Source organism: Chironomus tepperi, unplaced genomic scaffold (assembly GCF_022539635.2).
Source record: "Chironomus tepperi strain 1889 unplaced genomic scaffold, CSIRO-AGI_Ctep_v1 contig_309, whole genome shotgun sequence".
Taxonomy (NCBI): domain Eukaryota; kingdom Metazoa; phylum Arthropoda; class Insecta; order Diptera; family Chironomidae; genus Chironomus; species Chironomus tepperi.
This window is the reverse complement of record NW_027226431.1, coordinates 1,272,626-1,374,994: the sequence shown is the minus strand read 5'-3', so window position 1 is coordinate 1,374,994 and position 102,369 is coordinate 1,272,626. Positions and strand designations below refer to the sequence as shown.

The following is a 102,369-nucleotide window of genomic DNA, read 5'->3' as shown; positions in this document are numbered from 1 at the left end:
ACCCTGAGATCCATTTTCATGATCTGTCGCACTCAAAATTCAACCTTTCTTCAATCCCCCAGTAATGCAGAATGGAATTTTAATTAGACAGCTCAAAATCACATCATTAGCGTTTCTTTCGAACTTTCTAATTCGCTTTTGTATGAAACATGCATATATTGCAACTTGGATCTTAGTTTGTTGACTTTCCTTGTATCCCGTTTCAAAATAGTAGTTCTATGGATATATCACCTTAAGACACAAATGGAATCAATTACACTTTACTTTCTTTTTGCATTCCTAAAAATGCCTACTTGGTACCGAAGAAATCAATTAAAAATTTTGAGTATCTAATTGGGGCATTGTAAAAATCTTGGCTGTTCTGTGTATTTTGGAGAATTGTGAATTTTGAACAATTATGCTACGACATGAAGAAATATCATTCTGATTGCCTTTATTAAACGAAAGTAGGACTTCGAGATTGCTTTCTGTTCCTTCATCACTCTAGTATGTATAACGAGGCAGATTATGTAATACCGTCGAATTCCGATTTAAGTAGCTCAATACACTTGATCTGGCACCTAATACATTCAGAACAGAATCGGGATAATATACCCTAAATGCCGTATCTTACGCAAAAAAAAATTTCTACACGGAAGCGGCTTGGATACTTTTTGGTTGATATGAAAAATCCTAGACCCCTCTCCTGCCTAAAAAGCGAACGTTTACGTAACGGCCCCTAATCATATCTAGAAATGAGCCTTGATTTTCGATGTTCAATTCCTGCTGCGTTGTAAAAAATGTTTATCCCTAATTGGGGCATTGTAAAAAATCATGGCTGTTCTGTGTATTTTGGAGAATTCTGTGAAGTTTTGTCGACCATACTTGATGCTATGATTGAGAGATATCATTGTGACAGGAATAGAACCTAAGTAATCTTAAACGAGAAGTAGAACTATCAATTGCCTTTCTGTTACTTCATCACTCTAGTATGTATAATGAGGCATTCATGTCATACCGTCGAATTCCGATTTAATACAGCTCGATACACCAAATCTGGCACCTAATACATGCATAGACAGAATCGGGATAATATACATAGATACACTAAGTCAAATCGTTGTTATATACTTTATGTGAGGCTAGGAATTAGGATATACATCAGAAACTAACCTTGAGAGCTTTAAGTCGACGATCCAATTCCTGCTGCGTATGTAACTAGTCCTTCGAAGATGTTTATCATCATAACGCAATGGAACTTGACCCTGACCAATAAAAATAAAGAAATCTCAAAAAATTCACATAGTTCCATATTCGTCCTCATTAAACTAACTTAATTAGTTACAATATTCCATTTCCTGTTGATAACAAAATTCAAATTAAAGGATCAAAAGTCAGAATGTCTATATGCGTCCGCCTAACTAAACAACATTGTGATTAACTTGCCAATGTGTTGAAAGGTCTAAACGACTTCACGTTTCCTAGCACACGACATTTGAAACTAGTCGTACAAGTTTTAGGAATGAAAAATTAATTGATTACTTCATCGAGGCCCTTTGTATCACTTCCGGAAATTTTTTGAATATTTTATCAAATCAATATTCAAATTTTTGTTGGAATTAAGCACTTGTAATTGAACTGGATATGACTTACAATTTTAAAACGTGATTATTTAGTTCCAATGCCGATGTAAAAGGTTAATCACCCCATTTTGGTAACACAGAACATCTTACTGGACAGTTATTTACACTAAAAACATTTTATTGCCAATAAATTGTGTCAAAATATCTTTTAGGTGCCATAAAATCAGATTCAGGAACGACAAAATTTTGTGATTTTCACCATATTTCCAAAAAACTTTAGTTTCGTAACTTTCGTCGTTTACATTTTGCCTAGCTCAGATTTATTTAAATTTTGCTTATACCTTGACATGTGCATTTATTTGAAAACCTTACATAAGAAGTAATTTTATATCTACAAAACTCAGCGTAGACTTAGCTGTGGATGATGAATGAATGTTGAATTCGAGAATGTGGAACTGATCAAAATTGTGATTGATGAGTTCGGTAAGGCACCGTTTTGTCGCCGTATTATCGGTAAGATACAAAATTGCCCTGAAATCACCGTGACTGTTGTCTCCGAGTGATTCACTGCTTACTTACTGAAAGCTAACCTTTACCTTAGTTTTACTCTGGAGATGATGCACTTGTGACTATGTTGTGACTCTCGGGAACTCTACATACAGAACAGCAAGTTTAGTCTCATGGGTACTGGTACGAATTCGTGTCAACGACGAAACATTAGATCATTATATTGTCTTGATCTTGACTGATCCAGTGGACAGCATAAAATGAGCTTTGTTGTAGAGTTCGGCAGCAATTTAATCAAACCTACTTAGATTAATACTTTCATCAAACTACTCTTGGTAGAAAGCTGTACTTATAGGCGACTCTTGTATTGGAAATTGGCAAACCAGCGATAGCAAGCCATGGATAACAGTTGTTCACTACGACTAGAAAAGTAAACCAGGTTAACCTTTAAATATGATTAAAAAGAAATGATCCGAATGATCCTGGATCAAAGAAGATCTCCATAGTAGGCAACACTCATGTTGCTCATATGTTTACATCAAATTTCCATAAATTTCAAGCATATGAGATTATATCATTTATGACGCAAAATCCTTTTATCCATAATAAACTAGATAATTGCATTAACTAGAATCTCTAAGTACTTACTGATAAAAGCATTGAAAGTGCATTTAATAAGTCAATTATCATAATAGCTTTTCTTTCATAAATTCTCGATGACGATACACGTGCTTGAAAGTTGATGTTCTCTTTAATAAGCATTTTGTCATAGAACAGTGAATTACAACCTACAAAAAGTATGTACTCAAATTAAGTGATGAGGAATGACGTGATTATTTTGTATTGTACTCAAAAAATCGTAGTGGGCACGTTGCTCAAGCACATTTTAAGTTGTATCCTTACGTCAGTTAGCAAATATTGACTAATTTACTACACGAGATAGTTAGTGTGCATCTATAAACAGTTTCATTCATCTTTACATCTCAAGGAATTGCAATCGTTGAGTTTCTATGACATTCATCAGCATTTGAAGCTTTAAGCTCACCTTAGTTAATGAGTTTAGCAACAGCAGTAACTCTTAAAACGGTAAAAATGATGACTTAATCTTACCAAAAATTCGCGCAATTCTTTCTTCTTTTTCTAATCTGCTGGATATTTCATGAACAAGCCGTAAGATTGCGCAAAATTTTTGCAAGATCTTCTACCGGCTTTTTTGGCATCAAAATATTTTTAAATCTTCAAGCTGTTGTTCGAGAAAAAACATCAAGCTGGATCGAGTATGTGGAGCAGAGTTGTCTGACTGGTTTTAACATGATATTGGCACATGAAGATTCTTTCGGATTGTTGTTGGACAGATTAGTTAGTCAAATTCCTGAAGCTGTTTCGAAGCAGGATCTGTTAGGTACCTTACCACTTCCAAGATTCTAGAGAAAAATAAACACCTTCCTCACAACATAACCCGAGTGGGATTTGAGCCTACGTCCTTAGATTTCTGATCGCATGCTCCTACCACTGAGCTACCGGGGGTTGTTAAGAAGCGTAGCACAAAGCATACTTAAACTTTCTTTCTCTGTAAAGTGCTCATTTAACAGTTCTTATCGTTGTATTAGAGTAACTGCTATAATTTGAATCTGGGGTTGCCGAGTAGATTATCCTGTCATCTCAATAGAAGCTTTTAAAGTCCAAATCGGAAGCTGTTCAGCCACTTCTCATACACCTTATGTATCACAAGGAATCAATAGGATCTAATTATCATCATTCCAAGCATAAACAAATTAGATACAGAAAGAATATTAATTAAGTATTCCGCGTAGATCATAATTTAAACCACAAACTAGTTGCTTCTTCTATTTACCCTACACAAATCGTGTTAGCTAATTAAAACTGTCAAAAACCTTTTCATATGTTTTGATGATAATTTGTTAATGCTCACGTGTGGTGATTTAGTTCTTCATTCATATCTACATATTATCTAATCAAGGTATCCAAGCTATTTCTGTATCTGATTATAGCTTGCCTTTTGCAACATTTGTGTAAACAATTTTTGTGTGTTTTTCGAGTCATTAGTGATAATGAAAAAGTGATCGGTATTTCGAAAAGTTCATTAACTGTGCCTGCTCATACTTAATATTTTTTTTGCAGTGTAACGTCTGGCATGAAGCAAAACAAACAAGCAGAAAGTTTAAGTTTACATTTTTTGTTCGATCACAGCTTCACACTGGATATTGTGTTAACGCTACAGAAAGAAAGAGACGAGCAAATATCTTTTATTTCTCTTAAATATGACGGTGACCATGAACTAAAAAACAACTTTTACTATCACATTGCATGCATATGGTAGATTATGTACCCGAAAGGACATTGGAAGAAAGACCTAAATATTGAAGTTTTATTGGAATGTTTAAAGGGGTTGGTGACTAATGATGTCCAATTATTCCCGATCGGCGCAGTATGTAATGACTTGATATGTATGACAGCTTCCGCGGATAACACAGACTTTTGTTGATGTGGCATGATTCAGTTTTGTGTCTGTCATGGTGTCGTTATGTCTGTCATGGTGTCGTTGTGTCTGTCACGGTGTCGTTGCGTCGTCATGTTGTCATTGTGTCTGTCATGGTGTCTGATGTTTGGGTTGTACTTCCACCTAAACTGACTACAGTTGCTGAACTACATTTATGGCTTTAGATAGGAACCATTACCTTGTTGATACGGTAAGACGTGTGGGTACCCTGACAGCCTCATTTCGGCTGATTTTGGTGCCCTTATGGAACTAGTCTCTACCCGATCAGCATAATACTTTCTGTGCTATTTTGGAACTAGTCTGAATCCGATCGGCATGTTGCTTTCGGTGTTCTTATGGAACTAGCCTGAATCTGATCGACATGCTGCCATTTATGACATTAACATGGCAACCAAGCAACAATTCTAACGACTATGATGTGACTTTCTGAAGAACTGCATACTTTATCGATAATTTTATAACAAACACCTAGCCAAGAGAGAGAATGCGGGAATATTGGACCTAAAAATAGACATTATTTGATAACAGATCCAAGAAATTCCTTAATTTTTTAATGGAACAAACAACATCGTTAATTGCAATATGGTTAATCTCACAATATTCAGTTGGTATTCTAAAATTAACTTCAGCTGATTAAATAAACATGTTCAGTTCCAATGAAAATGAAAACATAATCGACAGTATCAGGTACCTGATAAAACTACTTTATATAGACAAACTCATTCAATCATTGAGGCAATTTAGTAATTCACATTATGCATTCTCTAGCTACATATATCTAGATTCAAAAAATTTGTAGTTATTTAAAAGATCTAGAACATGCTAATGCTCTTTCTTAGATAACTCGGAGAAAATTACAGTCATTTTACATACAAACGCATTATTATTCAATGACGAATTATCTCATCACGGAAGGTGGAAGTTAAGCGAGTGAAGTATAGAGGCGCATTTGGGTATTTGTTCTGTTATTCTGTCTGATCTGAAAACTACTTTTATAGAGTAAAAGTTCAACTTGACACACTGCAGCCAAAGATCTCGATGATGACTTGAGTAGGCTTTTCCATGCAAAATCCATGACGACTTCGAGCTCTCTGGCAGCTTTCAAATCTAGAACCAGACAGAAAAAAGCGCGAAATCAGTCAAATGATCGAAGGTTATCCAAAACGTTTGATCAGTTCCGCATTCTTGATTCTGATAGCTGTAATCCAAATAGAACTAGTCAATCGATCCGGTCCCAAGCCGACTAATTTCTGAATTCGGTTTCAATCCAGCACCATGCCAGAGTCACGTGACTACAGAGTTCAATGGCGATCTAGTTCTTATTGTCTAGAATCTAAAGCTTGCTCTCAAAACTACCTAAAGCATCAACAAGTAATAATTAATAACAAAAAAGTAATTACAATTTACAAGTTTCCAATAATCATCGCCAGCAGCTCCAACAAGTTCTCAAACTCAAAAACTGAATATTTGGTCTAACTCAGTGACCTCGTGTTAACCATTCGAGAATTTTTGGGGCATCAATGATAATAACTTGATTTGTCAAAAAACGCGCATTTATTAAATTATTTGATAAGTCAGTCGCGCGACAATCGACCTTTGGTCACATTTTTCAAAACAGTAAGCATTACTTCCGAAATATTATGACTCAAATCTAATCTAGTTGAATGTAGATCTACTAAAGTCTAAGGTTTGAGTATGATGGAATTTGGAACTTCCAGCTTACGAAAGAGTCTAGGAAATGTTTGGTAGCAGACGATAAGGTTTATGCTGTAAATAATTCGATTGTTTTATCGTCTGGATCAGTGGTGGGCAACCTTTGTGCCACGGCACACTAGTGTACCGCCTATTACTTTTGGAAATGCCATGAACCATATGTCGTGTACGGTTTCGGTCACACTAGATGTACCGCGGCACACAGGTTGCCCATCACTGGTCTAGATTGATTGACATTCATTCCACCTTATCAGTCATTGATATTAAGATATAAAATGTTAAGCAATCGAGCAATGATTCTTATGACTAACATAGCCATGATACTCAAAACATCCAAAAATAAAGTTGTATACAGCATAACAGCACAATGACGAACACAATTGCATCAGTCGCTATAAAATTTTAATGCACAATATTTTCATAAGAATGCGCACAAAAAAAAAGAAGGCGAAACAAGCTTAAATTGCATAGACAGCATTAAAAATGTTCTGGAAGAAATTTCATCAACTCGATAATAATGGAATTAAGAAAGAAGAGAGCGAAACACATCAGGCGATACTGAAATACTCCAATCGTACGATGATCGTATGATCAGCACAGCGAAAGAAAGGAAATTGGATGGAAAAAAAATTTGAGGCATAAAAAACAAGACCAAATAATAAAGCAATAACAAAGCAATCAATTGGTGGTCGTCCGGAAGTGATGTTAGGGATGAGATTTGATGTTTGGATGACATACCTTATTATGTGATAGATTTGGAGTTGCACATGATTTTTGATCCTCTTCCTTCCTCATTAGGGATTCTTAAGTGATGGCCGTCACTTCCAGATGATCCCCACCAAGTCGTCAATATTCAAGTGACATAAAGTCTAGAATTAAGTTTAATTTTTTTCGTGATAAGTTACAATCATTCGATGGAAATTAAATTACAATTGACATGCACGATGTGATTTTTTAACAAAGTTACCTGCTTTAATGACCCCTTATTATAAATAAAGCAACTTGAATGTCCGTTAACAAATGATCATGCCACTATGAACTGACGAAATTTGATTGGTCGCTTTGAAAAGAAATAAATATTTTTTGCACTTGTTGCTCTTAATTTATAGCAACTGAGTAAAAAGCACCAACAACACGTGAAAAGAAGAGGAAAAAGTGTACAAAAGAAATTGTGAAAATTAGCTTTTATTAGGAATAAGTTTTTAGCGCTTCGGTGATTTAATCTAGTCGATGACGATGCTAATATTGAGGGTTTTTCTTGGGAATTATTAAATATACATACAAATGAGAAGTAAACAATAATCATGATATATTTACAGGATTGAATTACTACTGTCAATTATTCTGGGAATGCCAAGTTATTCAATTTCAGAATTGTAAATCTTCGGATTTATTTTAATCCTAGGATTTAAATAAACCCTCGGTTACTGAGTTAATTATGATTCGGCCAAGAACCGAAAACTCGCATTTCCTGCATTGTAGATGCTCAAGCCTGCATTTATCGGGTGCATGGTTCCCCCAAGCATGCAGTCCTGCATGTTTGAAGGATAACAGAACAGCTTTAAACCTTCAGAATGTGCAGCAATTAGCCCTCTAAGCATTTCAGTCACGAACGTATGCAATCAAGTTTAAATAAATCGGACGATTAAGACTAAACCTAATATGAATCACCTGACTCCATTCCCATTACATAATAAACTACTACAATTGATTCCTATTATGCAGGATTTATCGACACTTCAATACTTAATGGCTTGTCTCACCATGAGACCGGTAATTTCTAATTGATAAATTTTCCATTCACGCAATTACAGTTACTTCTTTTGCATGATATGCAGCTGCACATTGATGAGTCAATTAAGATTAATTCAACCTGAATATGAATGACTAAATAAGTTAAGGATTTGACGTAATAGTAATTAGATTGAGATTCCTGACATTTCTGCATACCTGTGCATTGTTGCCACATTTGCAGAAATCTTATCACATCCAAACATCGTACGAGGAACGAACACAGACAGACGAATAGCATTGAAAGGGTCATCTGTTTCTGAAGAAGTATTCTATACTTTATAAACAAATACTTTGTCTTGTGGAATGTCCATTAATGATGTTTGAGTCAAGTATAGTTGAGGATCGATTCAGGAATGTGTTTAAATGATGACAATCAATATTTCCTATTGTTGATTCCCGGGATGAAAATTGATTCAAAACTGAAGACGTCCTGAACTCGAGAATTGATCGAAATCGTCAGGATCCTACAGTTCTCATTGATCAGCTATGAATCAAAAGACGTTAAGCCGATCAGCACAACATGATTACTTGGACACCGCAACTACGTCGCTGTTTCAATGCTACGACGCATATCTGCAATGATGGCCCCGTGATAACTGATTTCGATCTATTTTACAGACAAAAATAAGGTTCGTTGTATTCTGCCAGTCGACAGCTGCTAGTTTCTTTTGTTGTTTTTCTAGTTCCATCATGATTTGATGGCTTTAATCTTGTTCCTTCAATTGGAAATCATTCAAGCACTAAGAAACTTATAAAATCAGCATTTTAGTCACTATCCCACTACTTGGGTGAAGTTTCTTACAAAATATGCAGAAGACATCGGATATGAAGCAGGATGATGTCCACCTACGTCTATTCGATGGAAGTAATTTATGAACGGTCCCTAATAAATTTTGAAATCAATTTACTTAGTAACATACTTTATAAGAATAAAAACCTTAAATTGTGTCTAAAAATCAATACGACAAAAACATTGAAATACAGCCAAAGACCTAAATATCCGACGTCATAATGTGAATAACCCTTTATAATTTCTTTCCATCTTATACTTTTTCGTGAGAATGCTACTAAGGTGATCGTGAACTTGGTCTAAAAATAACGACACAAAATGTATGCGGATAAATTAAAGAGAAAATGTATACAGTCCGTACTTATTCATTCAAGTACTTTATCTAGTTATTACTAATACAATGCACTCATTCATTCATTCATTTATGCAATATATGCGGCATATTTTTTTGTATACAAACTTAATAGAATCAGATGATTTTTATTTATTTTGTTTTTTTTTTTCTTTCCAGACGAACTTATAAACTATAGTCAGTCAGGCGTGCAGGGTGAGATAGTGACAGCAATGTAGATCAAGCTAGACATTTTATCACCATAATTAATTAGTGATCACTTGATGAAAACATGACTTATTTTTTATATAGGACAGAAACGAGCGAAGCTAGATCAGCTGATGTAAATTTATTTGCTGTCCTTGTTATTTTATTAGTTTCTGATTATTCGTCACAAATTGACATCACTGGGGGGAAAACACCTTAAAAATGATTTGACGTTGCATGAATTTTAAGTCCAAAGTATAATTCAATGAACTATAATTTTTTTTGTGTCTAGCCTTAACTGGTTAAGTTAAATGCTTGTCTAATATATAGATTAAGCATTAAATCTCATGCGTTATGTTGATTTAAGGCAGTAGCTTTTAAACTTTATGTAGCGAAACAGTTTTGATGAATTAAGCTGAATTATTTATATTCAGTGACATATCAAGGTACAGGATTGTCAAGGATTAGGATAAAAATTCAACAACCTCGAATTCACACAGGAAGCATTTCGCGAGTTCTTGTCAGCTTTTCTTATTTAAATAACGGTTTAGTTGTGGATTTATAAGATAGTTGATGGTGTTTGATATGATGACTAATCCAGTTGAAATTTTTTTGGAATTAGGGCGACTAACTTCCAATTCTGTGAGAATTGCGTGACCAAGGATATATCAATGCAATGTACCTAGCTGGTTATGAATCTCAATTCACTTGGGACATTGGGTTCTGGTGAGATGCACTCCAACATGTCATTCCCGAACAGCACGATGGGACGATTCATGGAATCGTCAAGGCGGGTCTTGATATTAAAAGGGCAACGAAGTGGTGTCCTAACGGCTATGTTGCTTGGAATTATAGCTCATCTTCTCCGATCAAAGCTAAGTCCTTCTGTTTCAACCAGCAATCTTAATCCTCTCCTGGCAATATTTCAAGAACTGCAGAGATCTGTACCAAAAGATAAAACAGTTTAAGCAGCCATGACTATACTTGTTCAATCAATTTTAATGTGACTGAAAAAAAATGTTTCAATAGATTTTATTAGCACTTATGCTAAAGTTACCTTGACAGATTGTTAGTTACTTCATGCAAAAAAATTAATAAAAACACAATCAGATTCCACTCCAGTTGTTGCCAGTTTACTCTTTATTACTTCTTCTTCCTGATTATTTGTTTTGTTATTTCTTTTCTTTTCTTTCTTATTTTTTTCTTCACAACTCAGTATATCCATTACAATTCTCTCAAAAAATTAGTCATATCCATTTATCCATCATTAAGATCAATGTATGTAGTTTAGTTTAGATTCAGTTTACTCTATATCAAATTATTATTTTTCATAAAAATCACTTCACATAATTGTTTTACTTTCTTATTATTCTTTTTATCGTTATGCATTACAATGCAATCTTTTCATCTCATTAAAAACAGTATTTAGTATTTTTAGTTTAGGGGTCGTTCATCTTATTAGGGGGGTTCTAATGCATAATGACACTTACATGACGTATCCATAAAGATGACAATTACCCCTTAGATCGAGATTTTTACAGAGTACCCCCCAATTATGAGTTTTCTTACATACTTAATAAATTGCTGGATACGCCACTAGTGACAGAGGGGTCTCATGGACCTTATCTTACGAACACCCTTTTTTTGGAATTATTTTCATCTTAATTTTCCACGTGTGATCACAAATTCATTTCCACTTTTTTATTCTTATTTATTCCTTAATTGAGAACATTTGTTATTAACAAAAATTGTTTGAAGAACTAAAATCACTTTACTTGTTATATCCAACAAGTTTAATATTTCATCTTTAAGAGAATTCTGTGACAATGAAGGCTCATTCATTTCAGTAAAACAATCAGTTATAGCTTCTAATTTTTTTTAAAATCTATTTTATCCCTGTCAGTATATTCTCTTAATAGTTTTAACTTCTATCCCGGAGTGGAAGTTTTTTTTTTAATTTTATTTAATTCTTTTTTGTCATCCAAAGTATTTTTTTATTTATTTATATCAAAGGGAATGAGCATTCATTGCCATAAGTTAATCAAATATGTATGATGATGTGGGGATTTTGGGATGGACGATAATAATGAAGGGCAGTATAAATTAGATCTATATAAATCAACTTGCAATTTGTGATGAGATGCAACTCATAAACGCCAACAAACTTCCTTTTCATTAGGATCCATAGCTTAGACATTCCATTATTTTTTCATTAATTTATTTAATTATTCACTTAACTATTTTACTGATCCTCTCGACAATATCCATTATATATCCTTTGTTGCGTACGTTAAATGAGAGAAATTTTTATCCATGATTTATGATTCAAAAAAAACATTGAAAGGATCAAGTAAATCACTTAAGGAAATTTTTAATTATATTATTGATTCACTCTCGTTATCTCATTGTATTTTTTAATTATTTTTCGATTACTACACTAATTAATTTAATTATGAATGAGAATAAAATATTCATTCTTTGTTTTTTTTTTCTTTAAAAATCTCCCTTAAGTCTTGTAAAAATTATTATATCCAATCTTGTATTCCATTCCACTTATTAATTGAGTTTGCATATGCATCATTAAATTCATCAAATTTCATTGAGATGTCCTTGCCTTGAATGTAAGTCTTGAGATTTAAATTTAAATCCAAGGATTAATTTTTGTGCGCACTTTCCAATGGATCTTTTAAGTCCAAAAATCACAATTCAAATTTTAATAAACCGTTAAAAACGAATTATTCGATCACGTGTTGGAAAATTTGATCGTTAAATGTGAAAGATGCGCTTTTCATTCTAATGGCTTAACTTATTTCACATAAAGCTTAATTTCTAAGTTCAAGGAACAAGTTCAATTCAATCAAATCGATTAGTTATTGCAAGTAGATTGTCTGTAGTCTAAATTTTGTTTAATTTGTCAATTACACATTTTATTTTTTTCATGCTTTATGGCCGGCAAATTAGCGCACAACGAAGCGCATGCTATACATATGTTTTAGAGAGAACTGCAATTTCTTCACACATTTCTTAGCTATCCATGAAACTCTGCATGGATATTTTACATAGCGATTACATACTTTAATTAAGCCCTTCAAAATATAGTTTTTTTATTTGTTCACATTATCCCAGATATTTTTTTTAATATAATTGCCGGCGCCGATCGTCTTTACAAGAAATTAATCATTTATAAATCATATCTTGGAGAAATTAATCAAGTGCTAATCTAATTAAATGTTTTTACGCGCATTTTCCCATTTAGAAATTTTAATTTTTTTTTATCGAAAACTTGACTTATTTTTTAAATTTTTTTTGACCGTTAATTTGATAGGTCATAAGTGTTTAGCTTTTAATCCTGATTATTTGAGTTGCTCTTCTACTTGTAGAATGCTTAGGGAAAATGCGCAATCGTCTCGCGAGCTTGCAGACGGTTTCTTTTACTAGGTTTTTAAACAAGTTGTATTACAATTATCGTATAATGTTTTTTGTTTATTATTATCTTTTTTCAGCTTCAAATCATTCATTTTTATATCAAATACGATGTTATTAAGAGCGTTTATAGGTTTATTTTTTGTTGATTTTGCTATACCGCAAAGGTTTTTTTTACTTTGTTTTTCAATGTTTAAGACACTAATTTAGTGGGATATATCTTCTTATCTCGTTCTATGCATAGCAAGTTCTCTGAATTTCACAATTTTTTTTCTTTTGTTTGTTTTTGCCTCTAAATTTTTTTTTTGTTTGTTTTATAATTCAATACTTATTGTGTGACCAATGCAAAAAGGTTAATCATATTTATGAATTTCAACGTAGTAATTCTGTTGATGAAAGTTTTCAATGCCGCTTATTGAAAATTTCAGTTGAAAAAAATGAGTAAAAATTATATCGAAATGTTTAAAAATGAGTCGCTTAATTGAAGCGACTATTGGAAATTAATCATAAGTAATGTTTTTTAATTGAAAAAAAAAAATGTTGCATATTTCTCACATCTTTGTGTGAGAATCACCGTACTTATTAATGTTTAAAAACGCTCTTATTTTGCAGCCACTGGCTGTGGTGTTTGAGGCTGCTGAGTTTGTTGGCCTGGGTTATTAGTGCGTCCACTATTGTTCTGCACATTGCGATTATTATTGTTATTATTACGATTGTTACTGTTTCTGTATTGTGGTGGAACTCCTGGACGATAATTTGGGCGATTGTTGTATTGAGTTCTATAATATCCTCGTCCTCTCATGCTACGAAGTGATTAAAAATCATTAATAAATTTTCAAATTCAAAAGAAAATTTTAACGGTTTTCAGAAATTCAAATCTGTTTGCATGTATTAGTTTGAAATTCTTTTGACCGTTAAAATTCATTTAGTACTTAAAATCAATCAAATTGTCTACTTACTTTCCTCGTCGGTTCATCGATAGACCGAAAGTCTCACTGTTAATTTTACGCTCTTGACGCCAGTCTGGGCGATTTTGCTTGCCTTTTGAACGCTCACTTGCTTCGCATGAAATATTGTCAAAGAAGGACTTGTTCTTGTCATATCCAATAACATCGTCACCTTCAACTTCATGGTCAGCTCCTGTCTCATTTCCAGAATCATCCTTCTTCTCAACTTCTCCATTAACCTGTTTAAACAACAAATTAGAATTGATTAGTGACTTGTTATGAACAGTATCAATTGGTTTTCCCCGAAATGTTATGTTATGTCCTCACTGCCAAGGGTTTCCCAGAATTTTTTTGATTATCAAGGGAAAAAGTGTTAAATCAAGAATAAAATGCCAAATATGAGATATAAAATAATAAAAAGCTAAATCACCTGCTCTGGTTTATTTTCTTCAGTTCCCACCTTCAATTTCGCCAATTGTGTGCGTAACTCTTCAAATTTACTATTCGCTTGTTCAAAATCAAATTCATTTTCAAACTTGAGCGTGTTTTTGTTATTAGGATTAGCTCTTCCTTGATTGGTTTGTGGAGCGCCGTTTGGCTTATTCTGATTATGATTATTTGGTCGATAATACTGAAAATAGCATCATTAACAATTTATGTCATATGTTATGAGAGTACAGTGACTTACATTTGGCGCACGCATTCTTCCGCTGCCTCCTTGGTTGTTTCCACGCATATGATTATTTCGATTATTATGATTATGATAGCCACCACGTTGGGATTGCATGCGTTGATTGTTTTGCTGAAGGAATAAAAATATAACGGATTTTAGAAATTTAAAATTCAAGGGATTTAAAAATTAGAGGGACAAGAAACTATGACTGAATATTTGAATTTTAAAACAACGTTATTGACTTACGCGATATCCTCCCTTGTTCTCGTACATTTCATTGTTACGTTCAATATTATTGCGATCATTACGCTCATTGTTGCGATCATTATTACGATCATTGTTTCGGTCATTACGTCCAGAATCTCGTCGCTCATTATTATGATGCATATTATTATGATTCATGTTATTGTTTCGTTGATTTCTCTGCATTCGATCCTTATTTCCAGCATTATCGCGATGCTGATTTGTTTGTACGCCCATTTCACTTGTTGGCGACTTTCTTGCATTTGGAGTTCCCGAACGTGAATCTAAAAGTGATTTTAAGCAAAAGGCTTATTTTTTTTAGATATGGAAATGATAATAAATAATAAAAAGAATATTAAACTGAAAGCAATAATATTATGAATCTAGTGGCAAACTAAGAAAAATCAATGGTTGTTCAATGATGATTGGTTAAAGAGGATGTCTGATAAGTCTCCAGACATGTGTGTGATGTATAAAAGATGCATGCTAAAATATACTCTAAGCCAGTTTATCAATAAATTAAGCAATGTACGCGGACTTGCGGAACGGAAGCGCATTTTCACGAACATTTGTTTTGAAACAAAAAAGAAATTAAAGATCATGCGTAATTTAATTAAATTATAAGAGAAAAAAATGAGAGCTCAAATGGATCTGCAAACCTTGGCTTTTGTTGCTTTGCTTTCTCATATTATTAGGAGCTGTCGATTGGGAATTTGACGAATGAGACGTCGACTTTTCAGATGATTTTTCGATTTTAGATAACTCACTGGATTTCTTAGAGTGCACAGAAGAAGTTAAAGTGTTGGTCGTGTTACCTTGTTGATTCGATTGCGATTGTTGCTGCTGTTGGGATTGATTTGGAGATGGAACAGCTTGTTGAGGTGGCTGTTGTTGCTGCTGCTGCGGAATATTTTGCAAAGGATTGTTATTAGCTATATTAGGTGGCGGTCCTTGCATTTGATTGAAAGGTGGATATTGACCACCTTGTGGCTGCATTGGTGGAAAGCTTTGTGGAGGAAATCCTTGTTGTGGTTGATTAGGCGGCAATTGCATTTGCATAATAGCTGGATCATTAGGAATGGCGACATTGTTTACAACACGAATGTCTTTTATATCTGATCCACGGAACAAAATATAGTCATAGACTGTTGGTTGAGGTGCAATTGGATATGGTGTCTCCCTATCCTCTGTTCCAAACGATCTCACTGTGATTATAATAAAAGAGTTGTTGAATTAAAGTATACAAAAAAAATTGTAACTGATAAGAATTGAATGGCAAGAACACATTGCAATATATATACAATAACAACATTCATACACAATTACCGTAAAGAAAAAAAAAAGAGATGAATCATTATAATATCGTGTATGTGTGTGCGAAAATGCTCTATTTTCTTTTCCCATTCGTTAGCGTTTCAAACAAAGACAATGTCTTGCATTTCACATTCTTTACTGTTTTTATTTTCGACAATAAAGTTGATATGAAGACACTCTAACCCTTCTAACCCCCAATTATGATGTTTTGGATGAGCTCAATCGCGATATTCCGGAAGTTTCGAATAAGGAAAAAAATGAAAATGGAGCAATACAGTTCACACAATACGACTTTCTAATTTCTTTCATCGTGTCTCGCATCACTCATTTAAAAATATTGTATTAAAATGAGTACTTACCATTAGCTAGAGCAATTGTACACTCTTGTGGATCTACAGTAAATAATCTTCCTTCATATCGGATATCAGCCTTAGATATAAGACTAATCTTTGAGCCTAATTCAGGCATCATTCCAGTTGCTGCGCTCATTTTCTTCTTATCTCTCTATCTCACGCTCTATTGATGGTAAAATCAAAATTTAAAACTTTTAAAACACTTGTCGCTTTGTGCCAATCGCTCACTTATTCTGTAATTAAATGGATAATCGAGCGGTTAGTTATAATAAAAGAAAAATTTTCTTTTATAGTGTGAGAAAAAATAGCGCATTTTTGTGACGCAAATCTTTAATTGCATATTTCTCACAAAAATCAATATTTTTCAAACTCTTCTTTAATTAAAACCATAAATAATTATGTTAACTATTCCTTAAAACTATTTTAACTCACTTCTGAAGCGTATTTAATGGTAAAATTAATGAAAGTTATTCTTACCTATGAAAAAAATGAAAGTCGACAAGGAAAATGGTTTGATCGTAGTTTTGGCCCTTTAGCTTTCTGTGTTCTAAATCGTAATAACCCTGTGCTAAACTTTTCAAAACCCTATTTTTCTGTTATTGCACAACAAATCTTAATCTCTTCTATTCATGACTTATATACCATTAATTTAGTTGTTTAGACTATTACGAATGTTGCTGAGATCACTGTAGATTTCTAGAATAAGGTTACTACGCATGAAAAGTAAAATTAAATCAAATCAATATTTTTCAATTTTCAACGGTTGAAATAATTTCAAATATTTCGAATTCACTTCGAAAATTTTTCTATTCAAGGAAAATTAAGCCTGTAATATTTCCTTAAAAAATCTATTTTCTTTAATTCCACTAACTAATTTAAATTATTCTTTTGTTAGAAGACGTCATCATTCTTCACTCGGTGCCGCGGCGAGTGTGATTGGATTAATAACGAACGAAAACAGTCAATAAAAGTAGTAAGGAAAAAATCTCTGATATGGCTCTTCGACTAACTTCATCACTCTTAAAATCAGGCAATGGACAGGCTTTACAGCAGGTAATTACTAACAAAACAAAGTTGTGAGCACTGGATCATCATGAAAAGGCTGGAGTTTAGTCAGATTACCGATCAAAAAGCTGAAAAGTTGTGCAAGAGGAAAATTTTTTGTCGCAGACTAGTGAAAATATTTTATTTATTATGAGCTAACACAGCATTTATATAATATAGGAGGATAGAAAAGATGGAAAACATAATTATTCCATGATAATCCAGTGAAATCAAGAACATAAAGTGGTTTTATCCGCGTAAAACTACGAAATAATTAGTGATTTAGATAATGTTATGCAATCTTTTTCATAAATGATCCAACTCACAAAAAAATCCTTATTATCGCACTGCTGACCGTAATTAACTGATATTATGTGATTTATTTTAGCTGAACAAATTTTCAACATCAACAAAAACATGGAGCCGTGGACAGAAAGCTGTAAGATACAAGATTCCTTAATTAATGTCTATCTTATAGGTTAATAAACGGATATTATTCGATTTATATAGTTTGCAACATTCGCTGGCATGACCATTGGCGGTGCTGGAGCTCTTTTGTATGCCTTAGAATCATCTGTTAGTGCATCAAGCGACAATGTCCATTCACCCCATCAAAACTGGAGTCATAATGGATTAATTTCTTCATTAGATCATGCAAGGTAAGCTATTCTACCTTTTATTGACACTTCCAATATGTGATTTAATGTTATTTTGTAGTATTCGCCGCGGTTATGAAGTCTATAAGCAAGTTTGTGCTGCATGTCATTCAATGCAATATATTGCTTATCGTAATCTTGTCGGCGTTTCACATACCGAAGCCGAAGCAAAGGCAGAAGCTGAAGAAGCTCAAATCAGAGACGGTCCTAATGATGTTGGTGAATACTACATGAGACCAGGAAAGCTTTCCGATTACTTCCCAAGTCCATATCCAAATGAGGAAGCTGCCAGAGCTGCAAACAATGGCGCTTATCCACCAGATCTTAGTTGGATCGTATCAGCACGTAAAGGCGGTGAAGATTATATCTTCGCTTTGTTGACTGGATATTGCGATCCACCAGCTGGAATTAATTTAAGAGACGGACAATACTATAATCCATATTTCCCAGGCGGTGCCATTGGTATGGCTCAAGCATTGTACAATGAGGCTATGGAATATAGTGATGGAACACCAGCCACAGCAAGTCAATTGGCAAAGGACATTTCCGTTTTCTTAAAATGGGCATCAGAGCCAGAACATGATCAGCGCAAGAGAATGCTCATCAAAGCAGCTGGTATCTTTACAATTCTCGCTGGACTTACTTATTACATTAAACGTCATAAGTGGTCAGCACTTAAAACAAGAAAGATTGCATACTATCCAAAACATAAATCGCAGTAAAAAGCTTTGTTAGATAACGCGCACTTAAACATTGCGAACACCGTTAATTATATTTAAAAAAAACTATTAAAATGATATGTGAAACAAGATGCGATTCTTTTCTCTTCCTATGTTCGATTAACAAGCAATGGCAGAGAGAAAATTTAGTATAATAAATCAAATGGAAAAAGATTAAAAGAAAAATTCATTAAAAACATAATTTCAATAAACTTATTAACAATACAACAACAACATGAATTCCTGCGTATTGTTGTGTACTTCTCTGTTCAATCGAGTAGTCATGATAATCTATTGCAAATTGGTTACAAACTGTAAATTTTACTTTCCTGAGAAATAATAAAAAAAATAAATGAATTAAGGATTAGACGAGAAACATGACTCTACTCTATGACTGTTTACAGAGCTTTGTGTATGATTGAAGTTGCTTGGTCCTCAAAGCTTCTTGTTTGTTATGCTGATTTAATCTACTCAATGTTGGTCCTTGCTTGCCAACGAAGTAAGGCCGAACTGAGCAATTGTGATCCATCAGCGTCTACCAATTACCATTACCAAATGCCATACTGTCTCTATCGCTAGCTTCCTTCCAGCGTGTTGATCCATTCCTTAATAACTCCTACATTTCAATAACAAACACGACTTTTAAAGTTTTCTTAAATGCTTTTATTTTAGCTGATTATAATTATGTATTCCAATAGTTTCCTCGTTCACAATTTTTTGCAGGGGAAGTAGGGAGGAATAGATAATAAGAATTGCATTTCTGATATTCATTCTAGTCTTGTTATCGACTTTTAATTTATGCTTTCAGTTAATTACTTTAATTATCATCGTATTGAGAGATAATAAGACAACAGTCTACAGACTCAGACTCAGAGTTGCTATGACAATTTCAGATGCTTTTTCAAATTGAAGCTCATTTAACTCAGACTTTCGTTAAATTCAACGAACTTTTCAGATTCAAAATTTAATGGACTCATTTCAATTTTTTAACGAAAGTTCAAATTTAAAATTTAATGTCCGTTAAATTTTTGAATTCAAAATGACCGTTAAAAATAGATATCAATAGTCATTCTATAAAAACGTCACTGCAGCTCAATTCAATCATGATAAAAATAAGAAGAAATGCACAAATTATGCAGATATGCGCAAGTAAAAAAAAAAGTCATGTGCCAATTATCAACTCTGAAATCTGATGATACAATTAAGTAAGCAAGTAAAGATGTGAAGAATAATTTAATTTTTTTATAAGATCCACGCGAGAGACATGGACTTTAATTTATTCATTTAGAAGAGAGAATAATAATAATAATTATGTGTGTGTTTCATCAATAGTATTCGTTTTATCTTTTACACAATAAGACATATGATTTCATTATAGTATCTTTTTTGAAATAAATAAGCCCTCATGAGACGAGAAAGAAAGGAGAACTAATATAAAATGGAAATAGAAGTGATTCTAGGGCGGTGCTCTAAACATTATTAAGGGATTTTCGTTATATCATCTTAAACCATCATCAAATGCCATTCAGCTTTCCTGTTTTTTTCATTTTTTTAAACATAGTTTTAAGTTAGCAAATTCTTACTTTTTTTCATATTTTAAATGTTTTTATTATGTTTTTTTTTATTTGGAGAATTAAACTTTGCGGACACGCATAATGAATGTTGTTCTTTAGAAACTTGAGCCTTCTGGAGGCTGAGTGAGCTTTAAATTATCCTTAAGCGTCATAATTCTACGGATTTCCTGCAATGTTGTTTTGATTGTATAATCACGATTCCATCGGGCTAGCATTGGAACTAATCTGTGATCAATCTGTACAAGAATAGAAAAAAATAGAAAGAAAAGGCACAAGTGAAATAGAAGAATGAGGAATAAAAGGAGGGCGAATTACATGTAATTTATATTTATTACTTACCACACCGGTCTGACTGTTTACACAATTAATATTGATTTTCGTAAGAAACTTCAACGTTGGTGGATCGTCTGGATAACGATTACCGCATTCTACTTTTAATGAATATATTCTATTCTCAAAAGGTGTCTGAAATCATATTACGCATTAGACGTGCCATTAAAAAATCAAGTCTAAAAGCTACTTACCCTTGGTGGACCAATAATCATTCCAGTCCAATGAGTCAAAGTCATATCATCATCATTTTCTAAGCCCCAAGAAATTGTGCCATCACCAACACCTTTTTGTCCAGCTTCAAGCTCTTCCAACAAGCGAAAATTTCGCGGAACCACTTTATTATGTGATCATAATTCGTTTAATGGAATGATGACGACGATTGAAAATGTAATTTTGGAAATAAGAAGAGAATAAATATTATTTAATTAGCCAAAATGATTTTAAGAGTAAGAAGGATGAGATATAATATGCACAATACATTGAAACGAGAGTATTAAGGAACAAAAAGAACTCCAAATTTTTTTCTTTCTTTTCGTTGTTCTGTATTCTTTACTGGATGTGATTAAATCACGTAGAAGGATTATGCAAATATCTGACATAATTATAGTTAAACTACTATTAAGGCATTATTGATCATAAGATGATTAAATGGATTTAAATTTGCAGCAATAATGGATACAGAAAATGTGCATTTTTAAGAAATTTCATCAAAAAAATCTTTAACTTACCGACACCAGACATATTTCTTTATTTTAGTACTTCTACTCGACTCTGCTTGATCGTTTTACGATATTTAAAGGTCGATCAACACTTTACACTCAACAAAATTATTAAGAAACTTGTAAAATGATTATAATGTTAAATTATATTATATTTTACAAAATTTCAGCAAAAACGGGGTGTTTAACTAGCTTAGCTTGTTTTTTGCAAGGGGTTTCTACTGCCTATTGTGCAAAGTTTGTCCGTGTGTCCAATTTACTGTTTTTCTGTTTCGACTTATTAAATGATTTTTTATGTGCTGGAAGTCCGTTTTATGATAGAAAATGATTGGTTTTAGGATTAATGTTGCATTATCATGGATCAGATCTATTTTAACTCAAGAATTAATTTTTTATCCATCAAATTAATTTTAAATCGCCAGATTTATTTAAACCTTACTTTTAAATCCAAGGATTTACTTTATTTTGTTTCTTTCAAATGCGCTTCTGTTTAGAAATACGTTACTAATTTCGCATCACTAATTTTAACCTCAAATAGTTCGAATAGAATTTCGAAAAAGTAAGGATGTAAACTTTTGAAACATATTGAAGCGCATTAAACACTTGTCATGACTTGAAATCTCATATCTTAAATAGTTTGTGAATCATAGTTTGTTTATGTTTTAATTCAGGTCTGGTTTCCATCCAAGTTCTGAACCTATAAAAAGAAAATCCAGAAATCATCAATTGATATCAAAGTTTACTAGACTTTTCAAATTTGAAAATTTTGGACAGTCGGACTTTCGAAAATCAAAACAAAGTCACGAAAGAAACTTTGCCAAAAAAGTGATTTTTTCTTCGAAAAAAATAAGCAAGTTAAGTGAATTAATATTAATTGTTAAAATCTATGACAAGAGAGCTGTGCGAAGTGAAAAATCAGCACATTATAATTTGTTTTATCATACGGCATCAGTCAATAACATCGTAACAGTTCTTCATATTGTAATATTCTCAAAATCAATGTGAATCCATTAAAACGCAAAATTTTTTATGAGAGAAAATAGTTTTAAATAAATTAAGTGATAGAAAATGCGCGTTAAAGAGGAAGGAATATTTAAAATGCATAGTGAGGACGATGATTATAATTTACCATTATCATTCACGCATCGTCGTCATGAACAGCAGGCAATTGACAGTGCATCGAGTCTTATGGTTAAAAATTGGAGATTGAAGGAGAGAGTAAGTTGATTTTTTGGACCTTGTCGGAATTTCCATTTTCTCTTATTTTTCTTCTTATTATCAAAACAAATATTTACTATAGTATTTTATTATTTCATGATAATTTTACAGATGAAAACAGTTTCTGTTGCTTTAGTGCTATGCTTGAATGTCGGTGTCGATCCACCCGATCTTGTTAAAATTGATCCTTGCGCTAGACTTGAATGTTGGTTTGGTAAGATCCCAAAATACCTGTAAATAATCTCAAAACACTAATTAGTCATTTTAATCATCCAGATCCATCATCAGTTGCACCACAGAAAGCCTTAGAAGTAATTGGATCATCTCTACAGAAGCAATATGAAAGGTGGCAACCAAAAGCAAGATATAAGCAGTCGCTAGATCCAACAGTTGAAGATGTTAAGAAATTATGTATTTCATTAAGACGTAATGCAAAAGAGGAACGAGTTTTATTTCATTATAATGGACATGGAGTTCCACGTCCAACTCAAAACGGTGAAATTTGGGTTTTTAATAGGACTTATACTCAGTATATTCCACTATCGATCTACGATCTTCAAAATTGGATGGGAGCACCTTCAATCTACGTTTATGATTGCTCAAATGCAGGAGTTATTGTTAATTCATTCAATACATTTGCCGAACAACACGAAGCTGAACAATTGGCAGCTCAGGGACAAAATCGTGGATCATCGCCAAGTGGACAGCAAACTCCAAATAATAATACCAGCACTAATAATCATGGAAATGCATCATCATCAAATTCAAATTCACATCAATCGTTTAGAAACTGTATTCAGCTTGCTGCATGTACAGCAGATCAAATTTTACCTATGAATCCTGATTTACCAGCCGATCTATTTACTTCATGCTTAACAACGCCTGTAAAAACAGCCCTAAAATGGTTCTCACTTAAATCCACTTCAAAATTAGTTCCACATGTTAATTATGATATGATTATGTCAATTCCTGGCGCTCTTCATGATCGACGTACAATGTTGGGCGAATTAAATTGGATTTTTACAGCCATAACAGACACAATTGCATGGAATACATTACCTCGTGATTTATTTCAAACACTTTTCCGACAAGACTTGTTGGTTGCAAGTTTATTTAGAAATTTCCTACTTGCCGATAGAATTTTAAGGTCATATGACTGCACGCCAATTTCAAGTCCTGCATTGCCACCTACATTTCGTCATCCAATGTGGGCTGCTTGGGATTTAGCATTAGATTTAGCACTTTCTCAATTACCTGATGTTTTGGCTGGAAAGAAAGCTTACGAAAATTCACCGTTCTTTGAACAACAATTAACTGCCTTCCAAGTATGGCTTGAAGGAAATCCAGATCAGGAGAATCCACCAGAACAGCTTCCAATTGTCTTGCAAGTTTTACTTAGTCAGGCGCATCGTATAAGAGCGTTAGAATTGCTGGAAAAATTCTTAGACATTGGACCATGGGCTGTAAGCTTAGCATTAAATGTTGGAATATTTCCGTACGTATTGAAGCTGCTACAAAGTCAGGCAACCGAGTTGAGACCATTTTTAGTGTGCATATGGGCGAAAATTTTAGCAGTCGATTACGTAAGTGTTAATCTCAACGATATAATTTATTATTTCTTTCTCACACTTTCTTTTACATCTTCAAAACCGTACAAATTCATTTTAAAACCATACAAATGTTTCCAAAATTCAAATTTATTTTATCCGTTAAATTTTAAAATTCAAATAGCCGTTAAAATTAATTTATTTCTTTTCTTTCATATAGACATGCCAAGTGGACATAGTTCGCGAGAGTGCCGATTCCTATTTCCTTAATGCATTAAGAGATACCACCAGAGTTCATGGAAAATTTGATTGTAGAACGTTTGCAGCTTTTGTACTGGCAACGATTGTTTATAAATTTGAGCAAGGACAAGCGAATGCACTTCGAGGATCTTTATTGTCCATATGCTTAGAACAAATGGAAGATCCAAATCCACTTTTAAGAAAATGGTTTGCAATTTGTTTAGGAAATTTATGGCTTAATTATGAAGATGCAAGATGGTCAGGTGCACGCGATTTAGCATATGAAAAAATGTTTATATTGCTAAAAGATCCAGTTCCGGAAGTTCGTGCTGCAACAGTTTATGCATTAGGTACGTTTATCAGCTCAGCAATAGAACGTACATCACAAGCAAATGATTTAGATCGACAAATAGCGATGCACATGCTGGAATGTGTATCAAGTGACATGAGTCCACTTGTACGAATGGAATTAGTTGCAGCATTACAGTGGATTGTTAAATTATTTGATAATCATTTTGTTGAAGTGTATTTACGGGATGATGGCAATAATCAAGAAACAGTTAAGGATGGATCATTAAAGAGATCAGGACGTTTCAGAACTGGAAGTGAAAAGAATTTAATGATGTACAGTTCAGTGTATGCACGATTATGGAACGGAATTGTTAATTTAGCACGTGATCCTTTTCCAGAAGTGGCAATAATGGGTTGCAAAATTGTAGATTATATAAAGCATATTGCAGTCGAAATTGCACCATCATTACAAATGATTCCACTTGCCAAAGAAGTTACGTGTGATAATAGAATATCAACTTCAGGTGGTTCTCATAATAGCTACAGTTTACCACCATCACCAAATGTTAAGAATTTACCGAATTATATGAACAATTCACATTCAGGATCAACAGCTAGACTTAGTGATTCAATGAACAGTAACACATCAAATCGTGAAAAAGTACATAAGCTACGCATACCTATTGTAAAAACAAATTTAATTGACTGGGAATTCAGTTCTTTTGCTAAACCTCTTAAGTACCTTTCTAATCATAAAGGAACAATGGAAAATGATCAATTCTCGCAAGAGACACTCGTTAGGAAGCAGCGATTTAATAGAAATGCACGTATAAGAAAGGAAGCTAGTGATCAGCAGCGACTAGCTGCTTTCCATAACTTAAAAACACAAAGTTTTGTTGGAAAAACAGCAATGATACCGTCAATAGTGAAATTACATCCATATGAACAACAAATTGCTGTTGCATATCTCGATCGAATTATGCTTAAAGATTGGGGAAATGACGTGTCAACGACATTAGCACCAATGCAATTAAATCCACCAAATGCAACACATCATTATGCAGCTACGATTCAAACAACCACAAATATTGGAAAGAAAGTGTCTGTGTGTGCGCCAACGTCAATGCGTGTATCAAGTCTTCAATTTATTAATTCACATGATCGTGGTTTAGTGCTTGCTGGATATGATGATGGAAGTATTAGAATTTGGAAGAATAGTTGTGACAATCAAAGCAGCAATCGTTCAGTCAATGGCAATTTAATAACAGCATTTCAAGCACTTGATGATCCACCAAATAGAAGTGCTAGAATTTATGGACTTCAAACAGCATGGCATCAAAGTACACAGACAATTATTGTTGGAGGTGAATCTAAAGTCATTCGTTTATGGGATGCTGAAAAGGAATTGAAATATATGGACATACCTGTCGGATCAGATTTTCCAATATCTCACATTAGCTGCTCGCCAAATGCTTTATTTGCTATCGGTAAGATTAATTAATGAAATTTTTAACGGTTAAATATTTTTTGAAAGATAACGTACAAAAAATATTTGAAAAATCTGTTGAAAATAATTCAAATTTTAAAAAGTCGTTAAAATACTAATCATTTAATTCTCTTCCTCTCTAGCTTATGGTGATGGATTCGTGCAGATCTTTGATAGACGTGCTAATCCAAATGAAAATAAGATAATGACTTATCGTGAGCATCACTCATCACTGCTAGCTTTATGTTTAAGAAATGACTGTGAGAGTCTAATTACTGGATCGTAAGTTAACTAATATTTAGTGCCTCTGATCAAGTGCCTTAATGCTTTTATGATTGTTCTATAGCTCGCTCGGTGTCATAAGACTATTTGATATCAGAAATCGTGCATCAATACAGACATGGACAGCAGGATCAGATACGACATCAGTTGCAATACACTCAAGTGCCGATATTGTTGCATGGTAAGTTGATATGAGCATAAATATAAATTAAGCATGAATTAACAATGTTTTTATGTTCTATTTTAGTGCTGGACAATACATTTCAATTCACGGTCTGGATGGCGTGCAAATTAACACAATTCAAAGTCACGAAGGATTTATGGGACCGAGAATTGGACAGACATCATGCTTATCGTTCCATCCGCATAAAATAAGCTTAGCTGCTGGATTTGTCGATAATCATGTTTGTGTTTTCACTGTACAAAATGAAAAGTAGAAGTATCAAGGATATCCTTTAGTAGACACTTAGTGATGACGACATTAAAACTGAAAAAAAAATTAGCTTTTAAGTTTTATTGAGTTTGATCCTCAAGAAAAATAAGGAAAACGAAAATCAAAATTTAACGGAAATTCAGCACATTATTTTGAAAGAAGCTTCAATTTGGCGCCAGTTTGTCTGTCTGTCAAACAAATTTTACATAATTTAAATTTTAAAAAACCGTTAGAAACGAAAAAAAATTTCAAATTGATTGTTAAATTCATTATTGTGCTGGATATCCTCAATACTAACGTCAGAAGTGATTATTTCTTTAGCCTATATTATTGTACAATGACTTTTCAAAGAGAGAAAAACAAGGAAAAAAAGTTTAAATTATATTTTAATTAACAAAAAAATTGCTAAATATACCCATCATGTTATGATTTAATTAACGAATAATGATTAATGGACCTTTTTTGTTACTTATTTTTAACTTAAAGTAATAGAAAATAGAACAGATGAAGCTTTTGGATGAAAAGTTTTTTTTCATTAAAAAATGTTTTTAATTTGAAATATTATTTAAATAAAATGAGCATAAACGTATACAATTTTGATTATTATAGTCTATGACTGATTTATAAAACACGTTATTGCATGTGAAGAGACTTTTTGTATCACAAATTCCGATAATTCCATTTGATCTGTTCTGATTGATGACATCAAGGAGATATTTTAAATTATCAATGCCATCTACTCTTAATGAGATGAACTGGACATGATCATCAGATCTATTGAGGTAAATCTTATCGTACACAAATAATCCTAAATATAAAATGACACCGACAAGAAATTGAGTTAATAGAGGAAGTCCATCGACAATAAGTTCATCAGATTTATGTTCCAGTATATGATTGAGGATTGTTGTCGTCACATCCTTCTCATATGCATCGTAATTGACTGCTTGCTTGAAATATTCCTTTTCTACGGTAATATGATTCCCATTGATGATGAAATTATCCTCACAGGTACCTTCATACACCGGCAGTTCCTCCAAAAATGTCCTTAATTCACTAAAATACTTGAAAATTGATGCTATGATGAATTTACTGCTGACTACCTTCTCGATTGGCTTTCCACGGATGATTTTAATGAAGCTTTTTGGATCGTCGTTTGACTTGAAGGATATTGGATTGTTATTGCTTAAAAAGACATGATTTGGTAGATAGTCATAAAATCCTTTAAGGCGATCATATAAAACAGTCAATTGATCACTTTTGTCCAACAAACGGAATGAAATCCTCTCCAAATGCGATCCACGATGAACTCTCTCGTTCAGATTTAAATCTGTATTTAATTGAGCACCATGCAGTAGCTTCTTATGCTCGTCAATCGGCTTCATATGGTAAAGCTTCATATATTCCTCAACCATTAGATATTTGATTGACTTAATCCTCTCATATTCACGCTTATCATACTTTTTAAATGTCCTGATATTATTTTCAATCACAGCAACTTGTTGATTCATGAAAAATCTGGCAGCATTAGTAACTTGATTGAGAAAATCTTGTGGGATTTGACTTAATGGTAACATTGATCTATCATCTGCCGTAAAATTATCAATCATTCTATCTATGTGAGCATCTGATAGTGAATTCTTCTTAAAATTGAGAGCGATGACATAAACTTCTGAATTTCCTTCTTTAGATGTAGCCGGTTTGAACAAATGGACTGACTTAAAACAACAATTTAGGACATACAACATTGACACAGTTGACACTTCAAAAAATGTAAAAATTTTAATTAACATTGTTCCATTATCAGCTAAAAGTGCTATACTGGTTATAAATTCTGCAATATGCAGTTTTGATACATGCTCCTCTTGATACTCTGGCTTGTCTAAACAATCTATTGATCCATCACATGTGACTAGTTGGACATTTCCAATTGACTTACAGTACGAGACAAGAGATCTTATATTGTCAGGATTAATTATATCCCCGCTGTGAGTTTCACCAAAAAACCAATTTGGTAGAGTATGAAGGATCAAGCGATCATCCAGAATTGTATTGCCTATTGAATTTCCTTCATAATAAGGATTGAGGGTTGTCGCTATCCATTCAAATTTCGTCTGGGGATGATGCAGCTTCAAGTAATGATTGAGTGATGTGATAAATGCTCCCTAAAATAGACTTAATTAGTCAAATTTACTGAAGATATCGAGTTAATGATACTTACAGGAGCTTCACAAAGATGAACAGAGAAGAACTTATCGCCTAAATTGTCGTCAATCATTGGATATGAGTTGATACATTCAAAGAACTTTGCAAATGCTTGCGTCACAAATTCAGCCTTTATAGAGTTCTTCAGATGATACACAATCTGCTGTGCTGGATTTCGTCTCTTTGTATGTTCTCCCCATTCTTAAATAGATTAATTAGAATTTTCAGTCATAAATTTTTGTTTACAATCTCTTCTTATTGCGTACTTACCTTCAATTTTGTAATTATTCAGCTTGCTTTTCACAAAATTTAATATTCTTTTGATCGTCTGTAGTGGCTCATAGTTCTCCACCGGAATGCCTTCTTGAAAAAAATACTCAGCTGCCGGAAGTACACAATTATCATTTTTAAAAGAATGTTTCTTATTAAAATTATTAAAAAGATCCATCTTCCACTGACTTTTATTTTGTTCCATTTTCAATGCATTCCTTGATATTTTTTGCACATCACACATGCCAATTTTATTATCAGAATAATATTTTCCCATGTGATTCATTTTGTTTGCCGGTGCTGACAGAATTGTTATGTGCTCTGGATGTGCTTTACTTTTGAAGAAATAAATAAAATTATAACGGTTTCTTTGAATTTGAATTTTTCTCTCCAACAAACTGGAATGTTACTGGAAATTTTGTAAACAAAAATAAGATAATCAGAAAATATGCATGTTTATAATCCCTTAATCAATGATAAAAGACTAATACTTCATAGATAAAAGGCTATTTTGCATGAAAAGTAAGATCCAGTCAAGAAAAATTGCAAATTGAAGCCAATTTTAGAACTTTAAAATTATCTATCAAATTTTGGAAATATTCCAGATATTCCAAATAAAATTCAAAACTTTTCCAGTCGTTGACAATCATTTCCGTTATTTTCCGTCCACACTTTAGTGCATCTCCTTAAAAAACAAATAGATGCATGTGACCGGCATTTACTCCGCATGCGTGAATTTCTTCACACTTTTTTTTCGCAACAAAAAATTTTTTTTTCTTCCTCTTTACAACTTTTGTGATTATACTTCCTTCATGCTATACATAGTATACAGTCATAAGTGGTTCGACATTTATTTTTATCATTTTTATTGACTGGATTAAAAGTTTGAAAAAAAATTTGTGAAATGTTGTTGAAGGATAAAGTTTGTATAATTACGGGTGGTGCTGTTCAAATTGGCAGAGCTTTTGCGGAGCAGCTTTTGAAAGAAGGAGCATTTGTAAAAAAATTTTTTTAGTCATCCATTCCTAAAATACAATTTTTTTCTTTTTTCTTCTTCTTCCGTATTAGAAAGTGAAAAGTTCATTAACTGTCTGCTTTCTATCCATTCGTTAGATTTCCATTTTCGACTTGGATAGTGATTCAGGAGAGTTGTGCTGTGCAGAATTACAGCAACAGTTTGGCAAAAAGCGTGTAATTTTTTGTCATTGCGATGTGACTGATTATACTCAATTTGAAGGTGTGACTTATTTTTTTCAAGGATGAATCAACATGTCGTTCCTTATTAATGTGCTTCCTTTTTTATCATCTTAGAATCATTCTTTACGACAAAAGACACTTTTGGACGGATTGATGTTTTAGTTAATAATGCGGAAATACAGAATGATAAATTTTGGGAATTGGAAACTGATGTTAACTTGGTAAATTGATGAAATTCAATGCTTGTTGACTTTAAAAACATCCACTTCCGATATTTTCAGAATGGCTTCATTCGTGGAACTTTATTGGCATATCAATTTATGTCAAAAGATAAAGGAAATGGTGGAACTATTGTCAATATCGGATCATCATGCAGCGTAAAGCCATTTGTATCATCACCAATATATACAGCAACAAAACATGCAATAATTGGATTAACAAAAGCGTACGGGGTAAGCCTGATAATGTCTTTTACATTCTCAAATTTCAATGGAAATGGAAATGAAAAGAAAAAAGTTTCAAGTTCAAGTTTACATTAAAAAGTATGAGAGAAAGACATTGAAAGTGGAACAATGGATTGACATTTTCTTGTTGTAAACAGTCGAGGAATTGAAATGAAAATTCTTCGAATGCCGTAAGATGAGATTGAGATGTCTACAAGTGTTTTTTGGATTTGTTTACTTGTTACTTTAACACGTTTTGAGTTAGATTGTCGTAGGCATAGATGATTTATGGAATCATAACAATAAGACTGAGGATTTGAGTGTCATAGACTCAGACTGTATCCTTTAAAACTGTTTAAAACAAAGAATACACTCAGCGATAGAATCCAGTAAACTTAGAATCCATTTATGGCACTGTTGAACATTGTCTACTTAGGATGTATAGAATGTCTTATTGGGAGACACAAGGTTCCATTTGGAAGCTACACGAAATTTAGTATAGAACTTTGTATGGAATCCAAACGAATTCATTTGTCTACTTTGTGTCGTCTGGATGTTGCGTCAAGGTGTATTTCAGTGTATTCGTCTGGATAATCGATTGCTAGTTGCTAGATCAATGTCTGTCTGACCGAGTCTGACACAGACAAAACTTAGACTAAACCTAACAAGTCCATCATTCCCAGTTTGCTCAAATTCCCAAAAAATATTTCAAAAAAAAAAAGAAGAAACTCACATAAAATTCATTGACTTCACCTTCTAACACTTTCAAGTTCAATGCCTCATCCAAGGCTGAAAAAAATACAAAAATATTATGTCTACATCCAAAAAAGTATTATTCAGCAAAAAAAGAAAATTATTCAAAAAAATGTTTCCGCTGAGGTTCGAACTCAGGACCTCTCGTGTGTGAAACGAGTGTGATTACCACTACACCACGGAAACTGCAACTGCTTGTGTCTCTCGCTGGCAAAAACTCGTATATAAGATTCAAAATGAAACGAATGGAAAAGTGAATCAAGATAAAAATTGAATATTTGATGTCTTCTTGACTGATTTTGACTTCTTTATGAGCCTATTATGTTGAAAAATTGGTTTAAAGAAGGCAATGAAATCTTAACGATGGATTTAAATAATTGATCCTTTAATTTTCGAGTGGAAATGTCATTAAGATAATTTTCCTCACATCTGTTGTGGATAAAGTTTTCCTAAGATCCAGTAATGTTAACTAATTTAATCATCATTCAGACAAAAAAAGTTCCTAACTTGATGTAAAATTGATAGTTATGATTTTATGGCATCTAATTAGATTTTCTTATTTCTTCATAAACTTTTCCTTAAAGTTTTCCACAAGACGATGTTGAATGGAAGAAGTTGTGAAGCTTAAAAGTTTCCATTGAATCATTTTAAGAGGATTAAACTTTTGAAATATGATATTATCGGATAATACTGACCATTCCTTCTTTTATTTTTTTGATCTTTCTTGTATTTCCTTCCTTTTTCCTTTTTCCACAACAACAACAACACAAAAATATCAAACTAACCCCAAAAAATCTTGACCGAAAAAGGATCAATATCATTTTAATCAAACTGGAGTACGTGTGATTTGCTACTGTGTGGGACCAACAGAATCTGATTCCATTTCACACAGCCGTCAAAACAACAATACACCCAACCATGAACGTGCACGAAAAATTGATATGCAGGGCATGCGATACCAAAAGTAAGATGAAGGAAATCAACATGAAAATTTGTTTAGAAAAATAATACTTAACGAGTTTCAATTCTTTTCCTTTGAATTCTCAATAGGCTTGATCACGTGGCAAAGGAACTCATTCCAATCATATTGAATGCATCGTCAGGAAGTCTCTGGGTTGTTAAGAACGATGAGAAATCAAAGGAAATTCCTTATTCAAGTGAAATCTTTTAAAGATTTTTCTCTTTTGTGAAATCTAATTTCATCTTCATCTCTCGACTCCTTTTTGCCCTCGATTCAATCGATAGTTTTTAGTATTAAGGAATACATTCGGGGGTCTTTGGTTTGAATAATTGGGGTTTTGTTGAAAAATTGTTTAAATGGAATTGTTTGAATTTTGAATTTGAAATTTCCGTTACAGAAATATTTAAAAATTGTCATAACGACATTCATCATTTTAAACGGGATTGCCAAAGGGGGTCCAACTATTTTGGGATGGCTAGTGAGGATGTAGGACAGGGTATCCTGGCATTGAGTAGCCAGGCAATAATGTCAACAAATCCTCATTTTCTGATAAACAACCAAGTTATTCAAACCGAAGACTCCTAAACCCATTATTATCATGACTATAAAAGATGCATTAAAAGCATTTAAAAGTAAATTAAATTTTCGGATCAAATCAAAATACTTCTTAACTACAGGAAATACTCGATGTTACATAATACACTATAATAAATTTAATTCTGTCACATTTCTTCCTTGCCAAAGAACTATCATCGTTTTTTATACACAATCAAATCACTGCTTCATGCTTTAACATTACATCTCTTTTTATTATATACATATTGTAATACCATGAAATTGTGCAGATAAAATAAAATGATTTGTGTCTTATGAGAGAGAAATCGCATTCGTTTGCAATAATAAAAAAAAAGTAGAAATAGAATCCATTTGAACTATTTTTATTTCGTATGCATTTTGGAGCAGCTTGAAATATTTTTCAGGACATTCAGTAAATTCTTTTACAGAATAATAAAAATATAAGCTGAAAGTTTTGGACTGGAAGGTGAATGAAACGCATTGAAAACAATGATACTAGAGTGCTTATCAGGTGTATTTAAAGCTGCTGATTCCAAGCGATAATGAATCGATGACGAAATGCCTTGATACCGCTTTTTCAAAATCATTGAATCATCCACACAATTATTTGCAATTTTCATCACTACTTGGTTATCAAAAGGTTAATACAATACAACCATGTGGATCTAGCACTAATTTAAGAACTATTGTTGCTTAGGAATTCAACCAAGCTTACAATGTGCTTTAAAAATTGACGAGAATATTTCAACGGTCATTTACTATTCAAATTGAATTCGCCATTTTAATTGCACATTTGATTTGCCTTTTCATAGTTGGAAGCCCCTTCTTTGGAATATTTAGTTTGTTTTCAATTGTCTAACAATAAACATCTTTTACACTGTTAAGTGATTTATTTCTCAAAGCTTTATAGCAATGAGACTTCTCTATAGATCAGCAATGTGGCTTCGATGTAGACTGTTCTGGTAAAATGCTGGCTTAAGAAACAATTCACAAGCTTCTGTCAAATTAAGGTAGGTATCTATTTTGACCATTAGATTTCTCATTTTCTTATCTTTTCAGAAGAATCTTCTCAATTTTGTCCTTGACTTTCAGTTCAATTTCTACTCAAATAAAGAGCACCAATAGTTTTTTCTGTGTTAAGCCATCCAATACCCATCAAGAAACTGCCAACTACTTACTGAATACCAAAAGTTCAAAGCTCATGACATCTCATGACCTAAAGCGATGCTGCTAACATTCCTCTTAACACAAAATATTTGCTAATAACTGAATGAGAGCATAGAGAATTAAGATAAATAGGATGTGAGGAATATGATGATAAATGATTTCATTTTGTCCATCACCATAAAACGGTATTTTCAGCAGCACAAAAAATAGAATATGCAAAAAGAGTTTTTAGAGCAACAACAAAAATATACAGAACAAAAAAAAAAGTTTATTGCTTAACATCCACACAGGATATGACAAGGTATAAGCATCAAGAAGTGGATGAGAGAAAGGAAAATAAAAGTTTTGAAATATAGAGACATCAAAGCTCCTGTTTCCTCAAAAAACCATCAAAATACTAGCATGAATGTATGTTTTCTAGCTTAACCGATGTACAGGATGAGAACAAAATAAAAAAATATAAATAAACTCTTACGTGACTGAAATAGCTGATGGTCTTCCTTTTATATGTTTTTTTTGGATACTTCCACCATATTTTTCAGTCTTTTCGAATTGAAACTTTCCCTATTCGTGCAAATATTCCTTATGTTTATATCAAGCATCAGTTTCATGCTGATTTTATCCTCAATATCTGTTTGTCGGTTGAACGCTTCGCATAGATGCTTTTTGATTACATATTTTATCTCTATTTTTAGGATTGAATGTGGTACGGAGGTTAATCACTTTGGTTTTTCGATAAATTCAATGTTTACTGGATGTTTTATGATTGTTTGTGTTTTGATTACAAAATTTTAATCGTAGATTGCGTTGGGAAAGTGTGAAAAATTGAATTTTGGATATTTTGTGTTATCAATCTGTGAATTCAATGCTTACTGGATGTTTGCGGTTTGATTACAAATCTTTGATCGAAGATGGTTTTGAAGAAAAGTGTGAAAAATTCAATTCTGGATTATCTGGATCTTTAGAATGTTTTGAAGGTAAGTTTAGCTTTTTGAATCAACTGGATCTCAATTTCTTGTGATATTTAAACAAAACAATCAATAAGAAAGCTTGTTCCTCACATCATCGATTGCTTTCATAACATCCAACCACAAAAACCAAAACTTAATTACTTAATTAACTTCTTCATACATCATTAGCACAATAAAATTAATTCAATCTACTTATGCGTCTTCATGGATCTTAAAACAAAACTTTTCACTTCCTTTTACAAGCAAGCAAAAGATGAAAATCGCTTATAATATTGAAATAATCATAAAAGCAGACAGCAACCAGAACAACTTGAACATTGTTCAATAAAGGATATGAATCGATTGTGAAATAGAGGAGAGGAAAAAAAAAACAATTTTCAAAAGGCATTTCACACACAACATTCATGTATGGGAATCCCATGCACACACATTTGATCCCATCTCAACCATTTTCCATTCATTTCTTTTTCTTTCACTGGCTAGATATGTACATATATGAATGAATAATATGTTTGACTCTTACGTTTTGAACATAAATATTATTAATAGGAGAAAGAAGAAGAAAGGGACCAAAAAATGATTTTTTGAAGCGAGAGGAAACAAGCAACACGGAGATTTGAATTCACTTTTTACATTTCCAGTGCCTTTTTTTTGTTGCTGCTCAACTATCAGATACATAGAACAGAAGTAGCACACATATTTATGATTTCTTGATATTATCGATATTCATACGTACGAATATGAATATTTTCCATTCATTTCTTGTAAGCATTGTTCATTTTTCTTTCTCATAGCTCGGCATGATCCAACAAATGAAGGTTTTAAACAAAAAAAGAAGCACAAGAAATGGGTAAAAGCTCTCATGAATCGCATGGGTAAATAGACATATGAATGAATGAGTGAATCGAGTGGAAGAATAAAAAGCTATGAATGTGATTGCAAGGCTTGTATGCTGGGTAAGATTTTTATGGAACTAGAATATGGTAAGTAGATATTCATTTATTAAGTTACACTTAAGAGAGATGGAGTTCTTAGATTTTATGGCAATTACGTCACGTAATAAGTGTTCGGTCTTTGAGTGATCCGTGTAATGATATGTGCATTATCCATATCCTTGGCTTATCTTCAATACTTTTTGTAATGATAAAGGAACATTCGGAAATTTCGTAACGTTTAATAACGAAGTGGATTACAATTTTGTAATCCTGTTTGTACTGTTACAGGAGAGTCTTCAAATGCTTAAATCGATCAATTGTGATCCAAAACCTCCGTAAAACTCGAAACGGCTTGAGATTTTGTGAGCTATATTCCAACAACAGACGATGTCTCAAAAAGACAACATTTAAAAGTGCTGAAACACTATCCTCAAAGCATTTCCATAACGAATATATTGTGGATGCTTTGATGAGACATCGATCTGTTGTTAGAATGGAACACACGAAAGAAGGGTTCAAAACCGGTTCGAGGATTACGGTTAGCTCTCGACCACAAAGGCTACTTTTTTGTATTGACCGACTCTCGTTATTCTCGTGCTAGATATGTAGATCCTTTTTACTATGATAGAGATAGCATGGCATTTGGTATATTAAGCTGGCTATTGAGACGTCTAAGGGAGGTCATGGATCACAATTGATCTGTACGACCAGCAAAGTAACTAAGTAAGTAATATGAATTTGACATTGAATTCAATTCCCAGATTTAGCTCAATTAGCAGCAAAAATTCCATTTTCTGGATCTTTAACTGTTTCTTTTGATGTGCTATCTCACTAAAATAGTTCACCCAAAGGTTGCTATGTAACCACTATTTCCACGTCGTCACCTCATAAACTTGAACCTCTTTAATATTCAGGGACACAATCCAAAAATAACGGGAAAAACCACAAATATTTGAATTAATTTCCTCACAACATTCCAAGCGAACAAGCCTTTAAACAAACCATGGACGAAGAAATATAAAAAAAGGTTTTAAACGTTTATAGTTTTTTCTTGGCCTTTTATTGGCTTTTTTTTATCCTTTATCTTTTAATTTAATAAAAGAACTTGAGAATGGAATGGAAAGAGAATGAAGAAAAAGTTTAAACAAAGAAGATCCGTCGGTCCATCAACTAAAGGGAATAAAAAAATTTTCTTTTATGATTCCATTGGGTATGGCTACTCAAACTACCGTCCGTATGTTTAAAGGCCGTTTTTTATTTCTTTTCCATCAACATCGCCACAACTTTTCAATTTTTTATTCCTTTTTCCTTCCTTTTTATGTACCTAACCTTATATCTTTTAATACTATGTCCATCGTTATCATCAACTTTCTATTTACGTAGTAGTAAGTGCAGTTTTGTTTTGGGGTTTTTTTATGCCTTTTTTTTGTATGAATGATGATAAAGATCAGAACAGAAGCTGTAAGACAAGAATGATATCAAAAAATACGTTGACCCGACTTCATTGGAATTGAAATTCATTACAGACATACTGAAACCAAGTTCGGAAGTTTGGGGGATGGATATAAAATCAAATAAATCCCAAAAGCATGTTTTACATCATTTTTTATGCTCTTTTTGAGGATATCGGAACAGATAAAAGCTTTTAATTAACGATAAGAATGTGCGAGCACACAGGAATATAAATCAGGTATTGGCCTCCATGATTTTTATATTTTTTTATTGCAATTGCCTATCAAGTCACGCTATCGACGTTAATTTCTATCAGGAAAATAGCAATTTTTATTTTTGGACAGATAAAAATATTCACAGTTTAATTACAGTTTTTGGGCAATTATAAGGATTCAGTAAGCGTTTGTGAGTAGTTGGGTACGGACCGTACAGGAATGGATGAGTAAATAACAAAAGCAACACATGAAAATTACTAAAGCGATAAAAGTCTATCAAAATTAATGAGTAAGTATGAGGCTATAAAAATGTTAATAGATGATCACAGCAAGACATTTATCTACAGCATAAATTGTGTAGTGTAGTAATAACAATAATAAGTGAGTGTTTAGTGGAGTAAAAGAGGAGGTTGAAAATGTTGTTTGTTAATGACTTTGTGCTGCGCATTTTATTTGCTGTTGAGTTGATCAATTTTAGTAGATTTTGATGCTTGGGGAAGTTCAATAATCATGTCACACAGAGTCCTGTCTGAATATAAGACGGTACATAGTAACCAAGCTTGTTTTAGTGAATTGAATGCATTATTAATCATGTTCAAATTTCAACTGTCATTTAATATTCAAATTATATTTGTAACCAGAAATAGCTGATTTTCCCCTTTTATAGTTTAATGTGGTGGTTCAAAAAATCCTTAAAACAATCCAAATTTAAGCCCCTTCATATAAATATTTAGTGTGTTTTTAAAATTCAAAGAATAAGCATTAAAGTGAATAATTATATCCGTTTGGAAGTTCTTTAATTAAACGTACCCATAAATGTGTTTAACACCTCAATAGATCAACAAAGACTTCAGTTGATGCTGAAAATCAATGACTGGTTGATAAATTTATCTGAGTTCACATTTTATAAGTTCAAGGTCAGTTATTGACATAAATGACCTTGTCAACAACCTTGCTGATAACTTCAATTGTCCCAATCCACAAACATTCAAATGATGACACAACGGCGCTGCTTTAACTATGTTCTTAGAATCAAGTGTCGGTCATTTAGCACTTTTGTTTGATTTTGTCAAACAGACGCTAATTGGTTCAAAGTATGCAAAAATCCCATCGTTATTGTGTCAATATTTGAATGTATGTCCAACGAGAAAGATTTCATGACTTTTCATTATTTTTCGTTTACTTCCAGTAATTAAGCAAATATTTGCATGCTGAATGCATACAACAAACATCAATATGTCAATGGAAGACCAAAATCCAACCGTTTCCAAACAGCCTGGATAAACAAGCTATTTGAACAGCCTGGACATCATGCACACCACAATTTGTAAGTACATCCATAAAACTGCTAAAAAAAATTCTAAGATGCTAAGAACGTTAATAGCTTTGCAAAGAGTATTATGAGATATAAAGGATATAAAGCCATTGCTCAACTTTCATCCACTAATATGAATCACTTAACATGCTCATTAGATAGCGAGTCGTATCTTGTTGCATTATTATATTCATCATGATTGTGAATCAGCTGCTGAATATCTTCAACTTCCCTGTAATTTCCAATTCCTTGACGTGAACAAAAGTTAAACGCAAAGATCAAAATAATTCTTTAATTACACATTTCTGTTCATCGGGATGGTGGCTTTGGTATTTCTCATGCTTCTATATAGAATATACAGCACAACACCCTCAGTCATTGTATCATGTAGAAAATGTGTAATGATGTATGTTAAGACATACTTACTTACTTGCATTCCAAAATAGAGAGAAATGCTGTCAGTGGTTCACATAGAAGCACATAGAACGATTAAAACCGAAGCAGCACAAAATTCCTTTTTGTATTCTTCAACATTTTCATATCATCACATGCTTACTTTTCGAGTTTAATGAAAAATTTTTTTTCATCCTTTTTTCTAATTTTCATTCTGACTTTTTTTTTACCTTTTCCATTTTTTCTGCTTTACGCTATCCTGTTGTTGCTCTTTTCTCCTACTTATTTTAAAGCATTGTTGAAATATTTAGTTGTTGTACATTATGAAATCCCCAGCTGAATGAATTCAGCTTAAGGTTTTAACGTTTTTTTTGCTTCACTTTTACTGGAAGTAAAGTGAAAAGTTTTAATTCTAAATTATATCCATGCATGCAGTAAGTTTTGTACCAACTTTAATCTGCCAAAGGAGATAATAAAACGATGGCAGTTAGTTACCCGCAAGATGTATGTAATGCGATAATGCTGTACAATAAAAAGTTAACAGAAAATAGTAATAAATAAGTGTTCATGTTATGTAAGAAATGTGGGACAAAGGATCAATGTATGTAATAGTGTAAGCTATTACAATAATTTTGTTGGAAGTAGATTTTATGGATATTAGTTAGATGTATTGATATTATGGAGTTATTGACTTGGATTCAAATTTAAACAATTCATATAGAATTTAACTGGAAATTTCCAGGGTTTGATTGGAAATTTTCCAGAATTTATTGGAATTTCCAGGAATTTATTGGAATTTTCTAGGAATGTGGTCGAATTTAAAGAATACTTAGTGGAATTTTGGAAGATTTGCTCGAATTTTGGAAATTTTTTTGGAATTGCTTAAGCTTGAATCTGGAAATATTGGAAGTTTGGATACTTTTATTGGAAGTTTAGACAATTTTAACTGGAAGTATCCAACAAATTCTTTTACTTAACTGGAAATCTTTTTATTTTGACTGGAATATTTCAAATTTCACTGGAACTTTCCAATAAGTCAAAGTAAATTTCCAAACATTCACTGGAAATTCTCAAATTTTACTGGATTTATTTTAATTTTGACTGGAATTTTTCAAATTTTCACTGAAATTTTTCAACGAAGAATTGGAATTTTCCAATAAGTTACTGGAAGTTTCTAAAAATATACGAGAAGTTCTCCTATTTTACTGGATTTTATCTTCACTGGAATTTTTCAAACTTTCACAGGATATTTCCAAAAAGTTACTGGAATTTTCAAAATATTCCAATCAAACTGACATTTTCAATACTTTTATCGGAAAATTCCATTTAAATGTCAATGCAATAGTAATAAAATTGCAATAAAAATATAAGAACTTAATACACAGAAAAGATAAAATAAATCGTCTTACAAAAGACTTAAAGTGCAACAGACAATTGCAAAACTATGAAGCAGCTATCAAATCCCACAACTCCTCCATAATTGCGTTGCAAAAAAGAATACAAATCTGATTAAAATATTCCATGAGACTCGTGTGCATGCACATATGTGTATCTCAATATCTAAAAAGCAACATTGTACTCATACTTGAGACTAGTACATATTTATGGATGTACACAATTTTGCGTTAAGAACCTCATAAATGTCAAAAACCAGAGACATTAATTTGCTGGGGAGGTCCTCCATAATCCAATGTTATTCTCTCCATCCATTCATTCATTCATAGGTATAATCTTTATTTAAGCTACATAACTATGCGATCATACTTGAGGAGTGAGTTGAAGTTACTTCATCTCCTCCATAGTGGTTATCATCATCATCACATCCAAATGCTACAATATCTAACATGTAACTATTTAATTATACAATGAGAACGTTGTCTTTGTCATCATCATCAACAGCAAGTGAAATGAAATGAAGAAGTAAGAAGTTTATATATTTCGGTAGAAAATGAAAATGATTTTTATGCTTCCATTGCTATTAAAGTGTGCGGCAATGAAGAAGATTTCCCTTTCCCTATTCTCTCTGTTCAAAATTTTCTAATTTAATTAAAATTTTAATACGTTTCTAAGTTTTATTTATAGGCATGCTTCACACTTCAACATTCCTCATTCCATTCCTTGTTTTTCTCTCGTTTGTTTTTGTTTTTAAAGATGAAAATTTCCATTTAGCGCATTTTCGATATTATTTGTATGCATGGTAAAGCTGTTGTGGTTGCATTTCATTTTCTGTTGATGCTTATTTTTTTGCATTTTTTGTTGGAACTGATTCACAAGTTTACAAGAAAATTATTAAAGTAATTTGCATATAAATTGAAAATTTCAATCAAGTTTTTTTAATTCTTCGATGAACTGGAAGTTTTCTATAGATTTTTGTCCTTGTTGCTGACATGCGGCATGCCTTAAAACATGCTTCAAACATCCTCTTTTGTTCGTTTCATTAAATGTCATTTAACTGATTAAATAGGCACTTAACAAATTTCCTTAATTTATACTGATAAAGAAAAGAAGGAACAAAGCAAGCTTGATCATTAACAAAATTAATTCTTGGAGGAATTGTTCTGGCTGCAAAAAATGCGTTTCATAATCCCTTTTAAAAAATGACACCTAAAAGAAATTTTATAACCCGAAATGGGGATTGTTTGGATGTGATGTCAATTAGGGATGCTTAAAATTAATTTCCCAAAATTTCTTCAATGTTCTTTGACTTTTGAAATCTATTGGATTTGTGCTGTGGTCTAACACAACTATTAGATCTGTTTAATGAACAATGGGTAGAGATAGAAGGTTCAAATGTGCTTCGTGCTACGCTTCTGAATAACCTCTGGTAGCTCAGTGGTAAAAGCATCTGTCTAGATATCCTAGAACGAGGGTTCGAGTCTCACTTCGGTTCGTTTTGCGCAAGTGTACCTACGGTAACTCAGTGAAACAGGAGCATGTAATCTGAAATTGTAGTGCACATAGGTTCGAGTCTCACTAGAGAGTTATGTTGTGGGGAAGTGTACCTATTCCTCTAGGATCTTAAAAATTAGTAAGGTTTCGAACAGAATTTCTATGATAAAGCTTAAAGTTATTCTCCAGATATCCAGCAAGCTGCAGCTTGCGTTTTGTATATTGTGATAGATTTTGACCTTTAGCTCTCCCTCCCACCTGAGTACCGCATGGACTTATAACCGAGTGTAAAATGGCTTCAAAATCTTATTCCATTATTGTGACATCACTTACAATCTTACCCCACACCAAATAAGTATTCGAAAACTTTTCTCTGTACAAGTCAGTCTTCAGTCCCATAAATAATAGCCTCTTTACGAATGAACGGCGTTGCATGAAAAAAAAAAACGAAGTGAACCCTTAAAAACTCATCCAACAAACAGCCAATTCAAAAATGTTTATGAGAGTTTGTTTCAAGACAAAAAAAGAAGGAATGAGAATAAGGATACAATCTCTTTTTTGTCGTAAGGCAAGAGTTTTGTTCGACTAGTAAGTCAATGGACGAGAAGATGAATCAAGAGGCGGTCAATTTCCTACAGCAAGCAATCATATTAAGTTTTCAATTTTCGAAAAAAAAGAAAGTTTTTTTGGGTCAGCATATAGGGATGCATGGATGTTGTTATGTGTTGAGGATTTAAGATAGTGTAGATGGTGGCAGGGATGTAGTCAGGGGAGAAAGGGGTCAATTTCGTAAAAGGGGCCCTCAACGGCTACGAGCGTTTTTTTTGGATTTTTTTAAAATTTTTAAATTTATAAAATATATAAAAATAAACGGTTTTTCAAATTTTGATTTTTTAAATTTTTAAATATATAAAATACGTTACAAAATTAACGGTTTTTCAATTTTTAATATTTTTTGGAATTTTTTAAAAATATTTAAATATTTAAAATACGTTACAAAATAAACAATTGGTTTTTAAATTGTCGAAGGGGAGGAACTACGCCACTGGATAGTAGAACAATAAGAAGAATGAAGGAACTGTATTTATGAGTCTTGAAAATTATGTATCAAACAGTCATTTATGGCTCACCACCGACCTCACAAAAACACACAATTTTACATCCATAAAATACATGCAAGCTTATAGTCGTATTAAAAGTTCATGCATATATATGTGATGTTAATATTATTATTATTCTCATTTATGTCAAATGACTGTATGTAAAGATAGAATACATATGTATTATTATAAAGTCATTCATAAAAAAGGATATGACAAGAACATCTTCATATTCAAGTGTTTAAAGTGGCTTTGAATGAATTGAGGAGTGAGTTTTTTGTTATAGCTAGCTGAGAGGGTGTCAAAGAAAGGGAAATAAAATTAAACGGAAGAGATGATGAAAAAAGACGGAGCTTTATGTGCTTGTGTGTATGTGTTACAAAAGTGATATCATCATCGCTTTTCCCAAACATTTATTTTTCATTAATACAAACAATATGGCTATAGTCAATGTTAAGTCATTAAGTTTATAACATGTCTAAAATGCTGGTAATAGGATTCTTTAGATCATATAAATTGAAAGGGGTTTCTTATTGTTATTATAGAGTCACAAACATTTTTTTCGGAAATTTTTATTGCACGTTAGGAAGGGGTTTGTGCATAAGTTACGGTTATAGGCATTTTTTGATGTTTTACATGAAGTATTACACAGTCTTAGGCTTGAGTTGCTGAAAAATGGTAAAATTCTTGTAAACTGCTTCAAATTTCCAGCTTTGATTCAATATCTACTTACTTACTTCCTTGGCGAAGGAGCACGAGAGCCCATTGCCGCATTTAGAGTTCGTCGAAAGCTAGACTTGTCTTTTGATAAATTCTATGACAGTGATCCTATGAGCTCTTTGGTCTACCTTTGATTTAATTCAACACCAGAAGTAAAAAAAGAAGGTGAAATAGCCAATTTGAACACTATGTGACTTCTAAATGAAGCCATGTGTCCCCATCATTCAAAAATATTATCCAGAGTTATGCAGGCAAATAGAAGTCACACGACTACGAATTCCATTTAGAGTCAGCAATGTCAATCTGACAGAGTCTTAACAGAGTCATGAAGATATCTATGCTCCATGAGTAATACTCAGGTCAGACTCTAAATGATTTTGTTTAGGCTTACTAAGCACTTTTTAATTTGAGTGGACAAAAATACGCTAGAATTAGAACTCAACTGGGTTCTTAGATCATCAAGTGAACTTGGTCAAGTAGCATGCTTGTCTGTTAGTGAGTATGCTCATTTTCTGATTGGGCAGATAAGAATTAACGTCAATATTGTCTAGGTACAACTACCTCAAAACAAAAAGCTCTATACTGTCAATAAACATCACAAGCAAATTACCCCAAAAACAACACAGTAGTAAAATTTAAGACGAGTCAATAAAGTAAAATGTAAGAGGCTTTTGAGTCAGCAGTAGATTGAAATTTTATTAACACCACATGAATAATTTTTTACCCCTCTTAAAACGAGAACTGCTTAGAATTATGATTTTGGATATAAATTACATGATTTTTCGAACGTCTCCTCACACTTTTGCGTCGATAGAAATTCGCATTGTCTGGAATTTCTAAAGACGGTGTAAAATTCGTGAATATAAATTTCCATCAATATTAAACATACAAATTCAGTGATTCAAGCTATAAACATTTGCATAACAATTATTAAATGAACTCGATTCCCCTCTCTTTTGTTTAATTCATGTCGTATGACAGTGGTGGGCAACCTGTGTGCTGAGGTCAAGCCAAATATTCTTGAAAATGCCATGAATCGTGTGCCGTGTAAGGTTTGGATCTAAGCTTTCCACCAAGGTGTAATTTCTTTCTTACTTCGCTGGCCGGACTGATTAACTGTGATTTATGGCCTCCCTCAGATGCCGCCAAAAGCTGGGTGAATCGCTGCCAACTGCCAATACCAAATGGACAGTTCTCTGTAAGGTGTGCGGAACATATGCAGTCACGTATTGCACTTAGCTTAACCACACCAAGTACATACCCTTCTCGCGGTGGGGACCATCAATCCAAGCCATTAGATGAGACGGAGTCAGACTACTGCAGACTTTGTGGATGCCAGGAGATCGCGAGAAAGAACGAAAAATTCCTGAATGTGTTGATTTATTCCTTAAAAGAGAAAGCTAGAGTCCTTAAATCAGTCCTCTTGAGCCCCAAAGCAGCAAGCCGCCATCCTTAAACCAAACGCTAAGAGACCTTTGAAACTAATAAAGCTACCACCAAGGTTGGAACAATAAAAGCACCACTGTCGCATAGTCTCGAGCTGCTTAAAATTTAATTAAATTAACGAAAGGTATTTTTCACACTCTCTTATTACTTTTCTTAAGAATATTAATATCATCATTATTCTCATTGTTATTACATGCTCCTCTCAAGTTCACGGAATAGAAGTCATGTACTGTCAATAATCTTGTTCATTAAACAGACTCATACTGTATTATTGTCGAGAGACGAATGACTAAATAGATACTTTACCTGCTATTTTGATGATTATATCCAGAACATAATGAAAGTATCAAAAGGATTAAATTATTCCGACACACAAAAAAGAAAGCGTCAGCAATAAGAAATGAAAATTAAATTTATTGTCATGTTCCTTCACATTTTCCTCACTCATTTCCACAATGTCAATTCATTTTATTTTCATTCTTGTCTTAAGAAGTCAATTCGAAATCGTGACAATGAAAATAATTTGCGAGGCAGTCAGGCGACAAACAGTCTAAAAATCAGTTTAAGAATCTACATACTTTCCAATCCACATTCATTTCCTTGTGTTGTAGCCGATAAATGATGAAATACGAATGTTTTTATGATTGGCTTTATGTGCTGTACGCCTTCAATTCACCAATGTCATGATATTGATGGGAAAAAAGCGATTTTCAGTTGGAATTTCTTTCTTGTAATTGAGAATATGTTATTTAAGCGCCACAAACTCTTATCATATTTTTCATGCCATTCATAAATGTAGTCGGACCGCTTAGTTGATATTTGATTATGTCCACATCATGTGGTTTGTCTTTTCGGGATGTTAAAGGGTTTCAGGATGAGATTAGCACTGAAAGGCAATGAGACTGATTTTGGGTATCGTTGTGGTGTATTTCTGTACCAGGAAAGTATGCTCTGTACCTTTTTTAGGGTTAGGACTTATGGATAGACTGTGTATGTTGCTAGCGACAATATTAAGTTTCATAATTCAGGTATCATTTGATTCCACCATCAATTGAACACAGTTGATCTGTTTAGCCGATGAAACAAATAAGGAAAGCGTGCTTTAGAATCAGGGATTGGAACTTACACTTTCTAGAATAAATGTCTGTAATTCACATTCAGTTTACTTAGCCATATTGAGTCGAAATGGATCGGTGGCGTAGTGATAGTGTTCTTCGAGGCTTAATTATCTCCGTTTGTAGATTACAGTCAGTAATGTCGTTCGAATCCTACTATTAACTATTGATCTAGGTTTGAGTTCAACTCAGAGTTGCAAAACAGGTGTCTGTAACAGGCAAAAACCATTTTTTCCTCCAAAACCATACAAATTATCAATAATTTGTACGGTATTTGACTATCATAGGCACCTGTTTTGCAACCCTGGTTCAACTAATAACTTGACTCACTATGGATATTAGTCATATAAGTCATATGTCATTCTGACCAACTCCTGACGATTCCAGGCGTATCTAAATTAACTCTTAATTTTAACGTATAGCAGCTCCTTCTATTTATTCTCATCAGTTGCCATACATACCAATTGTGATCCATGGCCATCTTCGAATGACGCCTGAAGCAAGTTCTATTACTGACTTCCTTCTGATAATTTCTAATATCTACTGTCCTTATCAACACCCTCCTAAATTGTTATCTAACCTCCTCCTATCTCCAGCAAATTCCTTAAAAATCAAAGCACATAATCAAAAATCAAAGAAACCATAACAATAAATACTTATATAGCCATAAGCAATTTTGTCACCAGCTTTCTAACCAATAGACACATTGGATATAATTAAATAAGATTCATTCATAATTAAATGCGGAATGAATATAATTGCGACAGTATTCAGTCCCATTCAATTGTATTTACTATATATTGTTGTTGATTCAATTGTCTATCTGTGCAGCCTCTCTTTTGCAGCCAAAACATTAAAAATCTTTGCTTTCTCTCTCTCTCATCATGATGACTCTCTCTCTTTCACTCTCTCACACACTCCCCAATTGTCTCTTCTCTCATAAGTTCTGTAGATGATGCTACTGCTTGCTGCTGCTGCTGTTGATGCATTATATCTGTATGTTATTTCATTGATGAGATGATATTATTTCTGTTCCTCTATCGATATTATTATTTTTTTTGTATGTTCTCAAATGAATAGCACTGTCAGAGACTGACGGCGGGTAGAGAGAGGGAGAGAGAGGGAGGGATAAAGCTCCACCACAGAAATGAGAACAGAACTCACTCATTCACTCATTCATTGTGGTTTAATGGATCCTATCAAATAAAAGACACACATTCACTCTGTTCTGTATTGATTGATTTGGCTTAATATCGACAAATTGAATTTTTTTTGTTGCTTTTCCTTTCTTTCGTCTCCGTTTATTCCTTTATACCATTTGCCTTTTTTTTTGTTCTATTTCTATGCGCTATTAAAGTATCATGAGTATAATTTATGGATAAAACTTTTCTATTCTGTTGTTTTGTTGCAGCAAGACACAAAAAAGAAACGAAAACTTGTCAAGTCGTTCAATCGAGGATGAAAGGGAAGTAAGGGGCAGAATGAATGGGGATAAAGAAGCGATAAGATGAAAAGTTTCAAGGAGTATTGCAAGTGCTTTTCCTCTTTTTTCTCTATTTAATAATACCAGATCTATTTATTTTGATATTGTTCTTATTTAATTCCGGAATATTCTTTATGATTAATCGTGATATTGATGAAGATATTATAATCCTGGACAGAATTGAGTGAAAATCCGGATCCAGACTAGCATGACTCTTTCTCCAGGCTAGGACGACTCTTGCTCCAGGTCATTATGACTCTTGCTCCAGGTTAGTATGACTCTTGCCCCAGAGTAGTGTGACTCTTGCCCCAGGGTAGTATGACTCTTGCCCCAGGGTAGTGTGACTCTTGCCCCAGGGTAGTATGACTCTTGCCCCAGGGTAGTGTGACTCTTTCTCCAGGCTAGGACGACTCTTGCTCCAGGTCATTATGACTCTTGCTCCAGGTTAGTATGACTCTTGCCCCAGAGTAGTGTGACTCTTGCCCCAGGGTAGTATGACTCTTGCCCCAGGGTAGTATGACTCTTGCCCCAGGGTAGTATGACTCTTGCCCCAGGGTAGTATGACTCTTGCCCCAGGGTAGTGTGACTCTTGCCCCAGGGTAGCATGACTCTTGCCCCAGGGTAGTATGACTCTTGCCCCAGGGTAGTGTGACTCTTGCCCCAGGGTAGTATGACTCTTGCCCCAGGGTAGTGTGACTCTTGCCCCAGGGTAGCATGACTCTTGCCCCAGGGTAGCATGACTCTTGCCCCAGGTTAGCATGACTCTTGCCCCAGGGTAGTATGACTCTTGCCCCAGGGTAGTATGACTCTTGCCCCAGGGTAGTATGACTCTTGCCCCAGGTTAGTATGACTCTTGCTCCAGGCTAGCATGACTCTTACCCCAGGCTAGCATGACTCTTGCTCCAGGTTAGTATGACTCTTGCCCCAGGGTAGTATGACTCTTGCCCCAGGCTGACTTGACTCTGGCAATCCTAAATCAGCTTGTGCTTCCCAGGAACACTTTTAATGAATTTTGTTTTCAATTCCTCATTCTCATTTACTGGCATTATAAAATATATTCAGCATAAAGCTAGCAAAGCAAAGATAAAAGCGAAAAAAAAAAATTAAAATGTAGACGGATTTCAAAGAGCAACCAATTAAGATACGTTAAATGTGCTATGTGCGGAAGTGCAGAAAAATTTAATTTGTTAAAAAAAAATTTCTTTGGTTTTAAGTTCCGTTGCTGTAAAGTTATTTTTACTTCTATATTTATCCTCTTGTGCTTTATTTATTTACATTTTATAATAATTTTTTTGACTGCATAAAAATGAGTAAGCCTGCATCCACTTGAGTTGCTGCAATAAAAAACGTGGAAATTTGTTATAAAAAAACATGATAAGTATTAAAGCCTTGATTGACAAAGGATGAGTTTGATGATTTTTTTCACACATGTGCGCATCTTGTTGTTGTAACGTGATTTGCTGGAATTATTCATATGACTGAATGTGGAGTGTATCCCGGACGACTATAAATAATGAGGATCAACTTTACACATGCTTGTGTGCTCGTTTATAAAATTAAAAAATACTAAAGGGATGTTGAGCTTTTCAACCATGATTAGTATTATGTTGGATGTAGTTAGTAGGAATGTAGGTAAAGTGGGGTTTGGAGTGTTAACCTTGTGACAAAATTGAATGTTGTACCCAATGTTTGTAGAATTTGAATGAGTTGTTGAGCGTAGGATGTTATATATAGGAATGCAAAGGTTTCATGTCGTGTGCTGTATCTTTATTAAATTCCTAAATAAAATGGAAACCCTGGTTGCAACCAGGATGGCAACTTGTTCACTTAATATGTAAATTTTGACTTCTAAGCACAATGATGTCACTAGACTGACGGCAAGACATGACGGTGTCCTTACGCCACCGTGACGGCTGTTTTGACCAGAGTTGCAAAACAGGAACCTGTCACAGGCAAAAAACCGTACAATTCTTTTGATAATTTGTACGGTTTTTGTCTGTGACAGGTGCCTGTTTTGTAATTCTGGTTTTGACAAGCTTTTGGATCATTTTATAGCAAAACAATGAAATTTTTCGTTTAATTCCGTCCGAGTTCATCAACCCGAATTTCGAACGTAATCGAAATGACCTTGTTCACAAAAACTTTTCAAAAACCTTGATAGACTTCAATTTGACGACCTTCTTATATGGCTTCCGTCTCAGCATTCTAGAATCTAGATGTAACTTTGAATCAAGTGTCATTTTCTGATTAAAGTTGAAATGGCAAGCTTTCTTTGTCTGAGTTGCTGGTAAAATATCTAAACAGCACACCATGTTCACCATGAAAATTCTAGGTTGCATATTAATGGTAAGATGCAATCTTGCACTCAGGGCGCCGTGACGGCTGATTTCGAATTCATTTTTACGGTGATTTTTCGGAGTTATCCTAATGTTTGTTCACTTATTACGTAACAAAGCGAAAAATTGACAATTACCTTCCGGACCATGATCCATATCAAAATCTTCATTTCATTCTATAAAGCAGTGGTGGGCAACCATTTTTGTTCGCACCATATCTTATTGGTAAGCCGAAACCGCTCACGACTTACGGGCACATGATGTGTCCATAAATTTCTAGGAGCACATTAGAGTACCGCAACACACAGGTTGCCGCCCACTGATATAGCGCTTAAAAAAACCTCAACCCAACTCTCCCTCCTCTTCTAAGAGCGATACCTAATAAGTGAACGTCCCCACGCTCCATAAATGACAATTTCTCCTTGTCATAACAAGCTAAAAAAAAATCTTTTAAACGTTTATTCATTAAAATTCATCACTAAGCAACATAAAATAAAAGCAGCAACGCTGACAATCACATCACATGTCATGTACTCGATTTCTATGCTTTTAAAGCACACAACCCCTTTTTATTTTAATTTTAATTTTTTATTTCCATTTCATATTGTTAAAATGTCATTATTTTAAACAGTGTTAAGGTATCATTTTATTGGTATATCCAACAAAATCATGTCAGAATCAATATTTTTCAATTTCATTTAAAATCAACCATAATATCCAATTGAAAATTCTCATTTCCTTTTATTTTTTAAAGCTATAAAAATGATTAAAAAAAATTGCGATAAAATTGACCAATTAAGTCAACCTTAAATCTTTATAGGTTTTCATGGTTGAAGCATGAAACTTTTACGCGACACATAAAATTATTCAATAAAATTCAAATTATTGCATAATTGAATATTGTCACGCTGTTTCGACCATAGAGCTGATTACATAAATAAACAATTAATTAATTAATCTCATCCAAATGGTTTAAAATTATAGTATTTTGTGGCATGGATGTCTGTTTTAATTTAAAACTTTTTTTTTTGGGATGGAAAAATCAACAAAATTTTTACTGCTTTTTTTCATGAAATCTCTTCCTTTGCTGTCGTGCTGTTCCTTATAAATGTTGCATAACTTTAAAAAAAAGTGCCTCAATAAAATAGGAAACAAATTTCGGATGCTTATAAAGGAAAAAGGAAAGAAAAGTTGCATGTGTAAAAAAGTTTTTCTTTTTTTGAATACTTTGGGGATGTTTGCAAATGATGTCAAAATTTTGAAATTTGAGGCTTTTATATGATATTTTCGAAGTGTCTTTGAAGAATCAAAGTGAGTCGGTGGCGGAATGGTTTAATGCTTTGGAACCTAATTATTGCAACACCGACTCAGCGATCAAGGGTTCGAGACTCGGCATGAGAAAATATTCACTTGACCTTTTCCGAATCATATGTGGAAACGCGACTCACAAGCCTTTCTTTGTAGGCTACAGACAAGAATGTTATTAAACGAGTGATTTAAGTCCCAATTTAAATTGTAGAAGACCTATGCGAACCTATGTGAACAGACGACCACAGGATGCCCCATTATATAGAGTAACATTTGAAGACTTTGTGGACGACAAAAGGTCGAGGGAAAGACTAAAAGTTTCCAGAACTGGCAAGTTATTAAAATTTAGAGCTATCTACAAACGTTTTTTATACGCGTCAGTGGGTCCCTGTGTGCTCCAGCCGAGGAAATAAGTAAATAAGTAAGTAGACCTACAGAGGTCTTTTGTCTCACTACCCGATTATTGATATAGCTCCACTCTTGATTTAAATTCAAATCATGTAAAATCGTGGATTCGCAATTCGGCCAATATTCAGGTGCACATGAAAGTACATGTCGTCGATGGCAGGTTGTCTCCAATAATTATTACAACCCGGAACATGACGTAGGACGGTAATGAAGGAATGCCAGTTAGATGTCAAAACTGAAAATTTGTACAAGCTTTATGATTCAGTCAGCAATAGAGAGTCAGATGGAAAGCATTTTCGAGCAACCTAGGCTCCAAGTTGGGGCATGGTCCAGTAAATTTTGACATCATTTGCAAACAACTTCTTGCAGTTTTTTTATGAGCTTTCATGTCGTCGACATCGAAGAGATTTACCAACTAAATTACATGAGGAACCAAAAAAATTTTCCTCTCTCTTACTTTTTCTTTCTCCTCTCTCACACATCTCTTCTTGTGTATCGTGATGCTTCCTTCAATTGAGAATAAAGACGAAGAATAATTTTTCCCGATGTGAAAATAAAGGAAAAATAGAAAAAAAGAGGTAAGAGTAACAGCATAGTCAAGTTATTCTTTCTTTTTTTTGTGTGTGAGCGAAGGGTAAAAAGCACATTTTGTTTATATCTTTTCGTTCAGTTGCTGTTTACGTCTCGTGCCGTTCGGTCGTGTACAAGTGAAGCTATTCGTAAAGTTAAAAAATAGACAAAAAATAACAGATTTTTAAGCGCGATTTTTTTGTTTATTTGTTCATCCTAGCAAGTGGTGACAATATCGGATATAATTTTTCTTAATAAAACACCAATAAAAATATTTAAGTGCTGCCGATAAAGACAAAAAAAGTTTAGCTGCTGGGAAAGTGAAACAATATTTATTGTCAGTCAATAAAAAGTAATTTTACCTCCTGGAGATCTCCTTCTTTTTATTCGATATTTATTCATTTTGTGTTGCTGTCGTTCCTGCCACTCATATTTATTCCTCAACTGTTGTGCTTTAAATTATATAGAATGCCTCTCAAAAATGAAAATCATTTTTACTTATGCATTCCAAAAAATAAATAAATTTTGAATGTTCTCATTGTGTTGGTAGAGGGACATAGGCGCATTTTTGTCCAGTGATCAGTTTTTGATCAAGAAATTTGCTCCACAACTAATTACGAGAGCTTAAAGTCGACTCGAATTTTATATGGAGTCGAGTTGATTTGAGTCGAATTTTTCCATACAAAATCAGTCAGAGTAGACTTTGAGCTCTGCCAATTTCTGTAAATTGGAGATTTTTTTAACATGACAGTTTTTTTAAATTCAAAATTTCTAACGGTTTTACAAAATTCAAATGTAAAAATGATATTTTAAAAAAAAAAAGTGCTATAGTAAATTCTATTGGAAAAATATTCCAAGATTAATTTCCCTTTAGTTCAATGACCAACCATTCCAACAAAGTAATTTAATAAAAAAGCCTTCAGCGTTATTTAACGGTCAATTTTTAAAAATTTAACGGTTTTTTTAAAAAAAAATTATTTTGAAAAAAAAAATTAAAAATTTAAAAATATCAATAATTAAAAAAAGTTGTCGGCAATTTTTTGGCTTGGAACTTTAGTATCAAAAGCCGTATGCGTTGCGGGTGTTTAAAAGTAAAGTTAAAATCAGAAAATAAAAGGTTGCCCACAACAGTAAATTAAAGCATTTGAACAATACTGTTAAGCTACAAACCAAGCAATTAGCCGTGTGCTAAATAGTTCTGAGCTAATGCATCAAACCGGAGCTTTTAACAATGTCTGGTTTCGGAGATTTTGCGGCTCATCCAGTCAGCTAACCAACTAACTTGCAGCCAGTAAATTAATTGCAGATAGCAGCTTAGCTTACCAGCCAGCCACCCAGCCGATCAAACTGAAATTAAAAGCATCAATTTTTTTCAAAAATGCACTTAAAAACTTTTCATCGGCTCCTTTAAGAATTTTAACATTTTTTATTTTTGCTCCTCCATCTCCTTTTTGTTATGATACTTATGACTGTCTGTGCTTCCACGAGATGAAAAAATACACAAAAAAATTTTGTTGTGATTTACTCAAGTTGTTTTTTGAGTATCATCAAGCAGAAGAGGAAATAAAACTTTTTTTTCAGTCTTACTTTTTTATGTTAAACTTTTTTTTATACACTTTTTTTCTCGTACTTCTGTCACTATCTATGCTCCATACAAATCAAAAGTAGATAAATCGAGGAATATAAAATTTTGTTGTAGATAATTTTTTTTGGAATATATCAAGACTTTTGGTAACATGGATGTTTGTTGGAAGTTGATAAAATCTTGTGCTTACTCTTAGTTGGGGTTGAATATTCAGTTCTTAGTGAAGTTGCTGTAATAGTTTTGAAGATTATCTTAGAGAACGAAGGCAAATTGAGTTCGATTGAAATTTGTATGAAATGTTATACTTCACAAGTGGAAGCAGAAAAATAAATTCATGCAAATTTTAATCGGTTTTTAGCGAACCAGAGCGTAGTTATGTCAGATATACAATATATGTGTTTCATAGACGTCAGCCTGATCCAAGTCAGACCCTTCCTTCCTATTTTTCAATAACTCCCTGATTCAAGTCGACATCGACCTCAGTAGATTATTTTAGTGTTTTTTACTGCATAAATTGAAAAAGTTCTGGATTTTTTGTGAATGTGAATTGAAATTTTTGAATTTTCTGTGTTGGTGCCATTAAATCAGTGTCGTGTATTGAGAATATTTTAAAAAATTCCAAATTGTTTTGATATTGCTTGTTCTGAATTCTTAAAAATGCTATAAATCAAAAAAGTTTAATAAATAGTTACAAGATACTTTAACAGCCAACGAGACTTTAAGGTACCTTAGTGATATTTCTGTATCATTAAAGCATGTTCCTTGTCTGCTAAGAATAGTGCATTTAATTTGCGATAATTAAGAATATATTGCTATTAATTAAGAGATGTCAAGTATTGTTCTAGAGATGCTTGAGCTAGATGATTAATTTCTCTTCTTTAATTCGAAAGCCGTACAGATCACTGTCCTCTCTTAGGTGAAACTTAAAGCTGTTTAATTAACCTTATTGTTGGTTAACTCTCGGCAATTTCTTGTATTAATTGCAATATTGTCTAAGTTGAAATGTTTGTTGTTATAGCTCGGGATAAAAGCTAATTCAATTGCTTTATTAAAGTCCGTGCTTTATCACAGAACATCAATAGAAAGAAGTAAGGGGTGTAATGACCCCCAAACCTTCTCCCCTCTTGGGATTGGAAAGAAAATTCTTCAATTTTCTAGGATTTTTGTGAAAAAATCTCAAAATTCCCCTAAATTTTGTATCGATTAATACAAAATCTCAACCCTCGCCCTTTCAAAAATCTGTAGCCTTGAAAGCAATGCTCGTGGTCAAGTCTGGTCGAACGAATTTTCCAGCTGTGTCGAATTGTAGCTTTGATAAAAACTCATTAATAGCCATAATTCAAAATTTTGTATATGTAAATTATCTAAATAAAATCAGCTAAAACCGAAGTACCACTTGTAGCTACCCCTCCCCCATGTAGATCTCCCCGGTGTAGCCTCCCCCTTAAAAATAGAAACAATTTAGACAGCAATCCAATAACTCTAACTCAATCCATAAAAATTTAACTTCTCATTTACAGACATATTTGTCACCAATTGACAAATGTTATAAAACCCCCTTAAAGCTATTCCCATTAATATGACAATCATAACTGAATACAAAATTTTTTTTATTCAGTCACCAAACGTATTCCATCCAGTCAAAAAAAAAATATTGTTTGTCTCGGTTAATGTTCTCGATAGAATCAAACATAGATAAATAGACAAACATTCCATCACACGGGAATATTTAGAGCGATTGTCGTCGTCGTCGTCGGTAGGTTCCATCTATCCACCCCGCTATCACAAATCTTTATTCTCCTCACTTCTCTTCCATGTAAAGTTTCAGCTGTATATCGAAAAGTAATAAAATACTGTAATCAGATTTATTTTTATCGCTTATTTCCACAACCGCTCTGCCGTTCCATCCATATCGTTGTTATTCTACTGCTTTCAAAAATCATTTCGAATGCGTTACTTCAAATCTGTAACATTTATGCGGATGCGAGATATTGTTGTTATGCTTATTTAAACGCAGTTTTTTTTGTGGATATATTGTGGTCCTTTTGGCACTTTGGTACGGTCCCTGAATTGATTTTAATGATTTATATTCTTGGAAGCCTGTTTTTTAATCCTTACCAATTTGATTCATTTGCTGTAAGAACCTTAAATGATTTAACTTGTCATGCTTTCATTTCTGATGAGATTTAAGACAGAAGAAATGGATAAAGCTCATTACAAATCTGTGCTTCCTACTGTGAAGATCCCAAGTGATTTTTATAGACTTTATTATACAATACACAATGCGCTCTTGTGATTAATTTACTGATACGTTTGCGAAATCTTCTTTTGTTTCTCCTTTTTTTTATGTGACATACAGCACAGTATAGTACAGAACAGAGTGAAACTTGATTTGTGTATAATTCTCTGTAAGCACAAATTTGTTTTTCAATTTAAATTTTTATTATCGCTTTATTTCGGTCGCTAGTGAAAATAAAAATGAAAATGAGCTAAGGGATTGTTTATTAGTGATGTCTACTGCTGTCTGACTGTAATCTCTTGTTTTAATGATCCTTTAAATGTTTTGCAGTGACTTACTTACTACGTAAACAAGCTTTTTAGTGGAATTTAGGTAATAACAAAATGCATTCCATTTGACTCTGTTGCTGGCTATTTTACTTACTTTCTACAAATTCCCTGTCCGTATATCCGATTGTGTATACAATCCAGTTGTATAATTGTTAATAAGTTTAATTAAACAACTTTCAAACAGATTTAATTAGTCACTATGATGTTTATTCTTTGAAGTTCTAAGAAAAACTGAACTTTTGTATGAAAAGGGTGCTCAACTATGAACATTAAATATTATTCAAATCTCAAATGAACGTTATATCAAAATGTTGGGTTCACAGACCAAATTTGTTCTGTGTTCAATACAGATTAGCAGATTTTGAGCTTGATTGCTTCCAAGTGACACAAAGGTGCAATTTTGCTATTATTGTAACCTGGTGTTGTCCAGAATGTATCCCGTAGTTCACTAGTGTTCGAAAATGCCATGAATTGTACGTTGTGTGGATTTTTTGGTCAAAGCTTACAACCAGGGTCTGCTGTGGTGCAAAAAGTTCGGACAACAATGTTGTAAGCCCATATGTAATTCGGTGTTCATATGCTGAAGACTTCTTCTGATCATTTAAAGCACCTCAGCGTCTTGTTATCAACAAGACATTACATTGTGCTAATCGAGTTAGTGTTCATGAGATCTGAGATTCACGCATGAACAGTTGCATACCCAAGCAAGACAGTGTTATCGTTAGGACATCGCTGTGTTGACGTCAAGACGTGATGATGCCCTGACGGCTTCATGACGCCTAATTTTGGCTCAACTTTGCATTAAATAATTAAACTTGTCTCATCATTCTGTTCTTAATAAAATAAAAGTCTGATATTGCTCAATCGCATCCAAATCATAGATACCAACCCTACCAAGACCTCATTTGCAATCGACTCCCAAAACCAAGTATGTTGGCATGCACGCTGGATTTATATGAAAAAAGTAAAGTAATAATAATGTTGAAGAGAAGAATAGAAGGAGCATAATTTTTTGTGCCAATTTGTATTCACATTTGTCGAGTGTTCAAATCTATACAAGTAGTGCTGTGCTATGTTATGTTAGTGCTGTTATGCAACAAATATAAAAAATTGTGATTGTCGAAACGGAAAATTAAAAAATGAGAAAAAAAAAGTTGAGAATTGTAACAAAACAATAAACAGATCGTATAAATTATGCTGTATGGCAATTCCATGATTGTAATCAAGATACATTTTGGATACATTTTACAATAAATGATTGACTACTATTTATACACCTGGCCGTGCATGAATTCGCATAAATAATCATAATGTTTTAATAATAACAATTATTATGCATGAATATCATTTAATATGCTACAACTGATGCATATATTCACTGTATTTCTATGAATAATTTATTGCTGGATGCAAAATTAACTTCGTATTCCCAAAAAAAAAAAAATATGTCCGATATTTAATTAAACATTAATTAATTTTTTGCAATGATGAATTTTCATTGCCTTTACTTTTTTTTTGTCATCTGCGATAAATTTATCAATGGTTGTTTCATCTTGTCCATTAATATTGAATTGTCAAATTGTAAATTGTGATGCTTACGACAAATGCAATCGTGTTATTTACATGGGAGTTGTTTGGATGTTGTGTGACAATATTCAAGACTACTTGCTTGACATGCGCAATTTTACGCATTTTTCAAATTACTTACTTACTTCGCTGGACCTACACTTCAATCGTAATTCATGGTCTCCTTCAGATGTCGCCCAAAACTGGCCCTATCGCGGACTACCGCTTGCTCGAACAGGCACAGAACATGTTTTAATGATACAGAAAGACCACTCCGGTACCTAAAAACAGTGTCTTTGCCTGTTAGTGTTGCCGATTTACAATGCAAAAGGCAGCATTGTCTCTGTCAAAAGCTTAATTCCATGAATTCTTTGGCCATTCTCTTGTTTTTTGATCATATCCAAAGTCAGGCTTGAAGATCCTATTCAAAATTGGTCAAATTGTCTGTACAAATTTGTGTCCAGGAACGAAGTCGATTTGAGTCTGCTTCGGTTCTCTAAAAGCCTATTGAAATTTAAATACGATATTTTTTCTGCTGGCTCTTGTGAAGTATAACATTTTATACAAATTTCAATTGAGGAGTTGATTTCTCAGATATTAGGACGGGACTGTACGATACAGTATGGGTATGCCACTGGTACGATAAGCTGCAATACCGTACCATTAAACCACTATACCGTTCGACTGATGCATCACTGGTGTATTAACATACCAGGTTTAAAATTGTACCGTAATTTTTCGTTGCCAACTTATGTTGCTATACCAACCGTGCCGTACCTTTCGTATCCTTATCACCATCGAAAAATCGGCTTAGGCTCTTAGTGAACTCAATTTGTCTTCGACCTCTGCAAAATTTCAATAGTAATGGCAATTTTATTACGATACCCAATATACGATCAACTCCTACATGTACGTATGTTCAATATCTAGAAAAGAATGCGTATCTGTAAATGCGTATCAAATGTTTTGGACGCCCGCGGCTAATTCAGTCATTTGCAGCCCTTTGAATGTTATTTTTGTATCAAATGTTCAATATTGCGTCTGCAATGGACAATTGGATCTAAAATTTCAGTTTAACGTCATTAGTTGACAACCCTATAGCAAATAAAAGTGAAACAAATTGTTGTAAACGTGAGAAAAAGAAAATATTTCCGTCATTTCGAGTGGTGGAATTAGACAATTTAAATTGTGACGATAATTGACGAGAATTTTTACATAATTAGTCTCTTGAACTATAAAGAATGAAAAATTACCATAGCGTGCGCTCGCTCAAATGCATGCGGCGAAGAGAGAAATGAATTTAAACAATTGAATAAAAGAAGTTTGAATGAAAATGAATAAAAAAAAGCGAATGTTTAGCTACATGAGAGCATGAAATGTAAAAAAAATATTTTTTGACATATTTTTATTTTTTTGGATATACAGTGGATGTGTACTAGCACAATTCTCACTTAATCACGGGAGATATGTGCATAAAAAACTGCTATTATCATGCATTAAGTTGTTGAGTAACAGTCAAGAGTTGAATTATTTGTTGAGGTTCAAGATAAATGCAGATTAAGTTTAACAAGAACTGAATTTTAATGGAAATTTGATGAGAATCTTTAGATGTGCTGCAAGTGTGCAGTTGCAAGTGCTGTGATTAGAAGTGCTATACTCGAATAATCTAAATGAAAAAGCTCCAAAACCGCTTTTAAGGCTTATCGGAGCCAAAACTTTTTACTGTCACCTAATAAAAGTCATCTTCACCATGTGAAATCTTATATATGGCTGTCAATTTGGACTCTACCATCGGTTTTTATGTGCTCTGCAGATAGAAATAGATATTTCTTCACTGGTATCGGGACATACAATACTTTAACAGCAGTTATTGACTAGTGGCACTCATCAATTTTTATGAATTTTCAATCAACGATTGGATGAAAAAATTGAAATCAGAGCTCGAAGTTGACTCGAATTTCGTATGGAAAAGTCAACTCGGTTCGCGTCAACTTCATATAAAATTTGAAACGATTCCTAGCTCTAGTTGAACTTTTCCAGACTCTATACCAGTAATGGGTAATCTGTAGCGGCACATCTTGATGATAAACCTCGATCAAAACCGTAAACGGTACATGGCATTCTAAATTGCACTCTGGTTTGTCGCAGCAAACAGGTTGCTCTGCACTAAACATGATCGAAAGGCATGAGTCAAACAATTGATGCCATAGTGGAGAAGAATATGTTGTGGCTAGTGGAAGACAAATTAATGTCTAGTTCAGTAGTGGGCAACCAATGTATTGCGATACACTAGTATGCTATGAATACATGATCTGCATGCCGTGTGCGGTATTGGTTGTTGCTTAGCATCAAGTTGTGCTGTGACTCAAAAAAGTGGTCTAAGCGATGAATAGATTTGATGTTTCTTGTTCGACTCTAGACAACAGTCTTAACAACGCAGTTAAGTCACTTCTACGACTTTCATGATGTTTTGTCTTCAACATGATGTGCTTCTCGAGTTGAACAGTAAAGTTTCTCTACCTTACATTATCAAGTGTCCATGAAAAATTTAAGTGGTGTACCACAGTCGAATATGAACTCAAATCTATTCAAAATTCAGCATATATTCACATTTTGTCCATTCTTACTTATATGAATAGACAATAAGTCACGTCACAAGAATAATTAATAAAATTAAAAGCTTTAAAAATTATCATTTAACTGAAAGTTCAAAAAAATTCATCAATGAAACGACCAAGAAACGGCCATTCAAGTTCAATCCATAAATTCAAGTCCACAGCTCTTTTTTTCTCTTCTACGCAAAGTGACACGAGGACATCCGAGAAAGAGAAACAAAAAATTAAATGATTAACTCAAAAAAAAAAGTCTTTAATTGTTTTTGTGTTATTAATGCCACAAACAATGATTCTCAAGCGTGCTATATGTGCCAAAACTTTATTGTGGCTGTATATTTGTTTTTTGTCTTGTCTCAATGCAGCCGTCCCACAAAAAACATTTTGATGTGAATATCTCTTTTCAATTCTTTTTGTGCACCACCGCTGTGTGACGTTATTGTCTTAAGTTAAGTGTCCGAAAAACACAAATTTTCATTTTCATTTCAATTTTAGCTTGCAAATGACCCTTTTTTGTTGTTGTTGTTGTGGCGGGAATGGAAGGAGGAAGTGGAAAATAAAAATACTCTCTGGTCATTCGACTGGAAGAGTAAAGAATGATAAATAAACGAAAAAATAAAGTACAGCAGAAAATGTAGAAAAAAAATTAATTTCTTGAACGGTTTGAAACTATGATGAACAGCACGTTTGGGGATAGATATGGACATGGATTGATATGTAGCAGTAGCTTTTGAGAGCTGGATTTTTGGAATAAATGAAGATGTTTTTGAGGGAATTTTGAAATATTTTAATGAAATTTTTGAATTTGGGTATTGTTGAGGGTTAAGGAAGGAGGTGAGTGTAGTGTCCAAGTACCTGTATAAGTGTCTGACCTGAGTGAGATCTAGGGCTTCGATACATATACAGGTGATTCTGCCAATGCGAGAATAAGGTGTCTGTGACCGAGTGGCTAGGGCACAGACACAGTTATATGTGGCACTATGAAGACATGGGTTCGATTCCCATCAGAATTCAAACTCTCAATCCTTACATAGAGTCTTGAAGATATGACCTTAACATTCCAAACTCTCGCTATATTCCTGGAAGGCACATGGAACAGAAATGGAAAAAAATCCAGTCCTAGGCCTTCGTAACTCTACCTCTCAAGTCAGATTCGCTGAAATCCAGCCCCAGGTCAGATTCGAAATCCAGCCCCAGGTCATCGTACCTTCTACTTTCTAGGTCAGATTCGATGAAATCCAGCCCCAGGTCATCGTTACTCTACCCCCCAGGTCAGATAAAATGCAATCCGGCCTCATGCCAGAGTTAAGTTGCCCTAGAACTAGACATTCGACCAATACCTACTTCATGTCCTTCCCGGGACTACAAATCATTATAACATTTTCACCAATTCCTTCTGACATCTGTTGGGTTCAAACTTTTCCATCATATCATTTAGCGATTGAAGAACAAGAAATGATAGCCATAAAAAAATACCCAAAGAATAGAAGAAGTAAAAATGGCAATAGATAGGAGAGAAGCAAGCTATGAGAAATGATTAATTATCAAGATGGTCCTAAATTATTCATTATATAAAAATTATTCGCGTGGGGATATCTAAATAAGTGAGTAAGTCCAAGTTACTTAACGAGATTGAATTTTATTGGATTAAAGGTACTGTAAAAGAAAAGAAAGGAGAGAAAAAAAGGCAAGATTGCTTTATCACTGCCATTATATCAGACATCAGGCATATTTTTATTGTGGTATTTTCATCATTCGACTACTTAGTGAGTCATAATGACGATATCTACATCAAATTTCAATCTCATTTCGTGTGCCTTAATGTTAGTTGATGTAAAAGGATATTTTGTCTTAAGGATTTTGGCTTTAGAATCAGTGGTGGGTAACCTGTATACTGTGATACATTAGTGTACTGCTAAAAATTGTTGGAAATGCCATGAACTATGAGCGGTTTTGGTTGAGGCTTGCTACTAAGGTGTGCCGCGGCGCAAATAGTTTGGACAACCCTCATCAGTGATGGTTGATCTACATATGTACCGCGGCACTCTAGTGTATGGCGCCAAAAATTGTTTGGAATAGCCATGAATCGTGTTTGGTGTCCGTCGAGGCTTACCAGTAAGATGGGCAACACTGCTGTAGATCAGTGCTGCGACACTCTAGAGAGTGTCGGTTTGGAAATAACCTGTGTGCCGCGGTGCAAAAAAGTTTGGACAACACTGGTTTAGATCTAGTGGATAACTTGTGTGTCAAAAGTGTCTCGAAAATTGTTTGGAAATGTCATGAACCGTATGTCGTGTAAGGTTTTGGTCGAAGCTTACTACCAAGATGTGCCGCGAAAATAAAAGGTTGCCCACCACTGCCTTAAAAGAATTCTGTCTTAAGGATTTTCGCAAGATTTTCCTTTTAGATTTACATAAATTAATGTTGACTTTCCCTCGAAATATCCGCAACTTGATTGAAGCTTATTGGATATTTTCATTTATATCCAAATCAGTTTCTGTTTCTATCAATCCAATTTTATCAATTTTCGTCTTCAAATATCCTTCAATATGCCAAAAAATCTGTGGCCAAATCACAAGAAAAAGGAAATAAATTAATAACAATAATGATAATATTGAATAAAAGTAGACATAAAGCATAAAGAAGGAACAAAAAATTGAAATTATAATGAAATAATATAAAAAAAGACCTTTAAGCGAATATAATTCGATGGAGTTACGATTCAGTTCAATGAACCAACAAAAACTCAATAGCACCAGATTTTTTTTATTTCGTTCCTTTACTCTCACTCTCCATTTTTTCTTTCTTTATTCATCGTTGCCTAATTCTTTTTTTTTTGTTTCCATTCTATTGCCAATCGCAATTTTTATTCAGATGTGAATGAAAGTTATTTCGGAAAAAAATTAGTTGAAATGTTGTCATTTTGTGGATGTTGGGAGGGATATGAAGCATTTATGCTTTGAACAATTAATCATAAGTTTTGGATGTGGACGGGCTAAGAAAGAATATACAATAAGGAAGGGTCATTTGCTAATGATTCTTGAAGGCAGGATTTGGATTTTTTTGGCCACAACCTTCATTGCCTTTGAAGTTTTTATATTAAAATACAAGACTTCATGCTATGTATGTAAATGTACACCCGAACAGCACAACAGGCTTGCTGGGGTACCTATATCTCGTCACATTGACGATAATACTTGAAAATTGCCTCTAAAGCACCGTGATGGTTGATTTCGTCGAACAAACAAGAAATAAAGCTTCCTAATGCCGAGACCAAGACTACTCGGGAAGCCTCGGTCTACTCGGAAAGTCTCGATCTCGGTCTCGGGAAGTTTCGGTCTACTCGGGAGGTCTCGGTCTCGAGAATTCTCGATCTACCAGGGAGGTCTCGGTCTCGGGAAGTCTCAAGCCCGTAACAAAGATCATACTCACAAATTTCAGTATGTTCGATTAGATTGGTTGAGTATACAGATAAGTACAATTATTTAGATGAGCATGTCCAATGTCTGTTAGGTTAACCCATTACGCCGCATTGTGTTGCTCGAGTTCGATTCCCTTAGCATTGTCCAAACTTCTTTGCCTCACAACACACCTTGTTGGTATGCCTTGACCGAAACCGCACACGGCATAAGGTTCATGGTATTACATGGCATTTCACCGACACTCTAGTGTACCTTGGCACAAAGTTTGCCCAACACTGCCTTTAGACTGCCATAACAAAATGCCTCAAACAATCACAAATCACAGCATCCAGACGATCCAAAAAATAAGAAGCAAAAGCGACGACGTCAAATGACTTACCAATTAATAATAATTTTCATTCCGTATGAAGCATTTATTGCCGCAATTTTCATTCTATTTGCGATTTAATAATTCTTTTCTTTTTCCTTAAATATATTTTTTTACGCTAATCATCGTCATCATCATCATCATCGTTGTATAGTCATAGAAATGAGGAATGAATGAAGGGGGAAAAAATGGAAAAAGGAAAAAAACTATTTAAATCTTGTTAAAGGAGGAAAAATTATGATAATAGCATGGAATTTTCACACTCAACGAAAGTTTATGAAAAAAATTCCATTCTGCTCGTCATTTTCAATTTTCGTGCTTTTTTTCTCCTGTTCCTTCCGTTCTGCTTTCAATTTATATGAATATATGGAACATATGCATACAGAATCATGATATCACCTACATTGTAGATGTTCTGATATAAAATACCATGTGAGGCAAAAACTAATAAGTGGCAAAGCTCTTAATCACCATCCATTCATATCCAAACAGTTATAAGCCCGAGCAGCACAATGCACCTCATATGCACAACCTTAGAAATGGGTTGAGATCAGTTTTCATGAAAAATTTCTACAAAAATTACAAAAGTACTCATTCTTATCGCGTTACTTCAGCGCATTTTTGTCCCAGCGATCAGTAATTGATTAATGAGTCATTTCCAGACCTAAAAAACAGTAGGATCCAATGCGCTAAAAACCCACTAAATGCTTGTGATCCATACAGAAGAAGTCAATAACAATACCATGTGCGCATCTTATCCTCAATATGACGACGGGCCAGTGCCCCAACGAACAAGCTGTTCTGTTCGGAGGGAAAAACTTTTAGTTATTCAGATCATTGAGATGCATAGCTGCACTAGAGCGATTCATCGCTATTTATTGCTTAACAAGTAAGGGTGCGTCTCTGCACTTAGTAGACCTTAAGTTTATAGTGGAATAAGAACCATTTCTTTGGTGACATTACTGTCTGTAGCCTACAAAACAAGGCCATGAGTCATGTTTCTACTACATATGAATCGAAAAAGGACGAGTGAGAATTTCCCCTGTCAAGTTTCGAACTCATGATCGCAGGGTCGGTATTGAAACAATTAGATACCGAAGTACTTAACCATTCCGCCACTGAGCCACTTCAATGCACCAATTCATAGCGGGCTCAGGGGCGTATTTGAAGGAAAATTATGGAGTTTAGGGTTCAAAACTTCTCATTTTGTTCAAATGTTTCTGGCTTCCAATAGTACAACGTCGCGTCTTATCCTCAATATGACAACGTTCTGGTGCAATAGCGAACAAGATGTGCTGTGTTGTTCGGGAAAATTACAACGCCAACCTTCACTTGCTTTATCACTTTAAATTCTCGTAAGCGCCAAATTCCTACCCCATCTACCGCACGATTATTGCGAAATTACATCAGCTTATCATCACACTCACATCTTCCTTAATTTCCCTCATCCAGCAAACCCTTTTAAATTGCCTTCAAGATAGAATTGTAATTGATTATTTTTCAACAGTTTGAAATTAATTACTAAAGCATTGATTACCCCTAATTTAAAAGGCTCCAATCCCCAAAATTATCATGTCTTCTTGTTCCTCTCCATAATCCATCATCTATTTATGCATGTACATAGATATGTATACAGGATTTAAATATTAACCCTTTTTTCAGTCACAATCTTTTGACTGTATACGATACATTTTTAGTCATCATTGTCACAGTATGGAATGATGGAAATATTTAGGGGATGATGATTGCATCCACCTACTTCTATATTTAAATTGTCACATAATAGTATTCCTGTCTGTAACCCTTTTTTTTGATGAGTAGATTTGTTTCAATCTGTTTCAAGCATATTCATATATATTATATTGTGGAGATGAAAATGAAGCTTGATGAGGGAACGAAGTTGACAATATTTTATTCCTTTACATCAGTGGTAGGCAACATTTTATTTTTTGCGGTACACCTTGGTGGTATGCACTTGAGTGGTGGCATACATTTGTATCAGTTGGCATACATTGATGTCGGACTAGTTGCACACACTAGTGTCGGACTAGTGGGAAACATTAGTTTCGGACTAGTGGCACACTAGTGTCGGACTAGTGGTAAACATTAGTGTCGGACTAGTAACATACACTAGTGTCGAACAAGTGGCACGCACTAGTGTCGGACTAGTAACACTAGTGTCACACTAATGTCACACAAGTGTCACACTAATGCGCACTCTAGTGTCACACACAGTGTCACAATAGCGTCACACTGTGCCACGACACACAGGTTGCTCACCACTGCCCTACATTTTTACTTCTTTATAATTGCACACTGGAAAGGAAAGGGAAAAAAAAATTTCAATTAGAATTTCTCATTACAAAGGAAATCATAAAGTAAAAATTTTTCATTATCATTGAGTCGGGAATACGTACCGTAGTAGGAAGCAAAATGAGGAAAAAAAATACGGAATCTAAGCAGTCACAATCTCGTTTTATTATAAAAATAGCAGCAAAAAAAAAAAATTAAAAGTCATAATCCTGAAAATGTGAATGGGGAAAGAGGAAGCGACAGGTTGTTGAATAATGGAAGAAAATACTAGAGTAACGAGGAAAAGGCAACAATGAGCATCAAGTCTCTTCTATCTTTATTATAATGCTCTTGGATGCTGAAGGACTGAGCGACATTTTTCAAATATTTATTGACCGTTATTTTTTCAAATGTTGTTACTAAGCAGTGGTGGCAGTTTACTTAGAGGTAGGATTCGTCCTTCCAAAATTGCAGGTCTGCAGCCTTCGACCTATAAGGTACAGCTCAAAAGCATTTCAACAGCTCCCGTCCTGTGCATCTAAAATGCAGAAAATGTAGGCCTGCGCATCTAAAAGCTTACTTCCTTGGCCATACTCATCATCTATGTTCCATAGCCTCTCTCAGTTGATTTATATCGGTGGCTGTCATTTGCCAAATTCTAAAATGTCCCTAAGCCTACTTAGAGCCAAATGCTTCACTGTCCTTAACCCTACCCGACCGAATTCATCAATTTGTTCCAATTGTTTGTCTATTGGCACATCATGTAGCTTATAGCAGTTGGCTGCAATTGTTTTGTCTTCTCGACATAAGTCTCAATCGTGTTTTTTGGAATCTTAACTAATTTTGCTGCACGTGACTAGCCTCATTCAACTCTAATAAAAGAAACTTAGGCCATGAGACAGTTCCTTGACATCTACAGTCAACACAACATTAGAATCACATGCATTATTAATGAAACTAAAATATTCATGGTCTACATCAAGTGATGTAGTAAAAATGCGCCCATGACACGTCATAAAACACCTTTCGAATGTTTTTATGGAACTTCATCCATTCAAATCAACATCATCATTCGTTTGTTATGTAGACTATATATATATTATTATAGCCATATATCAAAACAGACAGGGGAGATCGACAACGACGACAATAATTTAAATATGAAGACATCCATTTGCTCTGCATTCCTCTTTCTCACTTGTTATGCCAATGCTTAGTTTGTTACTATATAGATTTTCTTCTTCCACACTGTGCCTGACTCATGCTATATATTTTATTTTTATATTCATTTTCTTGTATGACAACATAAGTTGATTCCCTAACACATACCTTATGTATGTACATGCAACTGTACAAAAATGATGTGATTCTGGGTTATGGGTTCATGTTTGTGCATATATATATATTTATTTTAAAAGTGTACAAACAAATGCGAAATCCTGTGATGCAGTGGTGGGCAACCTTTTTTGTGACATCACACATACTGGTGTTAAGCTTCGACCGAAACCGCAGATGGCATGGGGCAGAGTTGCAAAACAGTCATCTGTCACATGAAAAAAATTATGTAACCAAAAAAAAAAACGACAAAAACCGTACAATTTATTGATAATTTGTATGGTTTTGTAACAAAAAAATATACAAAAACAGTACAATTTTTTTGATAATTTGTATGGTTTTGTATGGTTTTACGATTTTTTGATAATTAAAAACTATGCAAAAACCGTACAATTTCTTTTTAATGTGTGTTGTGTTTCTAAAAAACCATACAAATTACAAAGAATTTGTACGGTTTTTGTATGTGACAGGAGCCTGCTTTGCAACTCTGCCATGTGGTTTGTAGCATGTCGAAAACAATTTGACTACACACTAGTGTGCCACGACACATAGGTTGCCCACGACTGTTGAAATGTATGAAAAAACGCATCAGCAAGAGCAATGGCAATAAGAGCTCGTGAAAAATAAACATAATAATAATAATGTACATATGTTTTAATGCTTATCACCTACTCAGTTACATTTCACAAAAAAAGACGAAGCATTTCGCTCCCTTTCATGCAATCACGAGAAATATATATATATATGAACAGCAATGATGATGTTGATGCTACTGCTTACATTCTTCTTATTCGTCATACCAGTGGTGGACAACCTGTTATTTTCAGGACATATATTGGTGGTAATCCTCGACCGAAACCGTACACGATATACGGTTCAAAAGAGTTTTGATGACACTAGTGTGTCGCGGCACACAGGTTGCCCACCTCTGCTTCATACCCAATATTCAGTATGAATGGTTTGAAAAAAGAAAAATTTCTCATTTTACATACATACATAATGTAAAGGACTCTTAATGTTGCTTTTCTTTAAAATTTATGGCATTTAATAACAATTTTACTGAACGTAAACGTTTTCGAATAAAATCATCAAATAAGCTTCCAGCCAAATACCGCTACATATATATAATGGCATTTGAGTTTTTTCTTCCTATGTTTCTCGACAAACTTTTTGTTGCTTCCTTATGGCAGCAATTTTTGATATCATTAAAAACAAAAAAACACATTTACGCAATGAAATTCTCAATAAATATGTGAAATATTGAATGATAATTGCGTACATAAAACATATACGAGTATATGAACATTCACGCTTTATTATGTATACTGATCGTGTCATGGTACCCTTTAATGTTACGTATGACTCGATTAATTGAAAATTTATCATTATTTTGTGAATTTAAAGGTTTGTACTGTAAATTTTTATAAAGGTGCATAAAAGTGGAATTTAAGATGAATTTTGGAAAGAACTTGTTGAGGATCAATCTTTGTCTCAATGTCTGGTGTACACTTGGTGGAAACTCGATGTACATTCGGTTTGTAGTCGGTGTATACTCGGCTAATAGTCGGTATACACTCGATTTATACTCGGTGGACACTTAAAGTATTCTCGGAAGACGCTCGGTGTATGTTCAGTATGGACTCGGTTTATACTCCGTATACACTTGTACACTTGGTGTATACTTTGTGTACAATTGTGTACACTTGGTGTATATTCTCGTGTACACTCGTGTATCGTGTACACTTCGTAAACTCGATGCATGCTCGGTTTACACTCGGTTTATGCTCGATGTACACTCGGTGCATGCTCGATGTATACTCGATGTACATTCAGTGTATACTCGGTGTACACTCAGTGCATATTCAATGTATACTTAGTGTACTCTCGGTGTATACACGGAGTACATTCGGTTTATACTCGGCGCACATTCGATTTATACTCTGTTTACACTCGGTTAGTACTCGTGTTTGCTCGGTGTATACTCGGTTTGAACTCGTGTTTACTCGGTGTACACTCGGTTTACTTGTACACTCGGTTTATACTCAGTGTACAAACAATATACACTCGGTTTATACTTGGTATATGCTTGGTGTACATTCGGTGTATATTCGGTATATGCTCGGTATACATCCGAACAGCATAAATGACGAATCTAACTTTCTGTCTTCGTATCCAATGACATTTTGCACGACGTACATATGTCAGCAAATAGACTAAATTAACAACAAAATGCACAATACAACACTTCTCCGAAGGACATCCATATCGACAACTCTTTATTACTTTCATATCCTCAAATCTATTTACATGATTCCCAGAAAAAGGAGATTAAATTTTATTGACAATAAGAATTCCAAATCTCCATCATATGAAAAATTTCGCCTATCCTAACCGCAACCTCTATAAGAATAAAGTTCAACATCCATTATCCCAACTCTTAAGGCATCCAATCGTCGAAATATGTAATTTTGAGATATTGGGTACATCTCCCATAGGACATTCCATCGCATGAGATAAAATTTTGAGTTATTGAAAAAATTGTTGGCTGGGAACATAAATTCCACCTTAACCATCATAATCCATGCATATTATCATTACTTTTATTATCTTCATCATCTCAAAAACGAAACCCCAAAATTCCATCACATATGCAATAAGAATTCAGTTAACAGCATCATTGCTGTTTGTGTTGGCTCTTACTACATAGCTTGTACTTTTGTTTGTACAGTCATGACTGAGATGGAAAAAAAAAACGAGAGGAAATTAATATTTTATGAAAATTGCTTCCGAGTTGAATTTGTGTGAAGCAAAGAAAATTGCTGGAAGCGATCATTGCTCCTTGTCGTTATCTGACTTCGTCCTTAAACAATACAGCGTTCCTTTTTTTTCGAAAAAAATTCAATTAAATTTGAAAAATTGGAAGAGCGATGAGTGCCAAAAATATTTTTGTCTACCCACTCCGGTCTGGAAGTTGATTTCGAAAAAGGAAATTTAAAATACTAATGTTATTACTGTTTTACATGATGGGGTTGTTAATGAATGATGGTTGTAGACAAAATATGGGGTGAGTGAGACGAGGGTGAAGATTAGTGGTGGGCAACCTTTTATTTTTCATGGCACACCTTAGTGGTAAGCCTCGATCAAAACCGCACACTAGTGTGTCGCGGCATACAGGTCGCCCACCACTGGTGTAAACAGAAGGTGAATTTTCAAGTTTTTTATTTGGAACTCTAAATTTCAAACGGATTCTGGATTTATTGTCTCGAAAAATGCTAGAAAATTGAAGAATTTTGTTGAAACAGGGATGAGAGGGTTGAATGACAGCCCCACCCTGACTACGACGCAGAATTGACAATTGATCAACTAGATGCCTATGTAAAGTAATCGGCAGTGCGATTGATGTAAATTTGATGTCAAAACTAGAAACTCGGAAGTTCGAATCCAATTATTAAAAAGAAAACCAAGACAAAATTGAAGACATAAACAACATTGAATCAAAGAACGGGTCTCGAAGCTGATCCTGACATATTAGCTGTGATCCCATAGCCTCATTCAGTTGACGTCTTAAACTGTTTCTATCACAGACTTTTTACCAATTGCCAATATTGGGGACTACACTGTCTCTATCAACAGCCTTCCTCCAAGAATTATATAAAGTGATTCGCGGAACTACTAACTTGCCTAAACGATTGAAGTTAAGTGCCGAACTCAGATCCATCTCATATTAACATTATAATTTCAAAACTGATGATTCACAAATGATTCAAAACGGCAAATTAGAAATTTCTCAATGCCGAGTCTCGAACCCTTGACCGCAGAGTTTACAATAATTAGGTACCAAAGTATTAAGCTTTTCCGCCACCGAGCCACTTCAACTACTGTTGAGCCACTTTGATTCACTGCCGAGCCACTTTGAGTCATTGTCGAGTCATTTCGACTCATTGCCAAGCCAACTGAGATTCATATTAACATAATATAATTTCAAAATTGAGACATCATTTGCATACAAATCCCATTTACATTTAACTACAATATTTCTTAAAGTTAAGATAATATTTTTTAAAAAAAAAATCAATGCATGAACTTAACAACAAGCTATACCATTCATTGCCATTTATTGAAGAAGCCAAAGGGAGGAGGAAGAAAAGAAGGCAAAAGATTTAAAAAGTTTCCACGCGCATAAATTCAAGCATTTAAAAAAAAGAAAAAAAAAGTAAAGTAAGAGAAATTGTTATTATAATTTTTTTCCTCTCTGGTTTCCTTTGATGCTCTTGCCTTACTTTTTTTTCTTGCCTTATTACAACACATGTAACGTAATATTGAAGTTGAAATTGCAAATGTTTATAAAGGATGTGGGAAGTTTTTGCTTCTTCCTTTGCCCTGATATAACCTGGATAGGAAAAAATGTATTTAAATTTTAGTTCCAATCGACATATATACGCAATAAATAGGGGCGATAAAGTGCGATATAAAAAATATAGCAGCATAATCTCATATCAAATAACGCTTCAATGAAGAAAAAGAAAGAAATCCATAAAAACAGCTCTATACCAATGATCTACAAATTGATTCTCAATTTTTATACTTTTTGATGCCTTCATGCGCTCATAAGAATCTGACTGGTAGGGGAAGGCAATTGAAATATCACAAGACTGAATGGAAATGGAAGTAGGAAAAGGTAATCAGTCAAGAGAAGCTTTTTGTTGTGAATCTAAGAATGGCATCATGACAAGACCATTCAATGACAAAGAATCTTGATTCCTTCATGTAAGCTGTTCTCACGTATCGTGTATATAAAGACACAAAGGCTAATTATTCTTTTGGGTTTACCTTCAGACTTTACAAAATCACTGGAAATCGATCATTATACCATTATAAGAACAGGAAACCTGTTCTGAACAAATGATTCTGTACTGAAATTAAGCACCAAATGTTATAAAGTAATTTATTGGATACTCTTAAGCCACATGATACGGTTCAAAAACCTATCAAATTTCATCATTGGCACATTCTCTAAATGAGCTCCAATCCGAAAAGAATATTTGAAGATCAAATTAATGTCTAAGTATAGTCTAAGTGGCGTGTACTCGTGTCTTCTCAGCATACAAAGTTGTTTTCGAACCTTCGTCAGATTGTAGACAATTGTGTTGTATAGACATCACGAAGACTGAAAAATCTTTGGAATCATAAAAGTACGGCGGAGGAATTATAGGGGAGGCAGTTGTGAGTGATGTCCAATAGATCCGAATAGCACTAGTCTGCTAGTCAGTACTGGTCGGCTAGTCGGTACTGGTCGGCTAATCGATACAGAATCCGACATCAGAGTGACATGTCTCTGGTGTGATTCCGAATTTTGTAGTAGTAGAGAATATGCTTAATCAGTGCTAAACGAACATCATTGGTATTATCAAAGACATGGACATTTAATAGTCATGTCGGACTGGAGCAGGATTTTTGATTGATTAGCCAATTTGTGCTTTTCGGGGGTACAGAAGATAGTGAGAATATGAAGCTAGTTAGTGGTGTATATCTAATAACAAAATTAGTTAGTCTAATCCCGTGAGCATTGTAAGAATCCCTGTCATATCCCTAACATACAAAGTGCATGTTCACACACTCAAAGCATGCTTGTTTCATACAAATTAGCATGCACACAAAAGTGACTATACTCAGAGTATGCTCTTTGTTTGTTAGTGTATTGTCAGCACTCTATGTTAGAATTAAAAGATTGGCTTCTTATGGGAATCGAACACATGTCCTCTCATAAATAGTGATACAGATAATCAGTCTGTTGCTAAGCATTCGGCCACAGAGCCCTAATTCTCAATCTTGCAATGTCGCCTTATGTATGTCATTGTGTAAGACTACCAAAGATGATTGTGAGGCTATACCTTAATATATACTCCAACTATTGATTCTACCATGTCAATACTCATGCTATGCTTTAAAGTCTCTAAAAATCATAATTTCATCTTTAACTAAGGAAACGCTTAAATTACATTTTCTGACAGACGTCATTTATGAACAACCACCAAAGGCACGTTGAGCTTCACGGCAAATTCCCGAGAAGAAAAATATCTTTTCTTATTACATATATCCAAATATATGTTCCTTAGATAAACACTTTCATTCTTGCATCTCATTCTTCTGACTTTTCATTTTTTTTCTACGCTTTTCCTCTTCCATTGGATTCTCACTTATGATTGGATTCAATTCGATTCATGCTTTGCCTTTTAGCACCTGCTCCCCTTATTATTGAATCAATTTATATATACATTTTTTTTGTTATTTCTCGCATTTTCAGTATTGCTGCTTATGTTATACAAATCGCTAACTGTTGCCAAAAGTGATTTGAATCATATAAATAAATTAAATGTGACTTTATTGATTGCTTTTTCGCGTTTTATGAAATATGGATGTACATATAGTAAATTGAACAATGAATCGAAAACATCGTGAACAATCGATTCTGAATGACTTATTCGTATGCTCACTCAGTTTTAAGTGTGCGTACGATAATAAGCTTTTTTGTGGTTATTCATAAATAAAAGATGAGACCTTTTTCGTATGATCATTGATCTCTAATTCCCATAATAATAATAAGCTTTTAGCTCAAGCAACTGCTCACATTAGAAGCAATTCCATTAAACAAACAGCATAACGTGAATACGATAAAAAGTCATATTCCGACGAAAAATTGTAAAAGCTTTGCATGCAGATTAGTTCCAAAAAAAAAACTAGTATAGACTTGGTCACTCGTGACCGACGAAAGCTTAAACTGGAAGAGTAGTTGAGCGGCAGACGGATGGACAGACAGACAGGCGGACAGGCAGACGGACGGACAAACAGACGGACGGACAGACAGACGGACGGACAGACAGACAGACGGAAAAAAAGACGGACGGACAGACATTCGGACAAAGAGAAGGACTAACGGACGGACGGACAAACAGACGGACGGACGGACAGATACATTCGGACAAAGAGACAGACAGACAGGACAGGAGACAGACAGACGGACGGACAGACAGAAGGTCGGAGACACGGACGGACAAACAGGACAGACAGACGGACAAACAGACAGACAGACAGGACGGACGACAGAAAGACGGACGACAGACAGACGAACAAACAGACAGACGGACAATAGACGGACAGATAGATAGACAGACAAACGGATGGACGGACAGACAAACAGACGGACGGACAGACAAACAGACGGACGGACAAGATGTGACGGACAGAAGTTGCAGACGGACGACTTGTGCTGCTTATGACGGACAGACAGACAGAAGGAAGACGGATTTTTGGCGGGAGGTTTTGTGCATAGACACGGACAGACAGACAGACGAACAAACAGACGGACGGACAGACAGACAGAAATTTTGTAAAATTGTCCACTCAGGAGGTACCATTGAAAGACACAGTTGCGCTTTTCCTTTAAGTAAAATCCACTAAAAAGAGAACCAAAAATTATACAATTTCTTTATGTGTGCATTTTACGCTACATTGCGCCATTCATATGTGAATGCATATATGGAATATAGCTTGCAAAAATATTGTGCATGCAATATTCAGAATAAAATAAGCACTGCGGTGTTAGCGACCTATTATGTCATTGCATATCACCTGCTTCACCATAAATATCATAAATTATGGCAAATATCACCATAAGCATTGAAAAATATTAAGAAGGCATTAAAAGAATTCAACGTATTCAGATGTAAATAAAAATGACCTTCAAAAACTATCGAGCATCGGCGTCATCGCTGTCTTTGTTGTCGCTTTTGACTTTACGTTTTTTTTTCGCTTATGTGAAGTTGTGCTGTTTTTGTTGTCATATGGCGCAGAGTTGCAGTATATTTCTAAAGAATTGTGATTAGATGGATATGTGCTGTTTATGCAATTTTTTTGTGCTGGTCCATATGAATTTGAATGTTGAATAAAACCTGATTGCTCATTGTTTATCAATGCTAGATCAAAATTAGGAAGTTTAGCATGTTCTATTTTTGGCGGGATATTTCAGGTTTTGTGCAAAAATCCAAGTCATGTTGAATATACTTTTATGAATCACGTAGCTTATTCGAGTGGACAGATTGACATAACGTCCAAATTAATAACCAGACCTTCGGTCGAGTAACGGCATATTTTATGGAATATTCTGGAGAAAATGTCATTAGTCGACCGTATGTCTATTTATTAACTAGACATTATGTCAAATATATCCACTCGGAATGTAAATTTTCATTAGGGTACTGTGACTAATGACTAATTTTGACTAAGAAAGGCTACCAGAAGCGTGCCATGAAAGACACAGTGGCGCTTTACTTGATTACTTCCTTTGTTTTCTGTACAGATCTATTGTAATACAGGGTCGTTCTTAGATGGCGCATGAAGGAGATTCATTTGTTGACTCTCATTTTCTAAATTCTATGCCAAGATTATGTTGTCCACTGTCTTGCAAGATTATCCTAACAGACAAAGAGAATGCTTTTGGGAACATTAGTGGTATTACTGTACCATAAAGAACAACCTTTGTCTGTTAGGGTTAGTCATGCAACACGTTATTGACTGGAGTGAACTGGATCCTACTGGATCATGTGTCTGGAAGTTATATGGATCCTTTATTGTTCCGCGGCGCACCATGATGGTTAGCAACGTCCGAAAACGCGACATGCGGTTCATGACATAAATACAACGTCACACAAGTGTGTCACGGCACACCGGTTTTCCAACACTTCACTAGTGTGTCGCGGCACGCATATTGCCCACCACTGATCTAGAGACTCTTTCATGAAATATATCTCACAAGGTTGTAATCAGAAAAGTGAAATTAACCATGAAATCATTGTGCCAAGGTAATCAGCAATATCCAAAATGTTCTCTTTTGATAGTCTGGAAGTGAACTGGAAAGTCTAATTCTGTTGGATCATGTTTTTATGTGTCTGGAAGTTATATGGATCCTACTGGATATTTTGATAGTCTGGAAGTGATCTGGAATCAACCCTGCAATCTCATAATTCACAACCATTTTCATTAATGCGATAAGTGATACATGAAATTAATTATAATTAATTCCTATAAGATACTTTACATTTTATTTCATAAAGTTCAATGATCATATCGATGTAAAAAAGTGTTGAAAATCACACCCTTCAATGAGCATTCAATCGCAATATTGCATAATTTTAAAAAGCTTAACACTTAGTTTTGTACAAATATTATTTTCTGAAAGCGATGCTAATGAGTAAGGCAATGGATTTTTTTATTTGTGTACTGTTAAAGAACAAAAAAGATTGCTTGAGAATTTAAGTCCATTAAATAATAATTATCACTTCCATCGAGCCTACTTTACTATTTTATTTGCCATAGTAATGGTACGGACATGACGAGATCATGTCACAGATGACCATAGCATTGAAAAAAAGCCATATGACATGTGTTTAAGCACGATAAATATAGATGGAATGTACATACATTGCATATTTCCGCAAATATCAGTTAAATCATTGCCAATAATCAGTTTTTAGCGCATTTTTCAAAGAAAAGACGCTATTGTTTGTCTGTCTGTCTGTCCGACCGTCTGTTTGTCTGTCTGTCCGACCGTCTGTTTGTCTGTCTGTCCGACCGCAGTCTTGGTTTAGCGAAGCTCATGTCTGTCGGAGCGTCGTGAAAATTTTCCCAAGCTCCAGAAACGTCTGTTTGTCCGTTAGTAGAGAAATAGTCGAGCGAAGCTCGTCAATAATAGTTCGAACGCAGTCGGACTTGTCTGTCCGAAGCTCACAAATTTTTGTCCTGAACGGAGCGAAGCGTCTGTTTGCGTGAAAATTTTCCCAAGTACCAGAAACTGCATATCTATGTTTGTTGCCGTTAGTAGAGAAATAGTCGAGCGAAGCTCGAACAATAATAGTTCGAACGCAGTTCGGACTTGGTTGAGCGAAGCTCACAAATTTTTGCGACCTGAACGGAGCGAAGCGAGTGAAGGCGTGAAAATTTTCACAAGCCGTAGAAACTGCACATGTTATACTCCATTTAAATAATTTTAGTTACTTTTCAAGTAATCATTAAATATCACATTTATTTCATAAATCTATTATTTTGTTCAAGTTGACTTTTCTGTACAGTTTTCTAATCTGCGTATTGTGTGAATATTCCCATGAAGCGTGATCCGCTTCATTTCGTAATTCTTATTTTCAAATGGCACAAGTAGATGGAAATAAAAAAAAATGTCATCAACATTCAATATCGTAAATAAAAATGTAGTTACGAAAGAAGATGAAGGTTTATGACACATTCAATAGCTCTTTTGCTGTAGCACTAATTGACAATTAAATCGTATTTTTTTGCTTCTTCTTCTGTACGCTTTGAGCTCATTGATAGCTTCTGCTACAAACGATACACAATAATATGGTGCAGAAAAATAATAATAATGTCACTTGAGTTTAAGGATTCAGAGGTGCAATAGAGACAATCTTTAAGACTCAAATGTTACTCAAAAGAGGATTAAAGTTTTGGAAATGAATTCAATCGGCGTCTTGAGAACTTTAAAAGTCGTCAACTGCCATCAAGCAAATGCATTTAAGTTTGTGATGAAAGGAAGCAAATCGATATCACATTGAGCACATGCACATGCTTCAAACTTCTTTATTACATTAATTCTGTGCAATAGATTGCAAAAAAAAAATCGGTTCCGATTCTCAAAGTTTATCCAATAATAATTTCCCATTTTTTTTTCATCTCGTTATTAAACTGTGTTGGAAAGAAATTATAAACAGAAGGAAGAGCGACATAGATAAAGAGATGGTTTTTATATCCATGCTCGCTTTTTTTACATTTCAATGGTTCTTGTGTGCATGCAGCAATTATTATCCTCTGTTCTAGTCAAAAAAAGTTTTTGCATTGTTTTTGTTTAAAAAAGCTCCTTCAAAGCTGAAGCTTCATTTGGGAGAAATGTGCATTTCCGAGCGATGCAAGCTCGATTTGGGTACCAATTAGAGTTTCAGAATTTCAAGTGGGTTCCTGTTGCAATCAGTGAGATTTGGGTAATGGAATTTTACATCATTTGTGTTCGATGTTGACTTTTTTAACTCGAAGTTGGACATTCCATACAAAATCCGAGTCAACTTTGAGTTCTGGCTTATTGTGATACTTACTCGCTACCTCGCTGGCTGTACAAATCAATTGTGATCCACTGACTTTTTCTGATTAAACTTAAAAGTAATTTTGTTTGTGAAAGCTTTATTTAGTACTAATAAGCGTTCCTTTTCCTTTTGTCTTTATATTTAGTCTTTAATTGTTCCTTAATATTGCCTTCCTTTAGATATTGTCTTTATTTCTTCCTTTAGATGTTTCCTTCTTGAGTATTTAATCTAAAATTAATAATTTTCCGAAAATTCACAAAGTTCGCGCCAAAAATTTCCGAAGTTCCAATTTTAAAATTTGTTTTGAACTTAAATTTAAATTTTGAACTTTTGTTATTTTTTAAATCTTGAAAGTTCGTTTTTTAATGTTTTGAAATAAACTTCAATTCTTCACTGTTTCCATAAGAGTATAATATAAGATTAACAGTCAAGCATAACATTATCCTTGCATGCTGCCATGGTTTTGCATAATCACAAAGGAACTTGTTGAAATTTTGATGAAAAGGCTCACTTTTTATCCGGAAATATTTATGATTATAAATTGAAGATTTAATGCAATTTTCAATTCATCCAGTACAATAGGCAACAAAAGCTTTGGATCATAGAACATCAATTACTGTTCCTTTCAATTAAAATCCCAACAATCATTGTTCAAATATTTATTAAAACCACTAAACAAAGGCAATTTTTATCCCACAAAAATCAATGGCTTTAAAAGCTTTAAAAAAATTGCATTTGAGATGAAAAACTTTTTTTTAAGTTTAATTCCATATATGAGTTAAAGTAATGACTATCAAATGACTTTGCGTTCAATAGAATATCAACAGCGTATAAAACTACTGCAAGTCATTAAGTCAGTGTTTTGTGTTTTTGTTGAAAGAATTTTTTTATTTATATTTTCTATTGCTCAATAAATTAGAACTGGATTTTCATTCTTTTGCTGAATATTCAGGACATTCACACCGAGTCGATATGTAAATTCGTAAGAATATTTTATCGTTCCTTTCTTTTTTTTATTTTCAAATGACGAAGTCGTAATTAATTTTTTTTTGTTCGTTTCATTAACAGAACCTGTTTCACGAGATTTTTATTTCGTCTCACTTGCTTCTCTCCTCTTCTTTGTTGTCATATTTCCCTCCTTTATTTGAAATATATATATATCGTCGAATCATTTGTTAGGAAATGAGATAATTTAATTCTGGAAGAGGTTAAGGAATTGAAATTGAAGTTGCTGTATTGTCGGTTGCTGTATTGCGACAATTAAAGATCAAATGTCAGAGCAACAAAATCAAACTCTTTAACCACATCATTCGGGATTGTGTTGAGTAATGATTTATATAATGATTTTGCTGTTTTTTCTATCTTTCTATTTTTTTTGCTCCTAGAAGTGTTCTCAGGGTTGTTGAGATGGAATTTTAGATGATTTATGTGATTCTTGATGTCAGTCTCCATGGGGACACGTTTAGATAGTTGTCCACAAGGCAAAAAGTATACTTAGAATCAAAAAGTATTTTTAACATTAAGTTGCAAGTTAGAATCACTTGAGAAACACTTTCCAAAGTGCGACTGCTTGGTTTTAAGTTTATTGTCTCTTGGGCTACCTTGTTGACTATATTTTCAAGTTTATCGATCTGTTGTTTAATTGACATGATGATTAGGCAGTTATAAATGCTATATGCAGTGTAGATTTACTTACTTGCATCTAAATACGTCGTAGTAGGCACAGAACATGCTTTTAAGACCAGAAAAAAGTGAGAGCAGAGCTCGAAGTCGACTTGAATTTTGTAAAAAGTCAAGACGACTTAAGTGGGTTTATCCATACAAAATCCGAGTCGACTTCGAGCTCTGGGTGAGAATAACGCTTGCGAGTATGCTCAACTAGTATATGTAAGAAGAGCGAGCTCTCCATATCATGGTATTTGCTTGCTGAAGATACTGCAACATAGATATGTATTACATAATTATCATTTAACTAGCTATATGCATACCAATATTCAAAATCGGAAAACCAAGGCTTTTCCTGATCCGAGCAGCACAATACTGCGAGTTGCATTTTGAAAATACCAAAGGTCGATCTGAATTTTGTAAGAAAAACTCAACTCAAGTAGACTAGACTCAATATAAAATCTGAAAAATAGATCGAAATCTGTTAGAATTGGATTCCATTTATTAAAAGTACAGTGGTAAGAGGGATACAGAAATTGTACAATTTATACAAAGCACTTTGTCATATAGTCGAGTAACCCCTGATAGCTCATTGGCTGGAGCAATTGGCCGAAAATCATAAGACGTTGGGTTCGAATCCCACTTGAGTACCGGCATTCGGAATAATACTTTCATCGTTAGATCAAATCTTGTGCACGCGAATTGTAACTGGGTACATTGCAGGGTGCATCTAGTTTTATGACGAACTCATGTCTATGTAATGTGCAGAGCTTCAATGTGGTTCAGATCTCACTTTACATTGTAGGTCTAAAAGGTTTAATAGATTACTTATTGCAGTGTCTCCAGCTCATAATGCTAGGCCCGTAAAGCATTCTTTATGTTTCAATAAAACCATCCGTAACTATGTCATCAGTCATTTGCGTCTTATCGTTAACACGGCGACGCAGCTATACCCTACCGAACAAGTTGTGCTGTTCGGGTGATGTACTTTAACATTCGGTGTAGGTTAAATAATGCTAATCAAATTTTCCAGTAGCAACACTAACAAAACCTTGCCAAATCTCACACATAATATCCAAATTCAATCATAATACAAACAAAACCTCAACTCTGCTCAAAAAAATCAACTAGATAATATTTGAAAAAATCACATATCAACAATAATAATAATGAATGAGCAGCAGCTCAAAAACTCCACACCGATGGGATGATGACGAGCGAGAGTTGAGAGTCAAGCAAGTCTGAGAATATAAACGTCAATATTAAAACACTGTAAAAAAAAATATTCGCTTTGGATTACCATGGAAGTTTTTATGAAACAAAACAAAAAAAAAAAAGTCAGCAACAACCAGCAAAACTTTTCGTTTCAGATCAATTCGAGACGTCGAACGGAACGGATAATATCAGTGAAAAAAAAAAGACTTTTAAAAGCCGTTTTGCTATTTGCTGTTCGTTTTGATTTCCATTCGTTGATTGTGGGAAAAATTTAATTAATTTTTAATATCTTTTGTCAAAAAAAGTCGTGGATATAGTGTATGTACTTAACATTCAAGCAGCTGATTATATTGTCATCCAAAGAAATAATACAGTCATTAAAGAAAAAGAAGAGTGGAAGTGGAAGTGGAAAATCGCGTGTGTTTTATGTTTTTGGGTAGTTTTGGGATATAAAGTAAAGGAAGCAGAAGAAAAACGTCTTGTGCATTTATTCTATAGAATACTGTGAGTCCCTAATAATTCATGAACCTTTCTCTATTTTGTTCTATGTTTTATTTATACTTTAATGTATGTATGTCGGTCAAAAAAGGCTACACAAAAAAAAATCGATAGAAAGGAACGAGAAATAGTTTTTGAGGAAAAAAAAATAATAAATTTAGTTCAAGATCAAAAAGAATTGCATTTTTTTGTTTGGAGGTTGTGCTGCTTAAAAATAAAATAAAATAAAAAAGTGAAGTGCAATCATGTGCTGATCTCAAAGGTTATGCAATTAGTATTCTCATGACAATGATGATGATAAAAAAGGAATAAATGTTGTTGCATGCCATTATGACATTATTAATGAATGCAGCAAAAAATATACACAAAAGTGGAAGTACATCGTTATTATTATTTAAATTGAGCTTGAGAAGCTTCTAAATCAATAAGTTGAATTTTCAATTTATGGTGATTAGTTGCAGGTTTTTGTTCCTGCATATAATTTCCATTTAAACACAGCTTTTTTCACCTTGTCATTTATATCTTTATCATATACAGCAACAATCGTGATATGAATTATTTTTAACGCTACGGATGGCATTAAGATTGATATCATTGACGATCGTTATGAATATTGAGTTGTCAACTACTGAGGTCTATTGTTATGTTAATCCTGGGGTATGATCTGGTCAAAGCAGAAAAAAGAGCATGCTTATAGTGTGGTCAATCATACTGTGTATTCTAAGGCATGCCCAGTGTCTCAACCAGACTCAATCAGGTGTCTCAATCAGAGTAGACTCGACTCCATACAGAACTCCATAGAAAATTCAAGTCGAGTTCGAGCTCTGCTCTTAACTTGACAATATTCTCAGGAATCCGCATCTATCCAATCCTATCTACCCTCCAACCTTATAGACAGATAGCATGGATTTATATTGTCGAAGTTGTGTTTTGTAATGTTAGGATATTATATAGAAGAATGATTCTGAATATCCAATCCCGAGTGGGACTCGAACCCATGTCTTATGATCTCCGATTGAATGCTTCCAATTCTCATTGCTACCACTGAGCTATCGGAGACTACTCGACTTTAGAGAAAAGTGACACATATAAATTATCCACTTCTGTGCCTTCGCCTATCGCAATAAAGGTATACTTTTGAGGAAGTGTAAAGTCTAGGACAGTTTTCATACTATTTCGGCTAACGACACATTAAATGCCATTTTGAGGGTTTGGGGACACACATAAATTCTACAAAAATGTTGCGCACCTTAATGGTAAGCCTCGACCGAAACCGCACACGCCATATGATACATGGCATTCGGTTCATTGGGGACACTAGTGCTCGCGACACGCAAGTTGCCCACCAATGCTTTAAGTTGATAATCTTGTCCAGGTTCATGTCTAGTAGAGCTTTAGTTTAGCATGATTGAGAACTTTTTACAGAACTCCCTAATTTGCCATCCAACTACAGTTTGCGAACCACTAATCTAGGGCATGTCAACCTAAAAAGCCTCTAATAAACAGCCTATCCAATGACTAAAATTGAATATTTTACGGAAATCTCAATTCGATTGCTCAAATCAAACTGCTGTCCATAAATTATCAATAATGATCCAACAACCGAAAAAAAAAAATCATAACATTATTCAACTAGGCATTGCGTCAAACTTAAAACCCCAATCATTTGACTCAATTGCCTTGAAGCATATCATTTTCAATGTGCTGTTGTCCATCACTCAAATAATAGTGTCTAAAATTCCTTTCAACGACAAACAAGCTTGTCATATGTGCGAGAATGCTTCTAAAATAAATTAAAACAGAATAAATATTTAGAGCATTCAATCATTGACAATCGCTAAAAGGGAGTCAATAGAGACCTGTTCGTTAGTGAATTAATTTATCGTTGGTGGATCTAAATTTTAATTCATTAGCTTGATGCAATTTGTATGCAATAACAACTCAATTGATACTTGATTATACACAATGTCATTGCTAAGGTGTTTAATCATACGAACTAAGTGATGGTATTTCCTATAATATCAATTGGAACTAATAAAGGGTTGTCGATTGACATTATAATGATGATGCCTTTATTGCGGTTAGTGTGAAGTTTGATTTGAGGGAAAGTGCTTTGTTACTGTTGCTGCTGTTTATCTAGAAGAGTATGATGATGGAAGGATGGTCTTTGGGGACATAAAAGGACTGTTTTCTCCAAGATTTGACTATCAGAGCTCGAAGTTGACTAAATTAAAGCCGACTCAAGTCAAATCAATTCAAGTCAACTAAGCGTCAATGGACTCAAGTCAACTTGACGTCACTTGACTCAAGTTTACTTGACGTCACTCCACTCAAGTTATCTAGATGTCACTCAATTCGAGTCATATTGATGTCACTCGACACAAGTCAACTTGACGTCACTCGACTCAAGTCAACTTAACGTCACTTGACTCAATTCAATTTGAAATCTTTCGACCCAAGTCAACTTGACATCAATCGACTCAAGTCAACTTGACGTCACTCGTATCAAGTCAACTTGTCGTGACTGGACGCATGTCAACTTGACGACACTCTACTCAAGTAAACTTGATGTCACTCACATCAAGTTGAGTTGAGGGAAGAACGCGTCGACACGAATTTACTCAAAAACCGCAGATTCAACTCAAGTCAACTTCACTTGACTTCAACCTCTGATAAATCTTGAATAACTAATAGAACAAGATTCAATGATTACATAACACATCACAATTGAAGCACAAAAATCCATAAATTATTCAAACAACTTTATTTGATCTTTATTGCTTATGTCAATTGTAAATCTAAAGTCATCAAGATCATGCATAATTTTAATAAAAGTTAAATTGAATATTGTCCATAAGCCACATCAAAGCTAATGCATAAAATTCTGTCAAATTACATGCAATTAAGACGAGAACTCAATTATCAACTCTGAATAGCAATTGTTGTGATTTTCAGAAATGCAAATTTAATTAGCAAGTAGCTGTAGTCTGATAGTAAATAGAATAAACAAGACGTTGAATGTTATGAGTTTAGAGGGAAGTTTTTGTGCGCATTTCTGAAAAAGGCAGCGTAATAAAAATGCTTTGATTGGCTAACTGGATGAGATCTCAGCAACCAGACATCGTTGAGAACTCTGGTTTGAGGCATTAGCTCAATACTATCGAGTTACTGGTTTATCGTTCGGTATTCTAGCTTAAAACTATTGTTTACTTACTTTATTTACTATCCTGGCTGAACAGATCAATTGTGATTCATTAAAGCCTTCAGATTTTGCCAGAAACTGGACCTATTGCTTGATTCCGCTTGCTAATTTCCAATAAAAATGCAAAACTATTGCAAAATGCTTAAATTATTGATTTTTCTGCTTTGTTTACAAAAATTCTTGGAAGTTTTTCCCCTCGACAACAATTTGAAATTTATTTGACCGTTAATTTTCAAATAAATTTTGACCGTTATTTTTGATGAAAGTTTTGTTGGATCCTACAGTTTGGATAATTCTTGACTGATTTCTGGGCTAAAATGCGCTTTAGCCCTATATCAATAACCTTAGGACTTTAAACATTTTGCGTAATTCCTATTAAAAGCTAATAAAATTCACATCTTTTATTGTGTTAATAAAGAATTTTTTTCGTTAAGTTAAGTAATACAATCAAATTAAAATGCCCATAGTCATAAAACTGTGAAAACATTTAAATTGCCTACTTCATACTGTTCATTTTTTTGTGTGTACCTGATTGGAATTCAAAATCACTACAACAATACAATTTGCGGTTTTTTAAAACAAAAACAACATTTCTCATTCAATTCTGCACAGCGATTTTTCATTCGGTTTTTGCGACATTGACACTGTTTTCTTTTTGTGTCTATATCTCCTTCTTTTATTGAAATAAATTTTTTTATTTTTGAATAATTTCGTAATAAATCAAACAAAGAGGGGTGCAAAGAAAGACAAAAAAAAAGTTTCGATAGCTGCATGATTAGTTAAACAAAGCCCTTTTAATACGGAATGGAAGGAAAAATTCCTTTGACAAATTTATCATCTCGCGAGATCTGCGACAGTTGCAAAAAAAAAACATCTCATCTTTTTTTCATCATGGAAGGAAAAAGTTTTTTTTTACTTCTTTTGTTTCCTTCCTTCCTATTTTTTATGACACTTCTTATTGCATTTGTCGGGATACAAGGTGTATTAGTGGTTTCGGTTACGTCGGGTGATCAATTTAGTGAATTGTTGAAGTAGGAGGAATTTTAAGAGCGTTGTTCAGGTCTTGGCTAGCTTTGTTATACTAAAGCAGTGGTGGGCAACCTGTGTACCAAGATACGCTTAGAACCTATGTTATTACAAAAGCCTCTGCCAAGACTTGAACTCATGATAATTGTATTGAAACCTATAAGTAGTTAACCATCCCTAGTGGATTTCTTGACATATTGTCTAGGTAATAACCAGACCTACTGACGATCAACGACATATTTTACAGATTGTTCCGAAGAAATTGTCATTATTAGACAATAAGAATAATTGATAATCAACAGATTGCATTCTGTCATCAAGTTGTCATCAAGCCAATCCAACTCACCTTGCTATCAAGTTTCCTTACAAAATAAATGGCTCAAGAACACATAATCTATCGAATAAAGCAATCTATCTAAATGGTGAAATTATCAAAATCAAAATTTCAATCGAAGCAATCAAATGGAAAATTTTCAAAAAAAAATTATTTCACTTTTAAAAATAAACTCGAATCGACGTTGATTCCAAACGTAAACAAAGACAACCTTGAACCTCAACGAAATACAATAAAAAAGCCAAATGATCGATCAAGCAGCTGAGATATACATGAAGACCACAAAAGATTCTCTTTAATACAATTATAATTTGGATATAAGAACCTTTAACATTTTGCTGGACCGAAGCTAGTCACTCTTTTTTGTGTATTTCGCGACCCCTACAGAGACTTTCTTACCATCCATCTTCATATTCTGACGTTGTTCTCTCAATTGCGAAACACAAAAAAAAATGAAAATTAATGAAAACAAACATCAGCTGAATTCATAATCACATTTGCCGTCGTCTTACCGTATCCAAGTTGTGTGTTGCTATCAACACAGATAAAGCAACCAGAAAGAGACCATTGCACACACTTGCCTGCCTGCATTTTTTTTCTCCATTTATCTCAGTTCTCTCACTTGTCAACTGACTTCGAATGAGTGAGTACATAAGAAAATACACAAAAAAAAGGTATTACGTAGTGGCTTGCATCGAAATGAAATACCTGTTGAACCTGTAAAAGCTATACTGTATGAATGCTCGTAACATTGACATTCAAATATGGGCAAACGATGTATTGATCTTGAATAAAAATCAAGCAGCAAGCAGCAGCAGCTTTGTATATGTTTTTATGCATGCAGACTCTCTTGAGTATTTTTTATCAATGAGCAGCAACACAAAAAAAGAGCATAAAAGCAGTTATAGCCGGAAATTTCATTATTATACTCGATTCCACCTTCTCCATCTTCACACAGTTGGATATGCTATATAAATAATTAAATCGATAACAGACACTCTTGTGATATGAATGAGTGTCAAGAGATCATGAACCTTCATCAATAAATATGCTATGTTGAACATAACATAATACAAACAATGAATAAGAGAAAGGGAATTTTCATGTTATATGTACCGTGTATCCTCCCCGTCTCATAAACAATAATTTATTGTTCTGTGATGATTAACTCTAATCTCATCATCATATCAAATTGCAACAATATGTGGTTGAGAAAGAGAACCATTTTATCGTTGAATGAATCTAAAATTTTGAAGGAACTCTTGAAGTGCTTGATTTTGGAGTGGATGTGACGCAAATCTTGGAGATTGGAGGTTCTTACCTTACTTGGTCATACTGATGATTGAAGGTTCTAATCTCACAGAAGTCGAAGTTAACTTGAAAACGATCCAGGTTACTAAGAATTGTTTAAAAATTTGTATGGAAATTTTTCTGCTGACTCTTGTGAAGTATATGATTTCATACAAATTTCAATCAATTCTTAAAGACCCGAAGCGAACTATACCTCAATTAAGGTAAATCTTCTAAAAAGGGAATGGTAATGTTGACCCTATAAAACCCCCCAGAATACGCTCCTACTCCTGAATCTTGAATCGACTTGACTTCGAGCCTTGGTTCTAAAATTACGTTCAAGTTAACTTGCAAGCTCATTTTCTGAACCGCACAGCAAATTCCAGCAAACCATTCACGAAATGGCAACATCGAAAGGAATAACTGGTCATGTACGCAGTTGCATACAGTTCGACGAATCAGGTCATAAAGTACACTAGATATGTATCATTTACATAGGAACTACTGCACATTCTGTATTCTATGTAGGCAAACAGCAGAAAATCAGCATTCCATCCAAAAATCACCCAAAATGTCTACCTCAACCAACTCAGCCACCACAAAATATCAGCTAAAGAAAAGCACACGAATTGATGATACATTGTAAGGTCTTGAACTTGTCTCATACCGAAGTAATAAATTTATTAAACATTAACGAATATAATAATAATCTATACTAGATGCTATACACTATAGATGACCTTCATGAGATTACTTAAACTTATTCGCGATTCTACATACCTAACAACAACAACAAACATTCATTAACCAAAAGCCATCAAATGACTTTAATGTATATTAAATCAAACAGATGATTGAACACATGTTGTGTTGTTGCTGGTTGGATGTATTGTTATAAGGTACATATATGTAGATATGGGATAAGTTGATAGATAGATAGATAGATGGATGGAGACAGGGGTGTAGGCAGGGAGTGGGCGGCATTTGAGGTACGAAGCACGAGGGGCATTTGGGGGATGGACACGGGACCTCTCCCCTTTCGAGAATTGAAAAACCGTTATTTTGTAACGGTTTTTGAATTTTTAAATTTTGTCAAATGTTTTTTGAGTTTTTACAGGGCACGAGGGGCATTTTATTCTCTCCTCCGAAAATCGAAAAACCGATAATTTTGTAACGTTTTTTACATTTTTAAATTTTTGTTCGTTTTTAATTCAAAAAAATAACGGTCGTGTCCCCTTCGTTAAATTTTCGTGCTACGCCCCTGGATGAGGAAAATCGAAATAAGTGAATTTAAGAGCAGCAGATATTAATACATGAATTCTACGAATCAAAGTGGGAGATGAGAAGTAAAACAAAGAAGATATTACGTAACATTGACAAGCAGCGGCATTACTAGCATGTTAATTGATCATGAGATGTAGGCTAGGAAAAAAAAATATCTTGAATACTGATTATTATTCAATTGTTAATGTAAAATTTATTATGCCATAAGTTCTGGCTATTTTTGCCTGTTAAATGATTCAAATTCAACAACAGCATGTAATTTGCATGGATTTCACACCTAGCTAGTAAATACCTCAAAAGAGAGACAAAGCATCAAGTGCTTGATATTGAATTAAAAAGGAAGTGACATAAAGCTGCTCGTATGATAATTCAAATCGCGATATTCAATCCACGTGCCATTCAATAGCGAATAATGAAAGATTTCATTCAGCTTAACTGACTAATTACTTCATATGAGTGTGAATGGAGTCTGTTGAGGACAATAGAAATGTTGTTTTTGCTGCGTAGGATGCTGGATATTGAACTTGTGTATTGTTTTGCACAAGTGTAAATATCCTCACAATACTTAGAACTAATAATGATGATGCGTGCTTATAACTTCTTTCCAATAATGAAGTAGGAAATTCGTGCGTTTAGCACATAATGTTTGTAATCTATTGGCAATTACTTTTTTAGCGTATTTTTGGAACTTGTTTCAATTGCTGCTTAATAATACACTTTGTTTGGTTGGCTGGATGTTAGATCTCAGCAACTAGACATCGTTGAGAGCTCGGTCTTTTGCATTAGCTCAGTTCTATCAAGTTATTACGGCTACGGCTATTTAAAAATTTCAAATTAATGAACAAATGCTATAATTAACAATTTTTCATATTAGTAAACAAAAACACGTTTTTTCATTGTTTTACAATGTTCCTCAATGTTTTCACAGCGTTTGGTGAATAAAATTTGAATTTGTCGTAACCGTTAAAAGGTTTGAATTATAAAAATTCGTTAAAAGATGAAATTCATACAAATTTGTTGTATGGTGACTTCATTCTTGCTGGATCATGTTTTTACGGTCGGGGAAGTGATTTATATTCTACTGGATCTTATTTTTTGGGTGACCTGGATATTACTGGATCTTGAATTTGGGTTTAATTATTCAGATTCTACTGGATCTTGTTTTCTTCAATCCACAAATCAGGTCAGGGAAGTGATTTGGATTCTACTGGATCTTGTTTTTAGGTCGAAAAATGACTTAAAGTCTACTGGATTCTTCTTTTTAGTGCACTTTTGTAAACTTGCTATGTATAAATTTGCTAAATACTGAACACTGGATCAAAATTGCGCTTAAATCCCACGATAATACGAGGAATTTCATCATTTTCCTTCCCCGACTAACTTCATTCTTTAATATCATAAATTTACGTTTTAATCCATTCATTTTCATTGCATCACATCGATTTTATTGGAATAAATGGATATGCGAAGTAATAGAAGGATTTAATATGTTTCTATGGAAGTAAAATTGCAAAACAAAAAGAAAATAAAGCAAAATTACAGCTCAACTCAACTGCACGTAGGATGAAGGGGAGAAAATGAAAATGGTTTATGCTAAAAATAATGTGAGATGGAGCAATTAATAAAAGCTGTCATGTTATTGAGACGTTCTCATCAGAGTTATAGAATTTCCTCAATCAATTGCAATCAAATGCTGTTTTTTCACCAACAATCGTGTTGATATCGATTTTCATGGATGGAAATTTTAACGATTTACACAGTATATAGATATGCTTTGATTATGGTGATGAAAAGGAAGAAGTTACTGTTTATTGTCATTTATTGCTATAGAAATAAGTAAATGAGTGATTCTATACTTTTGAGGTTCGAGATTCTTCTTTCTTATGAAAAACAATAGGAAATCATTATCATCATCAATTGTTTTAAAAAGTTAATGAAATTGATGGAGATTGAACTGGATCACAAAACAGATAGAGTGAAGAAACTTCATTATGTGGTCACATTCTTGGGTTTTTGAGGTATATAAGATTCTTAAGAGCTAAGGGCGTGGAAGTAATCAATCATTTTTGATCATCTTGGGTTGATTTCGAGTGAAAAAATGCTTTAGAACTAAACATTTACTGGACATTGAATTGCCATCAACTTGCTATAACGTATTTTTGCCTACTCGGGGGTTTAATCAATTTTAGATCCTTGAATATTGATTAGGGCTTAGGAGTGCATTAGGGCTCAGAGAAAGTGAACACTTACTGGCTAAGCAGTAGGCCCTTATTATTCAAGATGCTTCACTTTCTCCGTCTAAATTTATATCACTGACAGTGTTTATCGTATTATATGACATGGCGCATCATGTACACTCGATCAGCACACATTAAAAATTGTCACAACAGTATCAATACGAAAGTATTCTATGAGACATATGGGAGCTAGTTTGTGAAAAACGATTCAATTTGTCAATTTTCTGCCACTTGATTTTTAACCTTATTGCCGTCTTGGCATCGTGGTGGCAACGTTTAAATGGCATGATGATGGAGGGATGGATGAACCTTGAAATCTAACAGGGGTGATGCTGATATTGCACATTCTGGATATTACGACTATATTGTTTTTGGGGTTTACACCAAGTTTACACATAATGTTAAGATCTAATAGACTTAGTTAGTGACATATAGATCAAAGATACAAATTGCTTTTCTAAGGCGCCTTGGTACTGTCTAGAGCAGTGGTAAGCAACCTGTGTGGCATAAATTTTATATGCAGTATGCTGTGTGGGGTTTTGGTCGAGGGTTATCACTAAGATTTGCAAAACACTGCTTTAGACCTTTTCTAGTCTTTGTCGTTGCTTTTGCTCAGACAATAGTTTTGGCCTTTATCAAAGAATATCCAATAAACCCCAAGATATGCTCCAAACTTTTCCTTAAAAAAAGTTTTCCTTCATTCTGCGCAGTTTGTTCATCAATACACAAAATACACAAAATCTCACAACCCAACTAGCTTCCTTACTTCCAATAATAATTCCATCGTAACAATATCATCACATAAAAAATGAAATCGAATCTTCTCGCCTCAAAGTCTCTCGTTATTGTGTATAGAAAAACAAACAAAGGAATATCTGTATGTGAGCCATAAGCAAGAACTATTCCAAGTAATTATGTATATTCGTGTTTACTCACATTGCTGGTATGTAGCATTGAATGCTTCTTTATTCGCTTCATATGACGATAATAATCTTAAAACGAAATTAGAAAAGAAGAAGAAAATTGCTCCCTCAATGCCTGCATATAAGCCTCACACAATCATTTCATGGTTAAGAAGAAGAAAAGAGAAAAACTATTTTGATGATCTGACTAAACTGACGAGATATGCACGCATCGATGAAAATGGGGATGAATCGGAAAAAAGTTTTAAAGATGAAAATTTTCAGACTTTTTTCCGGATAGAATGATGAAGGAACAGAAAAAGGCGACAAAATTTTTGTTCTGTTCATTTTGATTCTTAAGCTGTACATGGAGTATGTGTAGATAGACAAGCATATAAAGATGTGATCACATATTAAAGGAAATAGAAAATTTAAATATAAAGGATGAAAATGTTCCTTTTCATTCAATGTTTACGGAATCATGACGCATAACAATTTGTGAATCTTGTGTAGTTTCCAATAGACAATTGGTGAAAAGGCAAGAACAAAAAAATTGATAAGCAAAAGGATGAGGAAGAAAAGATTCTTTTTGCCACTAAAAATCTAATCATTTGTTGGCTCTTTTCTTATTGCTTTTGATTCTGTCACTTCCTTCTTCGTTTAAGATTGGTCAAAAAGGGGAGGTTAAAGACTTTTTTGTTTGATTGTACCGATATATGTATGGATGAGGATGAATTTATTTATAGAATGGGTAATTCTATTGTGTGTTGAAATATCTTGATGATACTTGGATGATACAGGTCAATTGTTTAATATTTCTTAAAGATTCTGGGTTTGAATCCTTAGTTTTGTAACTTGATCTTGTTGGGATTGTAACAGTCTCCAACAGTTCCTATGAGCATGCTTAGGTTACAGTAATATAACTTTGGATCTAAATCTGTTACTTCTGACACCTATTTTACGATAATTGTCTGTCAGCAAGGGTAAGCTACATTGTATTAAACGACAGAACGCAATTAAGACTTATGGCAAATGCCTTGAGGAGCTTGGTTAATGAGATTTGTCACAGTATGTCACTTGGTTTGGATTTATCAAGATAGATTAGATTAGCACAAGTCGGTTACATACTTACTTACTGGAACCATGCTCTGATGTGAATCCAGGCTTCTACAATTGATCAAAAAGCGTCAGCACCAGGCTGATGTGAATTTGGCTCTAGTCGCTGGCTTCCACTTGCCAATTTCCGATACCAAGTGCAATACTATCTCTATCGACAGCTTGGAAGAAAAAGAGTTCTTTGGGCGTCCACGGACTCTTTTACCTTCCAGAAAGTCAGCTCGTTGAAGACCTTACCTGGTGCATGATGCTGAATCTAAACTGATTCCGACGCCAAGTCAGAGTTACGTCCCTGAGACCGGAATTTGGATATAATAACTGATTTGGATTATTCTGGTTATATTCTCTTATGAATCTTCTCATAATCATGAACAACTTGTATGCTAGAGCATCAATACGTTACTGTTTAAACGGGAAAGTGCAAAGTTGCCCTAAGGACATCGTTACAGCTGATTTTGACCTATTTTTACGTACAAAGATATGGTTTACCTCTTTAGAACAGTTTATATACTTTTCTGGACTAGAAATTAAGTCATCCACTTATCTGATTATTCAGTTAAATTAACTAAAACTTTAACATTTCAACACTTGACATTCATGATGAAAATGAAATCATTAAAATTTGTTACAAACTAAAAAAAGTTTATCTACTCGAGAATAACAAAAAATAACATTCAGGAAGGAATAAAAAGGATTCTAGAATTTTCCACAAGAAGAATTTCCCTTAAATAGACAACACAAAAAGGAATTCGAATGAATTGTGAAATGAAAGGGAAAACAAGCAATAAGCAATAAGAATGAGAAATTCATTATCCTTTTTTTTGTGCTGAAGAGCTTAGAAAAAAAAGAAAGGAAGTTGAATTTAATGCTCAGCAAATGATGTGTTGGTATCAAAATGTCACACACAAAAAAGTTAGGCTCATTCCACTTACATGACAATATTTTCTGACATCTTCACTTCAATATAGCTAGTATTATACCATTTAAAATCTACCTTATTAGTCTTAGAAGTGTGGCTATAATCATTGATTGTTCATCCTTGCCTACATATCTTCTTGTTCTTCTTGATTCTTGAATATCTGATTTTGTGTTCGGAGAGTAAATAAGTTTCAGTTCATTTAGATTCTTATTATCTATTCATTCATACCATAGTTTTTCTACTTTTTCATTCTGTGTTGTGTCTAGTTGAGGGTATAAACATAATACAAATATGCATACAGTTCTTCTTCTTATTTTTATATGGAATAATTTGAATGGAATGAACTGAGAGAGAGAGGATCTAACCATGCAGACATTTATGGCTGCTGGTTGTGTGCTTTTTAAGAATTTTCCTTTTTAACCTTTTTTGGTGCATTTTTCTTGTAAGGAAAAAACAATGTTGTCCGCGTTTTGTCTGTCTGTCTGTCTGTCTGTCTGTCTGTCCGTCTGTCGCTTAACTACTCCTCCAGTTTAAGCTTTTTTGATGCGGTTTTTTGCTTATCATGTGTGTTTTAGTTTAGAAAGGCGACTGCCGAAAAACCAAATTGATTGGTGCAGTAGAAGGTTAATTAAATTAACATTTTTTCAAAAATTACCTTACGTTTTACGTACGTATTTTTTACGCACGTATCTTTTACTTACGTATTTTTCACGTAACCCCTAAAAAAATGATTTTTTTCAAAATTCTCTCCAGTCGAGGATTCAAGTCTCAAATTTTTTGATTCCTTCCCTGGAAAATGCACTTCCGTCGGTCACGAGTGGCCACATCTATACTAGTTTGCTTCTTCCTCATCACTTATATGATTCTTCTCTTTTTTTATATTGCAGAGTATAATAATAAATAGAGAAAATAGGAAGCAACAAAAAAAGGAAAGTTTAGCAACTTCTTCTCCTCGTCCACTTCGACTTTCTATCAGTACAGCGAGGATGCTTGTGATAAAATGTAGTTTTGTGGTTATATTAATACTAAGCAACTATAATCGTCATGTTGTAGCGGATGATATTAATACACAAGGACCGAGACTTGTATCGGAGGGTGATGATGCCCTTTTGACATGTGTCATAATGGGAGCATATCGTAATGACACAGTAATTTGGCGTAAGGGTCCAACAAAGATACTCTCAGCCGGTCTAAATCGTGTTACGAATGATAAAAGAATTAGTATATTGCATGATGATACACAAAAGGATGGCAATCGACCACAAACAGATGGTGATGTGTGGGTGCTATTAATAAAGAATGTTAAGCCAGAAGATAGTGATGTATATACATGTGAAGTGAATAGTGATCCACCATTAAAGAGTTTTCATCCATTACGTATTAAATCAAAGGATGGAACATTTCATGTTAATCCATCCGTAACAGACGAAAAAGATCCATCATATTTATCACCACCAAATATTGGCAGTGACAGTGAATATCATAATTTTCCACCGACCATAACACACGACTATACCGAATGTTGTGAAAGCTTTAATGTCAGCACAAAATGTTTAGGTTTTTGTTCAATTCACAATATTTTGGATGGTACAACGGGCATTGAGCCAGAAGCGTGCGAAAATGATTTCACAAATATCATTAAGTGCATGGCTGACGGTCGTAATCATATGCCGTGCTGTGAGAAGAAAAAGATACCCGATTTATGTCAAGATATGTGTAGAGGTGAATACACTCCATTTACCGATATGTTGAGATCACGAATATCATGTGCAGCACATACAATACCAGGCTTAGAATGTATTTTGGAAGGTGTTCAAAAAATACCAAGTGCACCGAAAGCTGTTTTTGTTGAGCCAATAAATGAAAAGTCACTACAAATCTCATGGCAACCGCCAGAACATTTGGCAGACACAGTTAAAAATTATAAAATAAATCTCACAATATTGCAATCATTTGATGAAGACTATTTGGCTAATAATACGGCATCAACAATCAGTGTCACCGTTCCGGCAGAATTGAATACGACAACAATCAACAATTTACAGCCATTTACGATGTATTCAGTCTTTGTAACGAGCGAAAATGAATATGGTTCGAGCTTACCAAGTACACGTAAGCGTGCATTAACATTGAAAAATGATATGGTTAATGGAGGAAATAGTATTGCTGTCATACCAAAATTACCCGATGTTAGAGGATGTTGTATGTCGCAAGGTATATCACATCGTTTGTGTCTCGATAAATTGTGTGATCCTGTTAATGCCGACTTTACTGAAGTACCCGATTTAATGGTTTGTGCACCATGGGCAAATATTACATTCTCATGTTTAGCAAATAACATCGATCATACGCCATGCTGTAAATCACGTGGGATGCCCGAAGTTTGTTTACCGTTTTGTGATGGAACAGTTAAAACAATCAACTTTAACTCATTTAAGTAATTAATTATTTAACTTTCATATTATTTTAATATTAATAGACATTTCATGTTTACCTTTCATTATGCTGCTGCCATCCACCCACCCCAATGCCTAACTCAACATAATGATGAATTATTTCTATTATATTGTACTTTGCGACAGGTGCCTTCAATATATGTCAGACTATAGTAGCTGTTTATTACAAGGATATGGTGTATTACCGTCAGCACCAACGAAACTAAAGGCGTCACTTATATCCAGTAATTATGCAATATTAGAGTGGAAGCATCCAAAAGTTCTTGCTGATACTGTCAGAACGTATCACTTAAATTTGAGAAAACTTGGAAGTGGAGATGAATATACAGTCACGGAAAAGGTAACATTGCCAACATATTCCTTAATTTGAAACTTGAAATGGAACTGCCTTATAATTTCTTTTCTAATTAAATTATCACAAATACAGAACATCCCGCCAATTATTTTGGACAATTTAGATGCAAATTCAATTTATGAAGCATTCATTGTCGCTGTGAATGCACATGGTAAATCATATCCATCACCTCGTCTTATATTCCAAACAAAGCCATTAATTGAAGCAGATCCTGTGACACCAGCTTATAACATGACGACATGTTGCAAGCACTCTGGGTACGTGTTCAATTTTGAATCATGTTTTGGTTCGGAATAGTGTTTTTGTGGATGTGATATACATTTTGAAATTAGATTATGATCATCTCCAATTTAATTACTTTTTTTTCTTACTTCCATCACATCGACTGATGTATTATTTAGACTATTGCCACAGTGTATGTCACTATGTTCATATGACATACGTATGTCAGATCTTCAGACATTAGGAAGTGCATGTGTTGCGTCAATTGGTGTTGTGGTGAGATGTGCTGCTGGCGGCCGTGATCATTCACCATGTTGTTCGCGTCGTGGTGTGTCAAAGAAATGTTTACCAATTTGTAAAGGTGTTTTATCACAGCCAACGGAATGTATATCATATGCTGGCAATATAATACAATGTTTAGAAGAAGGTACGGGTAATATACCAGGACCTGTTGAGAATCTACATGCAACTAGTGTCACAAACAATAGCATTTCATTAAGCTGGTCTGCCTTTCGAAATGACACAGATAATTCACAATATCAAGCAGATTTGAAAGACTATCTTGTACAATATGGTAAAGTTGATAACATGACAATGTATGAGACAGTAATTAAGTTAGATAATGAAATGGCCACATCAGATACAGAAATTGAATTAACTAATTTAGAGGCAAATACTCTATACCGAATTATGGTGATTGCACGTGGAACATATGGTAACTCATTACCATCATCAATGTTATTGATAAACACATCGACCACGGAAAATGATGCAATTATATATGGTGCACCATCACCTCCTCATTCCCTGACTGTATCATCTCATGGTAAATTTTGTCATTAAATCCATAAAAATTCATATTGTGCATTAAAATATATTTTTTTCTGTCTATAGCTGCAACATATATCACTGTTAATTGGCAACCACCAGAGTTTTCACATCCACATGAAAAAATATCATATCGTCTATTTCATCGTAGCGGAAATAACGTGACAATAGCCGACACAAAAATGCTATGGGCTAGATTAAATCGATTAGCACCAAATTCACAGCATATATTCTATATTGTAGCAATTGGATCGAAAGGAACATCATTACCCTCAGAGACATTAGTCAGTTGGACAGATCCAGCACTGCCGGCAGTTGTTGATGTAAGGATATAAAAATATAATTTAATTTCTATTCCTTTATTTATATCCCTTAATTTTTATTAAATTAGCCACCGACTGTTCATCCAAGTGATTTTGTATCGGAAGGAAGTAGCATGACAATTTTATGTTTAGCTTTGGGCAATCCAGTCCCACATGTGAAATTATATGTTGGTGGGCATCTCCTACGAGAAGAGACGACACGTCATCTGGTCACAACTGTACATAATATAAGTGTAGATATGGAGCATGTTAGCTGCTATGCTGATAATGGTAAGACTAAGCATATAGACAAATTTATTTAGTTATTTACTCTAATTTATGCAATTAGGCTATGGTGTACCAATGCAAACATCCAAGAAAATTAGCATAAATTTTGCCCCAAAAATTCAAGCAGCTGGCATAACTGTTGCATCACTTGGCGATAAAGTTGAACTTAAATGCTCAATTAAATCGAAACCAATACCAAAGACAATGTTTTGGCGTGATCATGATGGACGTATTCCAGTCATACAGTCAGCTAATTATGATATGACAGTGATGAATGACATTTATGATCCGAGTGCTTATGTGATGGTCTTGAAAATCATGAAATTGACAAATGAAGATGTTGGCGATTATTTTTGTCATGCTGAAAATGCTCTTGGTAGTGTTACACGTCCCGTCTCTGTACGAATTCGTAATACGGCACCGGTTACAAATATCTCCGAGTGTTGTGCCATACAGAATGTTTCGAGTGCGTGTATGGATGCTTGTTCATTCTATCTTGACATTGAGGCAATTATTGACCGTGCTGAATGTATTGCGGACTTTGATAAACTTATGAAATGTGCTTCAGATGGTTCGGATCATCGTGGATGTTGTGCACAAAAAGATGTGCCGAGAAAATGTCTTAATTGGTGTCGTGGTGAGCCTGTTATTGTTGGTGCAGCTGCATGTGCTGTTCAATATACAAAATCAATTGTTGGATGTTTCCAAGAAAATCAAAATCGACTTCCGGGACCGCCACAAAATGTCAATTTACAAAAGATTTTGGGTGATGAAGTAACAGTCTCATGGGAACCGCCAATTAAGAATCCAAAAGTCGTTGAAGGATATCGTGTATTTTGGCACAGTTCCGATTACAACAACAACATTAATAGTGAAAATATATCAAGTATTGCTTTTAGCGGCTTAGGAACGAGTCGTTTAGATGCAAAAGACACGAGCATTACTATCTCCGGTTTGCAGCATAATGTACATTATGAACTTGTCGTAAAGGCTGGAAATCATTATGGTTTGTATGATTTATTGATGCTATATACTTAATAATACTTTAATTTATTTGTTGAATAGGTGCCAGTGTTCTTTCGGAGCCGCTGAGATTTACTCTCGATGATCACATTTCGTCACACTCAACGGGACATGGTAGCATTATGGGTGGAATATTTGCTGGTTTATTAGCCATAATAGCTCTTGTTGTGATTGCTGCCTTCCTATTTGTTAAGTCAAAGAAATTAAAGAATAAAAATGCAAATGGTGGCGTTGCCTTTGAGAATCCAAGTTACTTGAGGGAAACAAATGTCGAGCAAGTACATGTAAGTCATACAATCATGCCTCTTGACTTCCATCCATAAAACTTTTACTTTAATCTCATTAAAACTAGATTCAAACAATCTCAACAAATCGACAAGAGCCAACAAGTGTATCAAACAATTCAGCACCAGTAATTGCAACGAGTAGCATACCAACAGCAAGTGAAGTCAATCCAACACTATACGAGGAATATGTTAAATTAGGAAAGGAAAAAGGTTTTAAAAAGTTAGTCTCATGAGGGACAAATGTAAATAAAAATACAATTTGTTGATAGTATTTTATAAGACATGCAAAAAAATAGGAAGGCAACAGAAGATAATTAAGTTCTTTTTGTATATAAATGAATAGATGATTTTTTTAAACAAAAAAATACTTTTTAGTGCCGTAAAAAAATATAAAAAAATTAAAAATGAATGAGAAGTGTAAAAAAAAATATTAAAAAATTGTTGAATGAGAACAAAACCCCGTGTTAATAAATAAACAAAAAAACTGAAGATGAAGCATAATTAACTCCACAAAAATCATACATAGAGCAGTGGTGGGCAACCTGTGTGACGCGGCACACCAGAAAATGCCATGAACAACATCGTGTGCGATTTCAACTGAAAATTTCCACCAAGAAATATCATAGCTCAAATGTTGCTCATCATTGCTTAAGGGCAGTGGTGGCCAACCTGTGTGTCGCGGTACATAATTGTACATCGTGTGCGGCTTCGGTTTAGGCGCAACAATATGCCATGAAAAAGTTGCTCACACCATAAAGTGATTGGTAATCTTTGTGACGCGGCACACCAGAAAATGACTTTAAAATACCCCTTGTACGACCAAGGTTTCCCTGGAATAATTAAAAGTTGTTCAGCATTGTTATAGAGCAATGTTAGAAAACCTG

General features: G+C 34.0%; 7 protein-coding genes and 1 non-coding gene across 12 annotated transcripts; 4 read left to right on the top strand and 4 right to left on the bottom strand.

Moving 5' to 3' along the window:
* Positions 1-10,536: 10,536 nt before the first annotated feature.
* tral (trailer hitch) lies at positions 10,537-16,973 on the bottom strand. Of its 4 annotated transcripts, none has more exons than XM_070642985.1 (8): positions 16,856-16,973; positions 16,385-16,611; positions 15,371-15,916; positions 14,715-14,995; positions 14,484-14,597; positions 14,226-14,426; positions 13,808-14,034; positions 10,537-13,651 (listed from the first exon to the last, which is right to left on the bottom strand). In XM_070642985.1, the coding sequence occupies exons 2-8, from the start codon at positions 16,512-16,514 to the stop codon at positions 13,450-13,452; spliced, it is 1,701 nt and encodes a 566-aa protein (XP_070499086.1). In that variant the 5' UTR covers positions 16,515-16,611; positions 16,856-16,973; the 3' UTR covers positions 10,537-13,449. The 4 variants fall into 4 exon arrangements, with proteins under 4 accessions (XP_070499086.1, XP_070499087.1, XP_070499088.1 ...); XM_070642986.1 differs by having other exon boundaries at positions 14,226-14,399; XM_070642987.1 differs by having other exon boundaries at positions 14,715-15,019; positions 15,527-15,916.
* Positions 16,974-17,124: 151 nt separating this feature from the next.
* Positions 17,125-19,173, top strand: Cyt-c1 (Cytochrome c1). The gene is made up of 5 exons (XM_070643344.1): positions 17,125-17,206; positions 17,274-17,431; positions 17,811-17,861; positions 17,933-18,081; positions 18,140-19,173. Exons 2-5 carry the CDS (start codon positions 17,372-17,374, stop codon positions 18,798-18,800), a joined length of 921 nt encoding a protein of 306 aa, XP_070499445.1. The 5' UTR covers positions 17,125-17,206; positions 17,274-17,371; the 3' UTR covers positions 18,801-19,173.
* An 856-nt stretch (positions 19,174-20,029) lies between these two features.
* Positions 20,030-21,637, bottom strand: Uev1A (Ubiquitin-conjugating enzyme variant 1A). Its single transcript, XM_070643148.1, has 4 exons — positions 21,433-21,637; positions 20,896-21,038; positions 20,711-20,836; positions 20,030-20,607 (listed from the first exon to the last, which is right to left on the bottom strand). Exons 1-4 carry the CDS (start codon positions 21,443-21,445, stop codon positions 20,467-20,469), a joined length of 423 nt encoding a protein of 140 aa, XP_070499249.1. The 5' UTR covers positions 21,446-21,637; the 3' UTR covers positions 20,030-20,466.
* Positions 21,638-22,243: 606 nt separating this feature from the next.
* On the top strand, positions 22,244-27,457 carry raptor (regulatory associated protein of MTOR complex 1). The gene is made up of 7 exons (XM_070643012.1): positions 22,244-22,641; positions 22,753-22,855; positions 22,918-24,224; positions 24,409-26,206; positions 26,349-26,487; positions 26,552-26,668; positions 26,735-27,457. The coding sequence occupies exons 1-7, from the start codon at positions 22,492-22,494 to the stop codon at positions 26,922-26,924; spliced, it is 3,804 nt and encodes a 1,267-aa protein (XP_070499113.1). The 5' UTR covers positions 22,244-22,491; the 3' UTR covers positions 26,925-27,457.
* aft (cap methyltransferase 2) lies at positions 27,365-29,717 on the bottom strand. Its single transcript, XM_070643013.1, has 3 exons — positions 29,396-29,717; positions 29,142-29,326; positions 27,365-29,085 (listed from the first exon to the last, which is right to left on the bottom strand). Exons 1-3 carry the CDS (start codon positions 29,679-29,681, stop codon positions 27,469-27,471), a joined length of 2,088 nt encoding a protein of 695 aa, XP_070499114.1. The 5' UTR covers positions 29,682-29,717; the 3' UTR covers positions 27,365-27,468.
* Positions 29,718-30,281: 564 nt separating this feature from the next.
* LOC139092760 (15-hydroxyprostaglandin dehydrogenase [NAD(+)]-like) lies at positions 30,282-33,664 on the top strand. The gene is made up of 6 exons (XM_070643294.1): positions 30,282-30,392; positions 30,509-30,632; positions 30,707-30,813; positions 30,874-31,044; positions 32,598-32,752; positions 32,839-33,664. The coding sequence occupies exons 1-6, from the start codon at positions 30,300-30,302 to the stop codon at positions 32,957-32,959; spliced, it is 771 nt and encodes a 256-aa protein (XP_070499395.1). The 5' UTR covers positions 30,282-30,299; the 3' UTR covers positions 32,960-33,664.
* TRNAV-CAC (transfer RNA valine (anticodon CAC)) lies at positions 31,902-31,974 on the bottom strand. The gene has a single exon. It is a non-coding gene; the product is annotated as a tRNA-Val (tRNA).
* A 19,652-nt stretch (positions 33,665-53,316) lies between the features above and the next one.
* Positions 53,317-102,062, top strand: LOC139092631 (Ig-like and fibronectin type-III domain-containing protein 1). Of its 2 annotated transcripts, none has more exons than XM_070643109.1 (10): positions 53,317-53,500; positions 96,612-98,161; positions 98,307-98,520; positions 98,608-98,792; positions 98,937-99,583; positions 99,652-99,908; positions 99,977-100,178; positions 100,237-101,181; positions 101,241-101,482; positions 101,551-102,062. In XM_070643109.1, the coding sequence occupies exons 2-10, from the start codon at positions 96,711-96,713 to the stop codon at positions 101,716-101,718; spliced, it is 4,311 nt and encodes a 1,436-aa protein (XP_070499210.1). In that variant the 5' UTR covers positions 53,317-53,500; positions 96,612-96,710; the 3' UTR covers positions 101,719-102,062. The 2 variants fall into 2 exon arrangements, with proteins under 2 accessions (XP_070499210.1, XP_070499209.1); XM_070643108.1 differs by lacking the exon at positions 53,317-53,500 and adding an exon at positions 83,086-83,420.
* Positions 102,063-102,369: the final 307 nt, after the last annotated feature.

What these genes read in the sequence shown, in the direction of transcription:
- Cyt-c1 (XM_070643344.1), top strand. Translation starts at nt 17,372, where the DNA reads ATGGCTCTTCGACTAACTTCATCACTCTTAAAATCAGGCAATGGACAG. An exon ending in ATGGACAGGCTTTACAGCAG is followed by an intron (nt 17,432 to 17,810) that starts GTAATTACTAAC and finishes GATTTATTTTAG; the next exon opens with CTGAACAAATTTTCAACATC. An exon ending in TCTTCATTAGATCATGCAAG is followed by an intron (nt 18,082 to 18,139) that starts GTAAGCTATTCT and finishes GTTATTTTGTAG; the next exon opens with TATTCGCCGCGGTTATGAAG.
- raptor (XM_070643012.1), top strand. Translation starts at nt 22,492, where the DNA reads ATGCGCGTTAAAGAGGAAGGAATATTTAAAATGCATAGTGAGGACGAT. An exon ending in AAATGCTTTATTTGCTATCG is followed by an intron (nt 26,207 to 26,348) that starts GTAAGATTAATT and finishes CTTCCTCTCTAG; the next exon opens with CTTATGGTGATGGATTCGTG. An exon ending in GAGAGTCTAATTACTGGATC is followed by an intron (nt 26,488 to 26,551) that starts GTAAGTTAACTA and finishes ATTGTTCTATAG; the next exon opens with CTCGCTCGGTGTCATAAGAC.
- LOC139092760 (XM_070643294.1), top strand. Translation starts at nt 30,300, where the DNA reads ATGTTGTTGAAGGATAAAGTTTGTATAATTACGGGTGGTGCTGTTCAA. An exon ending in TTTTGAAAGAAGGAGCATTT is followed by an intron (nt 30,393 to 30,508) that starts GTAAAAAAATTT and finishes TCCATTCGTTAG; the next exon opens with ATTTCCATTTTCGACTTGGA. An exon ending in CAGGGCATGCGATACCAAAA is followed by an intron (nt 32,753 to 32,838) that starts GTAAGATGAAGG and finishes AATTCTCAATAG; the next exon opens with GCTTGATCACGTGGCAAAGG.
- Uev1A (XM_070643148.1), bottom strand. An exon ending in TGATTATTGGTCCACCAAGG is followed by an intron (nt 20,837 to 20,895) that starts GTAAGTAGCTTT and finishes ATATGATTTCAG; the next exon opens with ACACCTTTTGAGAATAGAAT. An exon ending in TAAACAGTCAGACCGGTGTG is followed by an intron (nt 20,608 to 20,710) that starts GTAAGTAATAAA and finishes ATTCTTGTACAG; the next exon opens with ATTGATCACAGATTAGTTCC.
- aft (XM_070643013.1), bottom strand. Translation starts at nt 29,681, where the DNA reads ATGAATCACATGGGAAAATATTATTCTGATAATAAAATTGGCATGTGT. An exon ending in GAATAATTACAAAATTGAAG is followed by an intron (nt 29,327 to 29,395) that starts GTAAGTACGCAA and finishes AATCTATTTAAG; the next exon opens with AATGGGGAGAACATACAAAG. An exon ending in TTCATCTTTGTGAAGCTCCT is followed by an intron (nt 29,086 to 29,141) that starts GTAAGTATCATT and finishes AGTCTATTTTAG; the next exon opens with GGAGCATTTATCACATCACT.
- LOC139092631 (XM_070643109.1), top strand. Translation starts at nt 96,711, where the DNA reads ATGCTTGTGATAAAATGTAGTTTTGTGGTTATATTAATACTAAGCAAC. An exon ending in TAGCTGCTATGCTGATAATG is followed by an intron (nt 100,179 to 100,236) that starts GTAAGACTAAGC and finishes TTATGCAATTAG; the next exon opens with GCTATGGTGTACCAATGCAA. An exon ending in CAAATGTCGAGCAAGTACAT is followed by an intron (nt 101,483 to 101,550) that starts GTAAGTCATACA and finishes CATTAAAACTAG; the next exon opens with ATTCAAACAATCTCAACAAA.
- tral (XM_070642985.1), bottom strand. Translation starts at nt 16,514, where the DNA reads ATGAGCGCAGCAACTGGAATGATGCCTGAATTAGGCTCAAAGATTAGT. An exon ending in TACAATTGCTCTAGCTAATG is followed by an intron (nt 15,917 to 16,384) that starts GTAAGTACTCAT and finishes TTATAATCACAG; the next exon opens with TGAGATCGTTTGGAACAGAG. An exon ending in AGAACAAGGGAGGATATCGC is followed by an intron (nt 14,598 to 14,714) that starts GTAAGTCAATAA and finishes TTATTCCTTCAG; the next exon opens with CAAAACAATCAACGCATGCA.